General features: G+C 46.1%; 5 protein-coding genes across 8 annotated transcripts; 4 read left to right on the top strand and 1 right to left on the bottom strand.

Annotated features, from left to right (window-relative positions):
* The first annotated feature begins 16,250 nt into the window (after window positions 1-16,250).
* CABP1 (calcium binding protein 1) lies at window positions 16,251-44,060 on the top strand. Of its 3 annotated transcripts, XM_066199886.1 has the most exons (8): window positions 16,962-17,020; window positions 29,262-29,510; window positions 34,097-34,273; window positions 37,806-37,836; window positions 38,511-38,654; window positions 39,922-40,031; window positions 40,435-40,582; window positions 42,322-44,060. In XM_066199886.1, exons 2-8 carry the CDS (start codon window positions 29,466-29,468, stop codon window positions 42,345-42,347), a joined length of 681 nt encoding a protein of 226 aa, XP_066055983.1. In that variant the 5' UTR covers window positions 16,962-17,020; window positions 29,262-29,465; the 3' UTR covers window positions 42,348-44,060. The 3 variants fall into 3 exon arrangements, with proteins under 3 accessions (XP_066055982.1, XP_066055981.1, XP_066055983.1); XM_066199884.1 differs by lacking the exon at window positions 29,262-29,510 and having other exon boundaries at window positions 16,260-17,020; XM_066199885.1 differs by lacking the exons at window positions 29,262-29,510; window positions 34,097-34,273 and having other exon boundaries at window positions 16,251-17,020.
* A 3,656-nt stretch (window positions 44,061-47,716) lies between these two features.
* Window positions 47,717-54,609, top strand: MLEC (malectin). Its single transcript, XM_066199616.1, has 5 exons — window positions 47,717-47,935; window positions 51,210-51,388; window positions 52,733-52,909; window positions 53,069-53,126; window positions 54,288-54,609. The coding sequence occupies exons 1-5, from the start codon at window positions 47,746-47,748 to the stop codon at window positions 54,515-54,517; spliced, it is 834 nt and encodes a 277-aa protein (XP_066055713.1). The 5' UTR covers window positions 47,717-47,745; the 3' UTR covers window positions 54,518-54,609.
* A 7,102-nt stretch (window positions 54,610-61,711) lies between these two features.
* On the top strand, window positions 61,712-68,417 carry UNC119B (unc-119 lipid binding chaperone B). Its single transcript, XM_066199664.1, has 5 exons — window positions 61,712-61,934; window positions 62,360-62,473; window positions 62,995-63,106; window positions 63,309-63,481; window positions 64,334-68,417. Exons 1-5 carry the CDS (start codon window positions 61,712-61,714, stop codon window positions 64,444-64,446), a joined length of 735 nt encoding a protein of 244 aa, XP_066055761.1. The 3' UTR covers window positions 64,447-68,417.
* A 128-nt stretch (window positions 68,418-68,545) lies between these two features.
* ACADS (acyl-CoA dehydrogenase short chain) lies at window positions 68,546-75,755 on the top strand. The gene is made up of 10 exons (XM_066200145.1): window positions 68,546-68,622; window positions 68,897-69,057; window positions 70,499-70,648; window positions 70,813-70,924; window positions 71,286-71,437; window positions 71,706-71,876; window positions 73,060-73,197; window positions 73,459-73,554; window positions 73,880-73,936; window positions 74,500-75,755. The coding sequence occupies exons 1-10, from the start codon at window positions 68,562-68,564 to the stop codon at window positions 74,650-74,652; spliced, it is 1,251 nt and encodes a 416-aa protein (XP_066056242.1). The 5' UTR covers window positions 68,546-68,561; the 3' UTR covers window positions 74,653-75,755.
* Window positions 75,756-79,579: 3,824 nt separating this feature from the next.
* On the bottom strand, window positions 79,580-135,371 carry SPPL3 (signal peptide peptidase like 3). 2 transcript variants are annotated; one of them, XM_066200146.1, is made up of 11 exons: window positions 135,072-135,371; window positions 102,524-102,601; window positions 96,855-96,949; window positions 93,985-94,104; window positions 90,806-90,884; window positions 89,979-90,091; window positions 85,030-85,136; window positions 83,884-84,047; window positions 82,491-82,690; window positions 81,507-81,616; window positions 79,580-80,792 (listed from the first exon to the last, which is right to left on the bottom strand). In XM_066200146.1, the coding sequence occupies exons 1-11, from the start codon at window positions 135,092-135,094 to the stop codon at window positions 80,721-80,723; spliced, it is 1,161 nt and encodes a 386-aa protein (XP_066056243.1). In that variant the 5' UTR covers window positions 135,095-135,371; the 3' UTR covers window positions 79,580-80,720. The 2 variants fall into 2 exon arrangements, with proteins under 2 accessions (XP_066056243.1, XP_066056246.1); XM_066200149.1 differs by having other exon boundaries at window positions 96,861-96,949.
* Between the last annotated feature and the right edge of the window lie 2,115 nt (window positions 135,372-137,486).

Here is a 137,486-nt window from a genome sequence, read left to right as displayed (position 1 = left end):
ATTAGCATTTCCCTCCTCCATCAGGATCTTGGCCCTGTCTCTTGCCTCTCATATTCCTAATTTCCTCTTTATTAACTGTTTTTTTGCTCATTAATGAAGCTATATATTGTGCTTCTTAAGTATTAGAATTACCATTCTCTTAGCCATAGAACTGTCACTCTAGCCTTTGCCATTGGCATTCACAGGTATTGTTAGGACAGATGCTCCCTCTGGGTACACTGGTCATATCTCTGGAAGTAACTGGCATTGTACTTTGCAAATGAGCAAAGAATTTGCTCTCTTATGTATTGAGATACATCCTGTATCTTGTACTGGCTGCCATCTCTGCGTCCAAGTGGCAAGTAACAGGACTACAGCTATGGATGAAATTCCTTACTCTGAGATTCAAATACAGCAAAGGACCAAAGCACTGAGTTTCTGAAAAGTAGGGAGGTGAGGCTCTTGTGTTATTGCTCCCTGATATGGGAATATTGGAAAAGAAAACAGGTATCATTCTCTGTGTCCTTGGTAGGAGACAGGGAAAAAGTAATAATGAGGAAAGGGAAGACAGGTTAGAGGTGGTAGCAGAAAGAAGAATTGTCCTTTTAAGAGAGTCAGGTACCAGTAAGTAACATTTAAGTGCCAAGAAGGTGGTAGAAGGCAGGACTGGGATCTTTTCAAGATTTAGATTCTTCCATGGGGTAAATCACTAATGTTTAGGGAAAAAAAAATCACCAAAGATAAAATATTCCCTGACATGAATATAAAAATGATGAAGCTGCACATGGTGAACCTATAAAATTCTGGAATAGGCCTGTTTTTAAGCTCTATCAGAACAAAGTCATTAACTTTTAACAGAATGTACCTTGTTGGTTTGATGATGAATTATAAACTGGAGGGAAAATGAAGAGGCCACTCATGCAAAGCTGCATCATCCTCTGCCTCTATTGAGACAACACAGTATCACCTCAGCTGGTAGCAAAAAGTCTGCCAAGCTCTGTCATTGTTTGCATCACAGCATGAGCTGAAAGCAGGCTCACCTTCTGTCACCACACAGGGCCTGGCTGGGGACCACTGGCAGGGGCCACAGGGCTGGGGAACGTTAACTCCTGTCAGCACCACTGAACTTTGGCAAATGGGGAGAACTGAAATACGTTGCTCTGTTTATTCTGTTTGTGTGGATTTTCATCACCCTTACTTATTTTCAGTTCAAATAACAGCTGTTTGTGAATTTTTATTTTTCAAGATTCTGCTTGCAAACATTTGACTTTAACTGAACGGTTCAATTATGTTGATTATGTGTGCTGTTGTCCAGAGCTTGCTTTTTCACAGAATGCTTGAGTGAGCAACAGGATACAGCCGTTAAACTTAGTTTATGGCAAACATACCAGAATCATTTTGATCACACTGTCAGTCTTAAACTCTCCATGTGAAAGAAATGTAGCAGATTTCCTCACGTTTTGTCTCCAAATCTTGCTTTCTGTTTTTGTCTGTTTGTTTTTAGGGTTTTTTGGTTGGTTTTGGGGGGCTTTTTGGTGGGTTTTTTGTTTGTTTGTTTGTATGTTTTGGTTTTTTCTGGGTTTTTGTTGTTCTTTGTTTTTTTTGGGTTTTTTGGTTTGGTTTTTTTTTTTTTTTTGTTTGGTGTGGTTCGGTTTTGTTGTTTTTTTTAAGAATGGTAATACTGGCTTCGGGACCTTGCTTGTGTTCTTCTTTAGCATTGATTTTGTATTTTCCTCCCTTCCTGATATTCTTTTCCTTCCTTTTAACCCAGTATTGGTTTAAATTATTTCCCCCACTGTTAAGTATTCATCCCAACCCCTTCAGTCTCTGCTAATTATGTGATTTTCTTGGCTAGGACTTGCGCTTTACTCACTTACATAGGTGTTTATCCTAAAATTCATGAAACATCTATCTTTATTGTCTTTGGTTTGAGAAAGGACGTTTCAGGAGAACTCCATCTGTCTCTGAATAAAATCAACATGAACAAACAATCACTAGAATTTCTTTACTCTGGGCACCTGGTGTCCTATGCAAGGTCCAGAAATCCCACCAATCACACTGTTTTCCTGCAACAGAACTAAAAAAGATACAGCTATCAGCTGGGTTAATTTCTCTCACAATGAAATAAGCAAATCTGTCTTTTCTCGTTAAAATTCTCATATTATTTTATCAGAGGAAGTACTGAGATGTGCCTAATAGCACACCTCACCTAGAGGTGAGCGTTTGTCAGCTCACTTGCTTGTGGCTGAGCCCAACTGCTGAACAATGTCACCAAATCTTGGTCAGAAAAAAGTTCTTTGTAAGCAGAATGAGAGCTTCACTCTCAGAGGTCTGCTCGATCCTTTCCATAACAAACCAATTACTGGGTTAGAAGCTCCAGTTGAAAACCAGAGTGGTGTGGATAATTGTGTGGACAAAGGGGGTTGAAGCGCCAGTGTACGTTTCCAAGCCCTCTTGACAGATGTAACATCATTCAGAAAGCGACGTGGCTTTTGGGTGCATGTAAGTAATGAGTAGGTCTGGATTGTTTAGTGTCCCTGTCCCCCACGGCCAGTGCCCTTTGAGAGGGAACAGTGTGTACCACTGTGTTTGGCAGCCACGCTCCCAACCTGACGCAGTCGTTTTGGGGGGGCCACGGAGCTGGCAGAGATGACTCATTCCGCCTCAGTGGCTCGTTGAGGAGCTGCAGGGAGAAGCTATTTATAACCAGACCTTTCAGGTTCAGTGCAGCAGCATCTTCAGCAGGAAGGGGACAAGAGTGGGGATGGCACATCAGACTTCTCGGATACAGTTCAACCCTCACCCCAGTATTGTCCCTAGAGCCGCACAGCCACTAGCTGACTTCAGCCAGCATCTTTTACAAGTCTTTTGCTCAGCTGTCTGGGTGCTGTGGTCCTGATGCAGGATTCTGGTGATAACTCATCAGCTTCTCAAAGAGCAGGGAGACAACTGTGAATATCATCAGTGTGAACAAAACACAAACTCTTTCTCCTGTAGCTTCAAAGTTGACACTTGTTAATTCTGACTCATAGCCTTAGCATTATCACCTTTATCTTTTCTTCGTCCATGTTTGTGCCTGGCTCACCATTAAGATGAACTCTTGTCATGGGTGTTTTCAAACACGTTTTATGCTGCCAGCAAATCCCATTTAAACCTCTTGAGGTTTCTCTTTATACAACCTAACACTATAAAACTGCAGTTGGTTTCGTGATCTTGCTGTGGACTCATTTCGTCTTTAGGTGCTTCCATGACTCCACATGTAAAACAGAGATAATGATACCTCCTGGGCTAAGCACAGTGGGATATACAGTGATGAAACACCACCTAAGTGGTAGTGTTATTATCAGAGTCACAGTACAATAGGAAAGCATTTTACACAACAGTAGAGGACAGCATGTGTTAAAGAAAATATTTACTACAAACACACATGCCTTTGTATCTAGGTAACTGTGGACTTTATCTTGACGCTTATTAGCACACATAAAAATTTTATGTCAAATTAAATGTCTTTGAGTTGTCTCTTAACTGGCTTTTGAATTCAAAGCCACAAAGCACCAGGGATCCTGTTGCATAAATTCTTACCTTGTTCTTTTTCTGCCTCTGTCCTATTCTTAAACCAATTTGCATGGGTGTCTGGAACTGGGCTGGGGTTAGATGACTCCTTGTCTCCAGTTGTTTCTTCCCATAGTTTAAACGCTCCATATCTGACCCTTCATTTTCTCTTTTTTTCCTCTTTACTTCTTTCTTCCTCTCTGTTCTTCGTTCAGTAGACAATTGGCTCAGCAGTATGCAGCTGTTGCACAGTTTGATCAGTGTAAACACTCCGTGTTAAGGCCATTTGGTAGATCCGCATGGGTTTCCTTGGTGGTCTCTCTTTTGGCTGCCCTGCATCCTTGTGCTATGGACCCAATGCTGTAGTAACCTTCTTCAGTGGGTTGTGTTGATTATCTTCATACAGAAGCTTTGCTGTAAATAGTTCTTGCCTTCAGCTTTGGCAACCAGCAAAAGGAGAAGTCGACCTTGCATAAACCAAACAGTGCTGCAATGATAATTTATTTCTTCGAGTCCAGCTATAAGACTGCAGAGATATGTGAATGTGACATGCACCTCATGACTTGGGCTGGAGGTTGCCTCTGCACAGTGGTCCAAACTCTTCCTAGTTGCCACATTGTTTTCTGTAATGTCTGTTTCATTTTGGGAAAAGTAAACATTTGGCTTTTACAATTGTAAATAAACCTCCGAAACATCAACAAAACGTAACTGGTGCAGAGATATTTGTACCAGTCTTGAGAAAAAGAGACCATATTTCAGTGACATGAGGTGCAGTTTTTGGTTTTTTTTTTTGAAGGGTAAACAAAGGTGCTTATAACTCATAAGTGATTATAACTAGAATGCCAACTTTGCTCCATGTCTTCAGCAAATTTTGCACAGTAGATGAAACAGTTCTTAGGGCTGTTGGTTTATCTTTTTAGCAGCTGCCCTGCCTTCCCTTTGGCACTTTAGGTAGCCATGAGTATGGAAGTGCAGCTGGCTCCCCTGGATGTCTCATCACTCCAGTTGGCCTGAGGCTTGCAACATTCTTGAGCAGACCCCTGGAAGGGGATCCCAAGGATGGTCAATTTGACCAGAGAGTGCACAAGGAGATGTGTCCAGGTTTGACTTCATGAATGCAGAACCAAGAGGACTGGGAGGGGAAACCAAGAGTGTGCATACATGTCAGAGCCTGAAAGGATTTACTTCCCTGCATTTCCAATTGCTTGTTTTCTATCTGGGGAAAATCCCTTTTGACAGCCCAGGCGGTGAGCTTCTAATTCCTGTCTCCGGCTCATTTTTCACTTCAATCCCTCAGCGAACGGATTTTAATGCTTGATGGATTCAAACAAAATTATTTCCGTTCCTGTGGCTTTGCAAAAGCCTCTAGGGTGTGTGTATGTGCGCACAGGGGAGGAGGGATGGGGCTTGTTTTCGTTACACTCCAGTAAGCCTCCTCTCCAAGGGAGACCTATTTCACTTCTTCATTAAGGGCTTTCTTGCTGACACTCCCTCCCATGCTGTCCTCCTGGTTCTTGGGTCACAGGAGGACCTGGAAAACATTTGCTGTTCCAAGGGGTACAGGATGCAATGTTCCAGATCACTGTTTCTGCAGCAAGTGGGGATTCAGATAGTATGACCATACTGTGCTTCCAGGAATAGCTCTGGGTTGGGGGGAATAACTGTGGGAAAACTTTCATAGTTCCCAGCTCTCGCTGGGAGTGAGACAACACCACAGGCTTGAGGGATGGGGTTGGTGACTGAGGCATTATCTGGGTAATCAGTAGTGTTTAGCATTGAAGTCTTGTTTGAACATGAGTACAATTCACCCTGCTGCCATTGTAATGGACAAATGTTGCTTTTTATTACAATTTCCAGGCTCTCTTGCCAGCAGAAATCACTGCAGGGAGCTGTGCAGGGGCTCTGCTTGCATAACATTCAGTAATCAGTCAGAATTTCAGCTGCCCAACCACCATGTGTTTCTGCTGGGCTTCTTCCACAGAGTTCCTGTGTCTAGGAGGCTAAACTATTTAAATGCTTAGTATCTAACCCTTCTATTCAAACGAGATCATCATCATCATCATCAAAATGTACAAAACAATCGCTCTAATCCAGCTCTAATAAGGATTTATAACTAATAAAAGCTAAATATCCTCGTTATTCTCTGAAGAATTTAGAGTGTGGCATGAAGTTGATGATGTCTGCCAATGTATAAAACTACTGTTGTTAGGGTGTGCTAAGCCCACTTGGTGATACCATATCTAGATCAAGTTGTTTCAACTTATTATAACTGCTCCCAAGCTGTCACTTTGTCAGTCAAGGCAAAAATCTTGTTCCTGGAGCTGGAAATCTATTCTGTGTTTCTCTACAGCATATGCCTATCTTCTAGGACAGCCTCCTCTGTTCACAGCCTCCTGTGAGTATTTGTTTAGAGTTACTGATCATCATAAATGATGACACATGTTGTGTCATGTTTGTAAAGCTGGTGGATCTGGGGACTACAAGGTGTAACTTGTGAGTTTGTTCCTTTTTATCTATCCCTTTATATTATTTCAAACCCCCAGTTCCTCTAACTTCAGTTCTTTTTAGTACAAGTGTTCTAATTCTCATTTTTTATTTTGTTAAAAACATTGTCTACAGGTAAGAATCCCTATTAGTGTAGTTTTCTAATATGTTGCATCTATAGAGACTATTATTTTGCATTATAAATACTCAAAATTATGCATAAAGTATGGGTCGAAGTTTTAGTTGTAAATACAGTAACAGTACTTCAAGAATTATTTATCTAGTTAATATAGTCCTGCCTGTAATTGTATTTTTATTTCAACTTTGTCGATAATCCTCAAGATTTCAGGCCAAGGATAATAAATTGAAGTGGTAATAAACTTTGGAACTTCATTAATAAAATGATGCAAAGTCTGTTAGGTAGAAGAGGACACTAATTTATGAACCCATAGATACTACTGGCCTGAAAGCTTCAGCTAATTGTTACAGCAGTAGTACAGGCAAGTCTCATTTTGCAAATCTTTAGATTGCAAAAAATAAATAAATCTAACTGACAGTTTCCTAAAGATCAATTAGAATTTGAATTCATTGTGAGTAATTTGGTTTTACTTCCCTCACATCAAATTATCTGATATTAAATACGCATTAGCATCTGTCTGCAACAGTTTTATCAACAGGATTTGCCAATAAATGATAACTTATTTTAATCCTGATTTCCACCACATCGTTGAAGTGAGGATAATGGAGACTGGAAGTTATCCACAGTGACAGAATACGGTGTCAGTTCCACTGAGAAAGCAGCATGTTGGGTTTTCTCTGTCACTTGCCTTTTTTACTTAGTTAGTGACTGAGACCAATAAACCTTTCCATCACTGGCAAGTCTGAGAGATACAACTGGTGTCTTTCAGCTGGAAAATCAGTACCAAGCTTTTCTTTGCATTCCATGTTGTACCAGCTTTCCTACCTGTGCTGCCATCGGCTCAAGTCTCGGGCCTGCTGTACCTCTGGCACACTAAACAATACTTTTGTCACTACCCTCAAATGGTTTTCAGTCTCTTATTTACTCATAAATCTAGTCTCTATAACCCTTTGACAGGCTTAGCAGGGTCATCTCTGAGTTTTACCTGGACATCCCTTGCTCTATTTTTTGTTTTATAGACTGCATCTAGCATGGTGCTCGTGTGCCATTGCCCAGTGTAATAAATGATTTATTTCCTTTAAAGCTGATAGCACGTTCCTTTCCCACTGCAACACTGAGCTTTCCCCTATGAACAGTTCACTGGAGGTGGCACTGCAGAGATCTTGTCCGTTTTGAGCAAGCTCTGCTGCTGCTGGCAAAATGTGCAAAGCTGATCTATGACATTTCTGGTTTCTTCTTCTTCTTCTGCATGCCAAATATTTTCTCAGTTTGTCCCAGTTATCATAGACCATGTGTGGTTCTCCATGATTTGATCTTTGAGCTTGCATCTCTCAGATCTCTTGTATGGATATTTTGTGTTTTCATGGAGTTAAGATCTGACTTGCACTTAATTCTGGAGTGGATGACTGCCAGAGGCTGGTTCTTTGACCTTCTATCAGCTTTGAAAATTTTGAGGGTGAATCAATTCCCTATTAAGATCACAGACCTTAATTTGAATTTTCTGAAAAAATCTTGGGACAGACACCCCCTAGTAATCTTTGAAAAGGTAAGAATTAGCCAGACACACGCATTTCTTCAGCTTCACTTTCTTTTTTTTAGTATTTGCCTAAAGAAAATAAATCCTAACATTTCATTTTTGTATGAAGTGCACTATCTCATTTTGTATATGGATTTCTAAGGAGTTTTTGCTGCAGAATTGACTGGAACCCCTTAAACATTTCAAATGCATTAAAATTGAGTATTAAGAAAAAGAAATCTTCTGATTGTCTTCCTTTTTACTGGCATACTTGGCTTTTAAATAAACATGGATTCATAGCACATACATATGCAATTCATGTTTTCCCAATTGCCTTCTGTATTTCCAAACTTTCAGCTCTTCTGGACATCTCAGTAGCTTCTTCTTTTCTGTTGAAGTTACACTGCTTGACATCTTTTTATTCCTGATACCATATGGCATTCCTTAATCCCTCTGCACCCAAACTGCTTTCAAAGTTATTCCTCATTAGTGACGCATTTCCAGCTGTCTCTACTTAACCCAATGAAGGCTTTTGCTGTGTCCCTGCTCCTGAGCCTGGGCAACTGAACCATTTACAGTTACAGTGGCCAAGGCTGTGCCTTGGGAGGGAGCATGCTACAGGCAGTCCCTGCAGTAGAAGTCATGGTGTGGGAATGGTGGTCAGTCTCCAGGCTCTTCCAAGAGGATACCTTGCAAGTAAGAAATATATTCAAAATGCAGCCAATACTATTTGCCTGATTACAGTATACTACAACCTGATATTTAAGTAGAACACAATGAAACTATTAGAGCAATTGTTCCCGTGAGATTCACAGAGAAATGGCCCAGGCTCTCAAAATAAATAGCTTTTAGGGGACTTCCTTGAGATATTGTTTTTGGAAAATATTATCAATCTCCAGAAAATAAATCTAATAAACCTCAGTTTGTTTATGTAGCACTGAGCCCTGTAAACATCCATGCTCTTTTCTCTTGGCCGCTGCTCTGGTGTGAGGAGCTGACATCACCACTGAGTGACAAAAGTACCGAGTGGGAATTTTGTTCTCACATGATCTTCCCAGGACAGCCAGTACAGCCACAGGGGTGTAAATGAGCAGGTGCTTTTCCCTTCTTGTGCAGATACCTTCTGTCAGAGGGCACATTGCTGAGCAGGAGTCTCTAGGCTCCACTCCTAAGTTTTGTCTTTTTTCTTCTGCACAAGTAGTTGCTGCTGCTGTTACTATTGTTATTATTAATCATCAGTATTGTTATGTGATGCTGCAGCTCTATTCCCCTTCTTCTAAGATGTTGTTTCTGCCACAGCCTTTTCTGCCTTTGATCACAACCAAGAAAATGGCTTCGACATTGTATGTATTCCCTTAGCTCACTGCAGAGTCCTAATCCTTCTAATAGCTGGAGGTTTTCAGTTTAAGTCTTTTATTAATATTCAGTCTTAATTGTAAAGCACTTCAGTGATATCCAAAAGCCTGTCTTACATAACAGTCTTATCCACATTTGAGTTCTTCAGAGCTGGAGTGTCAGAAAAAACCTCTGTTTGATCTGCCTCGCCTGTCATTAGTCCTCACGCCTTTAATGCACAAACCCATTAACAATACATTTCAACTGTCTAAGCTCAGACAATGTATATTTTAAAATATTTGATATTATTAGAAAGAGTATGACTTGCTGTCATGTACATATTTAAGTGGTGTCGTGAGCAGAGTCGCTATAAAGTCTTCTGGGAGCCTTGTTTGCAGTTCTAAATCATCTGGAAAGTGAAAGAAGCTGTAGGAAATTGAGGTAATTAAGACATTTCATAAAGTGCCAGTGTTGATAAGATCCTGCTATGCCTTAGCTTTTCCTCAGCTGGGTAAACAGACAAGAGCACCTGGAAACTGGGAACTACGTGTTTCCTGACAGTGGATATCCCAGCAAGTCACTGAAAAGTAATAAAAGAGAGATGTTTTTGCTAACCAATAATAGATTTTTGAATTATGGTTTTTAAGATTTTAATTCATTGTAAATGATTATTCACTTTCCTCTTACGCCGATTAATCTGTTTCTGGCAATTGTCAGCTCTTCTGATGTTTATGTATTTTAGTAAAGATCAAGAATGAGCTTTCACACTAAAACTGACATATTTAGAATATAAACCCCTCATGTTTACTTAAGGAGATGTTTTTCAGAGGATTGATTCAGCTCAGATATATTGTTCAGATTGAACAAAGCCCAAAATGTAGATAGCCCAAAGTGAGAGCCTTTCCAGTAAACTAATGCAGGAAATACAGTTTTAAAACAGTTTGATGTTATTAATAAGCAGATAAAAGAGAGATATAAACTTGGGCTTCAGACAGTAAATATTAACGTCTTCTTAAGACCCACCTCAAAAGACAAAGGACATAACAGCACATGTCCACAGTTTGCATTTAGAAGTCATATCCAGAGGCAGATTTCTGCTTCCTCCAGCTTCATGCTATGTTGAAAGATTTTCAGAAGCCTGCAACACTTGCTTCTTTGCGTCTGAACAGAGAATCTTAAATCCAAAAGCCTGAGAACCCCTTTGGAAAGCAGATGTTACTGCCTGTGCTTCACATGGAAAGGAACTAAGCCATAGTGCAGTAAAGCTAAAATCCCTGTAGGAACTCTTCACTGTGGAGGAAATACCAGAATTTCTCATTTGTGATTCAAGCAAAATCATGGGCAGTCAGGGTGGGCCTAAACTCATCATTTGACAGCAGTTCCCTGCTTACGCACTGGTGGATGTTGACTGCCTGAAAACTGCAAAGCTGACTTTTACCACTGCAAAGATAAAACTACTTATTCTGTATGAGTTAATTTGATCCTTTAATAAACATGAAATAGAAATCTTCTTTAGATGTTTAAAGGAATTGTTTGAAATTACTAAAAACTTACATTATTCAATATAACTTGATAATTGTACTAATGAGATGTTGTTAGATCCACTACCAAAACATAGCACCCATCTGAAATGAGGGATACAAAGCATTTTGCAACAAACTTATTTGTACAGTTGACAAAATACTTTATCTGAAACTGAAAGGTAATTTAGGCAGGGTGATACTACCTAAGCTGTAATTTTGTTCAGGACATCAGGTCTTCTATTTAAATCTTGAAAAAAAAAATAGATCCTTAAAGATAAGGAATTCTCAGTGCCTTTGTCTAGTTTCCTGTGCCAGTGACACTGGTAGCAGCAGTCCTTTCTCCACTGGCATCCTAGGGCTGTTTGTCATCTGAAAGGAACTACTGGCTGCTAACAAACCTGACCACACTTTGTAACTCAGCTTCCTTTGTAACAGCTTTTCTTTCTGGTTATAAACCAGATGTGCCAAACCCTGTCTCTCCCTGGAGCTGTATTCTACTTATAACTGTGCTGGTTATGTACCAGTATCAATGTTCATTAAATAAAAAATTTGAGAGAGAGCAGCTCTATGGAGAGAGAACAGCTGCCCTGGAGATAATGAGTGATTCACTCCAGTTGATCCCAAATGAATTTCAATTCACTATAGTTATTTCATACTCTTGCCTGTTTGTTGTGTAACTGAGTTTATGTTGTATAACAGAGTTGTTCCGTGACACATTGAGTTTATCAGCTCGTATTTTAGTTGTTGGTGTTGAAAGAGTCAAGGGATGAAAGCAGTGCCTGCTTTTATTCTGATTTCCCAGGTGCATCAAAAGTGGCAGAATAAAATATGACGACTGATGTATTATAGTCTTGACACACCTTAATACTCTTCCCACTGGAAAATATCCCTCTCCCAAAATAAATACAAGAGGTCTTCTCTGCCAGGAGACTGGCCTGAGATCAGGCTGCCAGGCAATGAGCAAGCAATAGCAATTTATTCAGGTTTGTGTCTAAACCACTTCCAACCCGAATTGCGAGTATCTGGCCTTCAGTGCTGCTCTCTTTCCATTCCCTGAACTAATTCTTTAGGCACTTGATAAATAAGCGGTGTGGGGTTTTTTGGGTGGTTTTTTTTGGTTTTTTTTTTGGGTTTTTTTTTTTTTGTTTTTGTTTTTGTTTTTTTTTTTTTTTTTTAACTGGCAAAGATTAAATGTTCCTAGTTGGAAAAAATGCATCTGAAGAGTCCACCTGTCACTCTGAAAAGCATCCATAATCCTGTAGTCCTGATCACATGTCAGAAAGAGATGACTCCATCACATATGTACTTTACTGTGCTTGTAAAACATCTGCATGAGCTTGTGAACAGCTTTGCTCTTACCAAAGAGCTTTGCTCAGGTCTTCTGAAAAGTGGAAAGTTATGAAGTGATTTAATTTTCTCCCTCCTAAGTTAATTGTTGCTCTCAATGTAAACCAAAGACAAGCTGATCAATTGAGGATCGCCTTGTTATTTACCTTTTGTCACATTATCATTTTATGCCTCAAGACTGTGTCAAATGGAGAGGAAGACCACTGCCACTGTTAAAACCACATCAGTTTTGCTTCAGTGGTTTTCAGAGGTTTGGGGTTTTTTTCCGGGAACCTGTACTCAGACCTCTCCTTTAATGTGCTTCCTGCCTGCCTTGTGGTTCACCTCCACTTGCACAGCAGTGCTTTCTGCAGAGATGTGACTGTGAAGTTGACTGTAGTTTGGCAACAGAGATGTCTGATATGAAAGAGGTGACATTTGCCAGCCGTGGGCTCTACAGCTGCAAAGCTGAGCCAGCTATATCAGCTTAATTAATTGCATTCCTAGCTGTGTGAACTGAGACTGAGACTCTAAAAGGTGTGTAGGAAGGAGGTCGGGTGAGGAGTAATTCCAGGAAAATTATTTACTTCTTGTTACATTCCTGGAGTAGGGAAGGTTGGATCCCTTAATTGGAGTCTGGCTAAAGTTAGGCCACATATGATAGCTCAGGGAGCCCAACAGTATCTGTCCCATTGAAAAGCAGAATTTCTCTTACATCTTCTTTCATGTTATTTGTTTTTACAAGCTAAGAAAGGGTTGAGGCTTCTCTCTGTGTGAAATGACTTCTCTGACTGACCTCTCATCCAATCTATGTGCCACTGTCCTGACAAATACAAAGGGAAGTTCTCTCTTTGCAATCAGGATGCCAGTAACCTGAAGGATGGATTTGAGCACAGGGATTACAGCTGGAACAATAATGCCTTTGTAATACTGTCAGGATTATTCCCCTCCTGTGGAGGAAAACTTGAAGAGCAATACCGAGTCTTCAAGCAAACAGAATCTCCAGCTGTCAGTGCTTTTGCTTCCTCTGGAGGAGGAGACACAAGCCTGTCCAAATACAATATGCCTGAAGACCAACACTTGGCATCTATATGACTATTGAAACTTGATATGTTTCTTAAATCCTCTAAAAGAAACGGAGGGGAAAGGAAAAGGCCATAAACGAAGGCTATGCAGTTCATCTTCTGTTACGGGATAGATTCCTGATTAGTAATCCTGATTCTCAGCCCAGACCAGCTTAGAATTTAGTTTGCTTTAGCAAATTGTTTGTATGATATCATACTTACCCTAGATGATTATGTTCTTGAAAATGCAGGTGTGAGAAATATTAAAGACTAAAAAACTAGAACCAAGAGAACTGCTGCAAAACATCACAGACATTTTGTGCCTCCCATCAATAACTTGCTGGAGAGGGTTTTTTTTTATGGGCAGTGCTCACACATTTTACTCTTCAACTCCGTTTCTAGGCCTTTAACTGAAATGGAATTCAGGGCAGGCAATGCAGCCCTTGTTTGTTTTAACAGCATTCCCATTTTTGTCAAAAATTTGCTCTATGCGCAAGTGAAGCCAAAAAGAATTGACCAAACCCCTCCCCCAAAAACGCTGATGCATTTGCTCACAGGCATGCTTTTTGATAAGCACTCTTACAGAAAGGCACGATTTTACACTTGCAGGCAGTGCTGTTTGTCATTGCACACTGGAATTGGATCTACCTTCCCCCGCCAGCCTCAGGCTACTCACTTGCTCCAGAACCCCCCTGGTTCGGGAGGGAAGTGCAGCTCCTCTCTGGCTCGGCCTTGGACTGAATCACACGGATAGTTTAACTCAGCTCTGTCTCAGGAAGCAGCGAGCGTGCATGTTACATAATATAATCTTCATGTCTTGAGGATTCAGGCCTGTCCTCTTTTGTGCTGCCAGATGGAAGAGGAGCCACGGTCTCTCTGGAGAGATGTCCCTGCACATCTCGCTGCTCAGCTGTGCTGGAATTAATGTGCTTCTCTCTGCAGCGGGGCACTGTTGTTCCCTGGCATTTGGCTCCAGAATAACTAGCTCTTTAGTATGCAGTAGATGCTATGCAGCCACTGGGATCCCAAGATTAATTTGTCTAGAAAAAGAGATACACGAAGAACCTCCAAAAGGAATTTGTGGGAGGATGTACTCCAGATTCTCTCCACAGCCGGGGTTTGTTCCCAGCTGAAACCCAGATACAGGTGTTGTGGACAGCCAGGTTTCAGCTTTGTGCTCTAACTCTGTCCCATTACACAGTTTTTCCAGCTGCTGGTGCTGTTTTGTTACTCAGTTCTGTAACATGGCCCCTGCCTGCATTGTTATTGCCTATGTTAGTCAAACCATTTCATGCCCTGATCCCTGACGTGCTCTCCAAAGTGATGAATCACACCTGCACTAGTGAGTCCCTTCTCACTAATGAGGCATATGCTCCAAATTCTGCAGTGCTCAGTTGATTGAGGCAAGGAGCTACAACCCACCTGTAGACAGAAATGGCGCTACAGTCCTCAGGAATAGCTCAGAAGACCCCAAGGAGGGTGAGGGCAGTGTTAGTCAGACTAGCAAGAAATCTTATCTGTGGGACTTCCTCACAATAATGCCTCATCAGCACCAGCTGTAACTCCAAAAATGGCAGCTTCTCCAGAAGCAGTGTTATATCCTGATGGAATTAGCTTCCCAAGACATGGAGCTATTGAGAAATATTCATTTCAGCCTCCTGCTACCTCTGAGATTCCTGGCAGAAGAACCCCTGTAGCAGCCATGGCTCCAGCAGTGCAGGTGCAGTTGGGAAAGTCAGGAGTCATGTTCATCCAGCCATGTGTAGTGATTATGCACTGCTGTCAACAAACAGGAGCAGCCTGTTCTGAAATAAAAATCAGCCCACAACAAAACCCAAAAGCTACCTTGACTATAAATAGGAGCTGAAATGACACCGCAGGTTTGAGTGGAAAGTTGTTGTTTGACAAACATCCCTGCCATGAACCCCTTCAACAGCACATTTAGCCACCACAACAGCTGCTGCCAAGCGTCCTAAGTGGGAAAGGGGCAGAGCTCCCTACCATCCATAGGATGGATGGAGGGCACCTTGGGCAGGAATTGCACATGGCTGCTGTGCATCGGTGCTGATAGCACAGCTGAGATGAAGCAACGCTGAGCCAGGGCTGCAGCATCATCCTCTTTCCATGGCAGCTTTGCCCTGACCAGCACATGTATCTGTAGCGGTGGGGGCACAGCAGCACAGGCTGCAATGGGACCCCAGGCTGCAGAGAAGTTGCACTTGGATTGTTGCAGAGAAGACTGTCATCACATAGTAACTGCTGTGCATGTGCCAGCAAGAGCAGAGTGAGCATGAGTAAGCTTATTATGCGATAATCACACCTTCATCTTGCTGGGTAGATAAACTGCTGAGGTGTCCAAGTCTGGCAGTGAGGCACAATCACTGTCTGAGGATGAGCAAGAAGCAACTGGGACCTTTCCCCATTGGAAACGTGTCTGATTTGATGCCATTATCTCCTTCTGTTTTTAAACATAACATCGTTATTGAACCACCTGTTGGCACTTAATTGTTACCTGTGTTTGATTACAAAGATGTTAAGTAATCGGCTTTTTAGGTACAAACTCCTTCATTTTTATATCCTTGCATGATGTCCCCTAGCAAAGCTTTTATGTCCATTTCAAAGGCTGCATCAAAACTCCTGTGAGCTATGTCAGGGACACAGCAGCCCAGCCTCCTCTCCTGAACTTTGTGAAATCTGGATCAAGACTTTGAAACCTCTCTGTTATAGTGATCAGACCTATGGGTGCCGGCCTATGGGGCAGTGTCCACCGCGGCCCCGTATCGGTAGGCTGAGCACACAGGCGGAGCACTCAAGTGGGCCACGACCCCCAAACCGTGCTGGGTCCCTGGGTGCGGCGCGGAGGAACCGTCCGAGGGGCACACGTGTGGGCAGATGGGTCACCCCGCGGGGCAGGGGTGCTCGCCTTCCCGGTTCTGCCCTCGGAGGCACTCAGCTCCTTCCCTGGGAGCGGAGGGAGGCTCGGCAGTCAGGCCTCCCCCACCGTCGCCCCCGGCACGCCGCCAACCTCGCTCTCCGCGCCGCCGGGGGCGATGGTCCCGCGGCTCCCGCCCGCCGCCGCGCCGGGGGCTGCGGCCCGGCAGCTCCCACCGCCGTGCCCGGGGCTGCCGGGCCCTGCCCGCCCGCCGCGCTGCGGGAGCGCCGCCCGCCGCCTCCCGCACCCCTCGGCGGCGCCGCTTCGCCTGCGGCGCGCCCCGGCCCGAGCCGGCCCCCGGCGGGGGGAGGCCCCGGCTCACCTGGAGAGGCGGCGGCGGCACTGGGGTGGGGGGTGGGGGGGGGCGGGAGAGCCCTGGAGGGGGAGACGGTGCCCGCCAGCCCCCGCCGGAGCGCCCCTGCCGCGGCCTTTGTGTGCGCTGTCACATGGGCCGCGGTGCGGGATTTAAGCGGGTCTCCGCAGGACATGCCGTGAGCGGCGCGCCGCAGCCCTGCCCGCAGCGGCAGCGCTCCGCCCGGCCGGGGATGCGGCTCTAGCGGCCCCGCGATGAGCGGCTCCTCCATGGCGAAGAGCGAGTCCCGCACTTCGCTGCTGAAGGCGGCGGGGAGCCGGCGAGCGGCGGGCGGCCAGCCCCAGCCCCGCGGCAGCCGCGTCCGGGACGCCAAAGGACAAGGCGGGCAGATGGGGAGGGAGCTGAGCCAGGAGCAGCTCCCCGGGGAGCCCAGTGCCCGCAGGCCGCTCTGCCACCCGGGCGCCCGGGAGGACGGAGCGAGGGGCGCGGGGAAGCTGTCACATGGACGGGGGGAGAGCCAGCCCGAGCCGGCGGAAGGAGGTCCAAGGAGAGGCAGCGGCAAGGAACCGGTGCGGACATCTAGGCAGCATCACCACCTCCCGCCGCACGCCAGCCACGGTCACCCCCAGGACCAGCATCAGCTCTCAGACAGGGATGGGGAGGAGGGAGAGGAGGACTTTTTCTTCAGTCACAGGCAGAGGTCCAGCAGAGAGTCCCTGAAGCTCTCGGAAGGCGCTTCACCTCTGTCCAAATCCAGCAGCAAGTGCTCCACCAAGTCCAGCGGCAGCGATCGGTCAGTGGAAGCGGATCCCCTCATCCAGCAGCTGCACCCCATGCTCAGTTCGGTCTTCGGCCAGGTAAGGGGCAAAAAGAGCCCCTCGCCACCCACCCCCCCCTCTTCCCACCCCCTTTCCCTTCGCGCCCCCTCCTCCTGCGGCTCACGGACCTTCGGCTCCTCTCTCCGGAGCCCCCCGGGCGCAGCCCGCAGCTGTAAATGCACTGCTTCCTGGCCGCCCCTGCCCAACTTCTGCCGCTGCTGCGGCACGGCCGGGGCGCTGCGGGGTCGGCCCCGAGGAGGGCTCCGCGCCGGGGACGGGGCGCGGGTCAGAATCCCCGGTGCCCGCCGGGCGCTGCGGAGGGCGCTCTCGGTGGTGCTGACGGGGGAAGTGCCGGTGCTTTCCCTGTCGCCGGGGGAAGTTGTGGCTCTGCCTGCTGAGGGTGAGAGTCACAGAAGCGGATTTTTAAGAGCTATTTACTTATTAGATTCCATCTCTCTGGCTTCCCGCCTTGCTTTGCTGTATTTGTTTACATCTCCTTATGGTACATTTCTGTACAATCAGCATATGAATCATTTCTGATGGCAGAAGCTGTCAGGAGAAGGTAGTGGGGAGGACGACAAAAAAAAAAAAAAAATCCTGACCCAATTCCGAAGCCTTCCCAGTCACTATGTTAGAATGGAACAGATGCTTTTGGTGTTTGCAAGCTCTTTTGGTACAAAGCTGTCGCTTTTAGCTTTTGGTAGTGAAATTACCCGACAGGGTTACCCTCCAAAAATGAAAAGGCAGAGGGAGACTAGCTTGAAATTTTCTTTTAGAGACATCTAGAGATGTTACTGGAAAATGTAATCTCTGGGAAGATTAATATAACTGCAATCTTCCAGAAGCACAATTATAGGTATAAGCCAGTAGCCTGGGTGGCTAAGTTCCATCCAGCCCTAGAAATGATCGATTAGACCAGAGTTTTGATTTCTGGAGTTTGTTATTGTTGAGTTTTTTCTTCCTTGTCTTTTTTTTTTTTTTCCCCCTTTTTAATGCGTGTTTGGGAGGCTTTGCAGGGAGCCAATTCAGACTGAGATTATGGAGAGAATTAGAAAAAATTTTGTAATTGGGTGGAAGGAAGCAATACACCCATATGTTTAATAAAGGAGTGTTGGCTGCTTCTGTTCATCTTGACTTCTCCAGATAAAAGTCAAAGCACATCTGTTCTTTCCAAAGCACAACACTTTTCCATCGTCACTGACAGTCTGCTGTTTAGGAATGTTAGGTTGTGTTTAACTCAAAACGAGTATTACCTTCCCTGTGCCAATAATGCACCCAAAGTCTAGATTAAAATTTTGCTGTAACAATAAGGAAGAGCCTGGTCAGCAGATTGATGCTCAACCAGGTTACAAAAAGCAATATTCCAGCACCAGGCTTTGAGGTGCGTGGTTTTGGCTCTAACTAACGCTGTGGTTCTGAGCGAAGTGAAGATGTATCCAAGAAAAGATTTTAAGTCTATGGGGCTGTATGTCCCCAAAGCATCAGAAATGCTAACAAATCCATGCCAGGTCTCCCACTCACAGAAACCTCCCTGGTTTTGAACTCAGTCCTTACCTGAACAGCATCTTTATTTTATCTGCTCTGCTGCTCGCATTCCAGTGTCAAAAGACACTTCTGAATGCCGTAAATGTTGCAAAATTTATCTGTGGTGTTGAACAATGCCCTTTACTGAAATGAGAGAGATACAATTCTAATTTTCACTTTTGCACTGAGTACGTTGCACCAGTGTTTGCACACACACACACACACAGACCAGCATCTTTCTTTTGGAGTGTAGTGTTATTTATTCCATCTTCTCTCTGTATTCATCTCTCATTTGCTTCCTTTGAAGTAACCATGACAGAATGAAAATTTATTGGAGATTTTAGGACTGACTTTTAGGACTGAGCTGTAGTAGATCCCCCTGTACAGGGACAAGATGGGGAACTAATTTTTTTATAATTTAGGATACACAAAACTGATTACAGAAAGACATACATGAAGGTGTTGGGGTGTTTTTTGTTTTGTTTTGGTTTTTTTTCCCTTTTTTTTTTTTTTTTTTTTAATCTTGAGATGAATAAAGGCCCAGGGGTAAGATGTATGGAAATTCTGTCATGGCACAAAATTAGACAATTTTTGTTTCTGTGAATGAAGAAATAAATGCCCAGCATTGTGTAAAAATGTGTGTGAAGGTTTGAGGCAAGGACTTGCACCTGCAAGAGCCCAGACTGCAGCCATAGGTGCAGACACGTCCAGAGTTGCAGTCTGAGGCTGCAGGTGCTGTAACACCAGTCTGCTCCACATTGTGATTAGAAGACAACAACAGCTCGGCAGATAATTCATTTAATATGAGAACTTCTCTCTAGCCCACACAGACCACTGTGAAACCATTAAAACAGTAATTTTGCAGTACATAGGAGAGGAGCACAGTGATGCATATCACAGCAGCAGAGCACTGTGGTCCAGCAGCACCACAGTATATCTTGTTCCAGCTCTACAGATGTGGAACATCATCACCCTGTTCCATGGTGGTGCAGAGATGTGGTCGCAGATGCAGACACTACAGTGGTACAGTCAGATACACAGAAAAGATTGCAGGGATGACTCCATGGAGAATGTCATTATTGCAGTAACAGCAAAAAGGAGCAGTTCAGGACTAGAGGGTTGTGTCTGAGGGAGACAGATTTGTAGCTGTGCAGAAAAAAAGACAGAGTGAAGGAAGAAGCGCTGTGTTTATATAACCAGCACAGCAATATAGTGCACTGTGGGTGTGTACTCCAGGAGAATGCTAAGATACTGCCAGGATACAGGATGCAGTGATATTTTATTAATTAGGCTTGTGCTATATTGGTGCAGTGATGTTCTAATACCATTAAGCAGTAATACTCTTTCAGGATATTTTACCATTTTGTAATTGAGTGGTACGTGAATTAACAAAAGTAGGGTAGTGTAATGATGCATTAAGTATAAGCCAGGATGTCATCTTAGCCTAATGTCATGTTTGCACACTGACTCGGCACGGCAGTTGCAGGAGAGCACTGTGCTGTGGACTTTACACTGCCTTGGGATGCAGTGCGTGCAGCTCCGAGTGCCTGGAGAACACGGCACTGACAATGCAGTGGTGTGGTAACGCAATCCTGGGACAGAGCAGAGATGTGATACCGGTGCCATGTGGTAGGAGTTTGGCAGTGCACGGGTGTGATAATTGTGGAGTGTTGTAGCCTGACAGAAGAGTTTCGCAGTCTCCTGATGTAGTAATACAATATTCCAGACAGGAGCCATTCTGTACAGCAGTGATCACTTCTGGTGTGATATTTGCAAAGGGTTGCCCTGATCTGACAGCACCATCCCGCTGTAGCAGAAGGCAGCAAGTGAAGTGTTACCCCCGTGGCAGTTTTGGAAGCATGGCTGTGAGTTAGCAAGAGGACAACGCCACAGACTTTCCTGGTGACAGTGCAGTGTGAGTATGGGCTGGTTTTATGCGGGACGGTGGGACAGCTGTGTTTGAAAGTGGCCCTGCAGTGGCAGGAGCTCGGTGCAATGCGAGAGCAGTGCTGTGACTCACGGGTGTAGTTGACAAGGGGTGTGTGTATGATAATGCAGCAAAGTGGGAAACTGGCAAGAAAAGGGAGCTTGAGGAAGATGTTTTATATGATTTTGACCTGATAGGATAGTGTTGGAGTGCCCAAGTGGCAAAAGTGTGTTGTGAAGCATAAGGGAGCATGCTTATTACCCCTGCAGAGCAGAAGAACATGAGGGTCCTGTCGTGTCTCTAGCGTGGCTACAGATCACAGTAGAGGAGTGGTGACCCGTCTGCAGCTGGTGTGGCGTTGAGGTGGCCGCCTGTCAGCAAGACACAGTTTATTAATGTGACAACAGTAGCAACAGCAGCACAGAGACCGGGACAGCAGTGCGGTGGCAGCAGGACCGCAGTGCAAGTTCTGTGGCATTCCTGGGGCAGCGGTGATGTGGCTGCAGTGCCTACGGTGCAGCAGCCGCTTGGCACCTGGCTCAGCGCAGCTCTGAACGGGGACTGCGGCACGGGCGGTCACCGGTTCTCATCGCTTCACTCCTCCTGTGCCTCAGCGCTGGCCTAGCTGGCACCTTCAAGAAGAGCTTTTCCCGGGCATTTGCTATGCAATATTAATTTGTAAGCGATCCTGCCATGAGAGACCTGAACGTTTTCAGAGCCGTTTAGCTTTCACACCCTACCTGACTGTTAAATTTTTCAGTGAAGTGATTCCCCAACAGTTTTCTGTCAATTGCCTCTGGTAGCATGGGGATCAAAGGGGTCAAACAATTGCCGTAGAGAATCATGAAATATTTACAGGGTTCTGCTGTTAGCGCTGTGGCCAAAGGAGCTTTTGTATTTCTATTTGTACAGGGAGTTTAAAGCCTCTCCTGCACCATCTCCCATTCCTGCTTTAATGTCCGTGTCCATATTACCATTAAAATAGGGAAAGAATCTTTCTGTATGTCCTGTGAAATTTTCCTTTTCTTGTCCTGCTCCATGCCCCTTTTTTCTTAAGCTTTAGTTCTTAACAGGTTTTAATGGACCCTACTGGGGTGACAGAAGTGGCCTCATTTTGAGGCAGGAGGTGACCCCAGGCTGCCTGTGTGGAAAGCATGTGTCAAGAAAATTCTTCTCTAACCAGCCGAGAGCGTGTAAGGAAAAGGTGCCCTGTCCACACTCTCACCTTTCTGGTCTTCTCATCTGCCAGATGACTTTGGCTTCAGCTGATTCTAACGGGCATTTTGCCCAAGAGCAGTCACTGCATCAGGGCCATTCTTGGAGATCCACCCGTGGAGAGCTAGGAAGCCCTGGCCAGTCCTGCCAGGGTAGAGTGGCTCCTGGCTTAGTAATGGAAGTTTTCGGCTGGCCCTGTGTATTAGCAGGCACCGTGTTGGGCTGCTCTGGAGCAGTGACGCCAGCAATGGAAACGTTCATGTGTCACGCCGTGGGGTGGCGAGGTGAAGGTGAAAGGTCTGTGTTTCCAGGTGCTCACGTGCTGTGTTGTGCCTGTAAGGCAGGTGAAGCAGTGGCATGTCAGGGCTCGTGACAAACTGAGACAGTCTCTAACTAAAGTGCTCATTAACACTGCTAAATCGGCACAGTAATTTGGGGTGAACAGACTTCTGGCTTAGCATGACTGACCGCCGAAGTGATGCTGGTCCCGTGGCACGGTCTCGGCTCGCTTGGACTATGGAGCGAGGGTGCACAGATTAGAGGGCAGAAGCAAAACCGGAGAAATGCCGAATGCACCGGCTTTTCCTCCGTGTTTCATGGCACTTCTGAAGGCTTTTGCCGGCCCCAGAAGGGTCCCTAAGGGCGCGGGCGGAGAGGGAAGGGAGGCCCGGTGGCCGCAGGGGACACTCCCGCGGCCGGCAGTATTCCCTCTGCTGCTCCCGTCCCGCCGGGGCTCCCCGGGATCGGCGCTACGGGCAGTCGGTCCCCCCCGCACTCCGCCGCGGGACTCCGGGCCAGCGGGGCTCCGGCGGCCCCGGCGCGCCCCCGCGCGGCCCGGGACCCTTCCCCGCCCGGCGGAGCCGCCTTGACACGGACCCGCCGCGCTCTGGGCTCCCGGGGCGTGCCCTGTCCCCGGGCTGCCCGGTGAGTGTGTCACACCCGGGGAGAGCCCCGCTGCTGCCGTGAAGTAGGCGAGAGCCGCTCCCAATTGCGTATTCACAGGCGTCCGGATACCTGCGTGGGGACCGTACAGCTTCCATGCTTCCATCCCTGCATGAGTTGCCACAGCCCGTGTCCATGCATGTAGATTGACATTAAAAGCCTTCACGTACATGTCTTGTCTATGTACACACAGCCTGCTCGTGCAGCCTCTGCTAAATCTTCTGTGTGGCTACACAACACGCTTATGCATTCCTGTGCTTAAAACATCGCTCGGCGTTTGTGTGCACACCTGCCTGCTGACGCCTGCCACACCTTCCAAGGTACGTCTCATGTTTTTGTATGTAATGAACTCAGACACAGAGAAACATTATTCCGCTTGAGCATATCCACTCCGTTCCCCCCTTGCCCAGCTTGGAGAAAAGTTCATCACATTTATTGCTTGTAAAGAGCTTGAGGGATGTGAGCCAGACATACAGAATCACTAAGGGGCAACGGATAAGCCTCATGCCTGCAGTGGGTCTGCCAGCAAACATTAATCTTTGTCAGTGATTTACTTTTTAAACAAATCTCTTTTAAAAGGCTATAGAAAGACATCAAAATAAAACCAAGCTAAAAGAACATTCATTAAATATTCTGTTCATGAAATATACAGCAGTATGATCTAATGCACTGAAATACACAAACCTTCTGGTTAGATTCAGCTTATCTTTAGAGAGAAAAAAAAGCAGTGATAAATTAATCATCATTTTAATAAATCCATTGTCCATTTTGTTAAGCTTTACCACCTTGATTTTTGTTTCACGCAATCCTGGGTTTCAACACAATGTCAGGGGAGTTTAGCTTTAGATGTAGTGGCTGGGCTGCAGGTTGCCATCTGAATTAGCTGTAATCCTTTGTAACATTCCAGCTTCAGTAACTGTTTTTCCCTGATGAGTCCATGAGTGGTATTGATTTCCGATAACAAGCAGCTATATGGTGTGCATTTAGTAAAAGATGCCTAGCTAACTTTGGGCTCCCTTTCAATAATCCTCTGACATTCCTGTGACCTTAGAGAGCAGCAGCAGTGCTCATGAACCTGAGTAATTCTCAAATTTCAATCAAATGCCCCACTTAAAAATAAAGGAAAGAACTGTCCTAGCTATGGTCATATTTAGACTCTTAGTAGCTTTCTGCAGCAGCATAAGACCATGAACTCAATGCTATCCATGAATGAAGACATTTGCAATATTCTAATATTTCTTCCACCTGTTCCTCCTCTAGAGTACTTTGAATCTTGCAACCATCTTTGGAAGGAATGCACAGCATTGTTTCATCCCACTCAGACAAAATACATTCTCTGCTCTTGGAAGGAAACAGGCAACTGTGTAACGTTGTGAAGCATCGTGTCACAACAGCTGAGGACAGGAAGTAGAAAACCACCAGCAACCACAGTGTGTTCTGCTGAAATAAGACACAAAGGGTTTAGATACTTTGGGACTAGCTGTTCTGAGATAGAGCCGAAGACTTGGGATCCACAGTCTGGCCCTTTTAAAGGTGCTGTCAGATCCTTACTCAAATTAAAAGTGAGGCAGATTTCCCTTTTAGTGTGGCAAATCTCACGTAATGCCACAGGGTTGGTTCGGAGTATTTGGTGTATACTGGTTTTCAGGCCTCTGCTCATCTGAGGATCAGCCACATTTTCAGTAGCACCTCAGTATGCCATCTAAACAGTGACCCCCTGTCCCTCTTATTTCCAAAGAGGTGAGAGAGCCAGGCAGAATTAACTGCTTTTGCAGTAGTCGCAGTTGGACAGAGTGGCACGAAATTCCCATATTCTGGAGCAAAGAGAAGGAACCACGTAAGGTTCATTTTAAACAACCTCCGTGCTCCATACACGTGACAAATCCTCACAGCAGTTGCTGAGCTGTCAGGTTTGTACTTGTCTTTTTGTAGCCCATTGATGATCTTTAGGATCATCATCGGCAAATATCCACAGTACATTGTGCTCTGGCCAACGCATCTCCTGCGTCGGAACTCGGAAGCTGGGCTAATGCAAAATACTTGGATCACATCTACAGGGAAGGTGTCAGGGGAAGGCACATTCCCATCTATTTTCATCTAATGCAAAAGGAAGCCAGCTATTTACAGACAGAGCTGTTCTAAACAGAAGTTGACAGGCTGTCCAGGCTTTGTTACCTTGAGAGGGATAGAAAATATCCTTGGTCTTTTAATAAACATTCTGTTGTTTGTGATTGATTATGATCCAATTGCTCTAATGGAGGAGAATATTATGCACAGCATGAGTCAGCAACACTTTCCTCCTGGAACAGCTGACAGTAAAGAAAGTTCCCAAACTCTCTGCAGAATTCCTCTCCCTAGATGAGAATCTGGACTGCATCCACCAATACCTACTGGTGCCTCCTCTTGAGATGGACCTGTACTTGTCTGACTGGCATATGGAACCATCCAAGGTTCATTTGAGGTTAGGAGACACAACTCAATGTGCAGCAAAAGCACTTGGGAGCTGATGCAGAAGAAGAAAGGGAAATCAGTCGCAGAAGTTTGGTGTGTCAGTGCATCTTCCAGTGGTTGAGAGCTTCAAAATGAGGTCCTTGACAGAACTGGCAACAGGAAGATGCTACCTAATCCAAATGCTTAGGCTTATCTGTGGTCATTCAGTAAACAAGACAGTTTCTGGAAAACTGTATGTTTCCTGTAAAATATGGAAAAATATAGCCACCAGATAAAGGGTTATTGGAAGCAGATTTGAAAGCTGCTAATCCATATGTGCACTCTTCACTCTGGGACAGGACAAAGTTAAACAAAAATTCCGGCCCTGTTAGGATAAGTTAAGCAAGGGGATGTATTTTAATATATTAAATGTTTGAAGCATTTAATGGGCTCTTGGTAGAACTATGGACTTCAGTGAAAAGATACTAGGAAAGAGTTTTCCTTGCTTTACTATACAATACCCACTGCCTACTGACATTGCCCTGTAGCAGTATTTATGTTGTGTTGAGAACAATGATGTAATGTTCCAGCACATGGAGGACTGTGTACTGCAACAGGCTAGCATCTGAACAGTCTCCATACAAATCCATACTTCCACTGAAAAGTTTTGCCAAGCAAAGCTACAGTTTGATAAGCAATCATGTTTTGGATTGATTTTGTTCTTTCTGTTGTGTCTGTTGGATATTTGCTGCCACTGGATGAAGTTTCTGGCAGCTGCCAAGTGATTAGCTGTGAGGAGTTCCAACATTTTCCGATGAAGTAAGCATTTCTGCCAAAGGTGCCAGCCCAAGGCACAGCACTGCTGCTTTCTAAAGTATCCAGACATATTAAACCACCTAAATCATTCCTTTTTCAATACCAAGTCAGCCAGCCTTCTCCTTCCCCTGTGCTCAGGTCAGTCAGTGCCAAATGCTTCTTTCCCGTGAGCTGAGACCTTGCTCTGTGCCAGGCTGCATCCCCTGAGGTCTCTGCTCTCCACCCTGGACCTCGGGAGAAAGGGAGGGATGCATGAACAGCAGCAAGACTTGCATTTCACAAAGTTCTTACAGATTTTTAGAAAGTTTACAACAGAGACACAGACCTTAAAAGAACAGTGTGATTGCCACAAAGAACAGTGTGGGAAAACCAGTATACATGCATGTGCAGCCCTCCCACATGCATACTGACTACCCCAGATATAGGCATACCCACAGATCAGCACCTACACAGAAATGTTTCTGACACACTTATTCTCAGCATCCTGTTCTCTTACAGCAGCCTCAGTTGGAGGAAGGGAGAAAATATGTTCCATCTACCCTAATCTTTTAATGACCTTTCTGCCAACTCCACTTTCCTGCCTATCTCTAAGCTACCTGTGGTGGTGATGGGAACAAGATCCCACTTTAGAGAGATTTTCCTCCTCAGAGCTCTAGCTGTCTGCTAGATTGTGGTGTCCTGCCCAGTTGCTCTTAAGAGAGTCAGGGTAAATAAGGAGATAAAAAATTGTTTGTGATCACATCTCTTGGGCCTCTTGCAGCTGCACTAGAGTTCTTACAGTCGAAGGATTGTGACCATGCTGCAAACCTGGTGCACATGGGCTCCCATTCCCTCTTCCCTTCCTGAATTGCCAACTCCCTGCCAAGCCTGGCAGCAGGTCTCAGCCCTCTCACTGTGCCCTGCACATTTCCTACAACTGCCTGTAACTGCAGGGAAGAAAAGCTGGAGAGTAGGCAAACACAGCGATGTACCGCAGTGACTGGTTCTGAATGCTCTGGCACAAGCCAGCATTTAAAGGGTGGCCAACACACTGAGAGGCTTTTCGAGCTCAGTAAGACACACTCCACAGCTATATTCCAAAGCTATCCTGCAATAGTCTGGGAACTGGCATGGATCTTTCTGGCAGGAGATGTCTGACTCCTTTTCTTTCCCTCCCTCTCTCTGGGACAATGTGGGAGATGGGCACTTCTCAGTTGCAGGGCATTCCTGGCCTCCATGCTTCCTGTCAGGGAGAGATTCATTAGCAGCAGAAAGGCAATTCTCCCTCCTCTCTGCTCTGGAATTGAAGTCGTTTGTCTCGGGAAGGAGCCCAGGCGCCTCACTCGCTGTGTGGCAGCTTCTGCTCAAGGGAGACAAGCACTTCGTCAATAAACAAGGAGCCTGGGGAACGGCTGCAGCTGACAGAGGACATTATTAATGACTAGCACTTTGTCAGAGGGTAGATCAGCCTCCCATTAGCTGCTTTAAGAGGGGAAAGAGAAATAGGACTAAAGATGGAAGCCTGAGAGCAGCTGGGAGTTTCAGCATCCTTCTGCAAAGTCCCCCACTGCAAGGCCCAGGGCTGGCACAGCCCCCAGGGAGTGACTGTATTTTTCCTCAGCATCTCCTGTGACAGCAGGAGACAGGCCCAGCTCCGGAAGAGTTTTGCTTCCCAGCCTAGCCTGGGTGGGCTCTGCTTTGGAGGTCTTCCCCTCTGTCGCCCTCTCAGTCAGCCCTGGGTACAAGGGGCAGACAAGGAGTGTCTTTCAGCATCTCCTGCTGCAGCTTCTTGTTTTGGAGAGCCTGTGGACCTTTGTGCAGCTCCTACCCACGTCATTCAATGAAGAAGGCATTGAGGAAATCTGAGAGGAGGCTGCCCCAGTGCCTTCACTCTTGGGAAGCCAGTAGTACAAGGAAGAGCAAGAAACACCATTCCCTGTGGCCATGCACTTCTGTCTGTGACTGTAACTGGAGAAGCTGTGGACTTTTGTCATGCTTGGATCCCTAAACTCATCTCCTTAGGTGGAAGAAGCCTCTAAGCTCTAAAGCAACTGTTGAGTCACCTTAGAATCATACTTGATTTGCCACAGCACCATCAGGGTGGAAGGAGAAATCTCTGCTTTGTTGTGACATTGACAGTTCATCCTTTTCTGTCCTACAGCCCTAGAGCTGCCAGGAGACTGAGTCCTTGGCTCCTTCCCAAAAAGCACGTGGTGCAAGTACTCAGCCTATGGAGCAGGTCTTTGTCGAAGCTTTTGTTTGGAACCACACTTGCAAACAAAGATGTGAAATCTTTCAGCTCAACACCTGAGTGAGTGTCCAACCAGCCTGCTGCATAGCAAGGTATAAGATCAGAGTCATCCTGGTCTCCAAGGTATTTGAAGGAGGTAGCTCTTCATACTTCTTACCACTGTGGAGCTGCAGCTGTGGTGCCTTCATAGCTAAAGGTGCATTCGCTATCCTGCTCAGATCCTGTTGCCTGAGTGTGATGATGTGTCTTTTTATGCAATTTAAATCTCTTTTCAGACTGAATGCTCTTATGCTCAGCCTGAGATCAAGAGAAAATGTATTGGGGACTCATCCCTTTTCTTTCAGAGATTATTCTACGCTACAGGCATAAAGTCCAAAGTTTAGAGCCAGCTCTAGGTTCAGGTGTCCCTTATTAATTCCAGGATTTGGGCTCTTGCGAATGGAATGGATGGATCTGACATCAAAATTCTTTGATTCACCTTATCTAACCTGAGGATGTTTAGATTTAAGATTCAGGTGTGAGCCGATCTTTGGCAGACTTGTGTGGGTTAAACTGCCAGTAGATTTTTACTTGCAGAAAGCTGGAAAAACTTTAATGCAAGAACGGCTCAAGGTCTCTCCCTTGTGGTTAAATATTACTGTCCTGGGGCTGAGAGTGTTGTAGGGTCCCAGGACTGCTGTCTCCAGGCTTGCTTCCACCGTGACAGGAAAAAAAATCAGACACTTCTAGGTCTGCTGGTATTTATAAGCTGAAACAGGTCCCACCCAGATAAATGGTCCATTTCTGCTCCGAAACGAGCTGTGGTCTGCTCCAAGCCCCTAAGTGGATTGCCTTCTGGCCAGCCTGGCGCTGTGGTGATTGAAAAGCCAAGAGGAGTTAGAAGGGGGGTGGGTAGGGATGCAGTGTTCAGAGGCTGGGTGGACCCAAACTAGCTAGATTCACGGAACTCATCACTGAAATCACTTCTTGTGCTGCCTCTCTGTTTTAATTCTCCCTGAAACAGCCCTCTCCTATGAGTGAAACAATCTTGCCTGCAGATTGAGGGGGGTGGGAGGGATTTGAACATTAATCTGATGTAGATTATACATCCGCCTCCCTCTCTCCCCCCTTCTCACTCACTCTCTCTCTCCCTCTCTCTCCCTCTCTTTCTGTCTGTTTCTCTCCCCTCCCTCTCCTTCCTGCTTCATCTCTTCAAGAAAGTGAACATAAAGTAAAATACGGAGAGAGAGAGGCAGAGAGAGAAAAAGCTCCCTGAAGAGGGAAAGCCCCAGCAGCCAGTAGCTGTTTGGATTTGCCTGGTGCTGCCTTTCTTGCTTTGCTCCCAAGGAATACCTTTAATGGGATCAATTGCTTCAGTTCCTTTATAACCAAGTCCACCGGAAAGGCAGCCTCAACATATTATGGGCAACTGTGTGAAGTCTCCTCTGAGAAACCTCTCTAAAAAGGTATGTTCCCTGAATCCAAGTGCGCTGTGCATTTCCAGCCCTGCTTCTTGGGATGGGTGACCTTGTGGGGCAGATGAGCATGGGAGGTGGGAGAAACACTGAGATGAGTATGAAGGGTTCAGCTTCCTCACCAGACTTTTTCTGTAAGAGCTGCTCATGCAAGTGCAGCCAGTAGAGCCCAGGATGCTGAGAGCCATAATATGTATAAATAAATGTGTGTGTAGGCTCGTGTCCTGCTCACTGTGTGTGTACAGCTCTCCTCTGGGTACGTGCAAGCATGTGCTTGTCAATGTGCACAGTGTGCTGGCACACTCCTGTCAGGGCATTTAATGTGCGGGTGTATGTGTGAGCTTGTGCGTGTGCACGTGCTTCAGCTGAGAGTTACCTGCTGGAGTAATCACGGGTGTCTTGGGTGTAGGGACATATATGCATGTGTACATGAAGGGTCACGTGTCTGTACGTGCTGCCATTGCTGGGTAAGAGTGTGCACACCTATGGGCCCATCTGAGGTACGTGTGTGTCCTTAGCTCTTTATGTCTCTACACAGGCATCCTGAGTGCCTGAGCAGGTTTGCTGTGAGTGCAGAAGGAGGGAATTTCTGTGCACCACACACATGCCCTTGCTTGTATGGTGCTGTGTGTGCTCACCTGCTGGTGCATGCTCTCACAGAAGTCTGTGTGTAGACATGCACGTGTTTTTATGTCTATCCATCCTTGCATATGCACACAATTAGTTTTGTTGGTGTGTGTTTGGGTACAGAAGCATGTTTTTCTCTCCGTTCTGCTTGTCCGTGCATCTGTTTGTGGGTGGATACCCTGGGCCCTGGCTGCGTGCTTGTGCATCATGTTGCACGTCAGTGTGGCCCATGCTTGGGCCCAGCTGGACTTCATCTGCAAGCTGCCACATGTATCTGTTAGGCTTCAGCCCACAGTCTACTCTGTGCTGAGGTTTTGCAGTGGTCTGAGGACAAATTAGATTCAGGAATAGTTCTGCTGTTATGGACTGGGAATGACATGCCCCAGAAACACTTCTTGTTTGACTGAGGAAGATCTTACAGCACTGTGTGTACCTGTCAGCCACACCGTTCTCGCTTGGCATTGCTGCAAATCTAATAGCTCAGCAAAAGGCTATGCAGTTCATTCTCCCTAAATGATAAAGTTACGCTGATCAACCCAAGTATTGCAATGAGATGCTGCCTCTGTGGAGACCTTGATGACAGTGAAATCCCACTGCCATGAAGATGCTCCATCCAGGAGACCTTGCCACCTGGGAAAGCTTCTCTTGGGAGGGAGCTCCCTGGGAGAGGACCTCCATCATAGAGTGTTTATTTTGGCTGCATGTTGGCCTCTTCTGTATAGAAACACAATTTGCTTGTTATCTTGGCTGCTGTAAACAAAGGCAGTAATGGCACAGTGCTTCTGTGGGGGAGCTGGGATACTTGATGAGGGAATTCATCACCAAGCAATTAGGCAGTGCTGAGACCAGTCCCGAGGTCAGGGTGACCTGCAGGGAGATGTAGAAGTAGCTGAGGTTCACCCAAATCTTGCACATATGAAAAACCAACTTGGTTGCTTGTAGATTGCCTCCAGCTTGGCATAAAAGGAGTTGGCTGCAGCTGTGCAAGGCGATTGCAAATAAAGTCTGACATGTAGCCAAGCTGCTTGAATCAAAATAGATTCAAGAACCTGTAAATTCTGTGTTGTCAGTCTTTGAGGTAATTGATGCTTTCTTTCCTAAAAGCTGCTTCGAATAACTCACTTTGTGCCTAGTTACAAGACCTGGGATGTCAGGAGTGAAGAGAAGAAGTTGCAAAGCTGAATTAGAGAATTTCTCAGACATCACTCTAGCGAGCTATGAAATAAGGGACTCATCCTGACAGGTCCTGGTACTCTGCCATTCTTTTGATGGCAACACACACGATTATAGTGGAGACTTTGCAGATCAGTCTTAACATTGCCCAACTTCATTTGGCTGTTATATGATCCCAGTCGTTTTCCTCTGATTTTACTTTGAGCAAACTCATTTTGCTGAAATGTTAAAGAGGAGAGACTGCAGACAACATGTGTGGAAGCTGCTCTAGAGTGTCAGTCTCAACTCTTGAATACATGATTTCAACCCAAAATTTGGGATTCACTCCCAGGCACCAGCTGGCTTGGTCTGGGTCTGGATGACACCAGGGTACCTTGCTTGTTCAGGCTTTGACCCCATGTCTGTTGTTGGAAGCCCCTGTTTCCTGTTGTCACGATGTCCTCCCCAGTGATCGTGGAAGCCATCCTGGCTGCTTTTCCCTCCAAGAGATACTGCAGTTGGGATTGAGGCTCCTCTTGGCTTGCTGTTCTGCAAAGTCCCTCTGACACTCAGGCAGGAAAATGAAGGGAATCCTGGTGTGCTTCTGCTGTGCAGAAATTAAAAGCCTTGGCATCCCGGTCCCTCACTTTACCAGACCTCTCCACCACTTTGGCCATCTCTAGATCAACCAGGTCTCTTCCCACTCCATAATCTGCTGGTCTGACACAGCCAAGGTTAGTGGTCCTTTGCTCAGGGAAGGGACTGGGAAAGCCTGATCTCTCCAGTTCTATCCGTGCATTTTCTTTGTCATGCACACTGCTGTTTCCCCTGTCATGGGTGGCTGATGTTTCTTTGCCCCATACCAATATCACAGCTCCCTTGCCCTCTCTCCTAGGATGTAGAAGGAACATGGTGAAGGAAACTTGAGTGGATATTTGCAGGAGAACCTATGAGACTGCTGGCAGAGGGAGCACTGAATGCCATAAATCCTGCCTGCAGTGGCAGGGCAGGGGGCCTCACTGAGCTGTTTGCCTCGGTATTCTGGCACTGCAGCAGTTTGTCTGGTCACAGTCCTCAGTGACTCTTGGCAACTGTTTTTTGTCAAACTGGCAACCTCTATCGAGACAGAAAAATAATGGGATGACTATTATGAGGTACTGCTGTATAGCTTGGTAATAAACTATTGACTGGAAGTGGCAGCAAGCAAACATTTGGGGCTGTGGGCCTTTGCATCTTTCACATGGCTTCACTGGAATTAAACACAGAACTGATGTGGGGTATTTAAGTGATTCATATTATTTGATATATTAAACTGAAAAATGTGCCAGGAAATAAAGCAGATAATTTTGAAAATACATTGCAGTGATGTCACAAAGCCGTGTAGCTCAACACAGATGTCTTGACATTTAGCTGAGCTAGTAATATGCCATTCGTGGATGGATGTTCATCATCAGTTTTTTAAGGACAAGTGTCTTATGTGTCAGAATTAATCAGAGACAGATTCCATTCTCATCCATGACTGCAACGAAAATGCTTTTTTGCTTCATTGTTTTCTTTCTCCTTGGCTTGCTTTTTGAGTTATTTTTGTTTTGATGCTTGATGTTCACATGACATTATACATGAGCAGATTGGTGTAAGACTGTGTACAAAAAGGCAAATTACAAACCATGCATGCAATGTAATAGCACATGGCAGACACAGCTAGTAGATACAATAGTCTCAGACAAGTGTGAATGGGGGCTGTTTGTGTCTGGTCTTTTAGCCTGAAAATATACCTCAGGCTTTAATGAAAGGGTTAATGGAGACAATGACAAGTGACAGAGCTTCTCTGATCACCCCTGGGAACACTGGCTGTGAAAGTAGAATCATTCCTGAAGAGGAATCTGATGTATGATTAATGTTTATTCTGTAAAACCAAGGGTCCTGTGGGTTGTGTTGGCTTTTTATAGCTGCATGGGAATATCAGGATAAGAGGTTTTTTGCAGAGCCAGGGAAATGCATTTCTATAAAAGGAAAGCAGTGCCTCCTTATAAAATCCAGTGCTGGATTCTGTTCTGGAGCCTTAGCTTAGCAGGACGTATGCACTTAGGAAAATGTGCAAATGCAAACACTCAAAAATGTTGTGCCCGTGCCTGATCTCCACTTTGGGACTGTCAGTGATTAAAAGAGGCCAGGGCAGTAAGTGCCTCAAGCCCTGAGGATGTAACTAATTAGTAGCTGCACAAGGCAGCTTGAGCCTGCAGTTGGCAGGGCCACCTGATTCTCTAGATGGTCTTCTGATAAGGTGATAAAGCGTTTGATGCTGTGTTGCTGAAAAGTACGTGGAGCCTGTGCAGTGGCTTTGTGCCGGCTCTGCCGGGTCTCCTGGGGCTGCCCTGGCCGAGGCGGCTCTGCCGGCAGCTTTGCCCGGGGCACGGGCTGGCACACGTACTGCTAAGTTGGCATGTGCTTGTCCTTTGCAGCTCATTCAAGGCAGTGTTAACTCCGGGGCTGACTGTGGGAGTGTGGCACTTCGGGCTGTGTCTGGGTAGATGTGAACAGTGCAGAGAGTTTGATGTCATTTCAAAGTGAAATTCTCGAGGTTGGTTGTTCCTCTTTCAGCTTTTGAAAGTGAACTCCTGGACTTACTGCTGCTGTACAAATCCTAATAGGCTGGTGGGGGGGACGCAGTGTGCACCAGATGAAAGAAATTTAGCAATTATGTCTCTGCGAGGCGGTTCAGTAAAACTTCAGAGGAACGAGATGGGGAGGTAACATCCTCTGTTGTGTTGTTTGCTTGCTGCTGGTTGGCTGGGAAGATCCGCCATGACGAGAAGACGAGCTATAAAGCTGTCCAGACGAGCGAAGAGGGGTCGTCGGCTGGCGAGTACCAGGGTCCGCTCATGGTGCTGGCCCAGAACTGCGCCGTCATGCACAACCTGCTGGGGCCAGCATGCATCTTCCTGAGGAAGGGCTTCGCAGAAAACAGGCAGCCTGTACGTAAGTTACACCCAGCGGGGCGAGACACGCACAAAGCCACGTGGACGCGAGTCGGGGATGCGGAGCCACCCCCGTGCTCCGTCTGCGTGGAGCTCTGTAACTCCCAGCCCTGGATCTCGAGCATCCTGGCTCCAGCTCCAAGTGCAGATACAGGCAAATGTCTAACCTGAAGGATGTGCAGATACCCTTGTGCCTAAGCACCAAGAAAGGAGGATTCTAAACTTGCAGCTATGGAAGATAGATCCAAGCCTACACTCAAGTAGCCATAATCATATGAATTCAGGAAAAGGTTTTAAGGCTTCAGGACTTGCATAATCATATGAACTCAGGAAGAGTCCAGTGCTCAAAGCTGTTATTCCAGCAAGACACGCACCTCCCATTCCCAGGCTCAGATTAGCATTTAAAGCCTAAATAGCCAGTTAAATGCAGATCAGGGCATCTGTATTGGGAACAAGCTGTCCATATTTGATACTCTTCCTATCAGTTCACGGTGAGCACACTAGTGCCAGCAGAAATAAGCAGACAGCTGCCTCCTCCCAGATACCCAAACACAATCTCTTGTGCACTGGCATACCCAGCCTGACTCTGCAGCAATCCCAGCCAGTTAAACTGAGGAACATCAGGCTGTCCTTATATTTGCAAATAGTGCCAGGCTACCAAATGCTATTACCCTCCCACACGGAGAGAGAGAAATAGCAAAACCACATCTATTCATTCAGTCACACCTATTGTAGCTAGGTGTTCATATGCATTCAATGTATGCATTTATATATAACCAATAAAAATATATGCTTGTATGTATGCACCCCAATATTGTGACTTTACAAGAATTAAATCTTATTTTTGCCCCCAAACCTTCTATTCCTGCAATAACATGGATTTAAAGACAATCAGAAACATATGATTAACACATCTTTTATGGATTTATAGGAGAGAATATGTGCATTGTCCGATATTCACCCAGTGCCTTCCATGTTCTTGTGGTGAAACAAAGCTCACCCCAGTTGCCTCAGAACCAGATGTTTATTGCCTCTGTAAGAAACCTCTGTTTCACTTGTGTGTTGCTATGGTCATCCACAGCTGCAGGAGACGTGTAGGTCTTTATTTCTGAAACCTCTGCTTCAACCAACAACTCAAAAAAGAGTAGCTATGTGTCATTTTGATCAAAGGGCTTTTGTTCTTCCTAACCTACAGCCGCTAAGTAATCACATAGTCCCTGTCCCAGGTCACTAAAACATGAAACACACTTGCTGACCTGCGCAGAGCCACCTGTCACAGGAGATAGGTCCACCTCCCCAGTGGACAGCTGGACAAGTGTCCATCCTGCTTAGGCCACGGAAGATCACTGTACCCTAAGAGGTCTCCAAAATAGGATTAGTGATGTCTCTAAGTACCCTGATGTAGAATAAGTGCATCTAATACACAGCTTTACTTTTACTGACTCTCTAGACCAACAGGATTTATTGTGCATAGAACAGAAATAAATGAGTGTAAGACTATTAAGTATAATGGACTCTTCGGGGGCCATGTCTGCTCATATCTAGGATCTAAACTCTTGGAATAGTTTTATTCCTCTTCCTATAGGTTCTCCGAAAGCTTTAGAGTGATTCAGCCCCTTTTATCCCAAACAAATTTACTCTCTAATCATTTTAGGAGATCTTTCAAATTTAAAACAGAGAACCTCTTCATGACGTTAGTTATCACTTGAGTCAGATTTTTGGAGGGACATAAACCCTCCCCCTCCTTCTGCATTTGCAGTCTGTGGCAAACACAAATTCTTCGGTGTGCAAAATTAGAGCCAGTGGTGAAGCCCCCACTTGTGACAAGTGTCACCGATGTCAGTTGCAATGTGGTCTTCAGTGAGGGAGGAGGAGGAGGATGAGGATGGTCTTGTGAGGACTGTGCTGGAGGAGGGCCCGGGTCCTACCCTGGCCACTCTCACGAGACAGCGGCTACTGCGGGTGAGTCACGGCAGCCTTTGCACCGTGGCCCTGGCGCTCACAGCCCTGCACTGCTGTGCACCCAGCCACTATCTCCAGGGATCAGTGTTTGCAGTCGCTGGAATAAAGTGCACAAGGTGCTGGAACTGATCATGGCTGGGTTTCTTCTGTTATTTTATCTAAGGCAGGAGGGCAATTACGCCTCCTGCATCCGGTCTAAGGAGTTTGAATTGTTTTATTACTTGGTGTTGATGAAAGCAGAACAAATGGGATGACATGTTTGAAAATACCAGGTCTGTGAAGGATGAAACGGCAGAGCCAGCACGCTCCGACAGTTCCATCCAGCACAGAGATGCCTCTGGGAAGGTTACAAGTGGCAAGCTGGTCATTTCTCTGGCACAGCCCACTTCTGCACAGACGTAAACCAGTGTGTGTCCTAGTTTGCTATGCACTCTGAGCAGCTGCCATTAGAGTTTCCAGAGGAGCCTGTGGTTAAATAGCAAAGGATCATCCTTCTCAAACTGATCAAAGGCACCGTCTCCAGGCACGTGTGGTGAGGCTGGAGGACACCTGGAAGGCAAGGAGAAACTCCCCACAGTTGAGTGGAAAAGCCGAGAGTGAGACGACAAAAGAGATCGCGTTTCTGTGTTTCCAAATTCTCAGATGTTTTGGATTTGCCTGGGAACCATGAGACGAATTAGAAAGGGCATTTAAACCAGAAAGCAGTGCATTTCCATGCTCATCTCTTCTTCCTGGTGCAGTGTTGGAACTTTCCTATACTCTTATATCCTCCCCCTTCTTCCAAGAAATTCAAATTGGATGTTTGAAGTTGCAGTGTTTCCTGAACATGGTGAATCCTTGTCCTGTTTCATTTGTAGATGACCTTGATGATGTATATGTCGTGTGTCTGCCTTCATGACTGGTTTCAAAATGCTTGGAAATGGAGCTGAGGCTGGGGGGAAGGGGGAAGTTCCTACCTTTTCGTGGGGACAGATTGTAGGAGATGTCACTGAGACATTGACTGTGACAGACCTCATGGCTGTTGCTGTCCTGCCAGAAGGACAGAGATCAAGCAGTGATCTGAGCAGATGATGGTCTAGACCTGCTGGTTACAAGGACTGCTTCCAGCTGCTTTGATCTGTGTGTGTCAGCGGGAGTGGCAATAGAAATACAATCAGAGCTCCAGAGGAGATCATAACTGCTGCAGGGACAGTCTCTGCCTCAGAACTTGGTGCTGGGGAATGATGAAGCAGCTTCATGGAGGTGCCAATAGTACCGTCAGGGGGGAGGCCATGAATGCCGTGTTGGTCCAGGTCTGTTCTGTTCAGGGACCACCCGTCATCCCCCCCATCCACCAGATGAGAGGGAGAGGGGCTTCCAGAGAAATGTGTGCAGGTTAACACCCCTCTCTTTGGGAAGGAAAGCTGGGAAGCCTTCCTAGGTAGATGGTATTAAACATGTCATCACCTTCTTGTTTCTTCTCTCACTTTCTGGCTTGTTCCAGAGCCCTTTGTACCAACAAGTGCTGTTTTGAAACTATGTCTGTGGCCAACAAATGTCTTTAACATAATATGTTCTCTTTTTGCAGGACAGAGAACTGCGTCCGGAAGAAATTGAAGGTAAAATTTGTTGCTTCTTCTTTGTCCTCTTTCTCTCTGCCCAGTGAAAACCTATTGGCTGGCCCTTTCATGTTGGCCCCCATGGGTTAAAGTAATTTGGGGTAAATCAAGGGAGATGATTATTGGAATAATTCCTGGAAGTCCCAGCAAAATAAATAATGTATAAAACTGAAAGAGTTCTGACTGTGAAGGAATTTGCATCCATTCCATATTCTTCAGGGTGAGAGGATAAGTAAATGATGGGATATTGGCTGTTAGAGAACTGCTGTCCCTCCAGCTCCCACAGAAACTGTTGTGGAGCATAATACTATAATATGGCTCCAAGGAAGCTGTTTTACATGCTAATCCCTGCAGTGAGGGGTGTATAATAGAGTGCAGAGGTAAAAGTTGGAAAAACTTACTGGTTGCGGTTTCTTTAGGGAGCACAGTTTAGCAATGAAGCATTTGTGGCACTTGTAGTCCAAGCAAGCTTTCCTGTAAGGAATGGGTCAGCAGCACTGCTGACAGAAGAGCTTCACTTTGCTGCAGTCATTACGTCATGTAGGGAAATCTGGTGGGAAAATACTGAGTATCTTAGAGAGTCTGGCTTCATAAAGTGTTGTTGATTCTGGGGAGTTTACTTGGAAAAGGTATTTCAAGCTGTCACTGACAATATTGTTCTTCCATTCCTGCAGAATTAAGAGAAGCCTTTAAGGAGTTTGATAAAGACAAGGATGGGTTTATTAACTGCAGGGACCTGGGGAACTGCATGCGGACCATGGGCTACATGCCTACTGAGATGGAGCTAATAGAGCTCTCCCAGCAGATCAACATGAACTGTGAGTAACACACACCCAGCTGTACCTGCCTGTTGCTGCTGTGCCCTGCATCATTGCTTCAGGCTCTCTTGGTCTCTGGCTGCCTCTTTTCCTTTGGGTTTTTCCCCTCTCTCCTTTGGTTCTGAATTTCACTCCTTATCATCTCTCCTGCTTGTTTGTGGTCTCTAGAAGTCGATGCCTTTGTTTTTGCTTATCAAAGGGACTGTGTGGACTGCGGTGTATCTGGGAACAGTGAGTGGAAGGTTTGTCCTTCATGCTTACGTTGTCAGGTATAAAACTGCTCTTAATGTGGGCAGTCAGGCACTGGTGCACAGGTTCTGTGTGTTGTCACATTGAAGCTGTTGTCAGATGGTGTCAGACTGAAGAGCAAGCATGGGAAGATGGGGATGCTTTGATCAGATGGGTGATGGATGGGCTGTTGTTCTGTGGTGGTTTTTTGTGTATCTGCTGTGTGCCTGGGGATGGGCTGTGAGCGAGCTGTGCTGGCAGCATTGGATGGGAGCATCTGCTGCAGTCATGGAAAGATGTGACAAATGCATCTGATTCACTGTAACTGTGTTTGTGGCCCTTGTCTTTCACCATCATTTTTGTCACTTCTCATCTGTGGCAAGGCAGGGTATCACCCTCAGCCAGGTGGGGAGAGGCATATTTAGTGCATGTTATTTCTGACAGGATTATGTTAAAAGGACAAATTACTTGGTCAAGGGAAGGAAAACAGCTGTGACATATGCAACCAGTCACACACTAAAGCAGCTGATAACCCTGGCACACAAGTGCTTGGGAATTTGAGAGTGTTGCTGACAGCTCTCAGGGCACTAACAAGTAAAAGAACTAATACAATGAATAAACAGTTGGACATACATTAGCTGCTGTAATGGAGCAGGACTGCACCACTGCTGCAGGACACTGCCCGGGCTTTGCAGGAACATCATGCTGTGCCCTTGCCGTGCCCTTTGGCACAGGCACAGCAGAGAGTTGCTATAAGCACTAGAACGATCAAGCCTCTGATACGTACTGTGTGATGCAATAAGGGTGTGACAGCCCATAGCAGCCTAGGATGGAATAGCTTGGGCTCATTCTGCCCAGCCCATAATCCAGAGAATACGTGGTAAAACTACTGCTCCTTTTCCTTCCACTGTCCCACACCTTCTGTGCTTGTGCTTCCTGGAGGGCCAAGCACCCTCTGGGGCACACAGAAGTGCAAAGTGAGTGCTGGTCTTGGCTAACTTACGGAGTTCTTACACACAATCTTTCATCTTGTCCCAAGTGGGTGGCCATGTGGATTTTGAAGATTTTGTTGAGCTGATGGGACCAAAACTTCTAGCAGAGACTGCAGACATGATTGGCGTAAAAGAGCTTCGTGATGCCTTCAGAGAGGTGAGTGATCGGTTCTGCATGCCCCCAGGGAGGTGAGCGACACAAGACAGGATAGAGAGACAACTCACTGGAGAAGAGGAGGAGGAGAGAGCAGCACAGTGGAAGATCTAGAAAGAGCCCAGTCAAGCATGGAATAAGGGAGGAGCAGAGAACATTGCTAAGATAAGGGAACTCTTGAGGCAAGGAAGAGAAAAGATGGTGCAGACACAGCATTTGCAAGGGCTTTCTGAGGAGAAAAGACAGACTGGATCCAAAAGACACCCAAAGGAGGAAGAGGAGGGGCATGGAGAAGATGGAGAAAATATAGGGCACTCAGGATCAGGACAATACAAAAACCAAGCCAGAGCAAGATCTGTCTCCATTAACTGTATTTCCCCTGCTGGTATTTTTCCTGTGCTTGCAGTTTGACACCAATGGTGATGGGGAGATCAGCACCAGTGAGCTGAGAGAAGCCATGAAGAAACTTCTAGGGCAGCAGGTGGGTCACCGGGATATTGAAGAGATCATCCGGGACGTGGATCTGAATGGAGATGGGCGTGTTGATTTTGAAGGTGAGAAGGGATCGATGCTCACTGTCCATCTGCTCTGGTGTGAGTCAGGGTTTCAGATCAGAAGCTGAAGTGGAAGATTTGCAGACTCAGGGCCCAGGGTTCTGAAGTATGGAGAAAAAAGAATTTCATTTTTTTCAGTCAGATGAATTGTTCATTTGTGTATCATCTCTTGCTGCATCTCAGTTTTGATTAGGTCTCCATAATTCTAGCATGGTAAGAGATAGAACCTGTCATACAGAAGCAGGTCCTGGTGCACACATGTTGTGCCTGCCGTTGTTTTATGGGACATTTTCCTTTCTTTAAATCTACTGCAAGAGCTGTGAGGTGGCTGGATTGCTTTGGAGAATGCATTGCACCTTCCATTTCCTCTGGCTCACCTTTGTTATATTGGTTTATAGGGAATTTTTTTCTGTGCCTTTATGCCAGAAGATGGTCACATGCCACCTGTGCTCATTAAGACTGCAGATATCTGATCTATAGGTGTCATGTTAAATCCTAGAGATAATTAATTTCTTCTCACACTTTCCATGCCAGAAGGACTTTGAAAAATAAGAGTTGTTAGGCTACTATCCTAGCCATTAGTTGTGGCAGGAGCAATGTTAATAGAGCCCAGGGTTTCTGGCAAGGAAGCAGTTGATATCAGACAGCTAAGAATATATAAGAGCTGGAAGGTATGAGAGTGTGGCAGGCTGCTTTTTAACCTGGTGGAAATTCAGATGTCCCTTTGCAGTAAGGGTGAAGTACAGGAAATATAAAATTAAAGTAAAATTGACATAATTTTTTTTGGCTCAACAGCATTCTTGGGTCTCCTGCATGACAAGGCATCTCAGTCCTCAGGATTACCGCAGCCTCTGAGGGCTTTGAAAATATTAGGATACCACTAGTATCTACCTAGAAAGTATCTGGTAGCTGCAGTTGTTCTAATGCACTGGCTGATTACATGACAGTAGCTCTACTTGTTTCCCACAGCTGAATTATGTTAGACAGCTAAAATACATGAAATGCTATCCCAGTATCAATTTCTCTGTGAGTTACCACTTAAGTTGTCAAAGGACACCTCCATCAATGGAAAGGGAGAAGTCAAGGGGGTAATTTCCACTGCCCTCCGCTTTGCAGAGTCATTAGTTCCTCAGCAATTCAAGTGCAGGATGAAAACGCATTTATGTTTGATGGCATTTACACTCAATTTGAACAATTGCAATTGACTTCACAAACTGCGGGGTAGTCAAGAAATAGATACAGGGTATCCTTACAGTTCGCATGTATCTTTAAAAACAAGAAGTCCCTTAAAGTAAACTTTTCTTTACAAGAATGCCAATATCTAGCAAAACTCCTGCTTTCCCACGCTGGTATCTCTGTGAAGGTGCAAGTTTACTAAGAAATCATACCATGTTCCCAAAACTGTAAATCAAGGTTCCCTGAAGTTACAGCGAAGGGAGACAATGCTTGCTGTAGTGTTGCACAAAGAGCTGCTTGTGCAAACAAGACCGTAGGTGGCTGGGAAGGAGTCCAAGGCAATGAATTGACCTGCTAGAGGGACCTTATCACCGTATCTAATGCAAGGATTAAAGCCCATGCTGTGTGAGCTCTCAGGGCCAGTCTCGGAGCGCACAGACTTTGCTGGCAGCCTGGGGACTCCCAGTCTCACCCTGGCTGCCTCCTGTCCCCAGTGCATGAGAGCTGGGTTGGGGACCGTGGATGCCTTCTGGTTCAGGGCTGTCTTGTGTTGTTGGTTGCAGAGTTTGTTCGCATGATGTCCCGTTGAAGATTATTCTCAGCTAAAGAAGAATCAGCACCTTAGAGAGGGCAGAAGAGGACCTGGATGGAGCATCTAGCCCCGATGTTCCTACATGAAGGTTTATCGGCTGGCTGCAATTAGGACATTGCAAGATGACCTGCTGCTCCTCCCTCATGGTGGTCCCCATGCCCCTCCACCCTTTCACACTGTGAAAGACTTGCAACTTCCTACAACTGGAACCATTCCTTGAAGATGATTGCAGGAAACTGCAGAGCCAGGACTTGCCATGATGCTTTCATGGGATATTTGCAACTTTAGACTCCTCCTCCCCAGCTTTATTCTCCCACCAGCTGCTGCAAAGCAAAAGCAGGAGAAATCCTCTTGGCTTGGTGGATGAGAGCAAAGCCATTGGGACTGGTGGCAGCCTCAGGGCGTACTCTGCACTTCTTGATTTCCCTTGGTGAACTGTGTCTGTGTTTGCTGTCTCAGTGTGTGTCTATCTGTGTGAAGTTATTTATGCTTCCCCAACATTTATTTGCATCTCCTGTGGTTATGTTTACCAAGAGTAAATTCAAATATATGTCTTGCGGGGGGAAAGTGATAAATATGCACGTTGAAATGATGTGGAGCCTGGATGTCCCTGTGAGAGGTGGTGGCCGGGCTGGGGGAGAAGGGCTTGGGCAGATGCACACCCCAGTGTCTGCACCAGGATCCAGAGGCAAGCCCTTGCCACGGAAAGGGGAGCCTGTGCTGGCCACTAAGTGTGTGTCAGGGCTCTGCCCTCCCTCCCACTGTCCCCCTGGCCAAGGGGTCTGGAGCTGCCTCACAGTAAGGGCGGTGTTAAGGGTCCTCATCTCTGCATCCCCTCCACTGGCATGGGCACAGGTGAGAGCCCCTGCAGTATCGTGGGAAGGACAAATGGGAGAAAGGGCCAAGAGGGGAGCTGGGTGGGAAAGGGAAAGTAACAGCTGACCTCACCCCTTTCAGATCACTTTAAACACAACTGTGAGCACATGTACTGTGGGGCCATGCTGTGGGAGCTGAGCTGTAACTTCACTGGTGCTGGGGATTGGCTGGGAGCCTCTTTGTGTGGCAGTGCCCTGCTCTCCAACCTCCTCACATTCAGAAATGCTGCACGTGTCTGCAGCAGTAACGACAGCAGCCTCCATGCCCTACCAGCTGCTTCCAGACACATCAGATCTTACCCTTCTTTCCCCAAGATGCTCCCAACCTACCACTTCCTTCCCCTACTCTTCCAGACCTACAGTTGTCTCCTTTCTCTATGCAGAGGTTCAGTCACAAGTTGCCAGGATTAATTTCTGCTTGTCTACGAAGGGCACCATCATCACTGTGTGTTTCTTGGTGTGACTGGGAGCTGTTTTCCTCTTGGTTGCCTCCTTACTCAAACTGAGAGGTCGAGAACCAATGTTCTCCTGCTTCCTGCATCTCAAATCTTTCACTTCTGAGGTTCTCTTTCAGATTCTTTGAGTCTACAAATCCATGTCTCAAAGGAGGAATTTCTCGTCTGCTTTCCTGTTGCTGTGCCAACCAGCATAGCTGTAGTGATGGCTGATCCTCCAGTGATGGAAAAACTATGTTGCTCCTTAAATTTGTGTGTATGTGCGTGTTTACTTGTGTTTGCACAGGTGTGTGCACTAGGAAGGGTTTGTGAGTGTGCACATAAAAGCAAGAAGTGCAAATAGGTACCTGGGAGTGCAGCAGTAGAAGAGTTTGTATGCAAGTGGGTATATGCAAACTGTGTGTGTTTATCTATGGAGCTGGTCCCATCTTGGAAATGTGGGTGTGAGCCAAGAAATTGGAAAATGGATATTTACAGATCTCCACATTTAGTGGCTCAACAGCTGTATTGTAGAGGGTGATATTGGAGATGAGGGTGATAAACTGAACAGAGTCCAGAGTCCTGGTAGGTTATAAATGTGGTTAGGGTAATACTGGGGAGGGGGAGCTGTGTGCAGGCTTGTGTCTGCCAAAGGGAGTGCTGGTACACAACGTGCTTCTCTTACAGTGGAGCCTGTTGAGGAAGGAGCTGCCTGTGCCTGTGGAGCAGGACAGCTGTGCTGCTGCCTGTGTGCTGCAGGGTGCTGTGCCTGCCTGTGGGCACTGGGGATGCCTTGGGGCATATGCCTTGTGCCACAGCCAGCCTGCAGGAGCCCTGTGCATAGTCGGAGGCCACAAGCGTGGTGGCTGCCTCTGCCTGTTCCTTCCCAGACCTTGCCCTGAGCAGTTGCATCTTGTGCCCGCAGCATCAGATAGCAGGACAGTCTTTGTTTGAAATGGTTACTGCGTGTCTGTGGGCTGGACTGATCCACAGCACAGCACCACCGGTGGCTGGGCATCTTCCCTGCAAACTATGGCCACTTCTGCTTTAGCAGGTCCCTGTGTTGGTAGCGTGGCAGAGCTGTGCCTGTCATCCCAAGAGTACTAGGCAAAGGCTGGCTGCAGGACGCCTTCGTGTCATTGCAGAGGCAGTCCTGGAACCGTAACTACTTCTGAGGAAAGCTGAGTCTGCCAAATCATCTGTAGCTCTTTTCTGCCGGGTCTCACCATGATACAGTGAACAGGTCAGACAGGGCAGGTCTCAAAAGCCTTCTTTTTTTTTTTTTTCCTTCCAGCAGAAGCTCTTGAGCTCCTGCTGCTAGCCTGATTTTACTTTCACAACAAACGCCAAATAATCCCAGGGAGTTTTACTATTTTCTTGTGTAGACAGGGGCAGAGATTAAAGATCCAATCTAAATAATCTAATTCCAGAGATAATCCTTTTGCTCTCATCTCCAATTTGGTACCAGTGAGGCTTCCAAAGAGCTCTACATGGCAGGGCACAGCTGGTCCCTTGTGGGCACTTGAGCCTTGTAGCCCTGTGCCATTTGGGAGGGCTGTGGGGCAGTGGGGCTGTCTCACACTGATTTCTTAGATATCTCATTAGCCATGAGGCCTCCTTCTGACCCACACATCTTTGCTGCTGCTTTTGGACATCCCAAATCCTGATCCCATTTTCCAGCAGGAAATGGCTAATGCCCTAAACATGTGCCCCTTGTTGCCTGTGAACAATCAGGGTGGTAGGGTAGACCAGGCAGGACTGATTCAAGTCAGTCCTTTTGGCACAGCTGCCAGGGGACAGGGAGAGATCAAGGGATTGAGAAAATGACCCTGAGCCTTTCACTTGTAGGTTACTGGTGTAAATCCAGCCTGCATCAAGGGACTGACTGATGGCTCAGTGGATTAGTAACAGGATGGAGCCTTTGACATCTGGGGCACAAACTGGCATCAAGTTGCTGGTGTGACAGCAAGTATTGATTCAGGGTAGCAGTGTAGGACACCACGGACACAGGCCGAACAGCATCTGCCATCCTCTGCCAGGAGCCGTGACCAGCCTGTGAGCCAGGGCGAGGGCTCCTCTTGCCCCCACATGAGCACAGCCACTGTCCCTCCTCACTGCTGCTCAATTAATCCCTCTTGCTTTGTGACGCACTACTGATTCTTGGGAAACGATCACCCAAGTTAGTTTTTAGAAAATGCTCACCCTGGGGACACCTGGTAACACTTGAAGTGTTTATGTGCTTCGAAGTTGTGTTCCTGACCCACATATCACTGTTTAAAGTGTAGGATTAGGGAGGATCATTTGTAATCAGCACAAATGAGCTCTAATGAGGCCTCCCTCAGTCTCACCAACTGGACAGCATTGTCCTGGCCATGGCTGCTTGCACTCCTTTGGAAACAGAATTTGGGGGACACCCAAGAGGTCACAAACACAGCAGGGATATGGGAGATTAGCCTGGATTTGATCAGATGCTGCCAGGGCTGGGGTTTGTAACGCTGAGATGATTTGCCAGGAATCAGCATGAGGTGGCTGAATCTGGAGAGGTGCTAAGCCATACACATTTCATGCTACTAATCTGGATGTGGTTTCCTAAGGCACCCTGTAGTTTAGGAACCCCTTCCTGGCAGCAGTGCTGATGTGGGAGTTCAGCAGTGCCACATCTGTCCTGGCCCAGTTATACCATGAGTCCACGAACTGATGTCACAGCAGCAGGAACGTGCTTTGGGGTTCACTCCAACCTGAGCAGAGCAGACTGGGGAGCAGGGGGTGGGTGGTAGCACGTTCCACCAAACAGTCCACTTCTCCAAGACTGTGTCTGCTTAAGAGGCCCACAGGTGCATTACAAAAGCAACAAATGCATTTAATTCTCAGTCTGCAGCACCGAGTCTTTATTTATAAAAGCAAATACTTTGCGAAAGACTTGAATTAATAGAACATCAGTGGCACTTAGAAGCAGCCCCTGCTAATGCAGCCGGTGCCAGGAGCACAGCCCCAAGGCCTGGCTGGTATCTGATGCCTCAAGGAACACCGTGATCAGACTGAAGGGCAAACATGAAGTTATTTGTTCCCCCTTTGTGTAGGGAGTGAGTTTCATTCGACCTCCACCTGGGATATCTCACTCCAGCCACGCAAGACCTTGTCAAAGTCCTTCAGAAAACAAACCCAGGATTTTACATTCTTCTACAAAGCGCAAGCCAGGGATCAGCCTGCTGGCAGTGTCACGGTCACCTCCCCGCCTTCCCCTTCATTGGCCGCTTTGATTCTCGGGCAGATTATTGTGGTGCACGGTGCTTGCACGCCACCGGCCGCTTCGCTCCTTACCGGGCGGGCGGCAGCTGCCTATTCCCTCACCCCGTGGCAGGGGAGAACCAGCGCGTTCTGCCAAGGCAGCGAGCCGGGCTCGGGAGCTGCTGTTCAGAGCACAGCGGGCACGGAGCTACCGGGACATGGCGAGGAGCCGCCCCCGACGGCGGTGGAGCTCCCGCTGCCCCAGCTCCGCTCCCAGCCCCTTCCCCGAGCACACCGGGTCCGCTCCGGTCCGCGCTGCCGCAGCGCCGTCCGTTGCCCCGGCAACCCTCCGTCTGCGCTTCCCGCCGCCGCCCCGCCGTGCTCCGCGTTCCGCCGCGCTGGAGCACCGCGATTGGCGGCGCGGAGGGGCGGGCTCTGCCCACCAGCAGCCGGCGCTCAGGCCAGTTCGCCGGGCTGTCCCCGCTCCGGACACGGCGCCGGGGAGCCTCGTCCGTCCCCGCCGCTCCTTCCTGGGGGAGCCGGTTCCGCACCCGCTCCGCTCCCTGCGCAGGCGGTACCGGCCCCGAGCGCCCCAGCCCGCAGGGACCCGGCTCCCCGCGCCGCTCCCGCCGCGGTCCCCGCGCCGCTCAGCCCAACCCGCCCATCGCCGCCGCTCATTGGCCCGCCGCCTTATGAATATGCAAATATAGACCCGCGGCCGTCTAATGGCAGACGGGCGGGTAATTAATATTCTCGTTCCGGCGCGCGGATTGGCCGGCGCTCGTCCCGCCCCGGCAGCGGGGTAAGCCGCCCCCTGTCGGCGGCAGGAAGGGGCGGGCGCGGCGCCGGGAGCGCGACATGGTGGGCGCTGGTGCGCGCGGGGCGCCGCTGCTGCCGCCCGTGCTGCTGCTGCCGCTGCTGCTGCGGGGCGCGGCGGGCGGCATCGCCGACAGCGTCGTCTGGGCCGTCAACGCGGGCGGCGATGCCCATGTGGACGTGAACGGCATCCACTTCCGCAAGGACCCGCTCGAGGGCCGCGTGGGCCGAGGTGAGGGCGGGGGACACGCCGCGGCCGGGGGGTTTCGGCGGGACAGCCCGCGGAGTCCCGCTCGGCTCCGCTCCGCCGGGGCTGCGAGGCCCCGCTGTGCCGGCGGGGTCCGGGACCCGCGCGCCCCGGCGCCGTCCTGCCCGCTGCAGCCCCGGCGGGTCTGTGGCTGTCCCCGCAGGACGGCGGGGGCTCCTCTCCCCCAGCTGCCCGGGGACGGTCGTGGCCCGAAGGCAGCGGCGGCGGAGCCGCGGCCAGGGTCCTCCCGCACTCCTCCCGCCGGGCCCGGCTGGGGCCGCATCACCCGTCCCCGTGGCGGTGCGGGCCCGGGGCCCCAGTGGCGGCGGGATGAGCCCTGCGGGATGGTGTTCCTGTCCTCGGCCTGCGGGGTTGTGTAATGCCGGAGGGGAAGTGGCTCCGCGAGGGTTGGAGTGGGATTTCGGCTGGAAAGGCGGCGGGAGCGGTCAAGCTGCCAGCCCTGCCGCGTGCGCCCGCCGGTCTCTTTTTCTTTCCCGTTTTCCACTGAAGAGTCCGTGTTCCACAGCAGGATCCGCCGGTTCGCAGCCCTGTGCGCAGCGTGCTCGGTGCGGTGGGAACAAGCTCTTCCAGCCCTCTGCAGCCGGATCTGGGTCGCGCACGATGTGGGCTGATGCTTGCAGCATTCTGGTCCCGACAACCAAGAGCACAAGCTGCTCGCTGGAGCCCCGGTGCTGGGCCCGGCAGGGAGAAGGTGCAGCTGGCTGGTCTGCTCCATGCCCCAGTCATGGCTGGGCGTTCGAGGGCAGGGACACGAGCAGAAGTAGAGGCAGATGGGAAATCATCGGCTGCTCTAACTACCAAGTCAGTAAAATCTTCAGCCTACTATTTAGGACAGGATGGAGAACTAATTGTACTTGGGTTACCTTTTCCTACTTCCCCCAAGACCACCGCAGTTTGAATTGTGCACGTTTCTGATAATTGGTGTGCCAAAACTTAGTCGATTCACTAATATATTGAAAAGCTAGCTGTGCTGAGCTGCTCTGCTGTCAGTTACGGGTGAGTGGTGGAATGTGGAGAAGATGAGCTCTCTGTTGACTTTTGAGTCTAACCTTTGCTGTTTCCATATAGGATGGTGAGGATTTTCCTGTGCTGTACAGCTGGAACTGCTATTGCTTACCCTGCATGAGTGCCATCCCAAATGGAGAGCCTTTTGGGCACACTGGATACAGTGGAGGTCACCTTTAAATTCTAATACAGTTTTTCACACCCATGGAAGCTGCTGCTCCAGTTGCACAGGGTGCCCTGGTCACTGTAGGTCAGCTTCCCTTAATAGACCTCTCACATGTGTGAGTTGAATGTCCTTGTGGATTTGAACTATTTATTTCTGAGTTGAGGAAAAAGGGTCTTTTTCAAGCACATTGTGACATGCACTTCCTTTGTGGAAAGCCCGTGGTGTTTCCTCTGAGCAGCAGGCTGTTAAAGTAATCCTGCTTCAGCCAGTGGTGCCAGGCACAGTGGAGACTTTACCCCTTTGAGCTCTCAGCTGCCTTTCCCTCAATGGCTTTTTATTGCACCATTGTTCGTTTACTCTGGGCTCCTCTCTGTGTTGATAGACATGTAAGGGCTATAGCAGAAATGTATGGCTGACTGGGAGGAAATGACCTAGGGATAGTAATTCTGGGCTGTGCTGCCTCTGGGCAATTTAAAACCTTTTTTTTTTTTTTTTTTTCCAAGCCTCTGTTCGGCTGCTGTGCCCTAAAGGACTGACTGTGCTGATGCCAGTTACAGAATAGGCAGGTGCCAAACAGAGTTGAGTTCCAGCTTGGTGTGTACTGCTTGCTCCCAGGGAGGACTCAGCATGCTGTAAAATCCATCCTGCTTCCACAGCTCTGTCAACAGAGCTCTGACATGCAGGTGACAGGTCTTCCTCTCCAGTTACCTTCTTGGCTATTAAAGGACTTTCTTCCTGTGCAGGCTTTCCTTTAATAGGAGCTGACTTCTGTGGAGTCCTTGGTTTGCTATCACTGTAATCTGTAGCTGGCCAGAAATACCTGTGTGGGAGGACAGGTTAAACTTTTCACCCTCTGTATTTCTGGTGGTTAGAGTCTTTATGCCCAAGCTCGAGTAGTAAAGAGAAGTGGAAGATTGCCTGAGCAGCTCTGTGTGAAACAGGAGACTAAGAACTGGCATTAATTTCCTCTCACTCGTTTGCATTGGCTCTGTCTTTGGCAACGTGTGCTGGGTTAGTAGTTCTTGCTTTGTCTTGGCCAATGCAGTGTCTGTTCCCATGGAAATGGGGGAGGGAGAGGTAAGTGCCAGCAGAGAACTTCATCTGGATCAACTTCTGCCTGAAGTGCCAGTGGGGATGGTGTCCACAGTCTTCCCTCCTGCCCCTGCTTCGCTGGGGAATTGTTTGATGTGCAGCTCTGGAGGCATTGCATCAGTTTGCATTTATACAGGAACCCTCAGGCAGTAGCATACCAAAGGGGGTTAAAGTTTTTGGGGGCTGCTGTAGAGATGGTGAAACGCTGAAAAGGGGCAAATTTGGTGACTTCTCTTATTTTTGTCAGTTACTGTTCTATTTGGGCATGATGTTTGGGCCCTTCTCGGGGGCTCTTCAGATGCCTGCAGACAACGCCTGTTTCAGCTGGGTGGCTCTGAGAACATCAGCTGATGGAGCTGCTGGTGCTCTTGAAATGCTTGTGTATCTTTTTTGCTTCCTTCATCCCGTCTTCTTGCTGACAGGTATTGTGGAGTGTGGTGAGAAGAGAGGGCTTTGTAAGATGCCTAATGTTTCTCACCCTTCTGCCATTCCCCAGGTTCTTAGTTGAGGGGGATGAATCTCTAAACCCCAATGCTGTCAACTGCTAACTTCAAATCTATTGTGTCAATGAGTCAAGTCAGTCCTATGCTAACTGTTTTAGTTTTGTATTTGGGGTTTGAAATTTGAAAATATTGTCAAAATATTCTAGGTGTTTTCACTCTTTAAAGCAAGAGGCAATGGCCAAGTCCTTTGGCTTTGTGTAATGCTTTTGAAATGAGCTTTTCTTTCTGAAATGGTGCAAGTGAGCTTACTGTGTCAGACTGCAGCAGGTCTCCAGACCTGTTTTCCTACATTTCCTGGGTGTGGGGGCTTTGGCTTCTTGTGCTCTGCCACCTGGTCAGAGCAAGCAGGGGATGGATCTATTGGGTTGCAAGTGCTAATACCACTTATGGAGCTAAGTGCTTCAAGAATATATAAAGTGTTTCTTCCTCAGGATGTAACCCTTCCTCTCACTGTTTTGTGCTCCAAACGCAGCTTCTGACTATGGTATGAAACTGCCAATCCTGCGCTCCAACGCGGAGGACCAGATTCTGTACCAGACTGAGCGTTACAATGAGGAAACCTTTGGCTATGAAGTTCCCATCAAAGAGGAGGGTGACTATGTGCTGGTGTTGAAGTTTGCAGAGGTCTATTTTGCACAGTCTCAACAGAAGGTAAACACTAGCTCCTGGTTTGTCTCTGATGTGAGCTCCTGGCTAAGAGTGCGTGTGCTCGGGTTGCCTCCGCTGCTCTGCGTGCTGGAGGAAGGAGTAAAGCACTCATTGTTAACTTAGGTCCCAACCTCTCCCGGGCTCTGAACCTTTAGAGCTCTCTTCCACATTCCAGCTATACAACTGGACTGGAAAACTTAATTTCAAAGTATTGAAACAAATGTTTGCAACTAAACATAACTAGCAATAGAGTTTTATGACCTGTTAAGGCTGTGCTGGCTTTGAGAAGTTTTTTTCCCTTTTTCTTGAGCACTTGCTTCTGACTTGACAGCATAGTTATGCTGGAAGGAAGTATTGCATAGATTGAAGCAGGGCAGTGGTCTGGGTTAAATAGCCTACTCAAAACAATTTTTACAAATGTGATAAGACTTGATATTGGCTTAGTCTGATCCTGAAAGTGGAGTTAAATTCAACTGCTTTTTGCTTTTTAGAGGAGAATAATCCTTGTCCGCTTTGAAATCCCTTATGTACAGAAGTGGAAACAGAAGCAAGCAGAACTCAAAGCCCTGTAATAAATTGGGGTAGGAGTGGTTTGTGTTTTAGTCTGGCTTTCCTCTGATTCCTTCAGCTTCTTTAGGGCTGATCTGGTTAAGCACTGTGCTGCCTTCCTGCCAGAGAAGTATTTCAGGGAGCAGAACTGGTGGGGCTGGCTTACAGAACGGATGCAAAAAGCAGCCACAGATTAAACTGAAGGGCTGTGGCATCTTTGGTTCCTCTTCCTTCATGTGGTTCTGCTGGGATTCCCCAGGTGCTGGTGAAGCTTGAGTCATTACAGCCCTGAGGAGGACTTTCACTCTGAATTCACAGATGTGGTTAGCAGTTAAACATTTTACCTCCTTCAAACCCTGTGTTCTTCACCAGCTTGTTTCCTCTTCTCTATTCTGCTGCAGGCTGTTAGTTAGGAATGGCTTCATTCCCTAGGGTGTGGTGTGTCAGCCACCCCAGGGTGGTAAGAGCAGGTTTTCAGGCAGGAGAAAAGTTGTGAAAGAGAAGCATGAATAAACAAGGATAAAACTGTGCTGTCCTCAGGTCTGAACAGCACATGTAGGGGCTGTTTTAAAAGGAGAAGGCAGATTTGAAGGGTATTTGAAAGCATTGTTAATGCTTTGGTGTCTTTACCTGGCTGCTTTTGGGCTCTAAATCCTTCCCAAAGGAGTGAGCCAGGACATGTTGCAATGCTTTCTGGTCCTGCGTGCATGAAAAGCAGAGACCTTTTCTGTTGTGTTCCCATTTCAACTGTCACGTGCCTGAATCTGCTCTGACTCTGTCATTTCTTCCGCCCTGAAGGTATTTGATGTTCGCTTGAACGGCCACGTGGTGGTGAAAGACTTGGACATTTTTGACAGAGTTGGACACAGCACAGCTCACGATGAGATCATTCCCATGAGTATCAAAAAGGGAAAACTGAGTGTCCAGGGAGAGGTTTCGACATTCACAGGAAAGCTCCACATTGAGTTTGTAAAGGTAATAAGCTTTTCAGGGCAGAGCCTTGATCTTCCCTTTCCCCTTCTTACCCAGGCATGCGGTGCAGCTGTGTGCTGGAGGAGGAGAGGGGTTGGTATGTGGGGAGACCATTCCTTGTCTCAGAGCTGAAGCACTGACTGCTGCCTTTGCTTTTTCTAGGGCTACTACGACAATCCCAAAATCTGTGCCCTATACATCCTGCAAGGAACAGTGGAAGGTAAGCACAGTCTCTGAGCCAGAAGGCTCTTCCCTCTTGGAGAGCAGCCTGTTGCTTCTCAGACTATGAGATCATAGCTCTTGCCGAACCACATCTGCCAAAATTGTTTCTCTTTCACTGAGTTCCCACAGAGTGCAGTTGCAGAGTGAAGTAGGTGTGTACTGTCCTCATTCTCCTCTAAGTCACAAAGCTTGTGTCATTTTGGAGTGAGAAAAATCAAATTGTTTTGGCATTTCCTGTATATGGGGTAGAGGGGAAGAGAACATGTCTGGTCAGTCTCAGTATATAGCTACAGATAAATACCCTCTGGCTTTGGATGTCAGCAGCAACCCTGCAGACAAATAATTTACAGTTATTTTAGCTAGTGCTGAGGTATTTCTTACCTGGAGCTTTGTTTTGCCTTCTCAGCTTGAGGACAAGGCAGTGTTTTTTCCCAGATACCAGTTCTTCTGGATAGCTCCAGGGAGTGCTGGAAAGGTCCTTGTTCTTTCATCACCCTCTTTGTAAGTGAGCTGGAATTGAAGCCCCTCTAGCTGGTGAACTAGGAGGGTTTAGGATCCCTCTCTGACCAAAACATCAATTTGCTTTACTCTGGGATGGTCAGGTGCTGCTGAAGATTTGGTAAGAGCCTTGTGGCTAGGTGGCACATGCAGCTCAGGCCGCGGGCTCAGGAGGCTGGATTTGAATGGAGCTTGGCCATGCTGCTCTCACAGCTCTAGCTTTGAGGGGTGCAGTGATACGGAGTAGGACCGATTATGGAAAGGGTTGTTTCCCATTCCTGTTTGCACCTGTATCTGCTGGTCCTGCAGGCAGCAGGTGCTTGTTCTTAACTGGATCTTACCGAGCAGCTGCTGTATCCGAACGTGTACTCTAAGCGTGCATTAACTTGTCCGCGTGACGTGTTGAAGGTGTGGAAGGATGTAGTTTTTCTTCAGGCTGGATCCTTGGATGCTCTTATCTTGCAAAGAAAAGACATAGAGGTGTGATCCTCTGTGGTGGAAGATACTCCTCTCTTCTGGGGTGTTCAGTTGTGGTTTTGATGGGGTCTCAGGTGCCCTCTTGCCAATGTTCGTGTTGGATCGGGGAGAGGGGAAGGAAGTGTCTTGAGTGATCTCCCAATTGACATCCTGCCTGCTTGCAACCTTTTGTCTTGTTCAACAGATGTTCCAAAGCTGCAGCCACACCCAGGTCTGGAGAAAAAAGAGGAAGAAGATGATGAAGATGACTATGATGATGGCTCCAGTGTCAAAAAACAGGCAAATAAGAACCGGGTTCAGTCAGGCCCGCGCACACCAAACCCCTATGCCTCGGACAACAGCAGCCTCATGTTTCCCATATTGGTGGCCTTTGGTGTCTTCATTCCTACCCTCTTCTGCCTCTGCCGGTTGTGAGAGCAAGCCCCACAGTGCATCAGCCCAGGGGCTGGGAGGGAAGGAGTTGGACCAAATATGGTTGCTTTCAATTTCTCCATATTGTTCATAATTTAAAGGAAAAAAAAAAAAGAAAAAAAAGAGGTGATTCATTTGGAATGAATAGCAATGAATAGCAGGTCCAGGTAAGAGGGAGCTTACCTTCCCCCTACCAGCAGCAAGGCCCTCGCCTTCCCCTTCGCACCATGTGCAGCCTCTGATTCTCCCTGGGGCATCCAAGAGTGAACTGAGTCCTGGCTGGGTGTGTGTTGGGCCACTGAAAGCTGATGCTACGAGTCCTGGGCCATGTCCCACACTGAGAGAAAGCCATGTGCTGTAGGATCTCTGCCTTTACTGGTGGAATACAGTTCCTTAAGCAGGAAAGCAGTTCTTAAAACAAGGCCGGGGTACACACTTTGTCCAGGAGTGTCGGAGTGTTGTGGTGCTGTTGGGTGACAAGCGCCTGCAGAGGACAGAGCCTGGCTCAGCATCTCCCTGAGTGTGTGCAACACGATGTATGGTACTCGCCTGCGTGAAGATACCACGGCTCCAGACCAGCCTCCGTGGAGACAGCCCCCTCCTAAGACTGCAAGCTGCGCCAGGAGCAGAGGGATGGATCTGGCCTCATTTGCTGCACCAGTTGGGAGAGACTTTCCTAGTCTGGCAGTTGCAATGTTTGTTCCATCGCAGAGGGATTCCGCTGTAGCCTGCGAGAGGCTGACGTTGTTAGCGTCTGATCAGATGCACTTGTTTTCTGTATTGATTATGGCTTTTGTTTCCTTTAATATCCTTTTATTTTCAAAGGTTTTGTTTTAAGCCCAGCTCTTTTTTTTGCCTTTCCTAGCAAGTGACCTCTTCTTTGGAAGAAGCTGAGTATCAGGTGAACTAGAGAGAAGGCTCAGGACTTGTTCCTTAACCTTCCTGATGGTGAGCTCTCTTCTCCATGACTCCAAACAGCCCGTGCCGTAGGACAGAGCAGAGCAACCTGGTGGATGCTCCCTGTGGTCTCTCATTCCCTCTGGAGGGACCAGCCCTGGCTGTGGCAGTGAGAAGTGGAGCTGGTCAGTGTTTGCAGTGAGTGAGTTTAGCCTTTTGCATATCCAGGCCTTGTAGTGAAGGGGCAGATGTCAAACATTTCAGTCCTGCAGAGCAGGGTGGTTCGTTGCCATCCAGGGATGGGGAAGTGAGCAATGCACTGGAGACAAGGTCACCTGCTTCCCCAGGGATATTTCTGCAGGAGGCTTCTGTTTCCACGTGCAGAGCCTGTGCCTGCCTGGCACAGGCTGATCAGAGCAAAAGCCACTGCTGCGCCTTCTGGTCCAGAGTTGCAGGCCCTGAGGAAACGCCTTCTCACAGTCTTGGCCTCCAACACGTTGAGCCTTTCTGGTTGACCAGGAAGGAGATGTTCTGTGCTGGAGCAGGATCTCTCCCAGGCAGGGTTGAGTTTTTGCAGATCAGCTTTGTTGCTGCTGAGCTCTGGGCTCCAGAGCGCTTTACCTCATGTTCTCTCTGTTGTCCTCCGAAGTGTTCTGTCTTTCCCCAGAGCGGTGGCACTGAGTGGTGACCTCTGTGCTGCTCTGCCTCTCTGGGCCTGCATTTTCCTAGCAGTTGTTCCGGGGTTTGATCCCCTGCAGTGGCTCAGCCTTTCTTGGAGCAGAGCAGGGCCAGCAGAATTACTGAGTTTCTGGCAAGGGAGCTGGAGGAGCCATTTCTGTTCTGCTGGGCCCAGACAGCTGAAGACTTCACTTCCTCAAAACCCTCAAGCTGTGATAGGAGCTGTCAGCTCAGGGGCTCCAGAGTGGAAGCTGGGGGAGGTGACAAAACGCTGCTCTCTGCAGCAGTGACACCAAACCTTGCCTTTCTGATCACATCACTGCTACAGGCCTGACCCTAATGCTGTATCTGTGAGCTGAAAAACAAGCAGGACCATAATTATCTTCTCTCCTGCTGCACCAGGGGTAGTTTGAGAGAGAAGGAAGAGAGTCCCTGCCCCAGTTAAAGGAGAATACAGGCTTTAGAGAGAGCAGATCTTGAAGAACAAACCTTAGCATGAAAGGTGATAAGCTTGAAGTTGTCTGCTTCAACTTCTAGCTACTGTTAAAATCCTAATGCTTACAAAACTATTATGAAATATGAGCTCTGATGTGTTCAGTGACAGTGCCTGCAGGGATTCTCCAGCATTTTTGGGATTGCTCTAACTGGATGGAGGAGACATTTAGATCTTTATCAGTTTTGAGAACCATGAACTGTGGTGATTTGCTAAGTAAAGAACCTGGAGTTGAAAGTCTCTCTAAGGAGCTGCTCTCCTCCAGGCCTTTTAGGGTGCATTTTATTTGAGCATCCTTGAAGCAAGGAATCATTCAGCTTCTTGTATCTCACCCAGTAACGTCAGCACCTTGCCTACCGTGGGAGAAAGGGTGTGTGTTTAGATGTGCAGAAGTTGGAGACGAGTCTTCTAGGATAGTTTATCCTGGCCTCTCCTAGCAGCCAGGGCACCCATTTGGTGCCATCAGCTGCCCCAAGGCAGAGCTGTTCAGGGTGTGATCTAGTTTGTTCCAGTTGCTCAGTTCAAATAAATTTCTCTTATTTGAGTAAGAATAGGGAGGATAGTTTATCCTTCATGACTTCAATTTAGTTGTTTTGACTTTGGTTTTATGAATCTTTCTCACTACAGAGCTGATTTCTGAGGGGTTCCTGACCCTGTTACTGCCCTATGAGCAGTTTCCTTCCTGGTCCATCCCCTCCTGACAGGTTTGCTTTGGAAGGAGCCTTCAAACAAAGCCTGTGGGAGCACTGAGGATGGTGGGGGATGGCCAGTCAGGACCTTGCTGGGAATGGAGTACTCCAGCTCCCCTGGCCATCTCTGTCTAGTATCTGCAAGCCAGACTCAGGGGTGTAATGAGGTACCTGGTCCTGACCAGGGGAAGAAAAAGTTTGGGCTGGCTATAGCTTACCAGAATAGGTGTTTGAGGGAATATCCAAGACATTGCTTAGCTGAAACAGGTCAGAGACAAGCCTGTTTGTGCTGATTCCTCTGCCAGCAGCAGGCAGATGGAGTGCAGCAGTGTGAGGAGCTGGGTCAGAACTGACCCTGGCTTGATTCGTGTTGTGTAGAGAGGGGCAGATACGGCAATTTTAATAAAGCTTCCAGTTAATAAAGGGAAAATCACTGTCTATGACGTTTCAGGCCTGGATCCAGCCTCAGCTTAGTGGTTTCAAAGCTTATTTTAATTGTCCCATCAGCCCCTCCTTTAAGCCAGTCTATTGAAGTCTTCTGTGTGTGTGACTAAACATCTCTGACCCTTTTGAGTGTCCCAGGTGGCAGTGAACAGAAAGCCAAATGAATTCCCTTCTCTTTTTGGTGCCTTTGTCTCAGGCTTTGAATAAAAGTCTATTTGAAGGAGCTTCTTTTTTTTTTAAGGAGCTTCTGAGTTTTTTCTTTTTCTTCAAGGGACAGGCATTCCCTGCCCTTGAGGTCAGATGGGGACTGTCCCCCTGTCCCCAAATGCCAGCTCTGGAGGTCACAGCTGAATTAGAGAACTGTGAGCAAGTATCTTTATTTTCAGCCCTTAAAGTCAATGGAAGAGGAGTCTAGCAGGGGATAGAAGAACTGGAAGAGCTCCTTCAGGTCTGGTCTCCCCCAGAAATCTCCTGAAGGCAGGATGGAGAACTTCCAGACAGTCTGGTGCCTGGGCGTCTGTGCAGTTCAGAGCTCAGTGAGTCACGCTGGGTCCTGGTAGTTGATTGGCACTTACAGGTCTGGGTGCAGCGTGGGGCTTGGGGGGTCCCGCACCCCTAATTTACTCACTGGGGGCTTGCCCTTCGCTGCTTAGGTCTGAACAGAGCAGGGACCTGTGCCTTGTCCCCTGGCCATTAAGTTGAAACAGGATTGCAAGAGCCAGGGAAGTGTCTTGCTACGGGAACTCTGGGCTGAACAAGCCTGTTGCTGATAGAAAACAGCAGGAGAGAGAGAGAGAGAGGGCCATGAGAGCAGCTTCTGCCCTTGATGTGAGACAGATTCTGAGCAGCTGCAAAGCACCAAGTGTTTCAGGCTCTGTTGGGTGCTCAAATGTGGGAGAGATCCGTCTGCTTCTTGCATGTATGGTGGGGAGGGAAATATCCTTGCTGAGAATCCAAGGGAAATGGGAACTGGGCCAGCACTGAGCTAATTTACCTACTGGCACTTCTGCATCTCCTCAACAAATGCCAAAGCCTAATACAATTCAAGGATGCTATTTTAACGCCGGCCTGGTTCCACCAGTCTGTCTCCACCGGCTGGTCCCACGTAGGCTCACACAAGTGTTCTCAGCGGCACAAACACACCAGGCTGGAGCTGTGAAGGCTCAGAAACCTGATCCCACGGGTGGGCCTGCTGTGCTGCACCCCTGCTTCGTGCTGCCCAGCGGGTCTGGGGCACAGGCATTCGCCTTGGATCCAAATGGATTTGACCCAGGAGTATTGTAGCATTGAAAGGTGCTGGGATGGACGGGAGAGGTGAAAGCAGGTCCATGTCTTCCGGGACTCTGGCTTGCTCAGAGTTTATTGCTGTATATTAAATACTATTTTTGGAGATTGAGGGGGAGATGAGGGTGGGGAGGGATGTGACGATGCTGTCCCCAGTCTGATTGGTGGGATGCTACTGCAGGTTATTGATAGGTTTTGATTTTTTTTTTTTCCCAAAAAGTGCTTTATTTAAAAAAAAAACACCCCAATATCAACAGAACAAGTGCTTTCCACCCTCCTAGAAACTGTGCTGGCTGATTAGAAAATGTGAATAATCTTTTGCAAACATCAAAGGTTTCTGCTAAAGAGTTTGTGTGATGGAGATTTGAAGGCAAGGGGCAAAGTACAGCTTGAACCAGTTTAGCTGGGAAGAGTGTGAATGCAGGAAATGCAAGATCTCTGTCCTGGAGTTGTTCCCAGTCACACGTAATGGGGATGCGCTCTCCTGTGCTACCGTGGCTGTTCTGTCGCACCGTGGCAGTTCCTGAGCTGGCGTTCTGGAGTGGAGCAGCGGCTGGAAACTGGCTGACATGTGGGGGCTTGAATTTTTTGTGGTCTCCTCAGGGGCTTTGTGCATTGAGGGCTTTCCCACTTGAGAAGCAGCTGGGTTGGTAAAGCAGCCCTGTGAGAGCAGAGGCAGGATGTGTGCTCCGTGCCAGGAGGCAGCAGCCGGGACTCTAAGAGGTGCTGGTGGTGTTTGGTTCCCGGTGGGGTAGCAGCAGTCAGCGCTGGCACACGGTCCCGCTGCTCCACAGTGCCTGGCTGTGGATGTGTGGAAGTGACCTGTGCCACTGGCATTGAGGGCACATCACAAATACGTGAAGCTGCAGGTCTAAGTTGTCTGTGAAGGCTGAAACAGTGTGGGGAGAAATCTCTAGCTGTACGTGTCACCAGTACAAAGGTTTTTTGAGGAGGATTTTTTATTTTACTGCCCATTGCTTTGTGTTATAACAACTTGCAGTGACATTTTTTAGTTTGTTTTGCAGCAAGCTTGGGCCCTAGGTGAAAAGCACAGATACCTATTTCTGATCGCATCGGCTTTGCAGGGACTAGTTTGGGGGAGATGGGCATGGGGGTGGGTTATTTTATTTTTGGTACACGGTAGCAGTTTTATTTTTTAATTTTCCCAGGATGTTTGGTTGAGGGAATGTTCTGAAATCTACTGTCTGGCAGTTTAACCAGCAGTGTGCTAAAGGAAAATAAACAAAATTATATTGTCACTTGGATGAGATGGTCCCTCTTTTCTGGCGGTGGGGGCAGAGGAGCCCCCTCTGGTTTACAGCCACTGGAGGGAGGCTGGGCCTGGCTCACTGCCGGGTTACATCGTGCTGCTGCTGCTTCCAGCAGGGCCCCGGTGATCTCTTGCCCGTTGTTTTGAGTGATTAAGTGCAAATCGAATGGTACAACATCCTCTTAAAAGTGCTGAGGTACTTGTTGCTTCCTGCTCAGAGCCGGAGCACCAGAGAGATGCAATCTGCCTTCTGGGGCTTTGCAGCTGCCCCGCTTTCAGCTTGAAACCGTGTCAGAGGCGGATGGGGCTGGGGCGGGAGCAGAGGGGAAGCGGCTGCCTTGTGCTCTCGGTGCCTGCTCCTGGGGACAGGGAACCCCGGTCCCATGCAGAGAAGGTGCTTTTCCAGAAGGCCCGTGTCTGTCCTTCCTTAGGGCACAGGATGGAGGCACCAAGCTCATGCAGTCAGGAGGATTTAGGAGCACTGGTGTGGGCGGGTTTTTTTGAAACAACATTTGGCTGGCAGTAGCAGGAGTGTGCTGCTCACAAGCCACAGCAAGCGTCACAAACTACTACTCAAAATCTCGCTCTGATCATCATGAGCTTGTCCAGGGTCGGCTGGAGTCCGAAAAGAGGGTGCAGATGTTTATTGTTCTTGCCGCAGTTCCCCGGAGGGCTGGAGGTGACTCTTGGCAGCTGCTGCGTGCCTGCTGCGGGCTGGTGGGCTGCCCCTCTTCGGGAACCTTTCCTGCCTGTGTGTTGCTCCGGTTAGTCCCTCCAAGCGGGACCTCCCCAGTTCCTGCCAGCAGGCTGGGGACACTCGTCCGCTGTCTGCCACTGCCACCTCCGGTGTGTGGCCATGAAGGTGACTGACCCGGGGGCACACGGTGCTGTCGCTGTCCCGGCCCCCACGGACAGCAGCCGGGGTGTCCCCGGGCAGGAGCGTGCTGTGCCCTCCATGGCATGCTCTTTCTGACACTGCTGCTCTCCGAAAAGTGCTTGCCCTTGTCCTCTGAACGGAGCAGGGCTCTCGGGGGATACCCGCTCTCTGTGTCACCGGCTGCGCTGCGGGTTCAGGCCGTGCCTTCGGAACCGGGAGCCCGGGTGGCCAGCGAGGGGCGACCACCGGCTCCCCGGTCGATGGGGCGGGAGCGGCACGCGGGCTGGCGGCCGGCCGGGATCGGCGGGAGTGGGGCCGGTTTTGTTTGTTCCCGTGTAGTTTTCTCTCAGGTAACTCAGCTTTCCAGCGGGCCCGTCCCGCTGCGTCCCCGGAGGGAGCGGCCGCCGCGCCCGCGGTGCCCGTGCGGGGTCTCGGGTCACCCATCCGGGCGCGACCGGGGCGGGCTCTGCTGAGCTTCGGGCGCGGCGTTGCCAGGCAACGGCCCCCGCCCCGCCCCGCGCTCCCATAGCTACCGAGGCGGGCGGCGGCCATCTTGGCATCGGCCATGAGCGGCTCCAGGGCGAGGGCGGCGGCGGCGGCGGCGCCGGGGCCGGGGCCGGGGCCGGACAAGAAGCTGCCGCCGGGCTCCGCGGGGCCGCTCAGCCGCCTGCGGGGCGGACGCGGATCGGCCGAAGCGCCGCCACGGCAGCCCTGGACCGAGTCTGAGTTGTTGGCGCTGGAGACCGTCCGGCCCGAGCACGTCCTGGGGCTGTGCCGGGTGACGGAGAGTGAGTGCGGCCGGTCCCCGGGGCGGCGGGGGCTCCGCCGGCCGGGCCGGGCCTTCGGCGAGGGGAGCGGCGGCGCCCGCCTCGGGCGCGCTCTGCGGCTCCCGTACAACTTCCAGAAAGTTTGGGGGCCTTTTGTGCTGTTTGTGGGTTTTGATTTGTTTGAGGCTTTTTCTGGTTTTTGGTTTTTGTTCTGGGTTACTGATCTCTGCTTTTCTGTCCCGATCTCATCCCTTTCTTGCTCTGCTACCTGGCACCTACCAAGCCTTTGTTTCTCACATCCTTAATTTTATCCTGCTTTCACGAAGCTTCTGCAGAACAACGAGCAGTCCGTGTTTTGTCGGGCTGGGGCTAACAAAAAAGGAAATTGATTTGGTGAGTGGTCACAGGTGTTTTGAAATGTTACTGTTTTTTTCTGTCTCTTCTAGATTATTTGTGCAAACCTGAGGACAACATTTACAACATTGACTTCACCAGGTTTAAAATCCGGGACCTTGAAACTGGAACAGTACTATTTGAAATTGCCAAGCCATCTGCTTCAGGTACAGCATGCAAACGTTGCAAGGATAGAGAGACTCGGAGAGCTGAGAGGTTGCAATGCACGACCCATGCAAACCGAGCAGAAGGGTCCTTTGGTGTATGTCCTGATGACTTAAATTCCTCTCCTTTAAGCATAGGACTGAGTTTATCTCTGCTGAGAAACTTGTGATAAAAATGTGATTATTGTTGGATGGGAGAGAACTATCGACTGGCAGTGTTCCTTTTTTGGGCTGGTTACAATAGAGATTAGTTCATGTGCCTTGGCAGTTGTAGGGGAGGTATCCTGTGAGATTGAGGGAGGGGTGGCTCCAGTTCTGGAGCCACCAAGGCTGGGCCAACTGTCCTGGCGAGTCTTTTCTCTTTTCTCTTTTACTTTGTGCCAGTATAAGTCTCAGAGCAATTATTAAATGTGTTTACATTCAGTAGCTAAGCAGTAGGCAGCTTGTCCTGATACACCCACTAGGCACTATCACCTCGTGTATATACTACAGGCAGAGTAACTCGAGGCTGGTGTGTTTTCCAGAGCACGATGAAGAGGAGGAAGATGAGAGCAGTGAGCTGGACGCAAGTGCGGGTCGCTTTGTTCGGTACCAGTTCACCCCAGCCTTCCTCCGTCTGCGGACTGTTGGTGCAACGTGAGTAGGAGTTCGTGGAAAAAGGGAGAGTTGGATGTTTACAAAGTGTTACTTGACAGTTTGTAACAAAACCGGGTTGAAGACTGGGAGAGCTTATCTTGGACTACAAATATCAAACTCTCTGTAGGGAACTCTTGTGTAGCCACGTGCCCAAAGCTTTGTTCCTTCCAATAACTCTTTCTGTCCTGACTCTTCCATGCAGAGTGGAATTCACAGTGGGAGAAAAGCCAGTGTCAAACTTCCGAATGATTGAGAGACATTACTTCCGAGATCGCTTGCTGAAGAACTTTGATTTTGATTTTGGCTTCTGCATCCCCAGTAGCAGGAACACATGTGAACACATCTATGAATTCCCTCAGCTCTCAGAAGACCTTAGTAAGTACCTCCTTTGCCACAGTGAGTGATGTTTTGTTTGTGTGTGCATCTGCTCATTCTCTCCCTCTACTTGTGAAAGAAGTTGTGACTGGGATTGAGGGGACAGGAACAAACAGATACAGGTTTCCAGTTTAGCAATGTGTAATCTTGTCTGAATTAGAGATTTATGCTGCAGAGTCGTCTTCTTTGAAAAGGAAAGCCTAAGACAACCTGTGTTCAGTTACAGGCTGCAAGAACTGATCAGAGTCACAGGGCTGATGTGCCTGATGCCTTGTGGTGTAGCCCAGAAGAAAACAAAACACCAAAGAAAGGATTTTTTTTATAGCCACCCAACTGTTTTCTGCACTTACTTGTTAGGACTAGAGCCTCCTGCTTTGGAACAGAACTGGCTCTCCCTGAGGTCTGTTTCTAAGCCTGCTAAGATCTGTGCAAATACGAGATTGCACAGGGTATGTTTGACCTCGGGGGGTGGATAGAGCAGAGGCACAGGGGCCCTTCTGGGGCTGCCTGGCTGTGGGGTAGGTTTGGGGTTTTCTTCCTGCCTGTGTACGTGTGGGGAGTGCCACAAACGAGCTCCTTCTGCTTACTGATCTGATGGCTGCTTGGCTCCACTCAGTTTCTAAAGTAATCTTGAGTGAGGTTACTTGATTCCCCCTCTGTGTGCCTTTGACAGCACTTACCCTGTGAACAGGAAGAAAGGAAAGGGCAGGCTGCAGCCTTTGAAGTGAGCTCAGCAGAGCAATTTGCTTCTCTTCCTTGGGAAGGGCAGAGCATCAGCCTTGTAAATCCAGTGAGGTTGGCAGAGTCCTTTTAATCCTGCTTGTGAATGTAATGGAGCTTTCTCTTTCACAGTCCGTCTGATGGTTGAAAACCCGTACGAGACGCGCTCGGACAGCTTTTACTTTGTGGACAACAAGTTGATTATGCACAACAAGGCCGACTATGCTTACAATGGAGGACAGTAATCATTCTGTCTGCTGGATGCTGTGATGCCCTTAACCATTCCAGATGTGCAGGAGTGGACTGGAGTTGCTGTCTCGTGCAGAAAGGCTTCTTGCCAAACTTTTTCTCTGTGCGTGAGGCTGAGAACGTGAAGCAAAGACGACGGCTCCTCAGAGGAAATCTCCCTGCAACACTTCTCTGTCTGACACTCAGCGTTTCCTGCCTCTCCTTCTCTGTTCCTGGCTATCTTCTGATCAACTTGTTTAGATCAGTGATCAGAGCCACTCCTAGACAATTTTTGCTCTTAGTCTTTCTAGTTAGGTTGCACCTTTAGTGCTTCTGATGTTTCATTTCTTGGGTGAATATCCTTTTCCAACAGGTCAGATTGTGTTAAGCTATTTCTTAGCAGGAAAATCTTAACCCCTTCAAGTAGTCAGCGATGCCTGAAGAGCTGATCTTTTGTTCAGTTGGATAGATCATCTCTTCAGTAGCAGTGGTTTTGTTTGTGGCATGGCTGGCATGGTTTTTTAGGGTGCATCCCAATATTCTTCAGTGGGAAAGAGACTAATTCAGCTTCTAATAAGTGCAGGAATATTTCATACGCCTCTGGGGGCCTGAGCTGCCCCTAAGAACATTTAATCTCTGTTTTGCCAGAGATTTCACTAGAGATACAAGGTAGGAGAAAAAGGGGGCTATCCCTCTGATAGCATTCCTGTTTGAGCTTTTGTGAGCTAACTTGAATTTTGGAGCTCAGGGGTCAACCTTAGAGCTGAGGATAATCTCTCTTTATTTCCCATTTCTCCTTCTTCTCTTTGTATTGAATTTTGACCCTTGCTACAGAATGTGTTGGTTTTTAGGTGGACAGCACATTGTCAGCCTGACTGGGGTGGAGGTGTCGCTCTAGTGGGGCTTAGAGGAAAAAGGGAGAATGTGGAAAATCACTTGAAAAATGAGTAGGAAGCAGAGCTTCCTAGGCTTCAGTCTATACTTGTGAACCTGACTGGTCTGTCAGAGTTGCTGTGAGCAGCACCAGCTCATTTTCTTTGTTGCAGTGGAGATATTAGTAGCTAAAAGCTTCCCAGGTCAGATTACTCAGAGTGGGATCCTTGGAAAGTAAGAATGTACATGGTTCTCTTTTTCATTGTTCCCATCACTGCTCTGCCGGCTCAGCTGCTTATTTATGGTTTAGGAAGTCACGCTGCCAAGGTTGATACCACAGCTGTGTTTGTGATCTGGCAGTGGGAGAGAGCATCATGCAGTGGAAGAGGAGGACCTGTGTCTTGCCAGTAGCTGTGCTGGGGCCCAGCTCCAACTGTGCAAAATCTCAGCTATCAAAACCCTTATTTGCCAGTTTTGCTGGCTCTCGAGACTGGTACTTTTCCTGTCTCTCGTTCGGGGAGTTAGGTTGTGTCTAGACTGGAGGCCTTTCCTAATACTAGTTCCATTTGTTCTTGAGACGGTTAAAACCTAACTCTTTGATGGTTACCTGTTGTGTTAAGAGGGATTCAGCATAGTTTGTGTTTTAGCAGGATTGAGTGGGGTGGACATCAGAGCCTAGAGCCTAATGTTAATGCATAGACAGCAACAGGAAACCACTGCCTTTACTTCCAGATTAGTGAAAGCAGCTTTGGCATGGAACATCAGCTGGCATCAGAGTAAGCAGTGAGAGTGTGTGGAGTGGCAGCCATGAAAGAATCTCCAGCTCTTAGGAAGATATTTAATTACGATTAACCACAACAAATGACCTGTTCTGGGTGGAGCATTAATCATAAGCAACCACAACGAATGTCTTGGGAATGTGGAGGGGCAAGGCCTGCCTGATGGAAAGATGAAGAACAATTCTGCCACCGTCGATCCCCTCCAGTATCTCCGCAGGCACTAATGCAGTCTTGGCTAGGATCTTCAGGATTAGTTAAAGTTGCTGTTGAGGTGGAGCTGGAGATGCCTCCTGCAGTGAACACCTTCAGCAGCCCTCGTGCTGTGCCTCTGAGGTGGGAAACATTGGCTTTGCTCTAAGTTACTCACCACAAGGCAGAACTGCCTGGAAGAAGCGTGCTTTTCACCCTGAAGTGTTCAGAAATAGTGTCTGAAGAGCCTACTAGTTACTCCCTGGCAAATTTTAGCACATTGAGCTGAATTTTGTATGTGGTATAAATCCAGGTGCCTTTAAACGTTACTTTTATCACGCTCTCGACGTGAAGCAACCTCTCGCTTTTCTTACGAGTGTGACGATGCCCGTCTGTTCCTCTCGTCACTGTAAAGGTTCCTCAAAGGCGGGTGGGCTCGTGACCAGGGCGGGCGGACACCGGCGGGGGCGCGCACGGGGGATGGGAGCGCGCACGGGGAGCGCGCGCCATCTAGCGGCTGCTGGCGGCGGGAGCGCGCGGCCGGTGTCGGGTCCCAGTAGGAAAAGGGAATTCCTGTCCTTGGCCATCAGCCGGAGACGGGGAAAGGGCACAGGAGCGGTTGCTTTCACTCTGGTGAATGTGTCAGCTATTCAGCAATAAAAGGGAGAGCTGGAGGACAACCGGGAGACTCGCAGGCAGCAGTAGCACCCTGCGGTTTTTAGCTGGGTTTGTTTGCTTTGCCAAATCAGAGAGTCTTTGCCCTAAAAGCATGCTGCAGGAAAAAGGAAGTCCCTACAAGAGGGCAACCCAGCACTGAAAAAGTTGATTGTAGTCCAGAAAGTCAGGGATTTCCAAACTCCTGTTCCTACTTTGGTAGCTTCCCTAGGATTCATTTTCTCTTAGGTACTTTCTATAAAGCCTCTTATCTTTGTGGCAGGGCTGATGTCTTTGGTAAATACGGTTTAGCAGACCAGTTTCCTTTCCTTCTGGAGTGTGTGCTCTGGTGTTTTAATGATGGGTCAAAGCTACTCATGCCAGTGAGCTTGGAAGAAATTCCACTGGGATCACACCCTTGAGAGGTGGATGGTCAGTCCTAGCCTAGTGCTGCAGGCAGAGGAGATGCTTTCAGTGTCAGTTGGAGTTTGAGGAAGGGAAAAGGTATCAAAGACTAAGCTCAGGTTGAGTTGGAAAAAGAAAAAAGTTGGGACCATACTGAGTTCTGCTCAAAACTTAAAAAAGAAAAGGACCAAACCCACAAACTCTTAGTATGGTTTTTTCCAGTATTTGTCCTCTTAGTACCAGGACCTCTTTTTCCCATTTTTGAGGCAAGGGCTTTGGATCCATGCCAGCAAACTTCCTGGAGAGCTATTTTCATACCTTGACTGTGGAATACATACTGCACCTTGTGAAGGAAGGTCATCTCCCGTTGTGTGGACTGGGTACTTCTGTCCTTGTCCTCTGTTTTTGGTAGGAAATGTCTTCCTTTGTGTGTGTGTACTTGAGGATTTTCAATGTCTCTTGTTGAAGAGAAGCAGCAGCCTCTTCTCTGGTGCTTGGGGATGCTTATTCCATTGTCTGAGGGTTCAGGAAGAAGAAAACAAGGGTTTATTAGTCAGAAATGAAGGAGGAAGGTGGCGGTGAAGCAGTGAGCTCCAAATGTAGCAACTCTACTTCTCAGCTGTGTTTCATCACATCGTCTTCAGCTGTTTCCCAGACTTCTGCCCTGCTGTCCTGTGACATGGAGCTACTTTGTGCTACCCCAGCGCCTGGCTCGCTGTTGGCTGTGACCCTCGGACATAAACACTGCCATCTCGTGTCCTTGCGGAGGACAAGGCTGAGCGATGGCAGCCTGGCCGAGTCAGCACCTCTTCCTCTGCAGCAGCAGGAAAATGAACACCAGCAAACGCCCTCTCTGCCTGCCTGGATCCCAGTGCTGTTACAGGACATTATTTATATCTCTCACAGTGTGGCCTTGGGGCTGCTGGCACGTGGACTCCTCTGTGCTGTCCCCTTCGGACGCTGCCCCCGTGGCCGCGGCAGCGGCGCGGGGCTGTCCTGGTGGCCGGGGTGTCCCCGCGGTGCCGCTGTGTTTGTACCCCCATGGTTTTGTCACCAGCAGTAGGAATAAAGGACCTTCCTTTCCTTTCCTTTCTTTTCCTTTCCTTTTCTTCTCTTTCCTTCCCGCTCCTCGCGGCGCGCGCGGCCCTGCAGGGGCGGGGCGGGGTCGCCAGGGGGCGGGGCCGCCGGGGGGCGGGGCCTCCGTGGGCCCTGGCGCTCCCACAGGCGGCGCGATGGCGGCGGCGGTGATGGCGGCGGCCGCGTCTCGCTGCGGCGGCGGCGGAGCCCGCCGGGGTGAGGGCGGCGGGAGCGGCTTGGCTTTGCTGCGGCCGCTCGGGGGGGCTGCGAGGCACGCGGGAGGGCGGGAAGGGGCCGCGGCCGGCGCGGGAGGGGCGTCCCGGTGCCCTTGAGGGCCTGCCTGAGGCGAGTCCCCCGGGTGAGTGGCGCCGCCCTTGAGCCGGGCCGCGGGGCGCTGTCCGGGGACGCCCTGAGCCCCTCACGGGTCGCCGCGCTCCCCTGGCCCCGTGTGAGGGGCAGCGGCGGCGCTGAGTGCCCTCCCCGCCTCCAGCGCTGGCCCTGCGGTGCCGCCGGCTGCACACCGTGTACCAGAGCGCCGAGCTGCCCGAGACGCACCAGATGCTGCGGCAGACGGTCCGGGACTTCGCCGAGAAGGAGCTGATGCCGCTTGCAGCGCAGCTGGACAAGGAGCACCGCTTCCCGGCCGAGCAGGTGGGTGCGAGGGTTGGCTGGCACAGGCGGGGACCCCTGCCTGCTGCTCTGGGGCAGCACCGCTCGGGCCGAGGCAAAACGTACATCCAGCTCCGCTTTAGCCGAAAATGGAAGTTTAGACCAGCTCGTTGCTTTGAGTGTGGACGTTGTAATTCCCACGGGGCATTTCGAGCTCTTCACCTTTACTTGTGTTTCTCTGTATCTGGCTTTAGTACCACTGAGTTTTTAGTTCTCTTACCGACTTACCTGTGAGCTGTAATGCAGATTATAGCATTGATTTATAAAATTAAATACTTTTACAGACTGCACGTAATGGTCTATGGTGAGGAAGTATAGATGATGTGAATGCATTTCAGGTGGTGGAAAAAAAGTGATCAGGAGGTGCATGCTGCTCATCCTTTGGGGCTGTGAATGAATTGAAATTCCAGCCAAACCAGTGATTGCTCCTGTGGAAAGACACACCAGTGTGCATGATAAGCAATGGAATACAAAGCTCCAGCAAAATAGATCCTGTGACATTAGCCAAGGGACTCCAGGCAGACATCGTCGCAGGCATGAGAGTTTTGTCCCGTTTCTCTTTCTGTAAGGATGGTAGCAAGGAAAGTCACACCTTAAGGAAGAAAGTAACTTTATTCCTTACTGTTCTCATCTGAGAATTTTACATTTGATTCTAAGTCTTTTGAATGTGTAGGGGGAAATTCAAGATGCAAACAAGTGTTTAATAAGGTAAAGCAACATACATAGAATCAGTGGCTGCCTTGTTAATCTTCTGGATTTAATAGGGAGGATTGGTGTTTTGGGTGCCCACATAGGAGGGAAACTGTGTATCTAAAAATCCTCCCTGGTTACTCTAAAAGCAAGCAGAGGTTTATGGTTACAAAGCAAGGGGTCTAGCTGGGGAACTTGGGGTAGATTGCAGTGTAACTAATAAAAAAATTCTCTGGGAAGCAAGATCTGGCTTTACTGGAAATGAGAAAAATCATCTTGCACCACTGTTTTCTGCAGTCATTCATTCTGTAAAATTCTTCCCTTGTGCAGTCCTAGGCTGAAGCCTCAGCAGACTCAAAGGTAAAGTTCTGATGATTTTTATCAGCTAGATTCCCCATTTCAACTGACAGGAGGCATGCAAGGGTAGAGCTTTGGTGGGAGGCTGAGGAAATGCTGGTGGAGTTCTGTCTCCCTATTTCACCTTCAGAAGGCTCCCCGCTTCCCAGTACTGAAGAGAGCTCTTTGAACGAGAGCCTAAACAACAGTGACTGTGTACAGCTCGTGCTGAAGGACCTGGGGAGACAGGGACACATCCCATTTTGTTCAGATCCCCATTTCACCAGGAGCTGCGTGCATCCTTTCCTCTCATGGCGTGCCCTGCTCTCCCCGTGTCTGTGTGTGTTTGGTGGCACACTGGTGCTGCAGAGGCCGTGACCTGTCGTTCCCTGTGCAGGTGAAGAAGATGGGTGCCCTGGGGCTGCTAGCCATGGATGTGCCAGAGAAGTACAAGGGAGCAGGGCTGGACTACCTGGCCTATTCCATCGCAGTGGAGGAGATCAGCCGGGGCTGCGCCTCCACCGGCATCATCGTCAGCGTCAATAACGTGAGCCTCAGGGCCGGGCGTGGGGTGGGGTCAGCGTGGCACGGAGGTGCTTGGGAGAAGTGGATCTGTCCCTGTGGAGGGCTCGAGGGTGTTGGAGAGCATATTAGGGAGTTACCTGGTTGGTTGTACCTTCAAGAGGCACTAACAACACTAAATTCTTAAAGTCCCTGTATTTAGGGCCAATACTCAAGTTTGGCTCTGAAGAGCAGAAGCACCAGTGGATCGCTCCTTTCACCAGTGGAGAGAAAATTGGATGTTTTGCCCTCAGTGAACCAGGTGATGTGACTGTTACCATCCCTGTTGCAAAGCCTGTGGTGTAGCTTCTTTCCTTGGTCAGGTTTAGGATGGACTTTTGGTCTTGGAAACTGGAACAGTTTGTAGAAGGGTGGTTTATGGCAGTTCTGTGTGAGTGAAGTCTCAGTACCCAGGTGTGAACTGCCATCCTATGGTCCCTGCTGAAAATACTCACTCCCTGTGTGAGCAGAGCTCTGGACACATCTTGCACACATGGGCCTTTCCCCGTCCTGTGGGAGGGACAGTGGGGACACCGCCACCGTTCAGGAGGTGCAGGTGTGGGCTGGGTTTGCCCCAGTGTGTCACGGATCACCTGAGGTTTGGTTGGCGCTGCTTTGCTCAGGGAACGGCAGCGATGCGGGCGCAGCCTCCACCGTGGCGCGCCTGGACGGGGACGAGTGGGTTCTGAACGGCACCAAGGCCTGGATCACCAACGCCTGGGACGCCTCGGCCACCGTGGTGTTCGCTACTACCGATAAATCCCTGAAGCACAAGGTGTGATAGTTTGTATCAGGAAGAAGGGGTGGGAGTGAGGGAGCTGTGGAGAAGCACTCTGCCACAGCTGGGTCTCTGTTTTTAGAGCTGTGCAGGCATCCTGCAGAGGAGGGGCTGATGTGCCCTGGGTTTATTCTCTCAGCTCTGCCCCCCTCTCCTCCTGGTTACCTGGACGGGGCTTTTATGTCAAATGGAGGGAGCCTGTTGACAGGCAAGGAAGTGGGAAGGTAAGCAGACACCATTCCTAAGAGTTTGGGTCTTGTTGCAGGGCATTAGTGCATTCCTGGTTCCCATGCCAACACCTGGGCTGTCACTGGGGAAGAAAGAAGACAAACTGGGAATCCGAGCCTCTTCCACTGCCAACCTGATATTTGAGGACTGTCGGATACCCAAGGCCAACCTCCTGGGGCAGCCAGGGATGGGCTTCAGAATCGCCATGGTAAGAGGGATGGGGTGCAGCTGTGGGTGTACAGCAATAGCTCCCAAGGCTACTCTTCCATAAACCATTTCCAGAGGCAGTCGCTTCACTGAGACTGCTTGCATAAGCTGTTCTGTGTCATATTAAGCTGATGACCCTTCTTGCCAACATGGGAGGAATCATTCCCAGAGCTTGATGAATGTTTAATTTACACAGATCTTGGACAGCACTTTTATTGTGGCAGTTCTCAGCTGGAGCAGTGCTGATGCCACTGAGCTGCTGTGTCAACAGGGGCAGTATATTTTTTCTTCTTTCCCAATCCTGTGTACCTCCAATTGTACCCGTAGATCAAGGGAAAACATGGCATTTCCCCAGGTAAATACTGTGGCAGAGCAAAGTTGTCCTGGAGGCCCATGAGAACTTCTAGAGAGTGTCTCAAGGTGATTACAGCTGAGTTATGGTATGCATGTGATTTCTGAGGAGGAGCAAGGCAGCTGGGAACAGCTTTGTTTTCTGCAGTGAAGCACTGTCCTGTGAGAGTGCTCATTGCTCTCTCTGGAGGGGCAAAACACCCTTTGTTGGCCTGACACTTTAGGCCAAGCAGAGCCCATTCCATTATGTCCAGAACTAAAAGTGGTTGGTGTCTGAGGGATTCTTTTAAAGGCCTTCAGCCTAGGGTTGGGAACATGAAGCCTTTTCTCCCTGTGCTGCAATTTCTTCTGTGCACAGAGGGGCAGAGTAGGTGTTTGAGCTAAGTCAGGTAATTGACTGGGTTCACTAATCAGTTTGAAAAATGCTTTCACATGTGTGTCCTAACAATGAGGGTAAAAAAGGAAAACTGAGCAGATTTCCAAAGTAAAATCAGCTGTAGAGTGAGCTGGGTGAGTTGGGTCTGCCTGAAGAGTTCTTTCCAGCCCCTTCCAGAGCAGATCTTGTTGTGCTTTTCCCCTTATTTTGCACCCTCTTGTTTTCTCCCAGCTATTAGCAATAGCTCTCCTTTCTCCTACTGTTAAACTCTTGCCTCCCCTCTGCAGTGGCAGTGCCTGTTACAGCTCTCTTCTGCATAACTGGGAACATTCTCAATCAAGGAGGTTTCTGACCCGAGGATTCTATGGCTACAGCAGCTTTCCAGCAACACCAGAAATGTGCATGTGCTGTTCTGGATCACGAATGGCTTGACATATATATTTCCTGTCTTTCTCAGCAAACGCTGGATGGAGGAAGGATTGGTATTGCCTCACAGGCACTTGGAATAGCTCAGGCAGCTCTGGACTGTGCTGTGGATTATGCTGAGAAGAGAATGGCCTTTGGGTCACCCATCACAAAGCTCCAGGCAGTGCAGGTACACCGGGCACACGGGGCAGTTCCACAGGGGGCTGGGGCTGGTGGAAAGTCCGTGTGTGCTCCTGGGCAGGGTATCAGGCACACAGTGCACTTTGTACTGTCTGGGGTAAACAGGGTGATAATTCTGTTTTCAAATGCTGTTAAAACTAATTACAGAGGCTCCTTTTCCTTGGAGGGCCCCAGGGGTGGGAGAATTCAGCTGTCCCTTGTGCAGACAGAGGCCCTGGACCAAAGGCAGTGTTTGTGTTTGTTGTTGCAGTTCAAGCTGGCAGACATGGCTGTGGCCTTGGAGGGTGCACGCCTGCTGACCTGGAGAGCTGCTATGCTGAAGGACAATGGAAAGCCCTTCACTAAGGTATTTCCAGCCCTGCCTTTGTCCAGCAGCCACAGCACAGGACACAGGCTCAAGGCCAGGGAACCCCAATCCATAGAGCATCACCTCTGTAGTGCTCAGTGCCTGGGCAGCCAGCGCTGCAGGGTGTGACCCCCAGCAGGTGTGTGGGCAGCCCCCCGAGTTCAGCTCTGGTTACAGCCCAGGGGAGGGGCTGGCCGCTCTCAGCTGGCACCATCATCAGGCCTGTGTCTGCACAGCTGCTCTGTGAGTGTTCAAGCCCCTCGTGCACGTGAGGGGTTCCTCCTTGTGACAGCTGCACCCTCAGTGATGTTTTCCTTCCCCAAAGGAAGCAGCAATGGCCAAACTGGCTGCATCAGAAGCTGCAACGTCCATCGCTCATCAGGTAACTGTCAACTGCCAACTCTGACATAGTGGGAAGGGATTTGGGATATCTCACAAGTGCTTTGGGAAGGTGGGATGGAATTTACTGATTTATATTTGAAGCACACCAGCCAAACAAACAACCATCCCGATGGCTGAAGCTGATTAGCACAACCATCTTCACAGGTTATGGGGAAGCAGGAGGATGGCAGGGGTTTATACTGGCCTGTGGGAGCTGTATTAAAGTGGCAGTTTTAAGAAGGAGCAGCAATGTGGGAGAGAGCATGGGGCCACAGTCATCACCACTGCACCTGGATGGGATCCTCTGTTTAGTGTTCCGTAATAAAAGCATACAGATCACTAACAGATACCTCTGAAGCAATGACTGCCCGTCTGGAATATCCCTATCAGTGTTACGCAGATCAGTCCTGGGTATTCCTATGATCACAGATGAGCTGCAGCCATCCCCATTATGCTTGCAGTGGGCTCAATCCCTCTTGAAAATGGCCATGTGTGTCCGTGTGCATTCTGTAGAAAAGAGATTTCTTGACCCCACTTCCTTTCTAAGCTGTGCCTTTGTTTCAGGCTATCCAGATCCTGGGAGGGATGGGCTACGTGACAGAGATGCCAGCGGAGCGCCACTACCGCGACGCCCGGATCACCGAGATCTACGAGGGGACCAGTGAGATCCAGAGACTGGTGATCGCAGGCCAGCTGCTCAAGGCCTACCGGGGCTGAGGGAGCTGCCCCGGTGCCTCAGAATGGTGCACGGTGATGGAGTTTGACCCTCCTGAAGGAGCCTTTGGTGGAGGTTTTCCTCACCAATGAGTAACTGACCCTCTAGTTAAAATGTGCTGATTCTTCTTTGGACAAAGTATGGCGCACAGAGGCTGGACTGAGGTTCGTAAGTGGTGGCTGTGAGTGCAGGAGGGAGAGGCAGCCTGTGCTCACAGGGCAGCCTGGGGCTTTGCCTAAACTGGACTGCTGGAAACAGTAGTTTGGTAGTGGCAAAATGACGGCACTTGCAGGCCCCTGCTTGTTTTGGTAAATTTGTCACTGCGTGACACTGGATAACCAGTGCCAGAGTGAGAGGTGCTGAGATCCATGACCCTGGGCCTCTGCAGATCAGACCTCAGTGCAGTTCAGGTGTGGATGCAGCTGTGTGTGAGGTCCTAATGGGACAGCCTGGGCTGAGGTAATCCCTGTGGCACGGCCCTTCTCACTTCCAGCAGGCGAGGAGCCAGACAGGACGACATGCAGGGACAACCCACACACAGAGAGGGCTCTGAGCACAAACTGTGGTTGCTGTCTGCATAGATGTGAAAACACTCATCAGAAAGAATCCCTCGCTCTGGGCCAGCAGAGGCCAGCACCTGCTCACTCAGCTGCTCCGGGATATAGAGGGACAGCAAAGCTGCAATGCCTAGGACTACTTTGTAAAAACAAAAAACCACACCAAAAAAACTCCTCTATTCCCAAGTCTGCTTATCCAAGATAGGGAAAAAAATTTTCCCTGCAGGAATGGAAGTGCCTGATAGGACACAGCTTTTAATCTTTACATGTTTTGGGCAACGAGGGAATGAAGAGATGACACACAAACCTCAGTAGCACATAATCAGTGATCATTGCTAAGACATTAACTTTAGAAGTGTGAACAGCCAAAGGAAGAGGGAGAGGATGAAGAGCCTGTATGGTCCAGCCCGCCTCCTTGTCCAAATGAGTACACTAGAGGGAAATGGTTATTTTCCTGTGGTGCCTTTTATTTAGACTTGTGTGCAGAGAAGAAGAGCTTCTGGTACACGAGAAAGCAGAGGAGACAAATAAAACCTGATGTTAAAGGACCACCACTCCCTCACCTTTTTTTTAAATGCAGATGTGAATTAATTTAGAGTAATTTGTTCCAGTCATAAGACACAGGAGCAGAAGCCAGCAGGGCCTGCATGCACCAGTGAGACCAGTTCTCAGTGATGTCAGCCATCCCTCTGCAGGGGCTGGAGGGCAACAGCATGCTGGGGCAAGAGCCCCAAGTGCTGAGGTTCTCCTTGTTCTCCTATGCATAAGGATTGACAGAACTTCCCAGGCAGTGCAGTCAACAGAATTCCTACTGGAAAACCATTCCAGGGATGGTGAACATGTTGTAAATGATGGAGGGCTTCTCTGGATGAAGCTTCATTTCAGCCTGTGTCACCACTTTGATTGCTGCAGGCTCACGTCTGTGATGGACAGCACCTGAAGATGTGGGATACTATTTTACTAACTTCTCCTTGCAGCCACTCAGAACAGGAGCTGCAGGGCCATGAGGACTTCAGCAGTGCAGAGTTCCTGTTTTGCTGCGCTCCAGCTGAATCCCCAGTGAGCCAGCACAGTCCGGCTTCTGCCCAGCCCCTTTCCCCTCTCATCCAGGTGCTTCTGTTAGCTCTGCTGTGCTGTCAGTGCTTGCTGAGCGCCTCTCTTCACCTTCAGCCTCCCTCACTACCAGCTCTCATTTGCTCCAGTACAGAATGAAACCATCCCTGTTACCCCTGTGGTGGCTGTGACCACCTCAGCTGACAGAGGAGAGGTAGGAGGAAAAAAAAAAGGGGTGCAAAAGCTTTCAAACAAAAGCTTTCTGCAAGTTTTCCCCTGCTGCCGTGAGAGAGAGCTCAGTGCCCTGTGACACTGCACTGCTTTGGGGTAAACAGCATGGTTACACACAAAGGCCAGAGCTCCCTGAGCAAAGCTATGGCTTTTCTCAGAGCAAGACACTTCAAGCTTACTCCTTGCTGCTGCTGGATGAGAGAACTTTGTGTGCTGAGTGTGTCTCTGCTCCTCAGGGCTGTTGCAGAAGAACTGCTGAAAGGGCAAAACACGAACGAGTTTTGCAGCATTAACTCGGAGCTCTTACCAAGCCACCCTCAGACAGCACAAACCCAGGTGTGGGCAGGGCCAGGCTCTCCGTGGAGAAAAGGGTCTGTTCACACCTGAAGCCACAACTTTCTGTCGATTCACAAACTCAGCCAACAGAGATGGGAAAATCAGGTTATACATAAATCAGAAAAAAGTTGGGAAGGAGGTAAGTCGCTTTTCAAGAACAAAAGCTACACTTCTCAAGGACTGTGTGGTTTTTGCCCCACAGTGCTCTCAGGGTACATGAAACTGGTTTGAGGCATGGAGCAGGTAGAGCCTGAACTAGAATTCTTCCTTAGAAAACTCAGTTACAGTAACTCGGAGTTCCTTCCTGCCCCCAATAGCTTTTGTATCATGTAGCTCAGACTCTTCCGTGAGAGCTCCCACCAGACCAAAGGGAGATGAGCTGTTCTGAAAAAAGGACAATTTTATTCTGATTTTAAATTAGATCTTTGCTTTGCTTAAGCTGAGAGCCCTCACTGTCAACACAGATCTGGCAACAGCCACACATGCAGGTTATGCAGGGAATTTGGAAAAGATGGAAAACACTATATTTGAAAGACATCCTGAAGTAAAAAAACAAACTGCCTGGAAGAGTAATAGAATGAAAATGTGGAATAGCGATAAGAAAATGTGACAGTGCTGTAACTTGAATGAAAAAATTATTTTCAAATTCAGATTTTGGAACTGATCATGTTTGCAAGGTGAAGCGTGACCTTAGGGAACTGTCAGCATACAAACAGTAGCATTTCTAAGCTGACTGTTCCCATAGATGCAGCAGAGAACCAGACCCGTTAGCAGATTTGTACACCACAGTTCTGGTCCACGTCCTGACAATGGTGCTATAAGCACGCCCTATCGATCACTTTTTTGCCAGCATTTTACCTCTTGCAAGAAGGTTTCCGTTAGTCAATTATTAAAATAGTGATTTTTGACAACAAGTGGTTGGGCAATCTCACTGCAGGACTTTGTGTCCAGTTTATTAAGGAGTTCAATAAAGAAGGCATCAGCAACTGTACCAGACCCAACTGGACAGGAATCCAGGTCCTACACACTCTCCCAAAATCCAGAGGACCCAAAGCACCCTGCGCAGCTTGATCCTCAAGCAGAGGAGACACGTCAGACTGGAAAGAAAAGGACCAAAGGTCCATCTGTGCAGGGAGGGCCCACAGCTCAACAACCAGGTAGGATCCATTTCTAATCCCCCTGACTGAGGAGGGAGAGCTGTAGGACAAAGCTTTGCAGCTTTGAGTTAAAGTTCTGGGAAAGCACATTCTCTTAGGACAGTTAAACTTCACTGAACCTTTGCCAAGCACCACAACCCTTTTCCTGGCAGCTGAAGGGGCAGCAAACCCCTTCCAGTGCAGTGGGTGCTCACCTGGGCAGGGCCCCAGCACAACCTGAGGGGCAGAGGGCTCAGGAACAGCTCACTCGGGTCTCCTGGTGCAAAGGAAGGGCACAGAGTGCAGGGAGGCAAGACGGCTTAACAAGGAAGGCCAGGCTCTTTTGGCAAAGCTAAATTGATTCTCATAAAGTATTTGTCAATTGGCACTTCTAGAACTTTCTCCAGAAATTGTTCATAAGGACGCTTAGCAGGCATGGCCTAAAAATGCTGCTGCAAAACAGAGAAAGATCTTGTATTTTAATTCCAGAGGAATTCCAAAGAAATGATTCCCAAGGAGGGAACTGCTGTGAAGCTGACGGCACCTGAGCTCTGCACAATTGTCAGGTAGGTGCAGAGGCTGGAGCAAAGTGGATCTGAAGTTGTTATTCACTGCTTGGAACCTCTCAGCAAAACAAAAGCCACCAAAAAAGTATTTTTAATTTGAATACCCCCCTCGATATTTTATGCACCTTACGTTTGAGGTATAGCTCAAAACTGATGCCTGTTTACTGTCCCACGCAAGCCTGGGACCTAGCACCTGGCATGAACAGAAAAAGCAGATTCTCAAAACTATTAATTTCATTCAAAAGTGGCTCTTATCTGAGGATGAGCACTGCAGGCACATGGTAGAGGGAATGCTTTCAGCTGAGGGAAAGAACTCGGGGTGTGTGAGAAAGCCCCGGCATCCCCCCTGCCACACCCGCCCCAGCTGCTGAATCTCAGCCCCCTTGCCACCCCCACAAGGGCTGAGCTGTGTCTTACTGTTTTTCCTGGGACGTTCCAGCTGTCTTGGAAGCGCATCCCAGCCAGCTCAGAGGCATCAGCCCCTCTGCCACCTGTGCCAGACGTGCCTGAGAACAGAGGAAGGGGTTAATGAATGGCATTAATGACCGTGCACACATGTGGCTGGACAAAATTTCCTGCCATGTCCAATATGCTCTTCTTGTACCATCCAACAGTGCTGAGAGCTTCAGGTGTTTGACCAACCCTTCCCTCACCTGGAACAAAACTGGTCCCAAAGTCACCTCAGTGCTCAGTCAGTCACTCCTCCTTCTCCCCTGCCACTAACACTTCCCAGCATCTGTCAACTAACAAGAGCTATCAGCTCTCAGGAGAGGTCCCCAAACCCTGCTTGGCACAGTGCTTGAAAGGAATAAAGTTTAGTTACCTCAAGGAAGCCTTTCAGTCAATAAAATAACAACTGGAACAGCTGGTTTTAAAAAAGAAAGAATAAAATCCACATTTTAACAGGCTACAGGTACAAAGCAGTCAACACACAAACTCCAACCAGTCACAACAGTAAAGGACAGTTTTTTTCTTTTTTTTTCTTTGAGGGGCAGGGGCATGGAAAAATACAGCACACTAACGAAACAAAATGCAAAAAATACAAAAAAATAGAAAATAGAAAAAATGTATTTACAAGTGATACATTACTATGATCAGAAAGCACAAAGACATTTGCTGCTATAATACATGCACTGGTCAAGAAGGAACTACTAAAAACCTGCAAGGGAGCTGTTTGTAAAAAAAAAAAAAATCAGAAAAGGAGAAAAAAAAAAAAGAAAAAAGACACCCCCGACCTCCTCCCCCCTCAGACACACAGGGCTGGGTTTGAACTTTTTTCTTCCCTAGTTTGCTACATTGATCAAATCAAATATCCCCTAAAGTCCATGGTACAACCAGTACAAATACTACACTTGGTTTTAAACTGCAGGTTCAGTTGTAGGAGGGGGGGAAAAAACAGCAGCTCATTGTAGATCCATATACATAAAGCCAGAGTAACTGCACTACATGCTAAAAATTACAGCAAGCCCCTGTCTGCTACACAGCATGATCTTAGCAGGTTTTCCTTTTTATTTATTCATATATATATCTATATGTGTGTATATATATATGTATAAAAATCGTGCCCTTTTTCACTGCAATATGACATCTGGGTGGAAATGTAACTCGTTACAACAAATTTTTATATGTATACTGCAAGAAGTCACTCAATGTCTGTGGATTTAATAAGTAACCTCACACCACAGGAAATATTTAATAAATCAAAAAACCCAATATTGTGACAGAAGAGCTTCTGTCTCAGTTCTTTTCAAAACCGAAGTCCCGCAGGAAACTGGTCCCAATGTCCACGAGGGGTTCGCTGAAGAAGCCTCAGTTTGCTTAACTGTTTTTGTGTTTAGTGTTCACAAGTTTTTGAACGACTTCAAGCCGTTTTTAGTTTCAAGTCTGTCTCTTCCTCTCTCACAAAGGAAATAGTCTGGTACTAATCCAAACGAGTGAGGAAAAGAGGAAAGTGGCTGCAGTTGCACAAAGGGTCCCCAATTCCACATCTGCAGGGAGATACGGAGTCACACGGAGCTCTGTGATTTTAGCTTTTGTTTCTTTCCCTCCTTTAATACAAAGTCCTTTCATACATGTCCCATCACTGGTACCTTCCCAAGTACCAGCCAGTCCAGCTTTAGGTGACAACAAAGCCACAAGTTAAAGTGAAAAGGACCAAGGCAGAAGTTCAGGTCACTTCCTGTCCGTTCCATCATACTTCCAGGAAACGGGAGCTGCTGGACTTGGAGTGGAAAGGCTCAGACCACATGCGACGTAGATCGCCCTAGGCAGGGAAGCAGCACAAAGACCATGCCCTCAGAAACTCTCAGCTCTGCTTACAATTCACATTTCAAAACGCACACAGAATTGCAAACACATCTTAGAGCAAATCTATTCACCTGTTTTGCAAATTACAATAAAGACAGTAAAAAGAAAACCTTTCCCTGTCAGGCCAGAATGTCTTACTTTTAGAGCAGATATACCCAAAAGAGGTTTCTGATGGGAAGGAAACAATTACTCAGGTTGAAAATCTTGCCCTTTCTTATGCTCTGCTCTGCAGAGTGCTAGTTGTGTGCTTCAACAACAGTCCTGGAACAGGAAAGGTAAACTTTACAACTTCTGTTCAGAACAGGTGACTGGGAAGAGGCAAGCAAAGTTCTGCCTCTCCAATCACTGTTCAAACTTTGTGTTCATGACCAACCTGGACAGCGACAAATTCACTTCTTCAACTAAAACAGAATTTGATATTTCAGAATTTACTTAGTTTACAATTACTGTTACTTTATGTGCATTAATGATGTTCTATTTCAGGAACTCATCTCTCCGTTGCTCAGTCCTCTGAAATGAAGACTGACCTGACAGCAGTGGCTGCTCTGTTCTGGGCCAGGGCTGCCAGGGACACACATCACCCCCCCGAGAGCTGCTGCCCAGTGCAAGGACACTGACCCTGCTGCCAGCTGGCCAGAGCTGCCTGTGCCCGCGTGTCCCCCCCTCTTACCTTTAAATAGGCCATGGTGAGGAGTGGCAATAAAGTGAAAGGTACCAAATAGAGCAGGGCAGGCTGGGCTGCCCGGTGAATACGAGAAGCTACTGTTGCAGTTAATAAACCTGTAACAGAAAGAAGTCACTATAAATATCTTCAGGTTGCAGGTGGATGTTCTCAGCGTTTCATCCACTGAGGCTTCCCTCACCCCCATTCTGAGACACAGGTGAGGAAAAGTTACTTCTCTGTGCTTTGCTTTCCCTGAGTGCACAGGGAAATGAAATGCTGCTCTTGAGACTGTTGGTCTGTGGCCCCTGGCCTGAGCAGTCAGGGCTCAGAGTAAGGGCTGTACCCTGGACACCTGCCAGAAGGGAATGTAGGGGGGAAAAAATCGAGGTGTGGGGAAGGAAGGCTATGGGTAGGAAATGATCTTTCCTTTTCAGCCTCAGAAGGGCTGTGGGAGGTCAGGATATGCACACACATGCCCTAAAAGCCTATTTTCTATTAGGCAGGAAAGGGCTGGCTACAGCAAATTATAAACAGCATTCCAGTTGTAACTATTGATGATTTTTGGTACTACTATGTCAGGATCGGAATACAAAAATGCAGGAATTGCCTAGGTGGATTGCTTAAATTTGCTCTGTACTATGCACAGCATAATTCATCTGGACACTTCCATATTTTTCCCGTCACTCAGGTATGAGCTACAACACTTTTTAAGCCAGTGAAGCAAAGTGCAAGTGCTAACAAAAACACACTGATATTCTCTTTCATCCTCTAAAAAAAATACAACAACTACAAAAAAAAATCTTGAAGACTATAGAAGGGCTTTTGTCCCTAGACCATGCCAATGAACGCAAGGAGAGGAGGATTAAAAAGAACATAACCAAGCATCCTCTCAAAGCCTCTTTACACTTGCTTTCATCATCTTTTAAACCTACTACAGTAATCCCACATCTGCTCCCTTAGGCAGCTCGTAATGGTGAACTCATTACTCACCTACAAAATAGCCAATAAGTGTGCAGTGAAAGTAAGAGACCTTCTGCATACGCCCAGAGATGTTCCCTGGTCCTGGGGCACCGCAGGAGTCACTGTTGGCTTGTTTTTTGTAGTTATCGTAACGCAGCACAAAGCAGAGCAGAAGCCCTGGCATCACAATATCTCCAATCCCCAGCATGGAGAAGTGGCTGCCTGTGGAACTGAAGAGCAACTGGAATTGGGTTCATGGCCAAAACAAAAGGTGACAAGCTCCAGACTCCACCACTGTGGTTTGGAGCATCGTTTGGCACAGCCCCTCTTTCTACCAACAAACTCACACACAGCAGAACCCAGGGCTGGCTAATGAGGTTTTCCCCAGGGATTTCTTCACTACCTCAGCTTTACACAAACCCATTTGGGCAGGGATGACATAGCTCCAAACCAGTTTCCTCCTTTCAGTAGTGTTTAAGCTGCTTTAGCCTTTAAATCTCTCAATGAAACAGATCCATTTTCCCAGTATTTCAGTCCTCTCCCCCCTCAGCACTGATGGGAGGGACCAACTGGCCCTTGGATCTGACTGTTGATTACCACTGAGGTGCATCTTCATCCCTGTGCACGCAGGTCTAAAACGAGGCAGTACACCCATCTTGGACATTCAGACAAAACACAGAACTACAGTCTTGCCAGATTGCCACAAGAGAGCCAAGTGTGAAAAAGACTGGAAACTAAAATCATCCATTACATTAAATCCAAGATATTTTTCATGAAAATGAAGGCAAATTAAGTTATCACAAAATTGACAAAGGGAACAATTCTGGTTTTATTGCTGCAGACAATCAACTTCTAATCTCTGTAATTTCAGCATCCCAACATCTAAAGAAACAAGAACAGAGTAATTCCCCAAGAAAACTCACTGCCTGACAGTTGCTGCACTGAGCTTACTGCCCCACCAGGCCCTGGGTGTGTCTGCTCACACATTTGAGCCACCAAGGAACCCCTGGAGCAGGGACACCTGGAATAATCTCCCTTGAGCACTGGGCTGCCTGGTAAGCCAATCTTGCTTGGGTCAGTTTCCAACCCCTTCCCAGTCATCTGCCATTAGGCAATAATCCAGTAATTCTGATGTTATAATAAACCTCAGCTCTTTTGCTTTTAAGTGCGAGGTCACACTAACAATCATCAGGCCTCAGAACTCTCACTAATGTGGAGAAATGTATCCTGCTCTGCACAGGGCACTTTTACCCCAGTCAGGGTCTTCTGCTCTCAGTGAGCAGTGTCCAGTCCTCACTGCTCATTGCGTTCCCCTTGAGTGTGAAGAGGGAAAGACTAAACAGGGACTCTCCAACAGAATTAGTACTGCTAAGCATACGGAGGGAATGTGTTTCTCATGCACTACAGCAGAAGGAGCTTTTACCTTGGGAATACAAGTTTGCCAGGCAGTGACAGACGGGGAACATCTCTGCCTACATTTGGTCCCAGGTGAAGTTTCCGGGATAACACGTCCAGGGGATTATCAGCTGGTTGTGTGGCCACTTTCACCATAACGTTGCTGTTAAAGATGTAGGCAGAAAAAAAGACCTACAGAGCAAGGTAATCACAAGTTACAAACTGCAATTACACAGCAGTTCAGGCTGAATGTATTTTTGCTTTGCTATTCAAGAAAAGAAAGGATATTTTCCTTATACATACATTGTATATATGATGATAAAAGGCAAAATGCATTTCAAAAATTCAGATAGAGCTTTTTACACTATTAATCCTCAAGAATAACTGGAATATACTTTCTGATATCAAGATACTGATTAATATCTTGAGATCCTTTGACAAGGGATCTGTGTGGACAACAAGCAGATAGTGTGGGATGACAAATGCAGATAACAGCACCCTGAAAACAGAAGAAAGCTGCAGAACAGAGAAGAGATGAGCACGGCGCTCACTCACAAATGGAATGAGGCAGCCCTTGTCTCCAACAGACTTTTATGCTACAGCCCATCCCACTGGAATCTTTGGCTGCCAGCGCTGTCAGTGGCTGCTGCCCTGGATCAGTGTTCAGTGTTATGCAAAGGTAAAACAAACCCCTCTTGCTATTTCAGAACACATCCTGTCAGGTTGCTTGTAGAAGTGCCCTCAGATTTTATGCCAACCTGTCTGGTTGTCCTGTAAGTCCATTTGCATTCCTGTTCTGCAGATTTCACTGCTAATCAGAAGCCAGCATGTGTGCTCTGTGCCAGTGTGGACACAGCTTTGTGTGTGGGAAATGCTTGTTCTCATCTTCAGCCAGCTTTCAAAATCTGAGGTCCAAATTCCTTTTCTTTTAATAATATGCTAAAGTCAAAATATTCCAATCTTATTTCTGCTTTATTTCAAGTAATTAGTAAGGAAATCATTCTGTTTCCTGTTGTAGAATTCAGCATCTCAGAAGGGAGTGGTGGAGCCCATGTTCTGGCTTTGCCAGATTTCCTCAACTTCATACCAGTAGAATTCATGTAAAACTGGCCCAAGGGCCATGACAAATCCAAAGCATAAAAACAGTTTTAGCAAAACCAAACCAAAGACTTACCCAAAAGACATCATAAATTAGTAACCCAGAGAGCAGCAAGCAGGAAACCTTCAGGCTCGGCAGCCGAACAAAGGCTATCATTGCAACACACAGGCCCATAGCCAGAGCTACAAAATGCAAGACATCATTAGTTCATTAAAAATAGCAAAACAAACAGAAAAACACCAATCCCAAGCCAGTGTCCCCCCTTCCAGGACCCCAAAGAAGCCTGTGTTTGCCCCGGTGCAGCTCTGCATGCACTAGATGACCGCCCGTCATTTGCAGACAGTGACATTCTCCTTACCAGGGTTAAGCAAAGTCAAAATGCATTCAGTAGCCAACTGCAAACACGTCCCCGTGGAAGCAGGCACAACCGCCCGTTCCACTCAACTTCCACCACAACAAAATGTTTCCATGTCCTCTGTCCTAGAGCCTCCATCTCCTCAGTACAGCCCTGACTACACAATTTAAAACAAGCAACAAAACAACTTTGAACTCTCTGTGCCCCAAACACAAACATCTACTTTTCCTCTAATGTTTTTTTCTAAGAAATGCCTAAAATAAATAAGATCCTTGACTCTTAATTCAGAAAGGGCACGGTTACATGACTTGTTAGAACTTGGTCTGACAAAAACCCACTCAAACCAAACTTCTGCTTGGGCAAGACTGGGCAAGACTGCCTGAATACTATGAAACATCATCATTTAGATATCCAGGGATTTCCCAATAACCAAAATGTGTGTGAAAGCTTAGGGGGAAAAAAATATGGGTAAATTTTTTCCTAATTTCTCCTAAGGGTGAGTTTTCAGCCAGATCAACAAGCTGAACAACAAGACACAGCTCAGGTTTTCACTCTGTACCAAGGGGAATTTTGTCAGGGTAGAAAAGTAAGATTTTAAACAAAAACCCAGCCTTCACATTTGAGTCATTGCCTGCTTCTCTGAGCCCAGCCTCATCTACCACGGATACTCAACCGACAACTGAATGTATTTCTACTAGGAATAATAAATCCCCAAAGAAATACTTACAATAAAACAAATTTTTAAAAATACTTAAAAAGCAAATCAGCTTTCATCTATAATATCAGTCTATTTGCAAGGAATAATGGAGCCCTGTTGGGATCAGATTACAGTCAGTCATGCAGACATTTGTCAACAAAATGTCTTTGTGTTACATGACACAGAATTTGTAAGAAGTTACAATCCCATTTTTACCAACTGGAACTGCAGGGGAAGCCAATTCATTACGCACATGCCCAGCAGTGTGACAGCTGGACTCAGCCAAAATGGACAAATTAACCTCTGCATTCTCAGGCTGTAATTATGGGGCTGTGAAGCCACCTTCCACCCGCATTCCACCTGAAAGCTGGGCACATCTTCCATCCACTCACCAGGGAAACACATCCACACACCTTCAAGGGATAAATGTGCCCTGGGCCTCCTGCCCGTGGCTGCCTGCAGTGCCCAGGGGCTGCATCCCAGCAATCCTGCCAAGCCCACCTCATCTCCTGAGAAACGGCAACTTTAGCACAAGCCCAAGGGTCACAGCAGCCAGTTTTAACAGAGCTGTGGGATCGCTGACATAAAATGTACCCTAAGTCACGCTGCACAACTCTAACTAGCTACAAAATGTGAGCAAATTATTGAGGTTTAAAGAATTTGACACAGCAAAGCAGCAGGAAAAAGAACTGCATTCAGTAATTCAGAATAGCCCTGAGTTACAGACTCCCTCAGTAGAAAAGCAAATACAAGGGAACAGACTGTTTTAAATCAAAGAGGTTTCTCTAAAGCCAGTGTTAATAATAGCTCAAGTAAGCCTATATTTAGGAGAGGATTTCCAGGTTATAATTAATGAGAAATGGAAATACTGTAACCAGGATGAGTTTTATCTATTGCTCACACACTCCATTTCTCTCTCACTGAAATGAGCACAAGCACATGCGCAAGGCATCGAACAAAGCAAATACTAGGTAGAAAAGAAGATGGAAAAAATTCTTCAGCTGGCAGTGAAATACACATGCTAATAATTGTCCAGTTTTGCAAATGCTTTAAGAAATACTGGTAAATTTAAGAAACAAGCAGGAATGCCTGAGAGCAAGTCCAAGCAATATGGGCCAAAGTGCAGGCAATGGACTTCTCCAAATGGAAGCCAGCTTTCCTACCCAACCTCATGCATAGTGTTACAAACTCTATGAGACAGATCTTCACTGAAACAGACTTCAAATCATTAAAAAAAATAGCCAAAGATGAGAGGAAGACAGAAAGAGAGGTAGAGCAGCCACACGGCCAGCAGCTCTGGTTTGGAATTGCTGGGCAATGGGTTAAGAAGGCTGAATAAGGAAGCACTGGAGGAGTTAACCACCAATTAACAGAACAAATTAACTCCAGAGTCCCTGCAAACACACTCTTTATGGAACAGGGATATTCTGAGGATTACGAATATTCTTGCATATGTGATTAGACTCTCTGGCAGCTTTCCAGCTCTCCTGCATCCAGAGCAGGTGAAAGCTCCAAGAAGCTGCTGGTGCAGGGTCTGGTTTACAAAGCTCTGTGTAAGCTGGGAGGCTTTAACTTCCCCCACAGGCCACCAGGTGAAGCCCTGATCTGATCAAAGTGTATTTTAAAAGAAGGGAATATGAACACAGGCCCAATTGCTGCAGCAGCTCCCGGGGTATCCATGACCACGCAGTTCACTCTGGAGCCACAGATATTCCACACATCTACAGCATTCCAGCTCTGTCCACTATTTGGGAAGGCTTTTATTTTACCCAGGCTTTACCAGGGTACAGTGACCATCCTTGGTGATTCTGTTATCCAACAATCTCCTCTGAGAAATAAGCATTTCATACCTATGAAGGTCCATCATCACATGCCAGAGCAGCCCCCCGGAGCCACGACGGGCTCGCTGTGCCCTGTAACACGTCCCCGCCTTCAGCAGCACTTCAGCCAAGGGCAGTGCAGGCAGGGGCAGGGTAGGATTTGGGCACCGAGAGCTGTTCCAGCAGGAACCGCCACTCCTCGATTTCGTAAGGACTGGCAATCCCCACGAAGCATTTCCCGTGTTTTCCTCAGCTCTTGAGCAGCAAAGCTCTTCCGCACTGACAGAACGGACCCACAGCTCCGAGCACCACGCGCTGCTGCTCAGAAGGAACACCCGGCCCAGCCCGCCAGCTCCTCCAGCCCCGCCCGGGGCAAGAGCAGCACGTTCCCGGCATCTGGTGCCTTCTCCGCCGACGGCCGAACACGGCATCCCCCGGGCCGGGCATGGCCAGCGGCCGCCAGCAGGACGGGAGGGAGTCTCTGGAGTCTCCAGGACTCGGCCGCAGGGAAGGCGGAGATGACGGGATCACGGGGACTAAAGCTCCCGGCTGTTTCCCTGACAAAGGCCAACAAAAGCTACTCCCTGTTTAGTGTCACTGGCAAACACTGATTTAATTGGATCTGAGCAAATGACAGGAGGATCACCGATACAGTTCAAGCTCCCTTAATAAACTACATAAAATAATTCAAAGTGAGACAGCAGCAGCACAATTCAGTAAATCATAAAGAGAAATAAAAGCCAGACAGCACTCTGCACCAGCAGCTCAGAGTCGTGTAGATGAATTACTGCAAAGTCCACCATATCAGACTGAAGCACTCACAAAAATAACTATTTTTAACTAGATGCTTCTGCTGATAGCTCAGTGTAGTCAACTCTTCAAATTCTGCCAAAACCCACACCTGACGTTCCTTTTAGCTTTGCAGCTACTGCAGATCCAAGTGTCACCCTTGATTTCATGGTGGGCTACTCTGCTTATCACAAACCAGACTCTGCCTTTTTTCGTTTACCATCTGGTATTTTAAAAGGTATTTCCCTTCCATTCAACAGGTGGAACTTTTAAAGCAGTTCAAACCATGAATGAAGGACAGTGTCCATATACAAAAGAAAGAATGATGGTGCCAGGAGAGGTTTCAGTGCTAAGGGAGTGCTGCTGCTGCTGCTGCTGCTGCTACTTCATTTCGGAGGAGCTGGAAGCTGATGGGATGGATGTTTTCTCTTGTAACAAACAATTTCAAGGGTAGGTAATATTGTTGCAGGAATTTTTCCTCAAGCAGTCACAAACTCAGGGTGCCATTATATGTCCTAAGCCAATTTAGCTGCCTGACACGGCTGAGAAGCAGAGGTCCTGCTCCTGGCTACCCCTTCATGCCTTTGCTATTACATCCTTTCCATCCCCTCGGATCCCATCATGCTGCCACTTCCCTTCTGCCAAATTCAGCACATACCTGACTACACAATAATCCAATTCATCTCCCTGCAGCAGCAGAAAAATACGCTGGCAAAACCCAAGTCTGCTGCCATTCTAGTGAGCTGGATCAGTTTACCATGTGATTAAATGAATGCCAGTGGTAGCACAAGAGATCTGGAAGGCAGGAGGGAAGGACGAAGACTCCTTTTTGGAACAGTAAGCTGGTGAATTCAGGTCAACCACCATGAAAAAAACCTAATAAATCACAGCCTCAAGCCAGCTGGCTGATTGCCAGTTTTGCCCATCTCACCACACAAGCATCCCTGAGATCAAAGACAACCAGCTACTGTGAGCTGCCTCACAACAAATTACTTCAGCATCAGAACCAATAAACAAGATGTACAGCAAAAATGAACCAGATTTTTAGGATCAAGCTATGAATCATAAACAACCACTGTCTCCACACATCTTTATCACAATCTGGCATTTACCCTACACCACACAGGTGCAGAGTGTCTTTCATGAGTGTTCTGGCACTTCCCTGGAAGCTTTTACAAACCAGAAAAACAGGTGTTCCCAGCACTACCCTGGCATGTTCCTGGCAGTGGCTCTTCAGGGAGTCTGCCACACAGCCCAGCAGCCAAGCCATTAATATTAGCAAATGTCACCCATCGTCACCAGGCAAATGATGTGTCAGAATAGGCACAAACCAGTAGTAAAACCCCTTAACTCACATACTCACCATCCATTAGGAGCCAGTGGCCAGTTAGGACCCAGATAAGGACAAGCATCACAGACAGAGAAAATGAGAGCAACTCAGCAGCAGTGAAACGCCCACAGCAGCCAAAGGAAATCCTACAACAACACACAAACATCAGCTGGAAGACTTTACGTTTCCATTTAAAGAACAGAAAATGGACACTGTTGGAACAAGGCTCAACTGCTGATGAAAGATGCCAAGAACAACTGAAGGGAAGTTCCTTTGCCACAAATAGGTACCAAAACAGCAACGAAATAAAAGCTTTCCTCACATTCAAATACTGTGTGTAAAGCATGAACTGCAGAGATGGAAAAAGCCCTGTAAATCTTGGCACCTCTTTTGAAATTGCCACCATTCCTAGCACCACCTAAGATAGTGCCTTTAGCAACATGAACTCCAATCACAAGGTTAAAAATAAAATTAGTTTCAAAACATGACATTAACAACTGTTATTTCCACTGGTTTTAACTACAGTCTTCAAAAGAGCCAGCATTAAAATCCAGAGTCCAGTGTTAACAAACATTAAAACCCAATGCCAAATACCAAACTCTAAAATTTCAGCCAAAACAACTTATTAAAAATCACTGTTGGGAAATCTAGTCCCCTGTAATGGTATTGCATTTCCCAGGCTGGCAAGTGTGAGTGACTTGCAGAAATTGTGCTTCCCTACTTTCAAAGTGGGAACATGATGTTGGCACAAAAACGATGCAAAACATCAGCCCTGAGGTTAATGCTTATTAAAGAATTCTCATTAAAAGAAAGACATACAACACACAAGAAAAGGAGCAAAGGATTGCTCAAGTCCTTACTTGTTTTGAGGTGAGCAAGGCCGTGTCAAGTACTGGCACATCGGGAGCAGAAGGAAAGCAAAAGCTATTGTTGCAAGGACTATGAAAAGAAGAAAAGGTAATATTAGGACATTCAGACCTAATTTCTACAGTACACAAACAGGCTTCTCCAATTTGAAAAAGCTCTTGCAACAATGTCCTATTATCATATGCTCAGCATTATTCCAGCATGAGCAGCTCAAAGCTCTGAGGTTTTCTGCACAACAGTGAGCCTTCAGACTGAAATAAAATGAAAGCTCTCAAAGGAATGCAATGCCCCATCCCCAAACCTTAAAAGAAAAGTCTTACATCTATTCATGATCATGTCAGCAAGAAAAACAGTTTTCACATATTCTGAGTAAAAAAAAAATCTACTACTACAAACTGGTTGTGAGATTTTCTTACAATTTTTCAACACACAACACAGACTAACTCAGCATAATAAAGTGTTTTTTCCACTTTTTAACTTGGATAGCAATTTTTTCCCCATCTCACTCAAAACTCTTTATTTATTACTAAAACACAGTACAACTTCAAATAACTTATAGCCAGTAGCTGGCAACTTCACTTTTTAAAAATACAAAGTACTTAAAGTTTTTGAAAACAGAATGATAAAAATACATAAATATCCAAACAGAAAATGTTTATGGAAATAGTCTTTTTCAAGCAGCATACTTCTCCCACCCACACATTTGTAAAAATGTTTAGTAACTGCTGGTAGTTATAATCGTTTCTCCTTCCAGCTTTTTTAAAGGACTGTTTAAAAGGCTGGAGCGCGAGGGCGTGGAGACACAGACATGTCAGCAGCACACATCCCAAACTGTGCAGCAAGAACAGACTGCACTGAAAATGGAAGTCACTTGGAAATTCTTGCATGCTGCAATTCAGATCTTTGTGCTGTCCTCCTTTTTCCTTTAAAAAATTTTGTTGCTGATTTTTAAAAGGGATTTTTCTTCTCTTTGCAAGGGAAGATGACGGGAAAGAATCAAACACTCTCTTACAGTTGAAGCAATTTTCTACACAGTTTAAGCCAACTGGAGAAAAATTCGTTTGGTCAAACTACATCTTTCCTTCTGGTGGGAGGAAAATTTGAAGCAAAACAAGGAGAACTCAAATGATCTAAAAAGAAAATTTAGGAAGTGTCTTCATACAAACAGCACCACGGAAACCCACAGTTCTATCAATGTTTCAGAGCGGGGAAGAAAACCAGAAGCGGTGGGGAAAGAAGGAACAGTGTGGCTACTCTGCACAAACTGAACTCAGAATCCCTCTGGAGGTGCTTGGCAAAGAACACTGCCCAAAACCCTCTGCCCCTGCTTCCCCAAGTCCCGCCTGCCCCCACCAGCACAGGCTCAACCCCCTTTGCCCCTGGAATCTCTCCTCCCCTTTCCTCCCATCACCTCCTGCCCCGTGCTGGGCTCCTTCAGACTGGGAGTTAAACTGCAATGACTCCAGAGCAGAGCCCACGAGGAGCTGGGTGCTCCTGACTGTTCGTGCTTCCAGCCCCAAGCCTCAATCCCGATGATTCAGTGGGGAATCCCCTGGCTTAACTCCAGTCTGCAGGCAGTGCCAGCTCTGGGGCTCTGCCCTCCGCCGAGCACTGGGTCCTGGCCTTGGCTGCTTGCTGCACCTACTCTTGCTCCTGACTCTTCCCTGAAAGGCAAATCTCTGTGGGAGGAAGATTTGAGAGGGGTTTAAGAAACCGGACATCAGCTGTAACTTAGCAGTCCCCCCACATCAGCCCCTACTAGCTACAAGAGCATGACCTGAGCTTGGTCTGTCCCCCTCAAGGGACACAGGCACCAAGTTCCACAGCCCCAGGTTTGCAACTCCAGCAAGGTCCCCATCCTGCTGCACAGCCTCTGAGGAAGCTTTGCACTGCAGAGGTTCTGGGCTTGATGACAGCCTCTGATGCAAGCCCAAGGAAAAGCACAAATACACCAGAAAACGGGGTTCAAGAATAAAGATACCCAAGAGCACTGACCCCCAGTCCCCTGAGACCTGCAACAAGCCCCAAGGGACACAGGATCCTCTAGTTAAACACAGAATATTACAAATAAAGTTACAAATCCCAAGGTCATTTTAAAAATAAATGGACCAATAACCTCAACAAATTAAACCTCCTCTTTTGTCATAAATCTTTCCTTGTAATATCTTATATATTTGTGTGCATGTATCTCCCTGATATCTAGCATACACTAGAATCTATCTGAAGTATTTTTTTAATAGGAAAGAACATATGTGTCATAGGTCAAAGTTATAAAAGCAGAATTCAACAGGCCTCAGCAAGAGGTAGAATTAGACAGGAGTCTCAAGACTAGAGATTTAGATTTCACCCATCAACATCAGCCCTCTTTAAGAGGCTGGCACAGCTCAGGAGTTAAACCATAAGGGCAAAGCCTGCAGTGAAGTAGGAGAGGATGAGAGGTATTTAGGAGTTTAAGAATCTTCACAGACTCAGTAGGTGGACTCAGTACAAATTTTAGAAGCTGCTGCGTATCTGGAGCAGTAGGAAGAATCTTGCTACTCTCAACAGCAGCTGGTCTCTTGAAGAAATGCAAAAAGATCAAAAGGCCAAAATTTTCAAGAAGGCAATGCCCTGGCATTTATTTAAAAGGCAAAATGTAAATGCCATACAGGACTGGAGGATCTGCAATTTATTTGCAGGTAAGCTTCAATTTTGTTCTAAATTCAAGCAGTGCAAAAGACTAATATTCAAATGTTAGTGAGACCAGAAACAGAACAACGGCATGAAAGCAAAACCAAAATTAAAGTAGGAAGTCAGTCTCTGGACAGGATCCCCAAAGTTATTTCCCATGAAGTACTTGAATTATGAAATACCATGTACAGTTCTGAGCACCGATTTATAAACAAGTGAACTTCATGCAAAATAACACATCTGGGCATGTTTAGACCTCTGGCAATTTATAGTTCAGTAGGTTGAGCACATCTCCAAGTGGAAAATGTTTCTCAAATAATACTTGTCACTTTATTTATAGCTACACAGACATGAAAATACAACTGTGAAACCTGACGATTCTTCTTTTTTTTTTTTTTTAATGTACAGGGACATGCATCATAATTCTTACCAACAATATTTAATCATATCACCACTTTCTGTTCTATTCCAAGTCTTACAAAGAGAAGAAAACTTTAGTCACCTGCTGTGCATATTGTAAAGACAACTTGAACTGAGTCGAAGAAGAAGAACATAACTAGGAGAGACACGGAGGCTCCGATGGGCAGGAACAAGGCCTGGGTGGAATCGATGGTTTGAATACCTGCAGGAGAGAGGGGACACTGAGCTCCTGTTTGGTGGCACGCAGGGACACGGGCTCTGACAGCACCTTCCCTCCCAGTGCTGCTGCACCAGGCTCTGCCTTGGTGCCCCCTGAGCCCGGCACAGCTGCCTGTGCAGGAACACTGAGTGTGCACAGCAACAGCCCCGTGCGAGGAACAGAGAAACTGAAAGTTCAGCTTCAGCTTGGGCCACAGACAGAACAAATGACAAGTCATGAAAATTAACGTTATTTAGGGATTAGAATCACTTTACACTGAGACACATAAATGTGGTGAACAGAGCATATGCAAGGTTTATTTAATCTCTGAACACAAGGTGAAAAGCCTGACCCGAGTTAGGCTGACCCAGCTCATGCAAAGAGTGCCACAGCTTCAAATTCCACTTGGGTGAAGGCCACCAAGCTCTTAGATTTCATCACAGGGTGCAATAATGAGATAATATCAAGCCTAACAATAAAGGGCAGTTTTCAAAAAATACCCAAAGTCATTTACCTGTTTATGAAACCACCAGGTCAGTGAAGTGCACTGTAATTGCCTTCTTGCTAAAAACCAACATGAATTCAGGCTCACATTTCATAGCTGGCAGTAATTTTAGACAGGGCAGAGATACTGAACTATTTTATTCCTAGATTTCCCTCACCTCACCCATGCAGTGTGGATACCAGGGATGTTAATCATGGGATAGGACAACTTTTACTGTATTTCTGAGTTTTCACAATTACCAGCGAAATTGAGAAACCCAGCTAATCCCACAAATTCCAAGCCTTAACCAGTCTCTGTAGCTTTATTTACATTTGATCCCTGGGGGGAAAGAAGCCATAAGCAGCACCCCAGTTAAAAATACAAGACACACTTTTACTTGTGGAGCACTAAAGTAACAATAGGAAACACCTGAAGTCGTCACTTGGTAAGTGACCAATGGAAAATAATAAAAGACTAAGACCTAGAAGAGATGTAAAACCAGCTTGACATCACCTGTGTTATCCCAAAACAATTAAACACTGCTGTATGAAGGGGGTTTTATCAATCCCAGGATTTGAAGGATAAACCTTTAGGGTTGTGAGACAAACCCAAGTGTGACAGTTTAGGCTGTAAATATACACACAGACTGTGTGTCTGTGTTTCTGTATGAGAATGTGTCTTATTTTATTTTTTCCTGTCAAGAGTGGCAAGTCATTTAAGTAACAGGGTACCTGGACAACTCAGTTACCAATGTATCTGATTATGTTTAGAAACCTCAAATACACGTGAAATACACTCACTACAACTTAGTATCTGTTATAAATATTCAACCATTTTCATAAAAGAAAAACTGAACCAGAAGCATGGAAGTCATGACACTTGCACATGCTCATGTCATTTATTTGTCCATATCGTGATCTTTTACTTTTAAACATAAGTAGCATAATAAATGTTAAAAATAAAAAGCAGAACTCAGTCACTTGGTAATTCTATTGCTGAAGTCTGGTACATTAAGGTAAAGTACAACGTACATAGTCCAGTGATGACAGCGTGAAGACACCAAAGTTCTAATCTGTGACTTAGATCTCATTCCTCCTGCTCTGAGAAAGCACATTTATTCACATACCCTTCAACTTCCCAAGGGAAAAACCCAGCAAAACAAAAACCCCGAAATGACACTCTCCACACCACCTTGGAATCTGGGAATTAGTGCCTGCAGCATTAAGAGTCAGAGTTCTTCATTTCATTTCTGATCATTTTGACAGCTAATCCCCTTAATGTGCTTATTCCCCAGCCCCAGACTGTCTCCTCTTCCTTCCCAGATGCCAAAAGCCTCAACTGCTCATTGCTGTATCACCAAGCACAGCACCCTCTTTGCTCTGTGCTGCCAACAGAAGCAGTGCTCTGACAACTATTTAAATTCAAAGAGTCTACATTAAAAAAGAAAACCAGCAAGAGACACGCACAACATATGTTATTTCATTAACCATTTTAAAGCCTATACTTCTTGCTTTAAACACAACAAGCTCAGCATTCAGGGTTTCATGCCCAGGGCTTCTCACTCCTGCCTTCTATACTCTGGCAAACTATTTAATTCTAGAGCCTTTTCTCAAAATACGGCAATAGAAATTGCCTTAAGTTAAACTCGGGGATGAATTTACAACACATTGTGCACACTTAACGGATTGGTTCCATATTTTTACCTGCATGTCAGATGGCCAAGCTGCCTGGAATCTATTTATAGATTACAGAAGGGACAGTCACCACACAGGAGCTGACATGTTAATCCCACTCTGAATAGACAGTGTGCAGACACATATTTTGTTGTGCGTTATAAATGAGTTGCCCAGAGCCATGTGAACTCTCTGCTTCAGTTTCTCTACTGATAAGGTGAATCCTCCTTAGGGACTTGTCAGCACACCCCCAATCTCTCCCTGCTTACAGACTGGCCAACACGCCATAGCAGTGAGCTCCAGACAAAAAGGAATTACACTCCCTTCTCCTAACTGTGGGGTGGCTTTTTTAAAAGGAAAGCTGTTTCCATTTCCAGTCAAACCTGACAAATTGTGCCACATGCAATGTTTATGCATCATGGAAATGTTGATGTTTTAAATTCAGCCTGCATGGGCGTGCCCCAGCCGTGGACAGCAGTGTCAGATCACAGCCCGGGACCAGGTGAATCTGCAAAGCAGCAGCTCACACACGTGCACAGGTGAAGCAGGAGGTGCAGCACCGAGGTGAAGCAAAAAGGGTAAGGAGTAAAGCTGACCCTTACTGTTATTGGTGCTGTTGCCGTTAAAAGACCCAGCGGTGCTGCTGTTGTCTTTCTCTTTGTCTTGGTTCTCAAAGTCCATGTTCAGAGACCTGCAGGGAACAAAGCAAATGTGGCAGGTGAGTTCCAGACTCCTGGTTAGGCTCATCAGCTGCAGTCTCATTCCCACTGCCACAGCACCCTCCCCCTGGAAAAGCCCTGCAATGCTGGTTATTAGAAACAACACCAGACACAGTGGGAAATTAAAATAACTGAACTGCTTAGTTCTAAAAATGAGGCCCCACATCCCAGATTCTGACAGGAGATCAGTCACCACAGTGTCTACACTGGGGAGTGTTGAGTATCTGTGCTGCTCTTTGTTGTTACCTGATTTCTGGGAAGTGTAGAACGTGATGGAAGCACAATAAACATTTCAATTCTCTTGTGAATTTGAACTCTTTCCAAGTTCTCATTTTTGTTCCTTTTCATTCAAATTTGACTATCAGGTTTCATTTTTAACACAATAATATTTCCTTCCTCAAAATGTTGTTATGAATGATTTGAATTAGCTTTTAAGCGTCTGCTTAATGTAAGGTCTTACCTCACTGAAAAGATTTCAGCAAAGCCTAGAAAATAACCAGACATGCACACAGAACAGATGACTAGAGGAAGCTCTAAATAAATAGTACAAATTGATACACTTTTATAAATCCATAGGAGCTGACAACACTCCCCTGAGTACCCAGCTCAGCTGTTACCGACTCATCTTTTCATGTTGATATGAAGACTTTTTAAAGTTCCAATTCAGCACAGTATTCTACCCCTTTTGCCACAGCCCTTCACTTTGATACAACACCCAAATTATATTTTAACACATTTGGCATAACTTTTTGAAAAGGGGGAATTTTACTTAAGGTCTGTTTTGACCAGCAATAATTTCCATTGTTAAATTCCACGTGCAGCAATCGAGTTTACCATGACACTTTCTCCTTCTGAGGCATGTATGGCATCCACAATTTAGCCGCATATTGATTTATTCCAACGAGCTACAGAGAACCACCAGACGCACTGTGCATCTCCCACTGTACAGCTCCTGTCTTCAGCTTACAGCAGCATCCAAGTATTTCAATAAAACCTCCAGGTCAACAGGCATTAAACTTCTTTTCAAGTTTAGCTTAACTGAATTACACAAAGTAAACAAATTCTATCCATTTATCAGACCACTAATAAATACACCACCACCTTCTAAACCATTCTAGAGGTGTCACAGATATTTTATTGCAGTGCATTGATCATTAACTGCAATGCACAGGTGAGCAAGTCTGTGCTGCAGTCCCAGAACCTGGAATCAGGCACAATCAGGTCTACAGGATCAAAACACATGTGGTGCATTAAAGACAGAAGGGTTGGGCAACTTCACCCCATAAAATAAAACCAATAAAAAGGCTTCTCCAGCACAGAACTGGTTTGTTTCCTTTGCTTCTATTAGGCAAGTGCTCCCCAACAGTGTTACGAGGTTAAAACAGCTTTTGGTCTCGGGCAAAACACGAGGAGGCTTCCACCTCAGACCCACAGTGCTTCTACGCAGGTCATGGATCATCAGCTAAAGAGTTATGGAAAATACAAAGAGGCAATGGAGAACACTAAAATTCTAACAAATTAATCTGTTGTTCTTAGCTTGTTCTTCTAAAGATCTCTTTGCTCTGCCCTTTGTTTGGAGTGCCTCCATCCTTCACTCACACTCCCTTTTTCCCCATTATGCATTGTAGCTTTGTAATTTTCCTCTCAAGCTATAAAAATCTAGGAGGAGGCTGACAGCCCTCCAGGACTTGGTCCAAGATTCAGGCAAACAAGATAATTCTTTTCTCAGTGCAGTGTTCTGTTCCCCTCTGAATTAGCACAGTTTAGCAAGAACCTCACACCATCATTCTCCCAGCGGCATAGGGCAACTCATAACTTAAGGGATTGCTATCAGCAGAGGAAACTGGAAATAAAACCTATTAGATAGACTGCTCATAAACAACCTCAGCCCCTCTCTTCTCACTGCCATAGTGTCAGCAATTATTATTACCTATAAATATCCCTGCCTCCAAAGTAAGCATAAATTAGGAAATTACTTTCACTTAACAACACAGCTGCTCTTCCAAGCCAACCTCTGAATAGTCTCCAACTGTTTTATGATTTGGCTCTTCCCTCTGCTGCAAATTATCACTAACATAATGAAAAAAAAAAAACCTGAGAAGTGATCTGTAGAACACCTTTCAAGAAAGTTCAAAATCATACTGTAAAACAAGATAAACTCAAAACGACTGGGCTGTAGAGAAATGGCCAGCTGGGAAACATTTGCTGTTTTGTTCAAGTTTCTCCGGGGCTCCCAAAGGGAATGTTGAGTCAGCATCTCCCCTGGGGCACTGAACTGCTCCATTGTTTCCTCCGTGGGTCCTCAGAGCTCCAGCTGGTCGCATTTCCAGCGCAGGGTTTCAAAGCAAGAGTCACCCTCCCACAGGGAGCCCCTCGGAGGGTTACACTGAGGCTAAAGGAATGAGTAAGCTGCTGGCAGGGCACTGCCTGCAAAGTTCACATTCGACCATGGATCACTCCACTGCAGAAAAGCCTCAGGGAAACCCTGAGGAGATGTTCTTAAACGATGGAGAAAACAGGAATGCGAGGATCTATCTAGAGATAGATGCAATTTATTGAGAAGTTCCTTCTTGCTCTACCAGTGAGGACAGTCACTCATCCAAGAGCTCTGGAGCATGGGAATGCCAGGCTGGAAAGCCAACCCCCAGCACACCATGTTCACATGGCTCTGGGGTCACCATGTGAGCCACTCTCTATTCACACCCGCACTTTGGATACCCAAAGCCCCAGGGGGCAGAAGGCCCCAGGGTCATCCCGCACTTCTTGGTCTGGCTCAAAAGCAGGTATTTGAACAGGTAGATTCTGGGTTAAATCTGGCTTTACATAAGCTGAGAGCCCATGTCTGGGGATGTGATAGGATAGAAAAAGATTTAGCTGTTACCTGCAAAGTAACCCCAACATTTAAGTCACAGAGAAGCATTTGGACAAGAACAGGTGGCTGTCATGCCCTCGGAGACAACCTGTTCCAAGCTGAGCTCACCTCTTTAAAAATCCACAACTAACACATCTACTTGCATGCTCCAGTTTACAGCTCATAGTGGTTTAAAGGATTAGACTTGCCCCTTTGGCAGCCAATAATAAAAGTATGTCAAGCTCAAGGACTGAGAGCAGTCAGAATGTACATGAGAGAGAGTTCACAAGGGCTGGGAGCTAAAACTCCTGACCCAGCCCAAATGTGGGCAGGAAATGCTCGTTCATGCACAGTCAGAGAAGGGGAACTCAGCTCTGCCACTGCACTTTGTTCTGCTTCTGGGCTTTACCCACGATCTATTAGACATTCTTCTGAGCATACTGGGGGTTTGGGATTTTTTCATTTGTTTTGGACAAATGCTACTGCAATTAATAAGGACAGTGGACCAAGGCTTTCCTTTGTTCCCCTGACGCCGCCTGCCTTAGATTAGATCCACCACACACGTGGATTTTGTCCTAATAACTCACCCACCCAATTCTTTCTGATCCTATTACTGCACTTCTGTTTCAGCCACTTGCCAGGAGCACTACAATAACTCTACCTGCTTCTTTTCAGTGGAAAATCAGAAACCAAACCCACCTTCTGCAACACAGAGGTTAACTAAGGAGTGCTATTATTATCTTTTTGTCTTACACCAGCTCTGCAGGAGACCAGCACTCAACTCCAGATGAACACACCACTGCTGACAGATGAGAACGAGCACCCTAAGCTGTAACTTTTATCCTTCCAGCACAGCAGTTTTCTAAGAAAATTCATCCACTGTGCCAGAAGTTTTCATTTCACTACTTTAAGAATTTCCAGATTAGTATAATTTTGTAACTTACTACCGCATTTCAATTTCTTGAATAACTTAACTGTATTTCAGACTGCTTTGTTAACACCACTGCACAATTATCTGTAAAAGTCTGCTTTTGACCTTGCTCACTGATCACAGACAATCAGAGTTTGTCCAAGTCCCCAACATTACTGTGGGTTTCAGCTCAGACACTTGCTAAAGAAACCACATATAGGAGAATTATTAGGAAAGTAATTTTAAAACTCTGGGACCCTATTTTGGTCTGTAACTCACTTCAGGATGCACACAAAGGCAAAGGACTAAAAGAGAACATTTCCTCAGTGGATTTGTATCCATCACCATCCCACCACTTCATCCAGTGAGTCAGATAGCTCTGGAGTTCACAGTCCTTGCTAGGTGAGTAGTTTCAAATGTAAACTATAGGACAAAATGCTAAGAGTATGTGTAGGTACCAATAGGAATAGGATGGCAAACAGCAGGGGAAAATTTTGAAGGGCAAGGAGCTGCAAGAAAGACAAGCAATTTAAGTTCACACACTCCTGCTGTTTTATACTGCACTACATTTTCATAATTGAATTTTAATAAATGCTATGGCTTCTTGCAGCCAGATGCATAGTTCCTTTTTACACAATTGCATAAATTCAAATAGTTAAAAATTTAATTAGTCCCTCAACTATATGCTAATCTGACTCAAAACTTGGAGAAAAAAAACCAAACAAATACAAGCTCTGATTACTTTTTGATTCTGATCATCTCTAGGTTTTGTTTTCCCAAAGCCTTCTATTTTAAATTCACCAGCAGTGCAGTTACCTAACGCTTGCTAACAACAACAGACAGCTCTTGCAAAAAAATTGGTTCTTTCATTACATGACTTTATTAACTTACAGTAGTGATATAAAACCTCTTATCCTAAAACAGCTGCAGCTTACATCATATGGATGAGCACAGCTATCATCTATTTCAGGAATACTCAGAGCAGTTCAGAGACTCCGTGGAGAGTATAAGGCCTTTTATCACAGAGCTGTGAAATGAAGCAATGTTCTTCATGAAGCAGAAAGAAAAACATGCTGTATTTAAGTTTAAAAAAATAACACTTCCATATTGTGGTTATATTGTTTTAATATGTCAGTATGAGCCTCATTCCTTGGGTGCCACTACAGTAAAACAAACTGTGTAATACAGCATGCAAGTCTAAAAGGATATGTGTGTTTTCTCTAAACTATGCTCAAGTCTCCTAAAATGAGGCCAATTTGATTTCTGAAGACTCCAACTCATCCTGCAGCAGTTCTCAGATGCTTTGCTGGGATTCAGCACTGCCACTGTTCCCCATTCTCTGTGGAGCTGTTACACACGGGCAGTGGGACCCGGGGTCGCTGTTCTAAGGACAGGTTTGAAATCATAGGAGGGAATTGTGAATCCACCACCACTGGCTAATGCACAGAAAATTCTGCCATTGAGAACACGACCTTCTATCTGTCTCAACAACCCTTCTCTACTCTAAAATACAATTTTACGGAGCTGTCCTCAAGGACTGACTTTTAAGTTATCTTATATGTGCTTGTACCATGACAAACAATTACATCTTTCAGAAACCCCAGCTGGCTATCATTTCTTCCTTTTCCATTTCCTTCTCAGAAGCAAGTAATTCTTTTTACCTTGCCTATGTCTGACAAAGATACAATGAAACAAAAAGGCATAAACTGTATGCAGTCACTTGCAATATTTATACTAGAAAAATAAAAACTCTGTAGAACCTTAAAAAAAAAAAAAAATTCTTACCTGAAACTCCCATACACTATGAGGAGAATAGAAATCAGGAAGGTAGACACTTGACTGGAATCCACAAGGGAATATGCCCTGGAATTAGGAAAAAGAAGGCAGGTTTGTCATTGTGACTGTCCATTTCTCCAGTGTCATTTGCTAATTTCTTTTCTTATTTTAATACAAATAGAGAACTGGATGACAAATCATAGCAGCTCCCTCTGAAGCTCTTGTCTCACCTAGAACACAAAACCTGTAGCTTGTGAATTCACTTATTATATTCAAGGCTGCACCATGAAAAATCTGTATAACCACCAAAGGACAATCCAAAAGCCTTGTGGTAATTTATTCTGAACTCACCAGATCTAGGCTTTTTTTCCTCAAACTCATAAAACTGCTTCAATTGCAGCTACTGCAAAACCTGCACGTCAATAACAGTAACCTGTTTTCCCTAACACTTCTTACGTCTTCAAAGTGGCAATATGGCAGTTAAGGTTCACTTAGCTGGGGGGAAAAAACCCCCCAAAACTGAAAGAAACTTCCCAAAAACCAAAGCCCAAACCTCACAACAATCAGCAACGTGCACTTATTAAACCACACACCATCGTTTCCCTATTCCATCCTGCAGATCACTCAGTGCAGGATTACTGATGGACATGTCAGCAGGAAGCTTAAACCCAGCTCTACCTGATTGATTTCCTAATGTAACACACTGTGTTTAAAGCATGGAAATGTAACATTAATGCAGCAGAGGCCACTGTGCTGCCAGGGGCACAGTGGGCAAGGAGAGGCTCTGGGAGTCACCCTGCAACTCCCAACAGGTTTTCCGTAACTTGTGCTGAAGTAATGGAAAAGAACAAGAATAACACTCGATGTTAATTGCATTAGTCTTATCCTACAGAAGACATAACTGAATATTTCTGAAACTAACCAAAAAAGCCTAATTTCAGCAAGGCTATGGATATGGAACAAAGTTAATTGAATTACATGATTGTTCCAAATTAAGTATCACTGAGCAAATAAAAACTGAAGATGCGACACAGTTAAAGAAACTCTCATCCCATTCCCAATTCAAAAGCAATTTAGAGATAATTACCAAACCACTACACACACAATTTAAAATACTTTCTTTTAATATATAAACACAAATGTGAATTTTCTACTGCAGAAACTCAATATTAAACATCACTGACAAACAGACTGCCTCTTTTAGATGAAATTATATACTTGTGCAATAAGCTTTAAAGAAATTAGAAACTACTTTGGTTAATTACCATGAAAAATTTCCACATATCTCCACACTAAAAGTGAAAAACAGGTATCTCATCTGCTCATAATGTTGGCCAACACATAAAGACAATCTTGAGCTTTAAGTATAAATTTTTTTTTCCTGTGTGTGTGACCTTTAGTTACCAGGCTGTGGAACAGGGGCCTAAAAAGCGTTCATGAAGATCAATACAGTGACTTACAAATACATAGAATGTAATATCTCAGCACTTACATCCAGTGCACACATAAATGTTCAGGTTATATGCAATTTGGTTGACAGCACATTGTTTTCATGCCATGGTTACAGCTGAACTCCCACCAAAAGAAACAGCCTGAGGACAATCCCACAGGTTTCTGTGCTGTTTCTAACTCTGATTTCAGAGGGAAGCATTCCCCCATCCAGCCTTGTGCAAAGGGAAAGGAAAGATTTGTATTGCTTGGATTTGAGAATAAATAGTGGAACGTGTCTATTGAAAGAATACTCAGAAAACTCCACATCTATGAGAAAAACAAAATGAATGGAATTTCAGAATGGATTCAACATGGCCAGGATTATGAACTGAATTTTATTAACTTATGTTCATAAAATTTTATCTTCACAAATCGGCAAATACTTTTGAGATGAACAATGTTTTCTACATAATTCTTCACTCAGTGACAACACTGGAGGCTATGATAATTAAAATGCCATTTTGTCATAATTTTAAACATTATTCAAAACAACTCTGTAAACGTTAAAAAGATTCATAAAGCAGATAAAATAGAGATGATACATGGACCGTGGATCAGCCTTATGCATAATCCATAAGTTTTGTATTAAAATGGAGAGCCTCTGGTTTGATGAAAGAAACTGAAGAATGCAAACCCATGTTAAACACTGATCTAGCACATGCCAGCCCTGCTGACTCTGTGCAAGGCAGAAATGAGAACTGAAGTCCTTCCATCCTGCACAAGAGAAGTGCAGCAGAATAATTAGAAACTTGTCAGAGACCAGGGATGTTTCCTGACCCTCCCCATGGAGATCTTGTACCAGGACAACCTCAAAGTTGCTACACCAGGATAATGGCCTGGGGAAATTCATATTCACTGATATTCCAGCAAACAGGGCCAGGGAGATACAGTCACACTTTCCCTCTTCCTGAGGCAGCTGGAAAAAGAACAGGGCAAAACACACAGAGTGTGACAGGCTGAACCAAGAGAGCAGCTCAGGCGTGCCCAGATCCCATCCAAAGTTTCCAACACGAGTAACCCACAAGCAAACCTGAAGAATAATTTTACAATGCCAAGGTGAATCTCACTGTAATAAAGCCTCCCATCTTTTAAATATTAAATTTCCCAACATTATTTAACACATTGCACAAGACCTGAAACCAGAAGTGCTTCCTAAAATCCTAGCCACTAACTAGATGGACAGTTGGTTAAGAAACTAAAAATCTTTGATCCCAAATAAATCCTTCCTAACACATTAATCTAGGTTAGAGGTAATGAGCAAATGACTGTCACGTGGAAGAATCAAAAAGTAAGACTACTTCCAAGTTTTTAATATTATTCAAAATGACAGTGTCTTGCAAACCAATGTGTAATTTTAACTGAAATTTAAATAACCTTCTACAAGCCCAGCAGATTCCACATGCACATAACAGGATTCTCCTACAGGCATGTTTCAAGCTTGCAAGTTCATATATTCCCACAGCCAAACATCATCAGTGCCATGTTCTTCTCAAATGGCATCACCCAAAGCCAGAACCCACACCAATATCAGCTTTCAGAAGTTGCAGTCACATTTAACCAGCCTTCCACTGCACATATAAAAATGAAACCAGCTTCCTTCCAACAAGGTATCTCTGTAAAACTGTTCAATCTTGGAATAAGTAATGGAAAGTTAGGCAGAGAAAATGGCTGTAACAAGCTCGTGCACAGTTGTCCTTTGACTTAAATACTGATTTTAGAGGCAATTCTCAGTACTCACAACATGGCAACCTACAAAGAAAATATTATTCTTCATCCTCAATCCGAAAATTAATTCTGGATAAGGCCATGCTAAAGGCTCCTTTGAAGACTGACTTCAGTGCAGCTCACCTGCGTGCCATGTTACAAGAACAACTCCCAACTCATTTCCAAACTCTAGCACATGTGCAGAGCATGCAAAGACAACATTGGTTTTCCCAAGGAAGTACATTTTTCAGGATTCTTGCACTACCACACCTGAAATTCAACCTCCACATAAGGAAGCTGGTGTAAGAATCATTATTAATAAAGCTATCAGATTCTTACTTAGTTAAGTAACAAGTAACTAATTACTACACCCTGTGTAATAAAACCAAGCACAGCAGTGTCTTAGGATGGTTTTCTCAGCCAGCTACTGAGAGGTGACTCCCCAGTTGCTTCCTCTGCAACCTGAGATCTCACTCTGAACCCGCATCTTTACGTGGCTGAGATCAATTTTCATAAATTCTCTGCCATTAGGCATCTCCTTCTGGCAGCTTCATGGGCAAGTGCTCTCAACACAGAGCCTGCTGAGGCCCGCCAGGGCAGAGACACAGGCAGCACTGTTCCATGACACACTCTGTGTGTCCGCCCTGCAGGCTCACAGTGAGAGCATTGTCCACACAACAATCCAGCAGCCAGCTCCCCAGCCTGGCACAGGCTGCCCCATAGACCTTTACCTACAGAACAATTCCAGGGATGCCCAGACACTGTGACACACCAGCCCTCCCAAACAGAACCATGCTAAATGCCCCACACCACTGAGAGCTGGCGTTCCAGGCAGCACTCTCCCCTCTTCTGGGAAAACATGAATAACTTCTGTATTCCCAAGGGAACAGAGACCCACTTCATTCCCAGCTAGGGAAGATGGGAACCAGCTAAGCAAAGTTGCCACAACAACAGTAATGGTGCTGCACTGGAGACACTTGTAAGCTCTCTTCTATGGACCAGCAGCTGCAGGTCAAGGTCTTCTCCCCCAGCTCCAAGCTCACCTGTCTTTGACCTTTACAAGGTCTCTGCCATCTGCCTACTGTTTTCCTACTCTGTACTTTCTGGGGTTTTTCTTTTGCATTTCCACTCAAGAGAATCACTCGGTCAACATAAGCACTGGTTTTCATGTTTCAGCTCCACCTTATGACCAAAAGATAAGCAGTTTCTGGGTAACAGTCCTGCCAAACCTGCAGAAGGAACTCTTGGGCAAAGTCATTGATTCATTTTGCCCTCTGTGGTGAGCAATAAGAATCTGCAGCTCGCATTGTACAATGAAGACCCAAAGTAGGAACCAAAGGTGTCTCCAGATGACAGCGCAGAGCATTACCCTCGACACAACCTACCTGTCATGGGCAAGCTGAAATGACCACAAGCCAACACAGCCATTACAAAAGCAACTTCTCACCTTTTCCAATCACCTGCTCTTCTTCATCTCATCTCTGCAAAACCAGACTGAGCAACCTGCCTGCCTGAATAATCATGAAGGGCAAACAGGAAAGTTTCTTAAATGATTCAGTTTCCTGATCTGGCCCATCTCTGGACATACAATCAGTAGGAAAAGACTTTTCAGTGGCAGCATTAGCTTAAGCACCCCAAAATTATTGCTCAAGGTATCAGGGAAGTTTTATGTATTTGGAATAAAAACTCCTTTCTGTTTGCACAAGATGCCTACTAAATGTATGATAAAAATTCAGCCCATCGATGTTTCAGCAGCAAATATCACTTCCTACCTCCAGGTACAGGAGAAATTATTGTGAAGAATTCTGCCAAGGGGGAAACGAGAAGCCCGTGCCCTGAAGTTTCCATAGCAATGCACACTTAAAGGCCTTGGACATGCATCATTCTCATACAAAAGCTGCTGTAACGGCAGCAAGACAAACCTTCCCTGCATATTTACTGTACCTATACAAGAATGCAAACAATAGAGCAACAAATAAATCACAACGACTTGGAAAGTTCAGCAGATGAACTAAGTTCACTAAAGCTCGCATGAAGAGAGGTTGCATTTCATCACGTATTTTTCTTTACCAGCGATCAAAACATCCAAGAGTTCACAAGATTAAGGAAAACAAGACTATAAAAGGATGGTGAGCACACTAGATAGAGGCTCGAGTATGGATGGATTAAAATAGAAGAGCTTTTGCTGTGTCTAATGGGACCAAATCTACAACTTGCAGACATCACAGAATCACAAATTCACACTGGGAATGTAAGGAGATAATTTAATTCTGGGGAGAGACAATCAGTCATGACAGGTGTTTACCTCATCTATTGTTTAAAATACTAACCGGGGACATTAAGGGACTTCCTTGACATGTAATATAAATCTTTCTGACTACAATTCTTCTCCTATACGAAAATCCTTTTCAAAACTTATGGAGAGCTTTTCATACTGGCCACATCTGGGGTAAAACGGATCCATACATGAATCCACTCACATACTTCAGTTTCTGAAAGATGTGGCTGCTTGAGAAGTGACCGCACAAAACTTCAGATACTCTTCAGCCCACATTAAATCCATGACTATTTACCCAATCAGTACGGTACTCTCCACCTGCACTTCAAATACCACCCTTATGATCAAACTTCCACTGTCTCCTCACGAGGTAAGAGACAACAATCCATGCCCAACAAAAATGCATCCCAACTCTCTTTGAAAGACAATTCCTCATAGGCAGGAACCAGCACTGGAAGAGTGACAACAGAGCACCTCCCTCTCCCTCCCTGCTCGTTGCTCATCATTCATTTTCAGAACTTGCTGAAGGCACACACTCAGTGTGAGGGTCCCACCTCAGCTGACGGGCAACTCTTTCAAAGGGAAATAGAAAAAAACCCAACAAAACATAAAAAAACCCCCACCAAACCAAATCCAAACAATCAACTTCTGCTGGAAATCTGGTGTTCAATGTCAAAATCAAGGACGGAGAAAGTTTCCACTCCCCTCCCTCCAAGGGTTTCATATATTGCAAGGCTTTTTTAGTATGTTTATTCCATCAGTGATTGTCTTAGCAACAGAAAAACAGAAAGTCAAGAAATAGCAGTTGGTAAACTCAAGGCATGTTGAAGAGTATTTCTGCACTTCCTCTGCCTCACACCAGGTTTTTAGAGCTATTAACTCCACAAGGAAAACAACATTCACCTTCACCCTGCTGCACTGACCCAATGCCTGCGGCTTTTTTGGATCATACAAGAACGTGCCACTCAGGAGGAAAACATTTTCCTGAATCTATCTGGTTTGTAAGCTTTTAAAATATTGTACTATTTTATTCCTTAAAAAGAGTGTGTGGTAACTCAGTGATTAGGGCAATTTATTGCTAAGAGCAATTCACTTCTGATGCTCCAGTACCTGGCATTTGAGAGCTGCCCCTGCAGAATTATTTATTAAGAGCACAAATCAAACTCAAGGACTCCAGAGCACAGTCCTAGGGCACATGAAAGAAGGGCATAGCCATGGATGTGAAGATCAATTACAGTTAATTGCACAAATACTCACTTTGGCTGGGGGGTGGACTCACTCCATAGGTAAAACCAATACTACTTTTTTCCTTCACTGGATTCCAGGTCAAGGGTATGACTAAAAAGCCTCTTTCAGCTGCCTTACGTGTGTTAGAGATATACATATTTAAGAGCCTCCATTAGGCTTGCTGCCAAACCAAAGTTAAATCTGAGTGTAACAGTTAAAGGTATAATTTTAAGCATGAAGTCATGGCAGCCACAGCTGTAAACATATCTCAACACTATTCCATTCTTCAGTGTGATTCATGGGAAAAGCAAGGGAATTGCTATGGCTTTGCTTACATTAAAGGAATAGTTTGTTTTCTAAAGTAGGTTTACAATTTCATCTCATTGTCACGTGCAGATAAGGTATGCTAAGTGTGAGCAATTCATGGAAACACCGGTTATGTCAGACAATAAACTTAAATCTAAAATGAAACACAACAACAACAACAAGAGAAAAGGGTAACATGAAATGTCCCACTAGAACCAGACTTTGCTACACAGACTCTGTTAAAGCTCAGGCAGGCATTCGAGCCTATAATCAGAGAACAATTCTGCTGCTTCCCAAGCAGAGGTCTCAGAACAACATTTGCACACTATTAAATACCATACATATATATATATATGTGTGTGTGTATTTCTACCCATAGAATTTTAAATCCCAATTACCTCTTCTATCCTTTCCAGAAAGATGTTTTCCTAAATTATCTCTGCAAAACCAAATTCTAAGCTCCCAGCTAAACTGCTAAGAGCAAACACTCCTCTGAGAGGAAGCTGAAGTATCCAGTAAGGCACTGAGAGACACAGTCTTGAAAAAAAAATATTTTCTGTTAAAAACACTCTCCAAGCTACTGCTTTGGTTCACCCAAGTGTTTGCCAAAAGAACAAAGAATTACATGTTTCACAGTGTTTAGGAATTACAGCCGCTGGCAGATTTCCAGATTTCACATTCAGCTTGGAGCACTCGTTTCCTCGCAGGAATGGGAGCACAATTTCCAGTCCCTGCATGGAAGCATAACAACACTGTACTGCTTCAAAGCAGCACTGTTCCAAATCAACACAGGATAGTGCCCACATACCTCCAAAGGATTTTCAGCTCCTGATGTCCCCAGAGCTCCAGTGGAACCACAGTAAACAGGATATTTGAGAGCAAAATTTGCAATCAGTGGTTAATGGAGAAAAATTCACCAGTACAGCTTCAAGTAAGTTGTACTGGACACACACATCTGAGTATGAAGTAGCCTGAACCAAAACAAACATCCAGAAATCATACTGATTGTCTTTGACACTGTTGTCACAGAAAACACTTTTTTATTTCACACTGGAATGGGAGCCTGGATACATAATTTTTGTCTCTTACCTAAACACACACACACAATACTATTTTGATGTTCCTTATGTTATTGAGGAGAGTTGGTTGATTGATTTAGATTGGGTTGAGAGCTTTGCTCTAAACTTGACAAATGAAAAAAGATCTGGGAACCATTCCTCCTTTCTTTCTCAAAGAAAGAAAAAACAAGCAGTCATGAAAAGCAGGGCATGCTTTTGCTGCCAAATGTATGTGACCACCAGCCAAGAAATCCTCTCCAGGAGCAAGATTTTGAAATTGTATCCCCAGGTTTTTGAAAATGTGAAAAGAACATCTATACAATGATGTCTGCAATAGGGGATCTCCACTGAAGAAGGAGTATCATTTCAATGAGTCAAACTGAACAAGAATATGTGGAAAAACACATTTGATATCAAGATACAGAGTTTGTTAGTACCAAATGTTTTGCTTGATTTCGTATTTTAATTGTGTCATGTTTGCTTTCATTGAGCTGTATCAGACCAGGCAACTTCTAGAACACTGGCATCCTACTGCAGTAAACTGCTGAGCCAAGGCACAGCCCGGGGTCCATTCCCTAAAACTATTGTTACTTTTATTAAATTAAATAACATGATTGTCCACTGACAATTAAATCTGAAGGACTCCAGCTTCTGATAGGATTTGCCTATGCTGGTTTGAAAATCGAAAGCTTGAAGCAAGAAAAGTCCAACAGGCTCCACTGCAAATTGTACCCACTTCAGTTTGCTCACCTCTGACTTCAGTGGCATTAAGAGTTTTGCCAACAAAACCTGCTTTTTCAAATACTTGCCCACTACAATTTACTTGGGTTTTGATACTAAAACTTATTCATGGACAAGAGAAGAAAAAGAAGTGGACGAATCGTTGCAGCCCCGATTTTGTGAAGTGAGTTTTCATTCGGGCCAGCAGCTACACAACCAGCAGGTGTGACACAAAGGGAAAGGATGTGGCCACGGACAAGGTGGGACTAAAATCCTTTTGGGAAGAGCTGCCAGTTAGATCTCACTAAGCACATTGTAATACACATGCCTGTAATCCAAGCTTTGCTGGAGCTAATGTAAAGTAAACAAAACTAACCTTCCTATCTTCCTGTAACCAACCTTCCACGCAAAAGCAAGCACTGATTTAATTAAGTTAATTTTCAAAACCGACCACAAGCACTGTAGTTGCTGCAATATATGACTACATTTTTTAATATTTTGTCTATTTCAGTCCTCCCAGATTTGTTTTTCCCTAGTAAACTGCAGACAAGCTTGCTCCAGCAGCACAGCCCCACCACAGTATAACACCTGGAGGCACTGCCCCTTCGCTAACAATAAACCCCAGCACCAACAACAAACGGGGAATTCAGTGAGGTGCAAGAAGTAGCCATACTGCATTTGCAAGAGCCAAGCTATCAGTTTGTTTAAAAGATGTTTGAGGATGAGAAAAAAAATACAAAACCCGTTTGCTGAACTAATTAAAGAAACTGTATTGTCTTTAACTGTCTTCATAGCTTATAGCTTTACAAAAGACTTCAGTTTACTGCAGAGGGTAGATTCAAATTTTGTTGCAGTACCATAAAAATTGCCAACCAAAAGTATGAATACAATGTTTCTGTGGAAGAATTAAACCCAGCAAATATTAGAACAAGATGTAAATATACAACTACGACAGTGCACATAAATATATGTATGAGACATCTGACAAAGCAAGAGAGTTGCAGCTTAGCCACAAGGAAGAACTGACCACAAAGAGACTTTCCTCATCTAGAAAACTGCTTCCACTTTCCACAAATAATCAAGAGGAGTGGAAGGAGGGAGAAGAAAGGAGGTCAAATCAAGATCTGTTATGCACAATCCTCTCTTGCCAGAGCCACAAGTGTTATTTCTTTATGCAAATTTTCAGATTCCAACAGACCAGTGAACTCTGCAAAGGTCAGCCCAATATTTAGCCTACCCCAAAGACTTGCTGAAACAGCTCTTCTATCTAAATTACCACTTTCAACTGTATGAATTTTCAAAAAATAGCCCTTTTTACATCAGGAAAAAGCAAATCAAGGGTGTGGTTACTGTAATTCAAGTCTACCAAGTACCACTGTGCAAGCTGTCTACAGTTTTGTGCTAGACAGCCTCATCACGATCCACGTAACATGGTGTTTCAGAAAGGGCCATTTGGAAATGTCAGTGGTTATCCTTGGCACAGGAAGGTTTGCTGCAATTTAGATGGCTAAGACTATAAAGGTTACAATTTATATCCCAGTCATATATGCAACCCGGAGTTTTCAATCACTTGGTGGTACAGCTCCGCATCACAGAGAAGGCTGCTCAGTGCTGGGTTTCATTTTATGGCACTTATTCTAATTACAGGAAAAAACCAAAAACTTCCCCAGAATCTTCACCCCAGGCTCCCATCTACGTTTTGATCTCTGCAAGCCGTTTTACACTGAACAGAAAAGTTCATTAGAATGACAATAATCATATAAAACAGGAGGATGCTCCCTATTTCCAGTTTACAGTCTTGAAGAAGGATTCCCAGGCTCTCCCAGAGAAGAATCCCCCAGCCCCTGACAAAGCCCATCCAAGGGGCACAGGAGATGTCTGTGCTTCTGGCAGCCCCAGCTGGGGCACAGCTCTCCCAGCCAGGCTCAGAGAGGTGCTGCTCTCACAGGAGACCTGCTGGGGCAGGGTTAGAAACATCCCAGAGCCAATGCTGACAAGTAATTTCTCTCATGACTCAACGCAGGTAACGCGGCTGCCACACCACAACTTCTACATTCAGCCAACAGAGCTCAGAGGACCCTAAGCCGTGAGCTGATAAAACGTGGGAGTTTCTGTAATTTGGAGTTAAATATTTATCCCAGTCCTCACTGCTGCTCCATGTGGACCTGGAAGACAGCGGTGAGCAAATATCTCATCTCTGCCTCGCAAGTACGAGATTCGTATTTGCTTTGCAAGTTATTGCCAAACAATTCACGTTACCACCTCTGACAGTGTGTTCTGTGACACTCTCTACATACACAATAAATTGTGTTTTCACTAAACGGAAATTAAACAAACACAACCAAATCCAACCTTCTCTCTCAAAACAGTCAGGAGACATCAAAACAAGCTCAAAAATTGGACCTAGCCTTACTTTTGAGTATTTTCAAACTGTGACACTCAGACTTTTAACTTTTTCTAAATTTAGACAAGTGGGATAGGAAGACTTCAGCTCTACACTTGCTCATGTCAAGAACTACAGGAAGCTACTTGGGTCTGTAATAGACCCAAAGCTCCATAGCAGTATCAGGTTACCTTGGCAGACACAGGCACAGAACTAAGCTGAAGCAGTCTATTTTCCAAACACACAAATATGATCAAAAGGCACACTGATATAAGCAGAAAGTCTTATCATTATTCCTGATAATACAAGAAGAAAGTGCTGGCGGGGCAAAAAAGAGCTTCAAGTAGGTCAAGGAAATACCAGCAATGAAAATGTAAGGTACGTTTTCTTTCTTCCTCGAAGGAGAAGCACTGACTGACCCCTACTACTTTGTTATGTAAGTGAAAAGCAAGGAGTTAAAAAGAAAAACCAACAAAACAACAACAAAAGCAAAATTCAAACCTTCTGTGGAGCTAAAACAAAAAGCTTGAAGTAAAATCTCACACCTGTAATATTGTAGCGACAATTTTTCACGGGTTCAGTACTTCATTTTTTAAGAATAATGAACTGCTTTTCACAAAACCAGAAATATAATTCTAAAATAAAAAAGAAACGTAATTTGCTTTTCAAAAAGTAAATGCAAGGCGACTTCTTTATAAATACTAAACTCCTTTAAACAGGAAATAAATTAGGATCCACATTAGCAGTACGTCAAAGAGCAGCTTTTCACTCCTGAATGGATCCCACCCAGGGAGAATGCACAAAGGCGTATTTGAACACGCCACGACTCCCGTGCTTAGTTCGGTTACAACTGAGGAGGTACAAAGGACAAATTAAGTTTAAAACTGGGAATTCCCTCCTGTTCCGATGCAATTCACACCTACAAGCACAGGACACACTCCACAAAGTCTCTTAATCAATGGGAAGAAATTACTGTTTTACTTAGCACAGAAGGACAACCCAAACAAGCAAATGTGTGTTTATTAGAGGCAGAAAATTTCTGAGCATAAAGCTGCAAGACGAGACACTACACACAAACAGAGCCAACCAATGCTGTGTATCTGTGCCAAAGGCTGGGTGACTCAGGGTATCATGAAGCAGGAAACAGAACTTCAGCTTCAATTGTTAGCACGGCACTAAATGCACATAAACAGACTCTAACGCAATTAACTTGTTAAAACTGCATATGATTTACTAGAGAGGTCAATTAGGGTTTTACATTATGAGCATTATGATTTCCCCATACTAGCGAGCCTACTAAAGCCAGCATTTGAAGAGATGCCTTTTTTTTTTTTTTTTCCTGAGGTGTTCTCTTAACTTCCATTTTTTGAGTCCCGTGGTGTGAGAGCACACAATGTATCCAGCACAGAAGGGACAGAGGACTGCTCAGGTGGAGGGCAGGCTCGGGGGTGAATTTAGTTTCAGTGTGAGCAGAATTATGAGCCTGTCACTGGGATGAGGGCAGAGAGGAGTTTCTAAGATGACTAGGAGAGATAGGGACTGAGTTTATTTAGTCTAGAAAAATAGACAGTAAGGGGAGAAGCTGCCTTACAGGCAAAAGGAAATACCAAGTGGGAGAATTAAGAGATTAAAACGACCTAAAATTGTGTTACTCACAACAGCAGAACTTACACTCTTTCCCAACACCAAACTGTAAACTGACCCAACCTCCCCCTCAAATCCAATTTCTTTTTCCAATTAACATCTCCATAGTCACAGCAACACTAGTGACAACACAAGAAGTGGCAGTTCGGCAGTTCTTCCAAGTTTCACCCACTGTGCTTTTTTGGGGGAGGGGACACCAAAACCCAAGGAACACAAAAACCAAGTGGACCAGTTCCAAATGTATTACCCAGTATGCTCTTTTCAGCCTCGAGAAACAAGAAAAAGAAGGAGAACATGTCCTACTGCTCTTTTGTACTCACTTATTCTGAACAGGAGAGGTTTAATTAAATGGTAATGTTGAGAGATTATTAGAGGCATCTCACATGCTGGGCTGAGCCTCCAAACTCTGAAATGCTTATTAACTGCAAATTTTCTTACCAGCAGCTGTCATGTCCTCAATATTGCATCACATGAACCTTCTGGACAAACTGAAGTACAGAAGTCTTCATGTATGGAACCAAATGAAATCTCCTTTTGACCAGCATCACATTACCCCCGCTTGAAAACTGAACTAGTTTTATCAGAGATATTGTCATTTCATTATGCATCATTCTCCTGCAAATGCAGAACTGAAACATACACCCCAGATCCATCAGACAACACACAGGGTGAGACTGTCATACTCTGCAAGCTCAGGGATAACCGGGTTTGAAAGCTACTAGAAATCCCAAACAAAACCAAAAGACTGTTTTTACTGGACAAAATGTTTGCCTTTTAAAAAGCAAATTTCTAGGTAAAGGTATTCAGGTAACATTACACAGGAAAGTAAGTTCTCTCCTGTTTCAGGTCATCCACTAACTTGCACCAGTCATTCAAAATACACATTTTATTAATTCAAGCTCTACTCCTTTAATGTGTGTTTGAGGCAAAAGGAACTGCAACACAGCAGGGCAGAGATCCACTTCTAAAAAGTTGTTTTTCCTTCAATATTCATTAAATGTCACTGCAGAGTCAGATTACATCTTTCCCAGCATAAACTGAACCCAGACAAAACGCCAGTCCAGCCACATCAGATTTTTCAGGAGTTAGTAAAAATCATGACACTTCCAACCACACGGATAGAAAGGAAAACACAAAGATGCAAGCCAGGTTAACTCCTATTCTTCTCATCTTTAACAGAATTGCTTTGAAAAGTGCAAACAGACACTTTAGTATGAATCCTGAACCCTCAGAAACAATGCCCTCCAATTCTGACATTAACTTAAAATATTTTCCCCAAGGATTGGGGAATTGACAGGTCAATTCTTTTAGGAAAAACACAGAACTGCTGGGCTCAATGGGGATGTCCATGCAGCAGCAGGCTCAGAACAACTTAATGTATGCCTGGCATCCAGGAGCTACTATAAAACAAACACGATGTGGTTTTGAACACAGGCTGCTGAGGCCATAGCAGAAGACTCAGCTTTCCAGGAAATTTTAGATGCTGGAAGCCGGAATGCTGATCCTTCACCATCTGTTTCAGTTCACATTTTCATGTAATGTATGTAGTGAGGAACAAAATACAAATCAAAGCGAGTGACCAGACTTAAGCAATTCAAATAAACAAAATAGTCCTTTTAACTCGCAACAGTCTCCCACTATCAACATGCGAACAAGTGAAATCAAACGGCATTTGCGGGGAGGAGCAATCTCTCATCACACCAGCAAAGGCACAGCTGGAGAGAGCACGTACACACAAGAGTTTTGATATCCTCAAAGGGTACATAAAACACCTATGAACAATTAGTTTTAAAAATTGCCTCCCACCAGAAGTAGATTTATCATTTTATCAACAATATTAGAAAACTGGAATAGTAACTAACATTTGAAAATCTGAAGTTTTCCTGCTTAAGGAAAAAAAAAAAAAAAAAGAGTGTAGAGCTAAAGACACTCAAAATGTACTGAGAAAATGAAAAGGGGGTTTCACAGTTCTCTAGGCAGCACCTGGAAACTGCTATGGGAGAAAAATAACCCTGAGCTGGAAATGCAACGTTTCAGCAATCAACGTTTTCACAACATATTAGCATATTTTCATAAGACTTTTGATCTAGCTATTCAAGGTCTGAACTAGGCAGCCAGAATACATTTTAAAAGCAGTATTCTGTATAATCAAGGGTGTAAGACAGCTCATATAAAAGAGAAATCAGCCTCTTTTTGAAGTTATTTCTGTTTTCATTCATTTAACTTTCACAACTTAGCTTGAGGGTTTTTCCCCCATACACACACAACATATATGGGAAAGACTTAAAGTCATTACAAACAACTTGAATTTTCTACTCCAAATCCTATAGCATACCTGTACCATTTTTTAAAATTTCTGAATCCAGAAAACTGTTTAACACTGACAGAGAACAATTTTCCCCAATCAACAGATCTCAATTTTTTTTCAGCCAGAATGCAAACACCTGGAGTCCTAGAAACATTTCAAATACAATACTTATGTTCCCCAGAATTCCACTCCTATATTGGCAGCTCTGCTTGGTTTCATCCCTGCTCTGGATTCCAAAGTCTCAAAGCCACCTACAAAAATACTACAGACCTAAATCCTCCCGATATCCTTCCATAATCCCAGAGGTACTTTAGGCAACAGAGCAGTCTGAAAATACCCCAGTGCCCTGGGAAGACAGAGATTACACTCTGCTATGCTGCATCTAAATTTCTGCTGATATTTCTTGCTCAGAAACAAAATGCTTTCTTGGAAAGGGTTCTGTAGTGAACATCCAGATGTTTAACCTTCCTAAAAATAACCAAGTTCACCCTTGGAACAGTCGTCATTCCAAAGCACCCTTCAGGCAAAAGCACTCACATCAGAACTAGAACATAAATTCACTCCAACAAAAGTTAAACTCAGGAAAACGTAGTAGCAGGATGACAAAGCTGATTTGAACATTCGAATTTTTGGCTGATTGTTGAAGACACCTACTAAATTTAGACACAATTCACAGTGAGTTTGTCACATGCTCTGATTCCTGTACCTAAAAACAATATGCTATTTTGAGACCAAAATAATATTAAAACGCTATTCCACTTTCATAGCATTATTCAGATTTGATTGTGCAGAGTGAATAAAGTAAAATGCAAAATTTAAAAATATCCCTTAATCATCCTCAATGTGTTATTTGAAAACTGCTTTTGTGTAAGAAGTAAAGCACTATGAGGAAGTAGGTAACATAAATTTTAAGCTGTTTTTAAAACACTGTCTCATCACTGTTTGGCACTGAGGAGACTTTTTGAGTTAAGATTTTACACATGAGCAACTGCAGCTTGTGTTGCACAGGATTAACCACAATAACAACCACAACAGCCCAAAGTTTCAGACATTTTCCTTGCCTGTTTTATTGTCTATATTTTAAGATAGTTCTAAATCGAAGTATTAGAAATGCAAGGAAAGGCAAATAATTATGTAAAATGAACAAACATTTTAATATGAGAAAGAGAGAAAAATGTGACGAAAAGGTGACAAATATGATTTGTAGATAAAAAATGAAAAGAACTTTACTTCCAAGTCAACTTTTTTTACTCAGGACTGAACACTGTTTGTCCAAATATTTTTCTCTCTCTCCCAAAATTATTTTTAAACATATCAGTGTATCTCTTGGAAAACACGTTTTCAACCCCAACCCAGTTCTAAAAATCCTAAACACATACAGAACCACACACCTCTTAAGGCAAGGGCTCACATTTCTTAGTGATGCTGCAAGGAAATGCTGAGGTTGCACTTGTGCAAGTCAGAGCCAAGGTGTCAGTGAGCAACCAGGACTTGCTGCACCTCAGCAGGGAGATGGGAACAGTTCCCTTTTCCTGGAACTGCTGTGCTATCTATGAATTTGCGATGTTCAGTCAAATGGACACACGTTATTCAAGTCCCTCTTCCCTGGGCACCTGAAGCACTGCCAAGACCAGCTCCCTGTGCAGCCAGTGGAGGAGGACACACTTCCACCCACCCAGGGCTGACAAGTGTCCTCTGCTCTCTCCAATCCCTTCAGGCACTTATGCAACCCCAGAGCTGAAGTTTAAAATGTAGTGGATGTGAATAATCACTCCGTAACTTCTGATGTATTTCTGGTATATACCAGAAAGAATTCAATTAATCTTTGTAAGTTTTGTATAATAGTTGGTATTTTCTGTCTCTGATTAATAACTAATTGCAAAGGAATGAAATACTGGGATAGAAGTAGTACGGTTTTAAAGGACTACATGCAAAACATGCATGCAACCCCCTAGAGTTTTTGCTCAATTCAGCTCATGATGAAGTCTTCATTCTTTTCTCGTTCAACAGCTCTCACTTATTATGTTCACCTAAGCAACCCCATGGGAAACCACAGACATTACTAAATATCAGAAACTCTGTGGAAGGCAAATGCTGGATTTGACCAGGAATGTGATGACAAAGAGTTTGCTCTAGGCTTCTTTCATGTTTTAGAAAGCCAATTTGCTTTCAGTTCATTTTAGGGGGAGAATGACATAGATTCCAGAGACGTAGTCAGCTATATGAAATCTTGTTTCACAAAACAGAAAATAGGAACCACAATGTCTGCTCCCCTGGGAACAGAGGATAAACATCTAATCACACAGGCCCTTACAAAGGAAAACATTATCTTTCATTAAGAAGAAAGACTAGAAAAACAATCTTTTTCAATATCAGGCGTTTGATTTTCTGCAGTAAGTGTGCAATGGCAGTACAACCCAGTCCCAGACACGCTGCAGTATGAACTACCACAATGCCATTGGTAATGCCGATGATTTTCATCTTTTTCTGTCAAACAAGATTTAGTAATAACAGTTTTTGAAGAGAGAAGAAAGTATACAAATTACCCACCAAATTTCAGGCAAGATGGAATTTAATTCATCTCACCTCTAACAACAGGAAAGAAAAAAAAAAAAAAAAACCCAGAAATATGATCTGGTTTACGATACACAGCCACAAGACAGAACAGTTATTAGTTTTAGAGTCTCTCCTATTAGAGGAGGACAACAAAGACTGCCATCAGCTTTCTTCAGCATTGATACTTCCCTATCGTTTAACACATACCTTAGTTAGATCTCCTAATTTCTCTTTGAACTCCAACCAACATCAAAATAGTCTGCTGGACTTATTGCTCACTTGCCAGATCGTGCAGCGGCTTCCCATTCATTTCACAGCTACAAAAGACTCTCCTCTGGGTTTGCAAGACCCGTGCAAGAACCTCTGCTCAGCATGAAACCGCCAGAGCCATCAGTTCCCCAGGGAACTCAGCCTTCCCCGTTCCAAGCCCCGAGCACTGGGCAGAGGGGTCTCTCTCCGTGTGTTTCTCTCTTGTGGAACACAAATGGAGCTGGGGCACAGCGCTGCTCCCAACCCCGTGTCTCCACATGCACCAGACAAAAACACGTCGGGCTCTGCCCTGCTCCCTTCAGGAGACGGGCACCATGAATCAGCAGGTCATGTATCCTCATTGGTAAACCACCTCGGCTGTAACTGTTTTATAAATTTACAAGACAGATAAATTGTGAGTGTAAGTAAGCTGTACTCCTTCCCTGCCCATCTTTCTGTGCAATTCTATCAGTGTCTTAATTAGCAGCATGAATTATTTGCCATGGTAATAGGGACATATTCAAAGCACAGAATGGTAATTTCCCTGAAAGTTCAAACAAGACGCTGGCTGGAGATGCACCTCCTGAGACATTATTAGGAAAAGACAAATAAAAATATAAGCATCTCTACCACATCCAAGGCCAGACTATTGCACAAGGTAAAAACCTCTTTACAAAACACAATACGGGTACGTGAATGCCGCGATGCTTCTCATGGTGAGCTATGAGAAACGTAAGTAACTAAGCCTGGAAAAGTCCAAACACGACTGTGCTAGTTCCTAACAAAGTTCAGACAATTGTCACAGGCAAACTGTGGTGAAACAGCAGTTGATTACAGACTTCTGGTGCCATTCAGTAGCAATTGTTTTCTTTCAAGGGATTAAACAATTATCAATTGCTAAAAGAAAGAAAGAAAGAAACACAACAAAAAGCCTCCAGCCCAAGCAAATGGCCCGAAGTACAGAAGCCATTCCACCAAACAGAAACACACACCAGCTCCTGATTTCCATTCTGACTGTATGGAATGTGCCTCAGTGTGAAAATTACGCCTGGTACAGAATCCAATTGTTAACAAGCAAAGCAGGTAACTGATTACCCTGTCACTACACTCTGCTGATATCATGGACTTCCAATTCTCTCTTAGCGTCATGAAAACAACAACACAGATCTTAAATCCAACCAACACAGTGAGGAAAGGGTTTCTCAGCCGTTCTCCTCACATTTTCTGCTTTAAGTTTCCCTGACTTTCCAGGTGGGACAGCACAGTTTGGCTGGCAGCAAGGAGGGTCTGTCACTGATCTAAACCAGAGCAACGCTTCAAGAGGAATTCAGAACCACACCACTACCACACAGCAGCCAGACCACACCACCTTCCTTCAGCCCTACCCAGCACACCTCCACATTCAAAGGATCTTTCCTCTTGGAAAGAATGGCACCCAATTCAGTTTGGTCAATTCCCTAACTGCAAAATCAAAAGCAACTTCTGATATATTTATATCATACAAAGCAACTTGAAAGAAGATTATGCTTGTGAAGCAAATTGCAAATGGCATTAGAGTAGTGAGGGATTTTTATCACCATTTGGTCGTAGCCCACTTGCCTTGCATCAGAAATGGGTGGGTGGCATATCCTTAAGTTTAGTAAGATTTTTTTTTTTAAAGCAAAAAAAGGCCTAGTTACAACATGCTAAAAATTCCCCATCAAGAAAACATCCACTCAGCATTGATTACTAAAAATATCTCAACATACATACCCAAGATACGTTTAGTTACAAAACAAATACAACTCAAAGCAACTTTTGTTTCCAAAATTAGAGCACTACCAATTTCTATTAGTTGGCCGTGTTGCAGAGTTACTGTCCTCAGGTGTCTACAACTGTAATAAAGTCTACATTCTTGCTTCATTTTACAGTGCTTGCACAGAACTACAGGACATCACTCCCCTGATAAGGCACCACAGTAGCTGAGATTCATGAATTCACATCATTCCTACAACTATTTTTAAATTATTTCCTTTGTTCCTCTCTCTGTACAAACTGTCCGCAAAAGAATTAGCAGTCACAGAAATGAAGGATAAGTTGGATCTCTTTGGATGATTTGGGGCATTATTCAGTGTCCAGAGGGGTCGGGAGATTCTGTGATCTCGCTTCAACAAATTTGGAAAGACTATAGCACTGCAGCCTTTCCAAATTAGTCACATAGACACTATAAATAGATTGTCACAGAGTTCTAGAATCCTGCTCCTCCAAAGCTATCCATTTCCTATGCAGTACCAAGGTACAGGACATTCAGCAGCCAGTTTCCTAACAGCACTGAAAAACTCCACTACCAAAAACTTCCAATAGTTCAACTACGATCAGCAAAATAAGGGCTGACTACTATTACTAACAAGGGATAACAAATTTTCACACTTTACCCTAATGAAAGGGAACTGTATTCGTGTCTTCCAGAACTGGAGCAGGAAGTTATTTGAAGCAGGTTCCAGATAGTTGAGTCTTTAACATAAGAAAACACAGCCTGTGCTCGACTAATGCAATTCAGTCTCATCCCAGCCCCTGATTGCCATCCACGTCCCCAAGTGGCATTTTTCTGAATAAGATCGTTCAAGATAAAAACTCTACACAACTAATTGCCCAGCTCCACCCTTTTCTTGGTCCTCTAACAGTCACATTACCCAAGAGTCAGAATGTGCTGCAGATCCAGGGCTAAGTTCATCTAAAGTGCACCTGAGGCAGGCACATCATCCCCGGCATATTTTTTGTCAAGGTTCCATCACACACAGAATATTACGGTTGTCATAGTGCCAGCAAGCAGTAAAAAAGGACAAAAGAAAACAGATTATTATGTGGCAGAAAGGGAGGACTGTCAGGATATACAGGGCAATTCTTGCTGGCCTGCACCACTCTGCCAAGAGCCCCCCAGCAGTGCTGTGCTCAGACTGTCCCTCAGTCCAGCCAGAGCAGCACAGGCTTTGCACAGCCCCAGGGCTCAGCCCGTCTGACACCTGCCAAGGTGTGAACTGAACTCGCTGCTGCTCCCTCCCTGCCCCAAGAGCTGCCACCGCCCTGCCAAACAGCACAAAGAACCCAGAACCAGAGACAGGACAAGCTGCGTCGCCTCTGAGGACCTCATGAATGACTTCACCTTGAAAATCTTATTGTAATGCTCTGCAAGACAAACTGTAATAGTTTTGGCAGCTTTGCTTGGACAGGAAACAACACACTGTGCAAAAGGACTACTTCAATATTTATGACAACAAATCTTACTAAATCTGTAACCTGATTTCTTATGGGATGCAGAGAGGCTGGTAACAGACTAAACCAGAAAAGTTCAGACCAAAGCCTGTATCTCCAGCTGAAGCAACACAAAGAACACACACAAGAAGTACAGCAGGTTTCCTAACAAGCACACAGAGGAATACCACTACTTGATGCCATACTTGATCACTTCTGCTCGTCCAGAAGCCAAAATCAGAAGATGAAGTTGATCCTCTCTGATGTGGACAGTTTCACTCAAGACACACAGATGATACTTGAGTGGCCTAACTCGCTCTCACAGTATTACCTAAAGACAGTCTGCAAATTCCTGCTTAACCTCTTTACCAGCTCCATCCTTTATCCCCAGGCTCTCACTCTAGCCCTGCTCCTCATCTTGCACAGGCATCCCAGGGCTCTAATAAAAGCTGCACTGCAGGAGACCAACCTGCCCCAGACCACCACAAAGTCTGTGCCCAGTTCTGGGCTTGGTCACTCTCGACATACCAGCAGTAGAGAAATTCTTCCATCTAACCTTGCTCTAACTATCTGGAGTATGATACTCACTGCAGTGAAGGACTAATAGAAGAAGGATTTATTCACATTCATAACATTTCTTTTGTAAGTGACAGAGCTGGTCATGCAGAGCAGAACTCTGACAGCAGAATGTGCTGCAAATCCCATCTCCTTGCTAAGTCACTGCCTCCTCATAAAGCAAATGCAACAACTGAAGAAAAACAGTGGTTCAGAGCAAGAAAGAGCAGGAATACTTGTACTAGAACCACACAGCCGGTTTATCTGTGAGACAGAGGGGGTTTTGGCAATGAATGTGACAAAAGGTTAACATATCCATACATGCTGGCACTACTGGGTTAACACCTAGAACAGGTCCCAGGAAGATACCACAGCCAAGAGTCCAGGGTCTGGACCTTTTCCCTAAACTAGGAATCATCACTTTGGAGATTACACAGGTTCAAAAATGCAGCTGGCCTAACTGATGGAAGAACACTCACCCAAGACTTAGTGTACAAAGACATTACAGTCGCCTCAGGTATGGAGGATATTCATCTGAACACTACATTGCTTCCTAGACAAAACATATCCTTCTATCCCAACATTAAAAAAAAAAGTCTTATTTTGAGGTTTCATTTCCACAGCAATTCTTGTACTTAAGTTACAAATATGCAGAATATCCTGATACTAATAATTTTTTTTAAGTTGTCAAGACATAGTGGGCTCTCTAGTATGAAAGAGGTTGGTCGTTTTTATCACAGAAACCAGAAAACAGGATGTTTTCTCACCTATACTGACTCTACCACTGAGTTAAAAAGCCAAACCAAAACCACACCTCATACCTCTGACATTTAGACTGGTATTTATTGATTACGTGCTTAGAAATCCAAACTCTTTTCAGCAATGTATTCAGAAGTCAGATAAAAAAATAAAACTAACAACCAGCAGTTTAATGAAAGCATTTAACAATCACACCTTACAATGAGCAAGTCGGAACCAAAGTCAAATTGACCAATATGACCTTGTCAGAAAGAGCAGCTGTGAGCGCTACTGATGAGTTGTTTTACCCACAAAGGACAGGATTTCACTTTATCACCACGTGCCTGGGTAGAATGAAATATTATTTTATCAACATTCCACAAAAGAATGAGTCAATACCATCAGCACCCAAGTACAACTCTTCAGTGACAGCAGTAAAAGTACACTCCCGTGTCAGTCAAAGCTATAGAGCAGCCAGTCTGTCTAGCCAGATTTAAGCAGCTTTCATCATGCTGGCCCTCTATTAAGACAAATTCACGTTGTCAGATGATGGCTGGTGAGGATCAGAAATGAACATGACCATTCACAACTGCACCAAGTCACGAGGGGATTCAGCTGGCATGAAAATACAAAATACTGACCATCAAAACGGGCACCCTGCTTTTGCCACCTCCTGCTGAGAGGCAAACTCAAAAATAAAAGGATCTTGAGTTGTCCTGAGCTCCACTGGCCAGGGGCTGATCGCTGCCTCACAACCTGCACGCAGAAGCACAGGACATTCACACCCCCAGGGTTACAGCAGCTCAGTCAGTTCCAGGTGTGAAAAACAGGTAGCAGAACAGACAGAGACTGTTTTCAACAAACTCCTGCCCTAATAGCAAAGAAGCTTTTCTTACGACAACAAAAAGTAGGAACATTCTTTAAAGAGGATGTTTTGGAAATCTTATGAAACTTTTTCCAGTAAAGCCACCCCCCACCCCCCCCCCCCCCGCAGAGAAATATTTTTGGTTTATGGCAGACTCTTCTCATCTTTTGATTCAGCTTTAAGGTGGTGTGCTTTTTTTAGCTGCAAAAATATAAAAAATAAAGAGAAAAATAAGTAGCTGGAATACTAACATTGGGGTTCTTCTAAGGCTCTTAAACATGATAAAGAGGTTCTTTCTGTTCCACACCATCTGTAACTGCTTACAGCTGCATCTGCTTTAGAAGTAGTCAACCTAGCAGAAAATTAAAGGAAAAAAGTTCAGCTCTCTGCTATTTAGCTTTAAAGTTTCCTTTTTCTTGAGGAAAGAAAGCACTCTTTAAACTATTTTCAACATAAAGCTTAATTAGATTCTACTCTTCATCTTCAAAACCCTGCAGAGATCATAATATTCCCCATGAGAGCTTTTAGCCCTTTGTGGTAACTTCTTGGAGCAGCTATTGAAGTGAAGGTATAGGATCAGCCACTTCAAGGAGAGTTCAGGGAGCAGATAATCTTTCCTCCAGCACACAGCCCATCAATCTGAACTGCTAAAAAGGACCAACCACAATGACCTCACGCCATCAAACCTAGAAAGCAAGACAGACACACCTCTCCTCAGCAGTCTGCAACGCAGGCTGCAGAAATCCATATAGGCCAGCTCTGTTTGCTCCTTTGCTATTTCACCTACCTCACCTTTAGCTAACAGTGACCTAGAGAAGGGACTTCCCATTGACTAAATAAGCCTAAGTCACACTACACCTATTTTATCTTGCAAATGGGTCTGACAGAGATGATGGTGAGACAAATCACAAAGTGCCACCTGTAAAGTGGCACCAGTAAAATCACTGCTTTGTATAACAACCCACCACTGAGCTTTGGTCTTACACATCCAGTGGATCTGTACCGACAGCTGGCTGATACTAACTACAATAATTACTCAGAATTCACTGCTGGATTTCTACCCACTACTAAAGTTTCCAGATAAATTTAAATCAAGTTTTAAGTCTGCTCTATCTATCTGACCAGGGAAGGGATGTCAGATGGCCAGGAGCCACAGACACCAGAACTAAGACTGAGTGGAGCCATAACTCAGCTGCTGTGCTCACGTCTGTCCTGCTAATTGCACTACCACAGCTCAAACATTTTGCAATGCTGGTTCTTGTCCAAGCTGTGCTATCTCAACTGGAGTCACTTGAGACTGACTGATTACTGGAATAATAAGCTGGGCTTATTATTCCAGTAATGATTGAAATTAAAGTAAATCCTGAGGATATACACTTGCGCCTAGCCTTACCCATGTAGAGAACCCCTCTGCAAAACTGTCAGTGCTGTAGAGAAACGTCACTGCTGTAGAGGGATGTGCACCAAATTTACAAGCTGAGATCACCTGATGTTTTTGTACCACCTGAAACCACCCTGCACCATGAATCCACGTGTACAAGTTTTTGCTATTCTAACATGAAGCTGCTATTTGCAGAACTAGTGTCATGAGAAAATGGTGTAAGCAGAGCTCCCAGACTTCTGTGATTCAGTGAAACACTATCAATTCTTAACATTTCTGTTGATCTCTAAACTTCTGAAATACTTTGAAATATACTTTAAATTATATATCATTGCAAATTTGCTAGAAGTTACCTGCTGGCTACTTATCAGATGAACAAAAGGACTTTTAAAAGATATTTCTGTCCAAAAACCAGCAGAGTCCATAGGAAGGAAGAAGGAAATTTGGACTTCCAAAACCAGCAAGCAGAGATGTACTAACTGCATACAACTAAGAGGACTGAAGGAAGCTTGGCTTTAGCAGTCAGTAGTTTATGCTGCACAGAACTATTTTTTTCCTTTTAGATGAACTGAAGAATAATCTAGATTTGAATCTATTTCTTGAATAGGCAAGGTAAGCTTGCCAGCTCATGGCTGAAGTTAAAGACTGAGTATGAACAGCGGGTGGAAGCCCCTGGGTCTCCTCCTGCTTCCCCCACACGCCCTTCGCTGTGGAGGTGCCTGCAGGAACAAGGTTATGGCACAAAAATGGAAGAGAATCCTTCCACAATCTTTGGCTACATACCCGCCTGCATGGGAAAATAACTTCTTGGGTGAAAAGTCTATGAACTAGCTACAGGAAATAAATGAAGAACATCCAAACCTGGAGTCACAGTAGGAAAAAAAATGAGAGTGAAACAGTGTAATTTTCCCTTCAGATTCCACTGGTCAGGGAAAATGCTACCACATACAAACTCTGAGATAGGATTTTTATCTCTCCAACTTCTATATTGTCAACTTCAGCAATAAAGGAGGAATCTTAAACATAACACTGTACAGTAGAGAATTATCTTAGTGCATTCTCCCCTACCTTATGACACCGGCTGTGATGGTTTTAAAGAACCTCCTTTCTGACATCCTGAAAAAACAGTAACTTCAGCCTCATTTCTTACATTTATTATTTTGAATCCTCCTTGCTGTAAGATATTAACAATGTTTACTTGGTTAGTTATCAGTTCCAAAGTATCCCTTTGGAAAGCCAGCAGAACACTGGGATTTTCTGACAGCCCCGTCTATAGCACGGCACTTAATGTGACACACAGACATGGAGGCTCTCCAAGGGAATCTGAGACCTCAGGCCTAGGTCTGGCCCTAAAAAGAAATACTCAACAGAATCTAATAATGAAGATGACAGCAACACAGCTCCACAATTAATGAGCTCTGGGATAATGTCATCATGGTGGTTCGAGTGGACAGAGAGACACTTAATGTATGGTGAGAGCTGAGCTGCTCTTGGGAAGCATGAGGGGAGAACCCTGCTCTGGCAGATCAGAGTATTTCAGGCACAGACACTGAAAGATTTACAAGAAGAGATCATCAACATAAGCATCCTTGGAAGAATTAAAGAGAAAGGGGATCAGCAAGTGTTGCAATGACACATATGCTCCATTAATCTTATTAAATCATCACCTTCCAGAGTGGCTCTGCCTGCCTGGATTCCGTCCAGGCACACCAGCCTGTGCCTCACTCCACACAACGCCCATCACTGCCTGACTCCTGCGAATTTCCATCCTAATCACTGACACTAAAACAATGCAGCACCAGAGAGAAAATGTGCACAGCTTTTTCCCTACAAATTTCACCCTTGGTTCTTTGTGGAAACTTTCCTCATACGTCACCAGGATCAAATCAGACTGTTCTGACTAAACAACTTGTGCCAATTATTTGCTTTTAGAGTATATTACAATGTTTAGAGTCATCATAAAATGTCAAAGGGCAATAAAGGCAATGGCACCTATGTCACAGATGTTTGCACATCACATCATCAAAATAATAAAATAGCTGAGATACCGAAAACGACCAGAGTCTGCTCTGCTCTTCTTTCAAATTTTAGGAAATAAAAATCGCTGCATTTAAAAAAGTATGATACATTTTTCGAAGTACTTTTTGTAGGAAGTTTTCCTAAGTACCCATTTTTTGGTGTTGTGTTTCAGTGACAAATGACTGAGTTTTCAGCAACTGAATCTAGTGTTAAAAACGGCGGTATTCACCAAAACACAACTTATCTCAAAAGAACTCAATATCCTCAATTAATTTGCCTGGTGGTTCCCACAAAATTCCTCAAATTCCAACAGCATCACACTGCTTATCTCATACCAAAATCCCAAAGTGCACAAAATAAGCAATTTACTGGATCCTACACTTCAGCAGAAGAAAGAAATGCTGTCAGGTCCATCACACCTCACACGAACCACAGGCACAAGTATTGATATTGGTGGAACAATCCAACACCTAAGCACTCACTCACCTGTGACACAAGAAATCATGTTCAGGTCATCTTCTGTTCATGGAAGTTCAACTGTTCATCCCTAGAAAAGCAGCCTGAACTGCCCCCACAAACTACAGACCCTTCAGTCTTCCCAACCAGGTTTTTATCCCGGCAGGAAGTGGAATCCAGGTCCCTCCCTGCAGTCCCAGGCAGAAAGGCACGTCTGCCTCCTGGCCCAGCAAATATTTGCAGTATTCTATACCGAGTGAAACAGATTGAAGTGGACACACAAAGCTCAACTTCTGAATAACACATAGTTTGGTGATGAGAACGCTCCCCTAGAAGGTGAGAGATGCAAGGCCAGAGACCCTGAGGGATGGAACTGATCTCCTGCATCCCAGCCAAGACCTCCAGTCACTGGGTAAAACTAAAGGAACCATTAACTTGTATTACCATGGTACCCTGAAAAGCTTCAATGCAGAACTGACAGAAATCTTAATAAAAATAGGTGACAGAAATCTTAATTAAAAGATATACTGCACACCAGCACTAAGAGAAAAACTGATTTACGTTCTCCACATTAATTTTTTTCTTAAAGATTATTAATGTATTAGCAAATACAGCCTTACAATTAGCAATCACTGACAGGAGGATTTTTTTCCTTGCGCTAATCAGTCACTATACACATGGACATTCAAGTAACTGTAAACTTCTACTAATCCCACGCTCTTTGCTTTATTTGTCTTCCAGCCCAGGGCTGTCTGTAGACAGTGCCCTGCCTACACCATACACAGCCTGAGATAGCAAAAGCTCCAGGGAGAGAAACCAACAAGTGAAGTGAGGCTGGTCCTGACAGACAAACACATGAACTCTAAACCTGATAGTCTCCAATTTACTGAGCTTTAAGTCGCTTTTCTCATGCCAGATCCTCACGCACATTCATACAATGACATCCTTGTTTTCAGGAGGCTCCTGACAATCCTTAAAATGGAATGTGGCCGGTAATTTCAGTTCCTGAAAAATGTAACACTAAGGGCCAAACTCCTGGTCTGCATGCCAGGACTCCATGACAGATTTTTGACAGCAGCACAACAGGATTTCATCTATGTGCTTTGCAATCTGTTGCCTATCAAGTGCCATACTTTAAAAATTCAGGTGAATAATTTGTTTTCTGTTGGAAACTGCCTCCCTTCCTCAAAACACCTTAATTAGTCAGTTAAGGCCTCCCAACCTAAACTGAGCAAACAACTGAAAAATCCTGAATGCAAAAAATTATTTTACTAGCACTTGACAAGTTCTGTCAGCAAGCTGTAGCTCCTCTTACTCCCTGCCCTCCCACATACACATCTCATCCAGCCAACTAAGACTTGAAAGCACCACCTGAGTCTTCTGGAAGAAACTGCATTTTAATTCATGGCAGCAGCACGTTAAATGCTAAATTGCAATCAAAGCAAATTCTCAGACCTCTGAATCTAGAAAGACTTCTAACACCAACCAATTTGAATCCTCCCAGGAGCAAAGACAGCACTGTGCACTTACACTTATTCCAAAACCCAGTAGTTTGATTACTCTGACACATCATTAGATTTAATTTCCACACCCTTTGCATTATGAAGAGAAGCTTCTAAATATATCACCATTTCACTCATGAAACATTTGATGGCTAATACAAGAATCATCCCACTGATTATAACATTTAAGAGGGAGTTCAGTTGTTTTTAAGATTAGTGACTCAATACAGTGCCTTCTTTTTTTTTTTTGTTCTTAGCTTGCTCTCCCAGTCTGTCTCCAGATCACCACCCTGAGAGGGCACACAGGGCAATTCTTATTACTTAGAAAACACTCTTGGAAAGGAAATATTAAAAATATATTTGATTTTGGTGCAGAAACCCCCTTCTTCACTCCTCACAAATGAAGGAAGCTGTGAAAATCTTTTGTGCATTCAAAGGGCAAAAAAAGAACAAAGCAATCTCTATTGCCAGACTGGCCAGCAGTAAAAAGGGAGGGGGTGTTACATCAGGCCTTGGAAAACACTAAACACCTACTGACTGAAGATAAACAAGATACCAGTGGTGCTGGGCCTTCTCTGTAGGCTCCAGCACAAAAAATTCACCACAAAATGCTGGAAATTAAGGACAGACCAAGTATCTGACAAAGTAATGATCTAGGTCCTGCTGCTTCCACACTCATCTGCTGTCATACCTTCAAGAGCTTGGTGCCTGAAGGCAAATTTATTGGTGTTTACTAATCTCTTACACACACACACGTATATATACTGCTCTGCCCATATTTATTCCCTCCTCTGCTGTAGCAGAAACTTCTGTCACTACCCAGTTCCATTTCCTTGCTAAAGCACAGACAGGAAGAAGGGGGAAAATGGGTATTCAACAACCTCTTTCCTCTCCCATTCAATTCCACTTGTAGAAAACTAATTTTAGCTCCTATTTAATCTACAAAATCATGAACAACCTTGCCGTGCAGCAGCATCATACACGGCTCTCCTTTCCTTCTATTATTGCAGGAACTTAACAAAGAAAGTTTCTTTACTCACTACTGAAAAGCATTTGATTCAAACACCCTTTCTTTTAAAAAGTCCACTTTCTTTGAAGGAGTACTTTCATCTGGGACTTATGCCACATTTCACATTAAAATTAGTTTTTCCAGGAAGACAGTATTCTTTTTCACCAGCAAAGTTCTCAGCTGAGCCTCCTTTCAGGATAAGACACCTCTGTCTGAAATACTGGCTCAGCAAGATGACTTAAGACACTAAAAAAAAGAGTAAAATAAAAGTACATATGGTTATTGGTGTGGGCATTACTGAAGAAAAAAAGAAGTTGTGAGCAGAAATACCTTACAAAAACAGTGTCCAAAGATAACTCATGTATTTAAAACTATGACAGAGATGGGGAAAAAGCATAAGTCTTTCCTTCTTAATAAAAGAAGGTAATTGCATTCAGTTCACTTAGAAATTGAAATAAATATATAAACCTACCTTAAAATCTCAGATTCATACTTACAAAACAATTAATAGAGCAGGATGAGAATTAGTTCTCATCTCTTGAAAACAACATCATTAACAAGGCTGTCAGTCACTGAAATAAGCCCTATTTTTCCTGTTTGTCACTGCCCATGTCCACTACTCTCAGCTGCCTAGTACCTTTCTTCAAAGTATTTTTAACACAACTGAGGTTTTTTTTTTCCTTCAAAAAAATCAAACCCCCAGTAAGCTTTTATCACACCTTATGAAGCTACAGGGGTTCAACAACGTGTGCAGACAGTTAGGGACAAACAGATATAACCAAGCCTCATGCACCTGGACAAAAGGGAAGTGCTGCTGCAGGCAGGAACCAATTCACAGCCATGCAGAGACACGGGGGGGTGAAAGGATTTTTTTAATCCTTTTCTTAATGATGTCCTTTCAGATGCGAAGTGAGGTATGTGTACAGCAGCTGGACACTGCCCCACAGAACACGCCTGCTCTTGGAAAGCAACACAGAGAAAGGAGCTGGCACATGGACAGGGTGGGATCGGCCACTCCCAAAGGGAGCTCCGGGCACTGCACGCGAGCTCCGGGCTCCCCAGGTGGCAAAATGCACATTTTCCTAAAAGTGCTAAAGCACTGGTCAATTTTATGCTGAGCTGCGTTGCCGCAACTGTAAATAAACCGAGGCAAGATTGTTGTTAGAAGTGTAAGCAATGAAATATCCACAGAGAAGGAGAGAGCATGACTGAAATTGGATTTTTGCTCTGTCCACTGCTCCACAGCTCCCAGGCAAGGCCGATTACAGGTAAAAATGCAAAGTGACAGAAACCTCAGGTCCATGAGGACACCACAGAGAATACAGACATAGAATTACAGTGCTTTAAGACATAAGCATCATGTCCTCATTCTGCTACAGCCTCAGTACCGTAAAAGACCTTCCACTCTTCAGATCCACCCAGCACACAGTGAACACCTTAAATCACAATTTCATTCCCCTAAAACACACAGCCTACAGAAGAGCAAATCCTTCTCCCAGCCTCTGTTAAAAACCCTCCCTTTAGACTATTACCGTGGCAAAAACACTCATTCAAAAAAGCAAGAGTCAAGATCAAAATAATGTATAACTGACATTTTGTTTCATTTACTTCTTTCCAGAAAGCTGGCAAACCCCAGAGTTTATGAATTTATAATTTCGTTCTGCAATTAAAACACACTAAGACACATTTAACTGAACTACATTAAACTGCCTAAATCTGTACCAATATTCATTTACTACGTCAATAAGTAAACAATCTTTTAAGTCAACAGAGTTGTCTTTTCACTGCTGTTTTAAAGCATACCAGAGCACTGCCTGAACTGAGCTTGTGAAACAAAGTAAGAAAATCCAGAAAGCAGAAGACCGGTACAAACAGTGGTTCTTGACAGAGAAGAGACAGGAGAGGGAAGAAGGAGCTGCCAAAGTCTCAACATGTGGCAGAACAGAAAACCCCACTGGGTTCCAAGTTTAAAAAAGTAGTGGGACCATTCAGAATAGAGATGTTTGTCGCATATTCAATCCCTTCTCCACATTCAGCACATACCAAGGTCAAAACCTAAGACCTAACTCCTTTTTAAATAGGGGACTTATTTCAAAACAAGTAGCTTTTTTCAAAAAAATCTAAGAAAGAACTCTATATGACATCACTGGATGTAAAATGCAGTGAGACTATCACAGTAAATTGCTGCAGTGACCAGGTCAATAGAGATGATGTGCAGGTAAATTATTTGAGGTATTTTGGCTGTGATCCACAACAGCACAAACCCCCCAGATTTACAGGAAGAAACTGCACCCCGTCTCTTTGATCCACTGCCAGCTAGGCCCGAGACAGTGTCAGGACACAGAAGAAAATGCCCTTTCATTTGCTATACTTCACGTCTTTCCACAGGAACTGGTCTCTTTCCTCGCCGTTCTATTTCCTGTACACAGCCCAAGCTTATTGTCGCTAGGTGAAAACACACACACATGCCACCGACTTACCAGCCCGCACTGGCATAAATCTCCCTTCAGGCAGAGGTGACCTGCAGCCTCGGAGCCGTGAGCGAGCTCCGGTCCCTCTCCAGGCCGTGCGGAGATCAGCTCACACGGAGCCCCCCGGGCCAGGGGCTGACAGCCCCGCCGCGGCTCCCGGCGATCCTCTCCCGCTGCCCGCCTGCCGGCGGGGGGATCCGCACAGCCCGTTCCTCCTCCCTTCCCCCTAATCCCTCCTCCTCAGCCGCGCGGAGCCCTCAGCCCGCGGCCCCTTCCCGGCCCGGCCCCGCCGCAGCCCCCCCCCCCGCCGGTCCCCCCGCCCCGCCCGGGACACCGGCCCCGCGTGGGGCCGCGCTCGGCCCGGCCGGACCCCCCCCCCCCCCTCGGCCTCGGCCCCGCGGCTCACCAGGAGTAGGTCTGCTCCGCCATGGCTGCGGCTGGGCGGCCGGCGCTGGGCTCTGCGGGGCGGCCGGGCCCGGGCTCCTCCTCCGCCTCCTCCTCCGCCTCCTCCTCGCAGGCTCCGGGGCTCAGTGGCGGCCCCGCTGCGGCTCCCGGCCCAACATGGCGGCGGCTGTGAGGAGGGAGGGGAGCCGAGGGGGGGTCCCCGCGCGGGCGGGAAGGGCGATGGCGGCGGCGGGGCGAGCGGAGGCTCAGCAGCCGCGACGCGGGGCCGCGCTGGGGCGCCGGCGGGGCCTCATGGCCGGCGGGGCGGCGGCGGCGGCGGAGACGGCGGCGCGGGGCGGGGCGGGGCCGGGAGGCGGCGGCACCGGGCGGCCGGGCCAGGCCGCGCCGCGTGCCCGCGCTCGCGCACGGCGGGGGCGGAGCCGCGCCGAGGGGCGGGGCCCGAGCGGCGCGCGGGGTCACGTGCCCACAACACCTTCACGTGCCGCCGCCGCCGGCCGCGCGCAGGCGCCGTGGGGAGGCGGCGGGCGGCGCTGCTTGTCGGGCCCGGCCGCGCCGGAGCACCGCGCGGGCGGGCGGGTTCGCACGGGCACCCCGCTGCAGCCTCGCCCGGCGCCCGGCGGGGCGGGAGAGAGGCGGGTGGACGGAGCTGCCTCCGGCAGAAAAGCAGCGCGGGCCGCGGGTGGGTTTTGGGGCTGCCGGCGGTGAGGAGCCGCCAGTCCCGAGGTGAATCCCGAGCCCCGTTTCCTCTCCCGCAGCCGCCGCCGCTGTGCGGCTCCCCCGGGGCCTTGCGGCGTGCCGGCAGGGCGAGCGCGGCCGCCTCGGCTCGGGGCTGAGTGACCCGGGGCTGCTCCCGCTGCCCGGGCACGGCGCTGGTTCCCGCAGGAGCCCGTGATTTCCCGGAGTTTGTGGTGCCGCTGTGGCGCGGGGCTCCTCTCACCGGGGGTCGGGCTGTAAATGCACCGTTCGGGTAAAAGAATTTGTAACTGCCGTGTTAATTCATCGAAGGCACAGGTGTTTCTGGAGATTGCTGTGTTTTTGAATTCAGTGATCTTTGAAACCAAGTAAAATCGATAGGATCCAGTGCTCAAAATGTTGGTTTTTTTATAGAAGGAAAATAGTATTTCAGATAGTTTGACCAAAAAAAAGAAAAAAATCATGTGCTTCATCTTATTGCCAGCACGATATTAAACCTGTGCGAGTCTCAGGCAGAGAAAACGACTGCGTGGATATATTGGTCTTGTCTCTCTCCTCCCTGGTCTCTGCTGCCAAACCCTCAGCCCTTCATGCCGTTCCTGCCAAATGCAGAACTAGTGCTTTTTGCTCGGTTTGCTCACGTGAGTAATCCTGACCTCCTGGGAGTTCACTTGCAGCAATTTTGTGCAAGTGGGGCTTTGCAGAGCTTGGATCAATTGTTCCACCCCGGCTGTGCATTCCCACTCATTGTCCCTTTCAGGGTTGGGGGGGAGAACAGCCAGTTTGAACGTACAGTTAGAGATGACGTAACTGCATCAAATAGGAAATGGAACAAATGCCCGGGGCTCGTAAAAATAGGTATTTGTTTTAAAAACAAGTATGAAGAAATTCTATGCCTCAACAGAATTTTGTTAAAATCTTCCAAAAAATAATGGGTCATTGGGACATTCTCATTGCGTCTACAGGGATGCTAGATGCCTCTGAATTTTGGAGCCCACTTTAGTTTGTTTCTATTAGAGGACTGAATAAATTATTCCCATGCTGTCCATCTCATTTATTCTCTTAAATGGAAAAACCTTAGGCTGGTGTGCAGTCATGACAGAGGATAAAACGTAAGGAACATCTCTGTTAGTCTTTGTTGTGTCACCAGTTGCTGTGTAATCCTGGGCAGATCACTTCATCCCTGCTAGCTTGGCTCCTTAGTCAATACAGAGGAAACTGTAAGGTGTTGCAGCCTCCTCAAGTTTCGGGGAGCGGAGCAGGAAGATGCTGCAGCACAGGTTTACTTGGTCTTGGTGGAGGGAATGCCCAGGATTCCTGTGCTCCAGTTAAACAAGGCTTTTATTAAGATGGTGCTGGACTCTGAGGGTTTCTCTCCCTGTATCTTCATGCTTCCAAAAGAAGTGATTTGGGTTGTGTCACTTCAGTGTCCAAATCCCCTCTGGTTTTCCCAGCCCTTTGGCCATGTGGACAGGAGTGACCTTAGAGCTCCCGACATAACCAGCACTTTACCCACTCACTAACATCTGTTTGAGAATCGGATTTACCAACCACGAGGTGGAAATGCTCCAAGTACTGTGCCTGGCTGGCTCATGGGATCCCTGCTGGGGTCAGTCCTGGCAGCTGGGTGTGCTGGAAGGATGAGAGGGTGAGGAATGCTAAACTTTTTAAACAGTTCAGGCTGGACTACCTGGAAAAACTTCCTCCTCTGTTTGATGTCTGC

Source organism: Chamaea fasciata, unplaced genomic scaffold, assembly GCF_029207755.1.
Source record: "Chamaea fasciata isolate MVZ Bird 193981 ecotype frontalis unplaced genomic scaffold, bChaFas1.0.hap1 SCAF_18, whole genome shotgun sequence".
NCBI lineage: Eukaryota > Metazoa > Chordata > Aves > Passeriformes > Sylviidae > Chamaea > Chamaea fasciata.
This window is presented reverse-complemented; position numbering and strand designations above follow the sequence as displayed.

Bases quoted from the DNA above. Each gene is read 5' to 3' on its own strand.
- CABP1 (XM_066199884.1), top strand. From the start codon at position 16,418: ATGAGCGGCTCCTCCATGGCGAAGAGCGAGTCCCGCACTTCGCTGCTG. The intron at 17,021-34,096 runs GTAAGGGGCAAA...TTGGCTGGGAAG, and splicing joins TCAGTTCGGTCTTCGGCCAG to ATCCGCCATGACGAGAAGAC. The intron at 37,837-38,510 runs GTAAAATTTGTT...CCATTCCTGCAG, and splicing joins GCGTCCGGAAGAAATTGAAG to AATTAAGAGAAGCCTTTAAG.
- ACADS (XM_066200145.1), top strand. From the start codon at position 68,562: ATGGCGGCGGCGGTGATGGCGGCGGCCGCGTCTCGCTGCGGCGGCGGC. The intron at 68,623-68,896 runs GTGAGGGCGGCG...CCCCGCCTCCAG, and splicing joins CGGCGGCGGAGCCCGCCGGG to CGCTGGCCCTGCGGTGCCGC. The intron at 73,555-73,879 runs GTATTTCCAGCC...CCTTCCCCAAAG, and splicing joins ATGGAAAGCCCTTCACTAAG to GAAGCAGCAATGGCCAAACT.
- UNC119B (XM_066199664.1), top strand. From the start codon at position 61,712: ATGAGCGGCTCCAGGGCGAGGGCGGCGGCGGCGGCGGCGCCGGGGCCG. The intron at 61,935-62,359 runs GTGAGTGCGGCC...TGTCTCTTCTAG, and splicing joins GCTGTGCCGGGTGACGGAGA to ATTATTTGTGCAAACCTGAG. The intron at 62,474-62,994 runs GTACAGCATGCA...TGTGTTTTCCAG, and splicing joins TGCCAAGCCATCTGCTTCAG to AGCACGATGAAGAGGAGGAA.
- MLEC (XM_066199616.1), top strand. From the start codon at position 47,746: ATGGTGGGCGCTGGTGCGCGCGGGGCGCCGCTGCTGCCGCCCGTGCTG. The intron at 51,389-52,732 runs GTAAACACTAGC...TCCGCCCTGAAG, and splicing joins TTGCACAGTCTCAACAGAAG to GTATTTGATGTTCGCTTGAA. The intron at 52,910-53,068 runs GTAATAAGCTTT...TGCTTTTTCTAG, and splicing joins TCCACATTGAGTTTGTAAAG to GGCTACTACGACAATCCCAA.
- SPPL3 (XM_066200146.1), bottom strand. From the start codon at position 135,094: ATGGCGGAGCAGACCTACTCCTG. The intron at 102,602-135,071 runs GTGAGCCGCGGG...TCCTAATTCCAG, and splicing joins GCGGAGCAGACCTACTCCTG to GGCATATTCCCTTGTGGATT. The intron at 90,885-93,984 runs GTGACTAAAGTT...TTCTTTTCATAG, and splicing joins CTTTACAATATGCACAGCAG to TCCTTGCAACAATAGCTTTT.